At 34.7% G+C, this 121896-nt stretch overlaps 8 protein-coding genes and 1 long non-coding RNA gene across 9 annotated transcripts; 5 read left to right on the top strand and 4 right to left on the bottom strand.

The window, feature by feature from the left end:
- Nucleotides 1-370: 370 nt before the first annotated feature.
- LOC107630047 (glycerophosphodiester phosphodiesterase GDPDL3) lies at nucleotides 371-8790 on the bottom strand. Its single transcript, XM_016333067.3, has 10 exons — nucleotides 8312-8790; nucleotides 6973-7102; nucleotides 5999-6292; nucleotides 5752-5864; nucleotides 5166-5664; nucleotides 3963-4001; nucleotides 3569-3853; nucleotides 3131-3273; nucleotides 1984-2467; nucleotides 371-1078 (listed from the first exon to the last, which is right to left on the bottom strand). Exons 2-10 carry the CDS (start codon nucleotides 7091-7093, stop codon nucleotides 783-785), a joined length of 2274 nt encoding a protein of 757 aa, XP_016188553.1. The 5' UTR covers nucleotides 7094-7102; nucleotides 8312-8790; the 3' UTR covers nucleotides 371-782.
- An 11135-nt stretch (nucleotides 8791-19925) lies between these two features.
- Nucleotides 19926-20870, top strand: LOC148570199 (uncharacterized). The gene is made up of 2 exons (XM_088506900.1): nucleotides 19926-19992; nucleotides 20203-20870. Exons 1-2 carry the CDS (start codon nucleotides 19932-19934, stop codon nucleotides 20868-20870), a joined length of 729 nt encoding a protein of 242 aa, XP_088363026.1. The 5' UTR covers nucleotides 19926-19931.
- Nucleotides 20871-21235: 365 nt separating this feature from the next.
- LOC148570198 (serine/threonine-protein phosphatase 7 long form homolog) lies at nucleotides 21236-26968 on the bottom strand. Its single transcript, XM_088506899.1, has 5 exons — nucleotides 26902-26968; nucleotides 25979-26034; nucleotides 21852-22567; nucleotides 21669-21759; nucleotides 21236-21583 (listed from the first exon to the last, which is right to left on the bottom strand). Exons 1-5 carry the CDS (start codon nucleotides 26966-26968, stop codon nucleotides 21236-21238), a joined length of 1278 nt encoding a protein of 425 aa, XP_088363025.1.
- An 11186-nt stretch (nucleotides 26969-38154) lies between these two features.
- On the bottom strand, nucleotides 38155-39130 carry LOC148570197 (uncharacterized). Its single transcript, XM_088506898.1, has 2 exons — nucleotides 39067-39130; nucleotides 38155-38783 (listed from the first exon to the last, which is right to left on the bottom strand). Exons 1-2 carry the CDS (start codon nucleotides 39128-39130, stop codon nucleotides 38155-38157), a joined length of 693 nt encoding a protein of 230 aa, XP_088363024.1.
- Nucleotides 39131-41340: 2210 nt separating this feature from the next.
- Nucleotides 41341-43907, top strand: LOC107630048 (putative glutathione S-transferase parC). The gene is made up of 2 exons (XM_016333069.3): nucleotides 41341-41771; nucleotides 43354-43907. Exons 1-2 carry the CDS (start codon nucleotides 41457-41459, stop codon nucleotides 43696-43698), a joined length of 660 nt encoding a protein of 219 aa, XP_016188555.1. The 5' UTR covers nucleotides 41341-41456; the 3' UTR covers nucleotides 43699-43907.
- Nucleotides 43908-46505: 2598 nt separating this feature from the next.
- On the top strand, nucleotides 46506-46899 carry LOC148570196 (uncharacterized). The gene is made up of 3 exons (XR_015907332.1): nucleotides 46506-46539; nucleotides 46619-46708; nucleotides 46813-46899. It is a non-coding gene; the product is annotated as an uncharacterized LOC148570196 (long non-coding RNA).
- Nucleotides 46900-62298: 15399 nt separating this feature from the next.
- On the top strand, nucleotides 62299-63454 carry LOC107630049 (putative glutathione S-transferase parA). The gene is made up of 2 exons (XM_016333070.3): nucleotides 62299-62791; nucleotides 62906-63454. Exons 1-2 carry the CDS (start codon nucleotides 62474-62476, stop codon nucleotides 63251-63253), a joined length of 666 nt encoding a protein of 221 aa, XP_016188556.1. The 5' UTR covers nucleotides 62299-62473; the 3' UTR covers nucleotides 63254-63454.
- Nucleotides 63455-80994: 17540 nt separating this feature from the next.
- Nucleotides 80995-82315, top strand: LOC148570195 (uncharacterized). The gene is made up of 4 exons (XM_088506897.1): nucleotides 80995-81333; nucleotides 81518-81629; nucleotides 81840-81994; nucleotides 82163-82315. The coding sequence occupies exons 1-4, from the start codon at nucleotides 80995-80997 to the stop codon at nucleotides 82313-82315; spliced, it is 759 nt and encodes a 252-aa protein (XP_088363023.1).
- Nucleotides 82316-90502: 8187 nt separating this feature from the next.
- On the bottom strand, nucleotides 90503-92057 carry LOC107632761 (UDP-glycosyltransferase 43-like). Its single transcript, XM_016336421.3, has one exon. The coding sequence runs from the start codon at nucleotides 91976-91978 to the stop codon at nucleotides 90572-90574; it is 1407 nt and encodes a 468-aa protein (XP_016191907.2). The 5' UTR covers nucleotides 91979-92057; the 3' UTR covers nucleotides 90503-90571.
- Between the last annotated feature and the right edge of the window lie 29839 nt (nucleotides 92058-121896).

Here is a 121896-nt window from a genome sequence, read left to right as displayed (position 1 = left end):
TAATTTTTTTTTATCAAATTAATAGCAAAACAAGCACTAAAAATATGATAAAAAACGCCTTTCTTTTGTTTTGTTGTCCAAGCATGGACAAAAACTACAACATTGTATTCATTTTAATTGATGGAATGAATATTGTCTACTTTTGGAGGAAAAAAATGAAGGTTTAATAATCTTTAAAAGTCTAAAACAACCAGCTTTTTGAATTAATATTTGGTGTTGAGTTATACCTGCTAATGTTGAGTTAAACCTATTTAATTTCTCACGTCCATAATCCATAATACTAACCTCTCTTTTAATAAGTCATATTGTCATAATATGGTATCTTTTACCCATTAAACATTCGAAGAAACATAGTTATAAAGGAATATAATGAAAGAAATGATCTATTCATATGCTTTTGGATAACTTTCATTCATCATGATATCAAGCTTTATATAATTATTAAATTAAATATACCTTATATAAGTTATAACCAAAGATACAAAACAACATAATGCAAAATGAATTCTTAGATATGTACCATTCAGGATTTTGTATTCATAGATACCACGAAGCTATTTGGGGAGTAGGAATGAAGAATGAACATAAAATAACTTTTACAACATATAGGAAAATGAATTTGTATGTGCCAAAGAAAAAAAAAATCTGGATTCATGCAGTCTGAAGCAAAAGCTTCACGCCACCTAATCGAAGAAGAGACGAGGAAAATGTTGAACTGTTTTGTTTCATTTTTTTCTTTTATGGTTCACTTTTCTTTGGACGATAGAACGGAGATGATGCACTCAAATCAAAAGAAGGGAAGCTAGTAGCACGGGGAAACTAAACAAGGCGGCGCAGATGGTGACCCTGGACTGTGCATTCCCCTGACCTCCTGTCTTGGTTCCGGCAGGAGCCGGAGATGGGGATATTTTGGAAACTGCGGGAAGTGGTGGCTCTATCACTTCAGAGACTGTTAAAGGTGGAAGCGGTGCAGGAGCCGGTGGTGCTGCGCCGGGCGGAATGGCTTGAAAAAGAGCACCTGGTTGAGCAGGTGCCATGTAAGGAGGTGTCTTGTTACCCAAATTTAAGCACTTGTTCCCTGCAGGAGAATGGAGAGTAGCTATATTGGTGAACTGAACCAGTAAGAATGCGACTACCGACCACAAGATATGTAAATACTTTTCATGAAAAATGTTAAATATGAATACCGCAATATCTATTAAGTATAAAAGATGTATTCAAATATGATACTGAATACCTATATATACAATTCTAGAAACATTTTAGTAATTATTCTAGAGACTAAACCCCCAAAGTGGAGATTCACTCCTTGCACTGATTTGGTCCTTGAGATTCCAATTGAACTATTACCGTCCCTAGATAGATTTCCGGGCACCATAGTGGTCCCTCGATTCCTTTCCGGCAGCGACCGGAAACGGAGTGATGAACTCCAATGCCATGCGGGACACGGGCGAAACAACAACGTTTACTTTTCGTGTCCAACTAAAGCAGAAATGACATCGTTTTGGTATATGATGGCATCTAAAACGGTTTGCACAAGGCTTTGATTGTACAAACACTTCTTCCTTTTTGCCTTAATTGGGGGACAAAAGCAAACCTCGTTTCACCTGTGTCTTGCGTGGCATTGGAGTACCAACTCATCACTCTATTTGCTGAGTCACTGCAGACTACTATGGCGCTCGAGGATCAATCTCGACGATAATAGCACAATTGAAACCTTAGGGACTAAATTGGTGCAAGGCGTGAATATCAGAAACTACTATGGGGATTTAGTCTATTATTAATATGACATTGTCTCAAATAATAGATAGAACAAAGAATTTTATCTTTTGGTGTAAAGTTAGACACAAAATAAGAAAAACCCAAGGCAACAATATTTGATAGATATAAGAATACATGATCAAAATTGAAGTATTTGTGCATAATATTTAGCAATCAGAGGTGAAATGCAGCCATGTTATAAAAGAATTCGCTATCACTTACTTCTGTATCTATTTGCAGTTTTTGGGAAGTCTGTGATGACACCATCAATTTCTGCTCCTGTAACATATGAGTTGATCTCCTCAGTTGCATCTGAGAAGAAATCCCATGCCTGAGAAGGAAACTCATTGCTGAATGTTTCCACGAAAACCGAGAGGTTAGAAGATTTTAGTTTTGACACAGTCTTTGTAGTGCCTGTCAAGAAGAGAACATCCTGAGAAAATACAGAATCCTTGTTGATAACCACAGAACTTGCAAAGCGTTTTATATCCGCAATGGCGGCATTATCTGCATTGCTGATAGTCTCATCAACCTCATAGACAAGCTCATAATTGGTCTTCTCCTTGAACTTCAGTAGTACAGAGCTACTAGTGGATCGAATCATAACTTTCTGTGGTCCCGGTTTATCATAACCTGCTTTGCTCAAAGCATTCATGACTGAATCAATAACACCTAGCCCCTGCTTCTTTGCCAGATATGCTGCATTCTGATGAGAGGAAAGAAACTAAAATGTTAATTGATAGGGGAAAATGAAAGGAAAGAAACCAAAAATAATTTTTTTTTGATTGAAAATTTGCAGGAATATGATTTTGGGCAGTAAGCATACGCAATCTCTTTTTTTCAAACTTTCAATAGAGGAATTTCCCAAAAAATATACAGGGAGGAATTGATTAACAATGCAAGACTTGGCACACCTGCACTTACACTTTCTCAATATTTTTTTATCATTGATCCAACTATTGAGTTATCTATCATGAATTCATGATCATCATTTGAGCCAATTTTTTTTATTGAGAAAAAAAAAACTAGATATCAAGAAAAATGGAATTAAATAGTACTGACTTGTTATACATTTAAAACAATTGTTACCTTGATTTTGAAAGTGAATCGAACAATTTAGTATTAATGTTAGATTGTGTGAAATTGATCATAACATATTAATAATGTAAAGGTGTAATAATTGTATTATCTCACTATATATAATACACACGACACATCTCAAATGGACTATTAGATAGTAACTTAAGTCAACCCAAACCATTTCACATTTTCACACAAAAACTTACCCTTATTTTTATCAAGATAATATGTTCAAATTACAGCTAATAAATGAATCCTATACAGGAATTGCGAGCATTGAATAACACACCTCAACAATGATCATGACACCTGACAGAGAAGTCCGGTTTTTTGCCAAGGATAGGAAATCCGATAATGTTACAAATTCCCCAGCATTCCTATTCTTTGGATTTCTTTTCAATGAATAATTGGTATAGGGGTTCAATATTGAGGCTGCAAGGGAAAAAGAGAAAGCAAAAAACTTTGCATTTATTTCATTTCTTCAGGAATTAAAAAATAAAGGACAAAAACTACAGGCAACAATTTACAAGACAGCAGAAGATACAAGAGGAATAAAGTTGTCATGATAATGATTAGTGAAATGTTGATTATCCAATAAAGAGAGGTTGTAAGCCACAAAACACTTATGCTTGGACAAGACAGGATTACAATAATGCATATAAGGAGATAACGAAAAATGATAGACCATACAACTAACTGAAAATTATAAAAGCTTCCGTTGACTTACGGGTCAGGCTTTTTATGTTATCCCAAGTCAAGCTGAATGTAAATATGCCATTGCCAGACTTAATCTCTGGGATAGTTGTGGCAAGTGTGCTGAAGGTTGACTGAGCAGCATTCGTAGTCTCTATAAGATCAATGGAACTCAAGCAAAATGGTACTCCATCTTTAGACAATTGAACTGGACAGTCGAGAATATCCACACCATCTGATATGGCTTTTGTATAAGCTAAGTCGGTACAAGCAGGATAATCTCCACTTGCTCCATATTTTGATATAACCAAAGTGTTAACTGAAACACGAGTAACACCAGAACAGCATTATACAATGAAACAATAAGGAAATTACTAACGAACGGTCACAGTACATGTTCCAAAAATCAGAACAGGGCAGTGCTGTACCTTTTTTTGTGGCATTGGTTCCAAGGTGTGCAAAGCAATCTGCAAGTGTAGCATTGGAGACAAACGAATTCTTTAGTTAGAACTTAGTAGTAGAGGGAAATAAATGTATACACGCAGTCATTTTCATAGGTTTAAGGATGTAAAGGCCACAACAAAAAACTGAGTGCAAACTTTTGTTTAGAAAATGTGATGAGATCTACAATTATAGTAACTTAACAGTAGACAATTATATTATTTATCAGGATCACAGACCTACCTAGAGAAGGAAGCATATTCTAAACTGTAGTTTAAGATGTGAAATCAATAATGCCTTGAGCTGATAGGTCACTCACTAAAAGATTTTTAAGTAACTATATGTATGCTATAGGTTATTATCTAACAGATCTCAGTAACTTTATGTGCATGCTAACATCAACAGTAGGACATGAATCCCCCAAGGCCAAAATAAGAATAAATGAGACCTGTGCGGCGTTGCCCTTTCTTTCATCAAGGATTGATTACAACTACCTTAGTGGCACTGGAACCCTCATCAAAGGTGCAAGAATCCCATATTCTCATTATATGTAAAGTAAACTTGCTAACAGAAACGCTAAGTTTGGGAAAGATTTTTTTTTTCTAAAGATAGGAAGACTCGAACCCGCGACCTCTAGGTGAGTATGGGGAGACTATGTCATTTGAGCTATAACTTGTTGGCAAGTTTGAGAAAGATTAATCACCAAATTCCAGGATCATGCATCGTTTGGTATGTAAATTCACACTATAACCGTTAGAAATCAGGATAGAATCATATCATATCTATCAAATATGATCTCCAAGGATTAGCATATATATATATATATATATATATATATATATATATATATATATATATATATATATCATTATTTCCTTACTAGTAGTAGTATATTAGGGTTTTATATTGTTATAAATAGATGTGAGTATTCCTCTCATGTAAGACACGTCATATAAGAGTAACATGTTCTTTCTTTCATTTTGCTGAATACTTAACTCTCTTATTTTCCTAATTAATCATGGAATTCAACAATAACTGGCTTTAAAAAAATCAAAATGGATTCGCGAGACCGGATAATGGAGAAATAAATTGTTAGAGACAGAGCTCTTAATGGAATTAAAAGTTTACAAAAGAAAGAGGTTCGAGGATATTTCTTGGTGGTTCCTATCATAAATAAATAAATAACTTACCAACAGCTTCAGATGGTGTTATGGGGAAGTCAGATAGCACACCATCAACAGAAAAGTCACCATTGTCGATGAATTGGAGGTACTCAGCAAGAGGATCATAACTGTAATTATAGCTAATTAGATTGTCATTTGCAAAATCAGATGCAAAAACTTCCAGCCCTGCTTTATGCGCATCTGAGACCAATGAGGTATGAGGCTGCAGATAAAGGCCTGAATCTACGGGCCATATGTATCCCTTGGGAACAAGAATTCCAGAAGCAAATGTCTTGATAAATGTAAGATTCTTTAAGAGTGAACCATAAGTTTGATTAGTTGATGGTTCTACAACATCCTGTCCCATGAACCTGAATACCAACTTCGTTACTTTCGGGAGCCGTGATGTTATACTTCTCAAAAAGCCAACCTCCGGTGACGAGATATAACTGATAACTACCCTTTTAGAAGCTGCAAGTACAAAGCTTCTCATACTCAACTTGTGTTGCGAAAAGAATGCATCATGCTGAAAAATAACAGAGAAAACAACACTTAGATCAAGGGGAAAAGAAAAAGGCAACCTGTGATAGAATTGAATATTTCTTCCAATTACCTGAATATTCATCCATATGCTTGGTTGTGGTTTTGATAAAGCAGCTATATCGTCAACAGTTAGAATTGGCAAGCCATAATACAGATTAGTTCGAGAATATATTGCCTGAACCACTGCCAAGTAACAAGAGATTGTCAGCAACAATATAAAGAAAAACTTTAAACACTATACAGACTGAAAGTGCAGCAAGATCAGCATAAGAGAACACATACAACAAAAATGCTGCATTGGTAAGTTTTTAACTTACCAGAGACATTGGCTAGCTGATCTGATGTATAATCCACGGAAAAGTAGCCAGTGGAGCGGACACCATTTACTGAGTAAGTAGTACTCTTGTTTGGGTAAAAGTTTGCAATGTCAGTATCATTATCAATCTTGACATCTGCAAGGCAAAGGCCGAATCCATCTTTTGTTAATTGCACATCACACCACAGTAGGACATCAGATACACTGGTTGATAATGCAACCTGGTAGGCAGGGCTTGTGGAATCAGGAAATAGCCCTGAAAAACCACCTCGCGCTACGACCAACGGACGATTTCCTGCAAAAAGAAAATCACAATAAGTAATTATGAATAATTTCAATACACCAAGCATCATAGAAAGCAACATCTGCATTCAAGGTTACCAAACTCTCAACTATATGTAGGAATTCCCAAATTTAGACTCTCAAATGGACTTTGATTACCATGAGATCATTTAGGTAAATGGAAAAATATTAACATGAGTGGCTCAAAGGAGAATATTTATTTTTTCTTTTCAAAAAAGAAATAAAACAACGGATAAACTTAGAGGTTATGTGAAGAACTTCACTATTACTCACTCTGTGATCAGAACATGCAAACATTCCAATTAACTGTTACATTACTTTAACCCACAACTATTTCATAAAAAATGCTAAATCTTGTATTGAATGGATATTAAGATGATAATCATATTAGGAAGATGATTCAGATATACAAGGCAAAATTAAACTTTTGTTATTTTTTCCTTCAGATATGGTTTTCGGGGGATCCTAGTCAACGAGACATCAAATCAAAGTGTCATACTCATTTTCAACTTCCCTTCAAACTAAGTAATTAACATTAGCATCACTATTAAGTAGCTTCACCAACTTTGTTTCCACGCAAAAACCAAAGAACAAATAAAGTATAGAGAGTGTAGAACAGAAGAAATAAAAACACAGATCGTTAGTAAGTTAAAAGAAGGAAGTTAGACAAACCAGTGAGTGTGTTCCAAGCGGGTGTGGTGGATCTCTGAGCTAAAACCACAGCTACAAGAAGCGACTGAACAACAAGAAGTTGGAGAAGCAACGGTTGCTGCATAGAACTTGAGCTCCACATTCCGGCAATCTATGCAGATTAAGAGAGAGAGAGAGAGAGAGAGAGAGAGAGAGAGTAATGAATGAGCTCTTTAACCCAGAAGCAGAACCTGTGTGAAGTTGGCAAGCGTATACACCTTTTCTGTTCATATATTTATATTTATATTTATTTATTTATTTATACCATTAAAGTGTAACTCAATATAGGGAGAGTGTTTAACTTGACCAATTTTTTTTTTTTGGATTTAAAAGGAAAAACTTTATTGTGGAGAAAAAAAAATGTATATTAAAATAATCATTTATTATGTACATCACATTTTTATGTAGAACATTAGGATATTTTTCTTTTCCAGAATCTAATTCTCTGTTTTTCCATTTATTCTAACATTAAAGTTTGAAGCTTTTTTAGAGGAAAATGTTTTTCATTTAACTATAGGATTTTTAACAATGTTTTCCTACTTTATTACAAGGGAAAGTGATTAATGCAATTATTAGAAATGAGAATAGTTAAATTTGTTTCACTTTGTATACTATAAAGATTGATAAAAATTTGATATATAATTTTTTTTTCTAAAATACTTTTTGTCACATATATTAACACAAATATTTTTTATTATTTGTAAAATTTAAATTCAAAACTCTTTATTTAAAAGATAAATGATTTATTATTTTAAGTAATTTTTGTTTATTATTGTTTTACAAATTTAATAGATAAAAACAACTAAATAAAAAATAAAAACTTTATCTATATACAAATAAAATTACACAAACATAATACAAATATCATTCCACTTTAAGAAAAATAGAACAGTTTCCATTCTTTTTGCTCTAATATTAACAAATCAAAACTAAAAAAAAGTGATCAAGAAGACAAGAATTCACGAATAAAAGTAAAAAACTTACAAGAGAGTAACTCAAGATTCAAGTCCAATCTTCCATAGAAAGGAAATAAGAAAAAAAAAACTAACTTCTCTTAGACTTTAAAACACCTATAAATTTAACCATAAAGAAATCAAATTAATTTTATATTTATAAAAAATAATTTTTATCCTATAAAAGTACTCAAATATTAATTTTATTCAATGTGTAAATTTATTAATATTCTAAAATTTAAGAATATAACTTTTTTTTATTGTCTTTGGACCAATACAAAATTAATTTTATTTATTTATTTATGTATAAATTTGTTTAATATTTTTATTTTTTTATGGGTAAAAATAGTACTCTACAAGAACAATACCTGCTAGTACTAAGATGGTAAGACGTGAGCGAACCAAGCAAAGAGGCCGATGGCCAGTGGTGATTTCGTGAGAAACTAATAGAACGGAGCAACGGTGATTTCGTGAAAAACTAATAGAACGGAGCAGCAGGGTAGCGACAATCAGAACAAAGCAGATCTGGAGCCCAGAACAGCAAACACAATAAAACGGTGAGGCTGAGACAGCAGCAAGGCGAACCTTGCTAGCAACAATGGGAGGGACCAGAGAGAGCAGAATGTGATGAGTCTGTGAGTGAGACTATGACGGAGAAATGTTATGTTTGGAGTTAAGGCAATAAGCGTTCCAATTCCACTATCACAAAATCTTCGACTGTGATTCTGATTGAACCGGACAGGTAAGTGGAAACGGTAACGGACAGTTCCTACAAAAGCAAGGAGAGATGATGAAGGACGCTATTTACTTTAAGATGCAAGAAATTTTATTAGGTAGTAGTGAGGCCAAGCTGGCTTGAGCTTTCATTTTTTTAAAAATAAATAAATCTACGTCAAAGGAACAAAAACCCAGCTGGCTTGAGCTATAAGCCGCGGTTTTGACTGATGTCGACCACGTTCTGTGTGGGTCCAGGCCGCACGTAGAAACAGAGTTAGAGAGAAGACAACGTGGGATGGTGACTTTGCAAAACCTGAAAAATGAGATTCGCTTCGTTCTTTTAAGGGTGTGAATACGATTCGATAAGAAGAGTAAAAAATTGACTATTAATATTATTATTGTGTTTGATTGATGATGATGGTAGTGCTGAATGCTAATTGTTGATAATTTTTTTAGGTTTTTATTTTAAAAAAATAGAGAAAAACATCAATTTCCAAAATATGTATGTTAATAGAAACAATTAGCGCTTGTGAGATAGCTAGTTTATTTGGATTTTTCTTAAATGAGTATAAATCACAGCTGGATAATAACTATATATTAACTATTAGAATAATTTCCTATATCAATTCTCAATTTTGTTTGTTTGACACTTAGATTCTTGTAAATTTTAAAAAATAAATTTATCTTTAATATTTATTTTTATTAATAGCTACAAATATTGTCCAACTGTATAAGTTAACGTGAAACATTAAGAAGTTGATTGATTTGATAAAACATTTTCTGTTTTTGTCTTTTTATTTTTATTTTTAAAAAATAAGTTTTATTTTCAACTTTTTACCTTTTAAAATAGTCGATTGATTTATAAAAAGAGAATTTATTTTTAAACATTGATAATAATAAAAATATGTTTAGTTAGTCTTTTTTAATTTTTATTTATTGATATTTCATTAATTGATTCTAAATTAAACAAATTATTTTCATAACAAATTATTTTTTATTTTGTTAAAAAAGAAATGGTCATAGTGTTTAAAAAAACGTAAAAAAATATTTTAAAATAAAAAATATTTAAATTTAATATTTTTAAATATAAAAATAAATTATATTAATATTAAAAGATAAATATGAGGTACAAATACAAAATAAATAAAGTATATAAAATAAGAATACGGTTGAATCTAACTTTAAAAATAGGAGTACGGCTAAAAGTGATAAAAATAGAAAAAATACAATTAAAAAAGAAAAAATAGATTGGATAAGAATACACAAAAAATTTCATATTAAATACAAATATAAATAATATAAACTATATAAATTCTTTATGCTTAAGTTCAAAGTTATTAACAAGTCACCAAAAAAAAGTCATTAACAGCAAGAGTATTACTCCTTTTTACTCTCTAATTACTTAGATATAAATGATATTTTATATATATATATGAACCTAGCTTAATTTTAATGTACTAACAATATAAAATATTAATGTAATTTTATAATGTATGGGTATTGACACAGATAGGGGACACATACGACACGGGACAGCAAATTTTAAAATCTTATAAGATACGGTAACACGCATACATATAAAATATAAATTATTTTTTAGATAAATCGTAATGATATTTTGATATTTTATTGGTATTAAAATATAAATTAATTTTTTAAATTATTTTTAATATTTTATTTTAATTATATCAAGTATTTAAAATATTTTTTATTTTAATAAATAATAATATATACTATATCTAAATTTATTTCAAAAATATATGCTAAGAATAAGACGGGACAGGCGGACAGAGAAAATTTTTTTATTTTTTTATTATAACTTCTAAGGGCTAAAATGATTTATTTTAGCTTTTTGGCCCCATATTGTAGGGTGGATCTCGAAAGATATGAAAGATCTCCTCCCAAGCCGTACATATGACTTTCATCAAATACGGCTTTCTACAGAATTCTATATGTATCTATATGTATCTATGAGATCGAGTATGGAATTCTGTTTACTCACTTTGAAATTGAGTATCCGTTTCCCCCCTTTTCTTGCTAGGATTGGAAATCCTGTATTTTACATATCCATACGATTGAGTCTTTGGATTTCCGAAATAGTGTAAAGTGCTTCGAATCATTGCTATTTGACTCGGACCTATTCTAAAAAAGTCGAGGCATTTCGAATTTTTTGTTGACACGGACAAAGTCAAGGAAAACCTCTGAAATTATTTTAATATTGGACCTTGGACATATCATAGTTCCAAATCGAATCTCTTTAGAAAGAAGATCTTTTGTCTTATGGTAGCCAGCTCCTGCTCCAGTTCCCTTACGAAACTTTCGTTATTGGGTTAGCCATACACTTTACATGTTTCTAGCGATTCACATGGCATTATCAAATGATACAAGTCTTGGATAAGAATCTACAACGCACTAGAACCACCTTGTTGACGATCCTGTACTCCGACAGCATCTAGGGTTCCTCGAACAATGTGATATCTCACACCGGATAAATCCTTAACCCTTCCTCCTCTTATTAAGACTACAGAATGTTCTTGTAAATTATGGTCAATACCGGGTATATAAGCAGTGATTTTAAATCCAGAAGTTAAGCGTACTCTGGCAACTTTACGTATGGCAGAATTTGGTTGTTTGGGGGTGATAGTGGAAAAGTTGACAGATAAGTCATTCTTACTGCCAGAACCGTACATGAGATTTTCACCTCATACAGCTCCTCGTTCAATTCTTTCCAAGTCATTGGATCCTTTTCTTCGTTGGAGAATCTCCCCCCTTCCTTCTTCCACTCCGTCCCGAAGAGTCGGACGAGTGTAGATGAGTGTCGTGTCGAAAACGCGGACACGGCAATTCAGCAAAGTGTCCGTGTTTCATAAATGCAATTATATCCTTTTTTTTATATACTACATTACTTAATTAGATATACTAATAGGCCAATTCTATGGTGTCTTTTGTTTGGTGCCTAACTTTTGCCTAAATTACTTTTTATAGTAACTTTAAAATATTTAAAATTTTTTAACTTTTATACTTTTAAATTTAAAATTAATTATTTTACTTATTTTAGTAATTAGGCAATACTTTTTAGACACCGTAGCAAATACCATACTAATAAAACTAGACATGTATTCATAGTTACGTCACAAAATGCATAATACAATATTCGACTTTACAAATATTAATAGTGTGATAAGTAACAATATGTTGCATTATAACATAAGACCATCTTATTTAGTTTAACTTATTTAACCTAAATACCAAGATACAAAAGATCCAAAAGAAAATAGAAATTATAACCTTGATAAACGAAAGAAAATAATATGCAAGTCTTCTGAACTTCTTGAACCTGCTACAAATATCCTCCAAAACTCTAAGATATTTCCCTTAATTGTAGTCATTGAACTCACATAGAGATGATTCGTAAAAGCGAAAAAGAAACCATAGGGGTGAGAACAAGTCTAAGTAGGAAAGAAAAGGAATTAACATATGTGTGAGACCTAATTCGTCATATCCTAGAAAAGGTTCTAGTGCTGGTTTCAAATGCACAAGCAGTTCACACAACAAGTAAGAAGCATACTAGATTGAAATTTCTTTACACAAAGACTCAAGTCTCTATTATCTTATCTTAGTCTCAAATATCAAATCTGAAGTCTCATAGTCTCAATTCTGAGGTTTCATTTTAAATATTAATCTCGCTATGCACGTAATAATTCTTGATGACTTAGACATGACTCTCAATACTTGGTACCCTTATATAAATCATTCCTCAAGCAGCTCAGGGGCTAAACACTCTTATTTTGATTCTCATTCATGTGGATCACAGAAAAAGGCTTTTTTACTGAAATGCGCATGAAAAAATCTTTAATTCCTAATATACGCACGGTTTGATTTTCCTCCTCAAATACGCACGGCCATTTTGCTTGGGTCAGCCACGAAATGATTCTAGGCAGCAAATCAAGCATGGTGAACACGAAATGGTGCATTAGGTCTGACACGGGCTATATCTTCTGTAGTGAAATTCATATATGAAGCATACGAAATGGACCAACTCAATGCAGGCACACACGAAATGGGCCATTTTGCTTATGACAGGCACGAATTGGTGTGTCTCTCTTGTACTTTCCTTTGTGAGTTGTTGTGTTCATGGTTGCTTTTTTGGGTCTTCTTGGTTATAACTTTTTTCATTTATTAAATTAATTATGTATTACTCTTATTTTTTTCTCTATAAAATTGCATGAAAAAATGACTCATAATTAACCATGCCAAAAATTTTTCCATTTTTATGATAATTATAAGAGAAATGGTTATAACTTTTTTTAACAATTTGTGATAGTATGAAAGATGTTTATTTATATTAGATTAAGGCACTCAAAGAAAGATTAAAAGTAAATGGGGTATATATTTTTTTGCATTCACATGATTTACATACAAAAATTAAGAATGAAGCGATTTTTAAGGTAAAAAAAAAAAGTATACTTTAAAAGGGATGAAGAAAAAAAAAAATAGTCTTAACTTGTATGATTTAGTATTCACTACGTACTCTGTGATATACTGTACTGTATTCTGACTTGCAATTCGGACTCAACTTTTAACAAACATAAATAGAAAATTCATTATATGCATACATTATAAATAAAAAATTTAATTTATTATTAAATAATAATTTATTAAATAATAATTTATTATTAAATAATAAATTAAATAATATTATTAAAATGGTTGTTGACAAACTTTAAATGGTTTTTACTACTACCGTGCCTCTAATTTGTGTCTGTTGTCCCTGATTTGGTCTGTTCATTTCGCTGCTGACAAACTTGAAATGATTTTTTCATTTCGTGCCTGCCTTAAGTGAAATGATCCTCCCATTTCGTGGCCACCATATCAGGAATGGTGTGGAAACCCATTTCGTGCTTGCCATGCTAGAAATGACACGGCGCATTTTGAGAAATGATTTCACATATGCGCATTTTGGAAATTAAAGAATTTTCCATGCGTATTTCAGTAAAAAAGCCCACAGAAAAATCTTATATAATTAGGATTTATGTTTTATCTGTATTGCATCGACAGATATTTTTTACATATTAATCATGGTCTAGGTTTCTTCAACTCTAGATCTTATAGAGTTTACCTTCATCCGCCAAAAAAAACTTAATAAAGTCAGAATGATTGGTTTTAAAAAAAAAAAAATTTAGGGACGAAAAGTTGTATTATCTTTTTTTTTTTTAATTCTACCAGGATTAATTTTGATAATAGGATAAGCTACCAAAAATACACTCAGAATAATTTTGTTGTTGACAAAAATGCATCCGAATTTTATTATCGATAAAAATGTCCTCAAATAATTTAAAAATGAGATAAAAATATCCAACATTAAATATGTATTTCTCAAAAAATGTTTTAAAGATTGAATTTTGATGCAATTTTTACAAACACAATTCGACAGTAAGATATTTTTATTCTTAAAATTTGGTGATTTTCGCTGATTTTATATTTTTTTGTGATTTTTTAAATGTATTATTGGTTGTGGACAAAAAATACCAAAAAATATATACTTAACGAAAAATCACCAAATTTTAGGAATAAAAATATCTTATTTTTCTAATTATGTTTGCAAAAGGACTGCATCAAAATTTAATCTCCAAAATATTTTTTGATAACACATATTTAATGTGGAGAATTTTTATCGCATTTTTAAATTATTTGAGGATATTTTTGTCGATAATAAAATTTTAGTGTATTTTTGTCGGCGACAAAATTATTCGGGTGCAAGCAGTTCAAAATGTTAGAGGTTCATTGCCTTACTTGTGTTTGCGTGTTATTCCTAGTAACATTAAATGTTGGCCTGTTTGATCAGAACATTATATTACACACCTCCATTTTTGCAAGAACCAATTCATATTGAATCCAATATTCCATCCAATGCAAGAGCAAAGCAACTTATTCTTAGACTCCAACATCCTCCACCAATTCAATCTAGTACTCCACTTCTTATTCCACCTCCTCAAACCAATGAAGGGGTCTCGACAGAAAAGTAAGAATACTACCTCAAAGATGTTCAAATTATTTCAAATGCTGGATTCAAGCAACCAAAGAAGAAGTGAGGTAGATCTATCTACAACATGTGCAAAAAAATTACCAGTTAAAATACTCTTGAAGTTCAATAAAATTAAGATAGTGGTGACGAATCATAAGTTCCAAGAAAAAAGAACAAAGCTAGTTAAAAAAGAGGAATGAAAGAATATGTGTATATGAGAAAATAAGCCGCTTGAGTAGGAAATAAATAAAGCTAGAAAAATCTGTTATTAACTTATGAAAAAGAAAGAGTCCATGAAAATGGAACTGATTTTATCAGTCACAAAAATCATGGCAAATAAACTGAGCAAACTCAGCATTTGATAAAAACTGAAAATCGTAAGAACCCTAAGCATTAATTGAAAAAAATAGTCTAATTAAACTCGATTAACTTATAAATTACATAAATTCAAACAAAGAGATAGAGTATGGCAGTGTTACCAGAACCGATGCTACCTGCAAAAACAGTGAGAATAATCTGAGTTAGTCAAACAAATAATAATAATCATACACATAATTAATCTAAGTAATTAATTAAAACACAAAAAGAAATGAACAACCATTGAAATTTGCTATGCCCGCCGTAAGGAATAATGGGAATAGAAGGGTTTATATAAAACTGAGGGAATAACTTGTGAAAGAATGATGTGAAAAATATAAATTTTAAAAATTTTGAGATGAGAGACAAAATGTGAAAAATAGGTAAAAAAGAAACATATCAGATGATTAGATGGAATGGGAAAAGTGGAATATTAGGATCAGTAACTTTTATATTTTGTAATTATTAATTAATTATTAATAGTTTTTTTAATTGTGTGAGATTATATTTAATAATAAAAAATTATTTATTTTTCTTTTAATAATTAAGTGTTAGTCACAAAATATAAAAGTTGTTGGCTCTAAGATTTTTCCTGATTACAGTTATGCTAACATATGGCATACATGAGATCATGGAATAAGCCAATCAATGAATCTCTATACATGTACGAACCATTGCATGGCGTGTGATTAATGATGGACATACCATAAATAGTGCCACTATGTTTAGGAGGGTTGACACCGTGAAATTCCATTCACGGACAATTCTCAATGAAAAGAAGACGAATGTTAGGGGATAGCAATTTTTATAATTTGTAGTAAGTAAATAGCTATTAATGATGATTTTAATAGTGTGAGATTGGTGTGAAATTTTATCTAATGCTCATTTTTCTTTGCTGGTTATATGCTGGCCAGAATTTAATAAAGTTGCTAGCCCATAAATTTTTCCTTAAAAGAATAATATTAGATATTAGATGTGGTTTTTTTAGTAATGTTATTTGTACACTAAAATTAGTTACTAATATAAAATACATGTTAAAATATAAATACATATTGAAAATAAATTAAACCACACATATATTTATATACAAATATATTAGTATTTTGATGACTAATTTTAGTATACAAATAACATTTTTAGATTTTTTTAAGGGAGTTATTTAGATAAAAATATTTTTTTTAAATATTTTTTAATAATTAAAATTCAATACATATAAATAATTAAATCGTGTTATTTTTGTCAAAATTAAATCAAACAAATTAATTTGACAAAAAAATCGATGAACTAAATCTTGAACCAGTCTAAATTAATATATTTTATAAAAAATAACTACAATACCCTTATTATAAAAAATGACAAAATACTTTTATTTTATATATATATATATATATATATATATATATATATATATATATTGAAAATTTTAAATCATAACTCTTCTTTTCTTTTTATATTGTCATGGGATTAAGATTTAAAATTAAAATATTATGTAATCATTTTTTACAAAAAAATTTATTAATTTAGACTGATTTAAAATTTAGTTCATCAATTTTTTGACTAAATCGATTTATCCAATTTAATTATAATAAAAATGATACGGTTTAATCGATTACATATGTTAAATTTTAATTATTAAAAAATATTTTTAAAAAAAAATATTTTAAATATCTTTATTTAAATGACTCTTTTCGTTTAATACATGTGGTACTTGAATACCTTAATATATGGTACTTATAACTTTGCAATTTTGTCTTTATTTGTTCACAACTATTTATTCTTCATTTAGGACAAAGGCTTAAGCCAGAAACATTACATTTTCATTAATCATAACTTAAGATAATGGCACTTCACCAAAACAAAGGCATGAGCCCAACTAATCTAACATATAGACATTTCACTAAATCATACACAAAGGCAAGAGTATCGTACTATTTTGCTAATTTGTTGAATATAATGATGGTAAAGAAATTAAAATCAATTAATAGATATATTATTAAATTATGCCCTTACTGTAAAATTAAAACTGTGTGCATTAGACAAAGCAAGTGATCAAAAAACACGACGAATACTGCATAAGCACACAATAGAGCTGCAGACGCAAACCTGTAATTATTACTCACTGACTCAATTTTAGAAAGCACTCAATCTTGTCATCAAGAAGGCAACAACGGCGGAAATGCAGAATTACAGAATAGAAATCACAAAAGTGCAAAATTAGAATACGATAGAGTAGGAAAGTGGGACTTTGGGACTAAGAGAGTAACGTGGAGGTTACATAATTTTAAATTAAAACTGAAATTGAAAAGATTGAATTAATACGGTATAAAAATGTGTATTTTGATAGTAGATTAACTTTTAAAGAGTGTTGTACTTCTTATTTTATCTGGACTGCACTAGCTTTTGCCTTAAAAATATACATATTATTTGATGAAAAAAAAATATTTAATCAATTAAATATATTTTTTAAAATAATATACTTATATATTATAAAATTTATCAATGTTAAATTATTGAAAAAAATTATATAATTAAAACTAAATCTTGAAAACACTTTATAAAAGCGCTTTGTATTTAAATGATATGTAAAAAAATAGAATTGAAATTAGTACATTTAAAAATATTGAGAATTTTTAAATTAAGAAAAATTGGTGAAAAGAATAATTTGGTACTCAACATTCGATTTTAGGGACTAAAACAAGTTACTTAAATCAAAGATAAGAAAAAATTTAATACATTTACAAAGATGACATGGTGGATGACACGTGGATGAATAATATTGCGACACATAGTTCGAGTTCACACATTGCCAATAGTATTATAATATGTGGCATACTCTCGTCCACATCAACATGTCACGTATCATTAATTGACCTGTTATCATATTATTACACGTGGTCAAATCATGAAATGACACGTGTCACCAATAATCCACGTCATCGAACCACACAAACACAACATTAACAAAAATAATCAGAGACTAATATATTATCAATCTCAAAGACATAATTAGTGTAATTAAAATTTTAAAAATAATTTTAGAGAACCACACCAATCTAAAAAATCACTTTAGGATTTAACTCCTGCAATAGCTAACAAATTTGTTTCCCAAATGTTATTTGGGAAGTGTGGCTAATTTTTTTTTGTTATGGAAGTAAAAGTGGTGACATACTTTAACATTGTAATTTTTGGTGTTTTTTAAAACTGTGGAAGTACACAAATCCCTGGGTCCAATTTCTGTACTTAAAATTTTTTAATTTTTTTTAACACAAATCCCTGGGACCGATTTGTGTACCTCTCAGAAATCCCTGGGTCCGATTTGTGTACCTCTAACAAATCGGACGGTCCGATTTTTGCTTCTCTAGTTAAACGATCCCACATTTAAATATAACACCCCAACAATCCACATTTAAGAAAAACACCACTACCACTCCAATATTAAAAATAAAAAATTCGGGAAGTGTCACACAAACAGCCATAAGGATATCTTTCGGAATATTCTTATGGGCAGCAAATCATGTTATAAATTTATACAATTACGTTATGTATTAACTAAAATTAATTACTAATATAAAATATATATTAGAATATAAATATATCTTTAAAATAAATTAAATTATACATATATTTATATATAAATTTATTGATGTTTAATTTTAATAATTAATTTTAGTGTATCAATAATATTTTTAAAATTTATAATATTGAATAAAATGATAAAATAAATTATAAATCGCGAGGTAACATTTTTTTACATCATATAATATAGTTGAATGAATAAAAAGCGTTATTGTATAAGCACCAAGATTTTAAAAGTTGGATGGAACTGATTGGTCGAATCGGTCGACCAAAAATTGTTTGTTTTAATTATTTGGTTGATATTATCAGAGGCTATTTTTTTTGGATATGATTTTAATGTGTGAGTTAGCCTCAGTTATGTTGTGTTTGGGGGAATTTACGGTGGTGTGACGGCGTTGAAGTTTTGTTTGTTAGTGTGACCGTCGGATTTCATTGAGTAGAAAGAGGGCACAAATTGGACGGTCCGTTTTGTGCGATGGGAGTACTGAAATTGCTGGGACCGATTTCAGGAGAGAAGAAATGGCTTGAAACTAATCGGACGGTCCGATTAGTGTTGTTAAAAAATTTGAAATGCAAAGACGCAGTCGGACCGTCCGATTTGGTTGTTGCTGCTGTATACATATAAGTTACCTTTAGTACGCAGTAGTTCGTCTTCCTCTTCGTGCAGAGAGAAAACCCAGCAAGTTATGTAGCTTTTCTTCTCTGGTTCTCCTTCTTTTTTATTGTTGCAGAAATAGAGAAAAAAAAATATTGTTATTGAGAGTAGCTAGTATATCACTGTTAGTATGGATGATAGAGTTAGTTTGAAAGTATATTGTTTTGGGCAGATTTTATTACAAACGTATGAAGGAGTTCAATTTGTATGTGAAAATTCATTAGATATTGTTATTCCATACACATTGTCATTTGAGGAATTAAAAGGTGTGATTTGTGAGAAGATAGATCCTCGTTTATCTAGGAGAGTGTCGTGTATTTTGTACAGGTATCCTTTATCCGTGTTTGGTGAGTTCGCATAATTTCAAACCAAGTACGTAACGGATGAAGCGAGCATGCATGAAATGTTTTCAATCTATATTGAAAATCGTCATCGAATGTCGTGCATCGAGCTGTACATTGAGTTCGAGCAGTCGGAAGCGGACCGAAATATTGAATTGGAAGATTATGATAGTGATAGCGAGGAGGAATTTGAAAGTCATTATGAGATCGTTGGTTTAGGTGAAGAAGAAGATGAAGCTGACGGCACTATTAACGCAGATGTGGCGGAGGTGGCCAATGTATTGACAAACCAACAACCGTTTCAAGAGCCTTCTTTCATGCGGTCATTGGATTTGGAGGCTATGCATGCACTGGAGTTTCCTCAATACATGAATGCAGGTATGTAAAGAAAGATAGTTATGTGATATGTGAATTACAATTTGTGTAACATGCGTTTGATTAATTTATTAGTTATTAGTTATTTAGTATGGACTATATTTACTAGGTGGTTAGGTAAATAAGATAGCTAACATGTAGACTATAATTATATATGTAAAAATGTAGATTATTATTATTTATGAGAATACGTATCTTGCTGTGTGATTGTAGCTGAGCTTCCTGTTGTGATGGATGGGGAATTCACGGTTGGAATGGAATTCAGTTCAAGAGAGGCAGTAATCAAGGCGATGAAGAATTATACCATCCGTAGAGGTGTAGACTACAGGGTGTATGAGTCAGAACCGACGACATTCTATGCTAAATGTACACAATATGGCGCAGGTTATGATTGGCTGATCCGGGTTACCAAAATGCAGAAGAAGTACTGTTGGGAGATAAGAAGCTACAATGGTAGTCACACTTGTACTCGATCTAGTATTTCTCAAGACCATTCGAAACTGGATTCCAAGACAGTTGCAGAAGCAATTAAGCCGTTGGTAGAGGTTGACCCATCTATAAAGGTGAAATCAGTCATTGCGGAAGTACAGTCGAAGTTTAACTACACCATCAGTTATCGCAAGGCATGGTTGGCAAAGCAGAAGGTGGTGGAGTCAATCTTTGAGGGTTGGGAAGTATCGTACGAAGCCTTGCCCATATGGTTTGAGGCTATGTGTCACAATGAGCCGTCAGCGGTGGTTCACTTTGAGACTATGCCTGCATACCAGGGAGATGATTTGGTTCCTGATATCCGTGTACTGCACCGAGTCTTCTGGAGTTATTACTCTTGTATAAGGGCATTCAGACATTGCAAGCCAGTTGTGCAGGTGGGTATGTCATGAACATTTCCTGAATGTGAGTACCCTGGCCCTGGAGCCATGAAACCAAGCAGCTGGCTAAATGAGGCTTGCTCCCCTGCATCAGCTTGTGTACCACTCCAATACTCTTGATGTAACGGGACTGACTGTGTAAAATAATCTGATGGATGTGTTTGCGGCACATACTCCATACCACACTGAACCTCCTGTTGGACCGGTGGCGGTGGCGGTGGCGGTGGCGGTGGCGGTGGCGGTGGCGACGGCGGGTGCGGTGGCAGTGCAGGCGGTTCTTGTTGGTGTTCCTCCTGATTATGAACTGGAGGACCCTCTGGATCCTCTTGATATATGAGGTCCGATATCTGCAAGTGGGCACCGAATGCTCCACGGTACTAATGCATATAAATCTCCAAAGGATAATGTAAGGGCACTAAGTCATCAGCTAGAACATGACTATATCGATTGGTCCATTGCATAATCCAAAAAGAGTGGGTGTTGGACCAATCTTGATTCTTAGGTCCAGTTAGTATTTTCCCGTGTGATGTGCCTAGGTCCCGCTCTTGAGTAGGAACGTCCTGGATCAAACCAAATTGCCTCCTGAATCGATCGGATGAATGCCACTCGATACATTTGAAAGATATAAGCGGCACTGTTGCACTCCAAACAACTGAATGTTGACGGATGTCTAGTGGAACCACGTCCGGCTCAATGAAGTCAATGCCATAAGCCTGCCACACAAACTGGACACATCAAGACTATCAAATGACTACACAACAATTAATTCATGTATCAAACTAAAGCAACTACTAGTAGTTTACAACATACATATCCTTCTTGCAAATCATCCAGCAACCTCCTGTAGTGCGCAAGCGTATTATATCGGTAAGCAAAATTCTCACGATCCCAGTTGCACCACCTGCAGTCAAAAATCCCTTTTTTAACTTATTGTGTAAAAAATAGAATACAATTTCTAGTAGAGAAATCAACGCATACATTAATTCATTTTACCTGTTTGCGATCAGAAACACTCGGGGATTGTCAGGAATCGGGGCAAGAAATGGGAGACGGGTCCAAGCCCAAGTAAGCAAAAGTGTAAGCGGACCATCGATTTCCCTGCAGTCGACACGGGTTGCCCTACACAATGATCTGTTCAAGTGCGCGAGGCATGCTGAACCCCAACTATACTGTATGATCCCCGCAAAGTCACGGAGCAAAGGCAGAAATTTCCAATGCACCGCTGCACCAGACTTGTCACCAAATAGAATTGTCCCAAATAACAACATTATGTGACACTTGACATACCTCTGAATCTGAATATCATCAGTCAACACTGTGCGATCCTTCAAACCCCTAAACCACGTCAGTTTTATAAAGCTTCCTCTACAGTCCCTGTTCCTCGGTGCAACACCAAACTGGTGCAAGCACTCGGCCTCCATGGCCTCGAAACTACTCATCGTTGGTCCTGTAATCGGAACTCCGTTTGTCGGCAGACCGAGAATCATCGCCATATCCTCCAACGACACGGCACACTCACCAATTGGAAAATGAAAGGTGTGCGTCTCTGGACGCCATCTCTCGATGAGAGCATTAACCATTGCTGACTGGCATTGAACGACTCCAATCTGAGAAACATGATAAAAACCAGTCTCCCGTAAATACGCCTCAACAATTGAGTTGTACCGGTCCAACGGTAAATAATGATCACATAACAACATTCGTAAACCCTGCAATATCACATTTTTATTGTAACTATCAGTACATAATTATATTAAGGCTTTTTTACTTAAATAAATTAAATAAGTTCTAAAATTACTCAAATCCCCTAAATCAATTTTTGATACGTAAATACCCTAATCCTAATATTATATAAATCGTGCTAGGGGAATGTGGTTTATATAATATGTTAACCATCATACCCTGTAACGATTTATGCATGAATGACTTTTGAGCAATAACACATAAATCGTCCTAAGGTTGCCAGCTTTATTAATTGTATGTAAATCGTTCCAGGTTAGGAGGATTTACGTGGTTTCAGGCAAAAACACAATACCCTGCAACGATTTATGTGTAAGTTATAACCCCAGCACCCTACCACGATTTATTTATAACAAATAAATCGTGGTAGGGTGCTGGGGTTATAACTTACACATAAATCGTTGCAGGGTATTGTGTTTTTGCCTGAAACCACGTAAATCCTCCTAACCTGGAATGATTTACATACAATTAATAAAGCTGGCAACCTTAGGACGATTTATGTGTTATTGCTCAGAAGTCATTCATGCATAAATCGTTACAGGGTATGATGATTAACATATTATATAAACCACATTCCCCTAGCACGATTTATATAATATTAGGATTAGGATATTTACGTATCAAAAATTGATTTAGGGGATTTGAGTAATTTTAAAACTTGTTTAATTTATTTAAGTAAAAAAGCCTTATATTAACAATGATCTGATTATACTCCATTACAAAGCATATATATTATTATTATTATTATTATTGGTATATATTATTATTATTATTATTATTATTATTATTATTATTATTATTATTATTATTATTTTTAAAAAGCCGATATTATTAATAATATTCATAAAACAACATATATAAATCTAGATTCGGTCTTCTGTTTAAAATTGTCAAAATTATCCTATTATTATTATTATCAGCGATCAAACCTAATTTATTAATTCTATTTTTAAACTAAAATAATACAGATTTGTATATTCTAATCTAAAATCTACTTCCAGTTCAATACAATTAACCAAAACAAAAATATATGAATTCAAATTTCCTTCAAACAAATAATAGTAATAAAAATAATAATAACAATAATATCCACAGATTATCAACAATAATAACAATAATAATAATAATAATAATAATAATAATTTGATTTCATTCATTCATCCAAATTAGCAAAAACATAATAACAACTAGTCATATATTTCATTTCAAAACAAAGCTTACTAATAAAAAAAATTCAGAATTTTTAAATTAATTATTTTTACTCTATTTCTAAATTCTTTAAATTTAACTAATTAGTTCTACTCTATTATTTTTATACTATTACTAAAATCTAATACATTATTCTATTTATTAAATCAAAATTTTAAATAATAAAAACTTACATAATCTAGATGTCCAAGATAATTAACAATGTAAAATTCTAGCTGATTCACTTCCTTAATTTTGGGTCTTCTTGGCATTGTCTTCGGTCCGATTTACAGCTGCTGTATGGTCCTTGTAGCCTTCAACAATAGAGATGGTCTGAGTTTGGGAAGCAAATAGAGAGAGTTTTGAGTGTGAGGCTGAAAGGGACACTACTTGAAGGTGGGGATACATTCAGTTCAATGTTGGGAAGCGTTGGATTCAACCGAAGGGGGCCTGCATGCGTGCCACGTGGAATGGGGAACGAAATCGGACCAAAGGTTTTGTGTACCCCCGATTACAGTATTCGGTCCCTCCGATTTTGGTACCCCCATCGGACGGTCCGATTTCTCTTTTCCAACGATCATATGGCAGTGATTCACCCTGCTCTCTCATAACTCAGCTATACACAACTCTTTTCATCATATAAAAAATAAAAAGTTCTATTATCAGATTGAAAATTATCTATAAATGGTTAAATTGGCAGAAAATCAATCGGTTAAATCGAACCAAAAATCAAACAGTTTATCATTTTTGCTCCAAAGTGTATTGTTTTGCTCCAGTCCAATCTTTATAGAAAAAATTTAAAAAAATAAGGAGAAAGAATTAGAAGGCCAGAAGTGCAGACTACATTCTCTATTTTTCGTTGCACTTATCTACCGTCATCACCTTCTATTCATAGATGTAGTGTCTGTTTGAATAGTGGTTTATCAAACTGAAATTTGAATAAAAGTAATTTTATAAAATTGATTTTGGATAAAAATAAGTTTGTGTCAATATGATTTATGTTTGACAACTCTTTATTAAAATTAATTTTGATAAAATAATTATTGTTTGAATAATATTAGTTAAAATCACTTTTAGATAGATAATTATTTAAAAGGACATGACATTAAATTACAATGTTATTTTTTATACATGTTTAATTTTTTTTATATTTTTTTCTTATATTTTTTATATAGTATATTTTTAATACTCTTAGTACTCTTTTTTAGTATGTTATAATTTTTAACTATTATTATTATTTATGATTAATTTTTTGTTTAATTTATTTCACCTAATGCGATCAATAAATTCTATTATAAAAAGATAATAATAAATATAATACACAAAAATTATAACTACAAAAATATATAATGTCAAATAAAAAATTAATAAAAAATATAAATAATAAATAATAAAAAAAATTCATATAGAGAGAAGTAATAAGAATTTTATAAATAATGTAATAACATGTAAAAAGGATAATGCTGGTAAAAGAAAAATAAATGTCAAAGGTAATGGCTAAAAACACATTAGTGCAACTGAGAAGTTATAAATTATTGTTTATTGTAAAAGTGGTTTTATGAACAAAATTACTTCTCCATTTGTAGAAAAAAAATTAGTTAAACAAAAAATTAAAACTTTCAAGAAGTTTAAGATACTTTTTTCCTTCAAACATAGTTACCAAACACACACGTAGTCATCCCATCAACATCTCTCCTCTGTATTGTTCGCAACCACCCTACCTCACTTTATTCATTTACAGCTCCTTCTGCTTCTACCCATCTCTACTCGCTCTTCCGTCTAGAAAAGACAATGGATATGCTTAATATGCACATGGAAAAAAGGTTAAAAACAACTCATGTATAAGACTTGTTTGGGCGTTATTTTTCAAAAAAAATTTAAATAATATTTTTTAAATTTTTTTTATAAAAGTAAGTAATTTTATATTTGAATATCTCATATAAAAATTTTTTTATTTATTAATTATATTTGAATAAAATAAAATAAAAATATTTATTTATTTATTTATTAGGTGAAAAACATCTTTTTTTTAAAGATTTTTTTAAAAAAGATGTAAAGTTTAGTTTTCCAAAAAAATATATTTTTTAAATTTTTTATTATTAAAAATTTGTCAAACACACTAAAAAATATAAAAAAAAATTATTAAAAAATGTATTTTTTATTAATTTAATAGCACCCAAACAAATACTTACAGTATTTTTCTTGTTCTTTGGTGTTGGAGCCAACACTTGTGGAATCACATGCAAACCTAAAATGGAACAACGTGCAACCAAAGAAAAATGGGTTAATAGTTAAATTAGTCTTTAAACAATGATTCGTTCTTTAAATTTATCATTGAAAGACTTTATAAATCAAATTGGTCCTTCAAAAAATTATAAATTAGTAACTTTTGTCCTTCATTCACTCAATTAATAATTTTCATAAACAATTGATAATATAGAACGTTAACTCACATCATATATGACACCTAGCATATCTAATTAGACGCCAAATAAATATATTTATAAAAATTTATCTATTTAGCGTGTTAGGTTATATTAGGATTATGGTTTATATAATTGAAAAAATGGAATAAATTAATAGATTTTCAAAAATATATTTATTCAACGTCTAATTAGACCTGCTATATGTCATGTATGTTATCAGTTAATATTTTATATCATCAATTGTTAACAGAAACTATTAATTGAGTGGCGGAATGACAAAAATAATTAATTTATAATCTTTGAAGAACTAATTTAATTGATAAAAATTTTTAAAGACAAATTTAGAAGATAAATCATCTTTTAAGGACTAATTTGACCATTAACAAAAAAAATAGAAAAAGAGAAATCAGGACAACTACCACGTTGTTTGTTAGCTATTGGGCTAATCCCAAAAATAATGGGTTTTAGTTATACAATTTTATTACTTATAATTTTTAATACAAAACAACACTAAAACATAATTAATTTAAACACTATAAGGGCAATTCACCTAAATAAATTGTTTCACTTTTAAAATTACGTAATGTAAACGAAGACGCAAATATATTGTTTCACATATCTATAAAAATCGTTACTGGCAGTAGCGGTTTACACAAACACAGAATCTACTGCTACTAGCCGCAGATTACGTTGAGTTGTGGCAGCATAGAAACCGCTGTTGCCTGCCGCGGTTTCTGCATGATTATGGTTGGTCATAATGTGCATTAGGATACGTGTGTAAACCTTTAGAGGGAGCAGCGGTTTACGTTGAGTATGAAAACAAATAATAAAACTAATCTTTATCTAAAAAATAATTATAAAACAAATAATTAATGGTATATACTATTTAAATAATATCATAAATAAAAAAATTTAATTTATCATTTCACAATATAATTTAAAAAATATAAATATGCATGTAATAAATTTTTTATTTGTATTTATTATTCAAAGTGAGATTAAATTATATAAATCAAGACTAATTTTTTTTATTCTCATCTCTTTCAAAATTTATAAATAATAAAATAATTTATTTTTAGCCAAAAGTTCACTAAATTATATATTTTTCTCTTTAAAAATCACTTCATTCTCTTTTATTTATATCAACCATACAAAGAAGATTTGGAGAGTTTGGAACATGGATTATCTTCTTTACTGCTGATTTACATTTGAGGTTCTAGCTAAATGAATTTTTTTTTATTTAGTGCAACTTTGTTGTCTTATGCCAAAAAATAAAAACTATTGCATCTTAATTTTGATGAATAAAATAAAAAATATAAATATGCATGTAATAATTTTTTATTTGTATTTATTATTAAAATGAGACTAAATAGCAAATCAAAGAGTGAGTATTCATATAGTACTAAAATATATAAACTAAAACTAATTTTTTTTATCTTCATCTCTTCTAAAACTCATGAATGATAAAATAATTTATTTTTAGTAAAAAATAGTGAATTTTTTTCACTAAAAATAGCAAATCAAATAAAAAAAATCCTATTTTTTACTAAAAATAAATTATTTTATCATTCATAAGTTTTAGAAGGGATAAAGATAAAAAAAATTAGTCTTAGTTTATATATTTTAGTACTCTGTGAATACTCACTCTTTGATTTGCTATTTAGTCTCATTTAATAATAAATACAAATAAAAAATTATTATATGCATATTTATATTTTTTATTTTATTCATCAAAATTATGATGCTATCACTATTATTTATTCAATCAATCAACTATAAAATACAAATAGTTTTTATTTTTTGGCATAAGACAACAAAGTTGTACAAATAAAAATAAATTCATTTAGCTAGAACCTCAAATGCAAATTAGCAGTAAAGAACACAACCCATGTTCCAAACTCTCAGTCTCCGAGTTTCTTTTGTATGGTTGATATAAATAAAAGAGAATAAAGTGATTTTTAAAGAGAAAAATATATGATTTAGTGAATTTTGGCTAAAAATAAATTATTTTATTATTTATAAATTTTAAAAGAGATGAGAATAAAAAAATTAGTTTTGATTTATATAATTTAATATTTTGAGTATGGTATTTTTTTATTTGTAATTTTTCTCACTTTTAATAATAAATACAAATAAAAAATTTATTACATGCATATTTATATTTTTTAAATTATATTGTGAAATGATAAATTAAATTTTTTTATTTATGATATTATTTAAATAGTATATACCATTAATTATTTGTTTTGTAATTATTTTTTAGATAAAGATTAGTTTTACTATTTGTTTTCATACTCAATGTAAACCGCTGCTGCCTCTAGCGGTTTACACACCAACCATAATCATGCAGAAACCGCGGCAGACAACAACGGTTTCTATGCTGCCACAACTCAACGTAATCCGCGACTGGCAGCAGCGGATTATGTGTTTGTGTAAACGCTACTGCCAGTAGCGATTTCCATAGATATGTGAAACAATGCATTTGCGTCTTCGTTTTGGAAACAATGCATTTACGTAATTTTAAAGGTGAAACAATTTATTTAGGTGAATTGCCCACACTATAATATATTAATTTTTGCTAAGACACCAAAAAAAATATTAATTTTTGCTGCAACTATCTTCTGTTATTATTATTATTATTATTATTATTATTATTATTATTATTATTATTATTATTATTATTATTATTATTATTATTATTATTATTACTTTATTCCATAATATATAATATGTAAATAATTTTGTATATATTAAAATATTAAATTAAATATATTATTTATTTTAATATAATTTAATTGAATTATAGTTAAATAAATTGAATCTCTAAATTTCTGAATCAATGATATTAATTGTTTAATATTCAATTTAACTTTTAAAATATTATTTATACAGAATTATAAAAAATTTAATTAATGTTATATTTATTTGGTTTAATTATTCTGTTAGTTCCTGTAGTTTTGTGAAATTTTCAATTAGATCCCTATATTTTTTTTAATTGGGTTTCTGCACCAATTTTTTTTTAATTAAGTCACTCTTAGTAATAATTAGCTTAATTTTATAGGGACCCAACTAAAAAAAAAAGAATTAGTACAGGAACTTAAATAGAAGGAAAAAAAAGTGTAGGGACCTAATAAAAAAAATTTTGGTGCAAAAATTTAATTAAAAGAAAAAAGTATAAGGACCTAATTGAAAATTTTGTGAAACTATAAGAACCAACAGAGTAATTAAACCTATTTATTTTTAATATTTATATTAAAATATATTTATGTTTTATATTTATTTATAATTTTATATATTATTATATTATAATTTTATTATTTTAATTGAATCATAATTAAATTAATTAAATTTCTAAACTAATAAATCAATTTGGTTCCATGGCTAGAACCTTGATAAGTACAGACATTAATTTTGTAAAAAGGGGAGAGAAATGTTTACAAATGCAACCCAAATGAACTCTCACATGACACGTAATTTGTGTCACGGTAACAAATGTCACATCATTCAAAAATGTTAAGATCTTAATTATTTACATTATTGGCAGCTATATACAATGGATTCAGAAATTTTATAAGGAGGTGGCCAAAAATAAAAAAAAAAATAAAAAATGTCATATTAAATTTTTACTAAAAGTTTTAACAAAAAAAATTGTATATTTTAATATTACTGGAGCCCCAAGAACGCGCGATCCAAACTTGGGCTAAAAATAAAAATGGGTTTTACAAAATAAAGGTAAAAGTAAAATATGTTTTTTGAAAAAGGAGTTTTTGCTTTGTAAATCGGGCTACAATAAATGTCACACTTAGCTATGAAGAGCCGGACCATTTTGTATTTGGGTGCGTAATTTTTGATGTTTCAACTTCCCACTAAAATAGTGGGTTGTAATTAAACTTGTGCCGTTTACGAAACAAGACTTCAGTTTACAAAAAGGTTTTGATAAGTGAGAAGATTTGTCTTTCAGAGGTTAGTCTTCTCACCTTGTATCTGTCTTTTCATCTCTTCAGTGTTTTTTTCGAGTTCTTCTCCTCTATTATTTTATGAAAAAATGGTAAAAGAGAAAGAAAAAGTTAAAGCTATTGAAGAAAATAAGGAGAATCCCTATCATTGGGTTCATGATGATGTGAAAACTCGTGCTTCATCGTATTGTGATCAGGAGTCGCTTCGTGTGTTAGAGCTCCCAATGTTTGTTAAGGGTGGTTCTGGTGTGTGTATTGAGTTTCTCCCTTGTTCTAGTGAGGAGAGGGTTTGTGAGAGGAGGGGGGATTGGGGTTATTTTATATGTATGTTCCCTGTTTGACTGAGCTGCATGTGAAGTTTTCATTTTCAGATTTTGAGTGCAAAGTGTTGACCCAGTTGAACTGTGCTCCGTCACAGTTGCACCCAAATTCATGGGCCTTTTTGCGTGCATTTGAGGTTCTAATGAGTTTTCTGAACTTTCCTCTTTCGTTGAATGCTTTCTTTTCTTTGTTTCAGTCTAAGGGGGTTTGTAAAGGACTGTGGGTTTTTCTTAGTAGCTTTCCTGGTCGCTCTCTGTTTTTGTTATACAAATCTTCTTTTAAAATTTTTAAGTCGATGTTTGTAAAGGTCCGGTCATTGGAGTCCGTGTATCCCTTTTATTTGGATGATGAGATGATAGAAAAATTTCCTCTGTATGGTGCTCGGAACCCTTGCAAATTCTTGAGGCTAGTGAGAGAAGTGAGGAAGAGGATTGTTTGCTAGAATTTTTAATTGAGAATTTTGCTGCTGGGGAATGTTTGTCTATTCTCGATTTATTGAAATGTGAAGAGGAAAATGATATTGAAGGGCTGAAATTGTATATAGGTAATTTTGACTTTATGCATTTCGATTTGGTCTCGTTGTGTATATGTTGATTGTCTGCTTTTTGTGGTGATAGGGAGTAGGGTGTCGAATCTGAATGCTGCTAAATTTCAAGCGTATTTGAAGAAAAAAGGTGAGAAAGGTGGCAGTGTTTCGGGAGTTGTGAAGGAAACAGATGGGGATGCCGCGTTCTCTGCTGCGCAGGCCCCTCCTTCTCCAAAAAGGAGGAGGACTAAATCGGAGAAGTCTTTAGAAGTCATCTCTGAAGGTGATTAGGGCACTGCTGTAAAATCTATTTTTGAAAGGCAGCGATGTCTTCATGGTTTTGTTCCTGGGGTGAACTTACACTCTTTGTGGAGCGACCAATTTCCCATTGCCGAGCTTGCAGATCGTGTTTCCCAGTATCCTGGGGATATGGCCCTCACACGTCGGACGAGACTTGAGGGGATGGGAAAATTTATTCAGGTAGGTTTTTTGTATTTATTTGATTCTTTTTTCAACTTTGCGATTTGTTTTGGTTGGTTAAGTTGTGGTCTTCTGCAGATTGTTGCATTTCGGTTACTATGTGTTGGTCGGACTACCGAGTTATTGAGTTCGGAGCAGCAGGTGATAGTTGAAAAAGTATTGTCTCTTGAACGTACGTTGAAGGAAAGGGAAGAAGTCGTTGTTGATGTCACTGCGAAAATGAAGGAAACAGAGGATGAAGTGGACCGTCTTCAAGAACAAGTTAGATTGCTGCAGGCTAAAGTGAAGGAGAGTGATAAGAGTAAGGGTAAGATGACTGCTCATCTTAACGAGCTTGAGGAGGAGAAGATGGATATGTTTATAGCTGGTTTTGATCGTGCTGTCAGCTAAGTCTCCTTGTTTTCGCCGAACTTTGATCTGAGAAAGCTAAATGTGGCTAAAATTGTTATTAATGGTGAACTGGCTGATGACGAAGTTGGTGAAGACCAAGCTGAGAGCATTCCTCCACCCCCCCTTGAAAAGATATTTGGAAAGATATTTGTATTTTGTTTCATGACTTTTCCGATGTTTTCGGAATTTTTTGAACTTTGTACTTAGTTATTCTTTTGGTGTTTGACTTGACAATGCTTTTATAAAAAGCTCGTGCATGGATATTAACTTAGCCTTTGTTTGCTAGTTAGATGATTGATATTGATTTTGATAGTAGTTTTTGATATTTGAATATTGATAGTACTATTCATTCCGACTTTTGTGGTCGGTTCGATACGTTAGTCAATTTCCAATCGCTGATTAGTCAGTTTTGATTGATAGGCATTTGGTGATGTTCGAAGCATAGATAGTCGAGCTGAATGTAAAATTTATTGATATGAATGAGGTGTTTAAGGTATGAAATTGTCGGCCTCGTTAAAACCTGTCCGAGTAAAATCCTCCTTAGGGATAAAACCTCGTGATTAGGAAAAAGAGTACCTTCCCAGTTCACACTTACATAAGAGTTCAACTGTAATAGATTCTCAAAGATGAGATATTCCATGTGTTAGGAGAGGTGTTCCTTCTAAGGTTTTGAGGGAGTATACCCATTTTCCAATGACTTTAGAGACGTGAAAAGGGCCCTCCCAGTTGGCTGCGAGCTTCCCGTGTCCTGGCAGTTTTCGGACTTCTCCATTTGTCGCAGGACTAAGTCTCCTTCTTGTAGTGCTCGTGGCCTTACCTTTTTATTGTACCGCTTCCGTATTGTTGCTTGCATGGCTTGCTGCCTTAGGCCAGTGAGGTTTCTTTCTTCATTTATGAGGTCGAGCTCTGTTGACCTTTCTTCCGAGTTGTCTTGCTCATCAAAGTATTCGGTCCGAGTGGATCCTTGGTTAATCTCTATGGGTATCATACAGTCTGCGCTATATACTAGTCGGAATGGGCTTTAATTCGTTGTTGTGTGGGGTGTTGTCAGGGGCAGAGTTAGAAATTTTTTTGGGAGGGGCGAACAAAAAAAATTGAAGTTAAGAAGAGAGAAAAATTAAAAATTAAATGGGGGCTAAACTAAAAAATTAGAGGCTTGGGAGGGGCCATTGCCCCCCTTTCCACTAACGTGGCTCTGCCACTGGGTGTTGTGTTATAACTCCACACAATTTCTCGTATGAGCTTGGCCCATCGTCCCTTGGCATCTATTAATTTCTTTTTTAAGGCCTGCAAGATAACTTTGTTAGCTACCTCCGCAAGCCCATTAGTTTGTGGGTGTTCGATGAAGGAGAAATGATGCTTAATATGCAGATCTGTTAGATATGATGCGATTTTTTTATTCGTGAATTGTCTACCATTATCAGATATGATTTCTCTAGGTAAATCGAATCTACATATAATTGACTTCCAAATGAAATTTTGTACTTTTTCGGCCGTAATTTTTGCAAGAGGCCGAGCTTCTATCCATTTGGTGAAATAATCCACCGCTACTAAAAGGAACTTTACCTGCCCTGTTGAGATTGGGAATGGTCCGAGTATATCCATGCCCCATTTGTGGAATGGCCAACTGACGTCAGAGGTATGTAAGAGCTCGGCTGGGTTGTGAATGAGCGGTGCGCATCTTTGACATGCATCATAGCTTTGTATCTTATTTCTGCAGTCTGTTCTTAAAGTCTGCCAGAAGTACCCTGCTCGGAGTATTCTTGTAGCTAAGCTCCTACTTCTGGTATGGTGTCCGCAGATTCCCTCATATAGTTCATTCATGATGGTTTATGCCTCTGCTTGTCCGAGACATTTCAGGAGAGGTCGGGAGATACCTCGCTTGTATAGTTCGGCTCCTAATAAGGTATACTGGTTTGCTTTGTATCTGAATATCATTGGGTTTTCATCCTCTAGTATCTCTCCGTTTTTTAAGTAGTGAATGAATGCGCTTCGCCAATCTTCTTCCTGTGAGACACTTAAAATAGATTTTACATCTAAACTTGATTCTGTTAGTGTAATGTGATGTAGTTTGTCTGTTTGATCGATTATCCTATGTGTAGCGAGTTTGGATAACATGTCGGCCCTGCCATTTTATTCTCTAGGTATATGAAGTATTTCAAAATTTTGAAAAGATTTCATTAGCGTTTTGACCGAGTTCAGATATTTTTCTAAGATCGAATCTCGTACCTGAAATTGACCGTTTACCTGTTGTACTACGAGCAGTGAGTCACAGTGTACTTTTAAGTTGGAGATCCCTGCTTCCTTGGCCAACCTCAAGCCTGCTAGCAGGGCTTCATACTCGGCCTGATTGTTAGTTGTTTCGAAGAGGAATTTGATTGACTGTTCGGCGTGGACTCCATTGTCGTCTTTTAGGAGAATTCCTGCTCCATATCCGTTTTCATTTGATGCTCCGTCCACGTATAGTTCCCATGTCTTGATGTGTTCTTCTTTGTCCGTGAATTCTGAAACGAAGCCGGCTAAAACCTGGGCTTTAGGTGATCCTCACAATTAGTAGGATATGTCAAATTCAGAGAGCTCGATCGCCCATTTTGTTAGTCGCCCTGCTAAGTCCGGCTTTGATAGTATTTATCGTAGAGGGTGGCTGATGAATGGATTTTTGACGGCTTAGAATTTCACTAATGAAATCTCGTTGCAATATAGTTTCTAAACCAACACTAATCCTTTCATACAAAAGATTGTTTGTCACAAGTACAAACCCCTAAAATTATAAACCGAAGTATTTAAACCTCGAGTCGTCTCTCAAAGGAATTACAGGGTAGTGTTCTTGTCATTGGCTATGGACATGTATATTTTGGAGTTTTGGATGAAAAACAAGAAAAGTAAATGGCAAAGGAATTCAAATGATGAAAAGGTTTTGGCAAGGTTTGGTGGTCAAGGATCTCTATCCTTATCACTAACCATAATATCATAATTGCAAGGATCAATGATCAATCACATTAAGTCATCCTCTAACAAGTAGAAGAAAGTCAAATGAGTTATATCAATCCAAGTGCATAAGTCCTAGCTATTCACTAATTGAATCAATGAGAGCTAGAGTCAATGGCTACCAACTATCAATCACTTGGACATTAGTAACTCAAGAATTCCTAAGTCACCTTCCCAAGCCAAGAGTGTAAAATTCTACTCTAACATCGTTTCAAGCATTTTGACAAACACTTGGAAGGCACAACAGAAAAGCATAGTAAATTGACAACAAGAATGAAATCTAACAACAATTATTGCAAAGAATTATCATCAACAATCAAAAAGAACGTCATTAACATGAATTACCTCAAATTGAATTGAAAGAAAATAAAAGGGACAAGACTAGATCAACAACAAAGTATAGAAACAACATAGAGGAAATTACAACAAAGGAATGGAAGAACAAGATGTAACAACAAAGAATTGAAAGGTAGAAGTAGATGAAAGCATGAATTAAAACCTAGATCCAAGCTTATTATCCTAAACCTAATCCTAATTCTAGAGAGAAGTGAGAGCTTCTCTCTAAAACTAACTAAAACTAATCCTAATGTTGGAATGAATGAATGAATGAGCAAAAGATTCCTCTCCCCTTCAATCCTTGGTTCTTTTAAGTGTTTTGGCGCCAAAGTTGGTTTAGATTGGGCCCTACAGCTTCTCAGAATTCGCTGGGCATGTTTCACTTTAAAATCATGTGCTGGCACCGACGCGTACACGTACAGCACGCGTGCGCGTCCCTTGAAATTTTGCAATCCACGCGTGCGCGTGCGCTTGGATGGTGCATCTCAAATCTTTGGCTTTTCCATGTGTTCTCCACTTTGCATGCTTTCCTCTTCACTCCTTTGATCCATTCCTAGCCTTTTCAACATGAAATCACTTAACAAACAAATAAAGGCATCTAGTGGGATCAAAGGTGAATTAAAATCATCAAATTAAAGGCCTAAAAGCATGTTTTCACACTTAAGCACAAATTAAGGGAGAATCACAAAACCATGCTATTTCATTGGATAAATGTGAGAAAAGATTGATAAAATGCTCTAAATTCAACACATGATAAACCCTAAAAACGGGGTTTATCAGTGGCCTGTCCGAACTATAATTGGGTGTGTTTGAAAATAATGCCTCAGGCGCCGAGCAGTGATTACTAGACCGATTGCCAGCTTTTCTATCATTGGGTACCTTGTCTTGGCGTTCTATAAGACCTTGCTTATGAAATACATCGGGTGTTGCTCCTTTCCTATTTCTGTTTCAAGTACAGAGCTAATAGTGTTGGTGAAAATTGAAAGAAATAGAAATAGTTGTTTACCTTGCTCCGGTTTCTTTAGTATAGGTGGTGATCCCAAGATATGCTTGAATTCGGAAAATGCTTTTTCGCATTCTTCTATCCAAATGAATTTATCCGACTTTTTCATTGTCTTGAAGAAATGCTAGGATCTTGTTGCTGCAGTTGGTAAGAATTTGGATTGGGCTGCTAGGCATCCTGTGAGTCGCTGTACTTCCTTAATCGTCTTTGGGGATTGCATATTTAGGATTGCCTGGCACTTGTCTGGATTGACTTCTATACCTCGGTTTGTTAACAAAAATCCTAGGAATTTGCCTTTCTGTATGCCAAATGCGCACTTTTCCAGGTTCAGTCTCATGTTGTATGTTTGGAGTTGTTGGAAAACCTCCTGAAGGTCAGCTTCATGTTGTTTTTCTGAACTAGACTTGACGACCATGTCATCGACATATATTTCGATATTCCGTCCGACTTGATTTTTAAATATTTTGTCCATTAGTCTCTAATAAGTGGCCCCTACATTTTTTAGTCCGAAAAGGCATTACTTTATAATAAAAGTTACCTTGGTCAGTTACAAATGCCGTCTTATCCTCGCCATCTGGGTGCATTTGTATCTAGTTGTATCTAGAGTAGGCGTCCATGAAACTTAGTACTTGGTAACCTGAGGTGTCGTCTACGAGTCTATCAATGTTCGGCAGCGGGTACGAGTCTTTCGGGCAGGCCTTGTTTAGATCTGTGAAATCTACACACATCCGCCATTTTCCTGAGCTTTTTCTGACCATAACCACATTTGTTAGCCATGAGGAAAATCGGATTTCTCGGATGAAACCTACATCAAATAGCTTTTGTGTTTCTATTGCTGCTGCATTTCTTCTTTCAGTGCCCAGGTTACGTTTCTTTTGTCTTATAGGTCGGGCATTAGGGTTGACTGCTAGTTTGTGGCATATAAAATTTGGGTCGATCCCTGGCATGCCGGCAGGGGATCCAGACGAATAGGTCAGCATAGGCCTTCAGTATGCCTTTCCAAGTTTTGTTTTGTTCCTGCAGAGAAAGCTGAACCGATGTTAGTATATTGATTTGTTTCATCCAGTTGTACCTTTTCTAAGTCGTCCGTTGGGGAGGGGCAACTGTTGTTATCCCTGGGGTCCATTTCAGACAGGGTGGGAATGTTTTTCGGGTTGTATACTGAATGGATTCTCGGGATGACCTCCTTTGTGATTTTCTTCAGACTTGCGTCGTAGCATTGTCTAGCTTCCTTATGATCGGCGTGAACTGTCGCTACTATGTTATCCTGCAAAGGAAACTTGACACATAGATGAATGGTAGAAACAATAGCTCCAAAGGAGTTAAGGGAGGGACGTCCTAAGATGATATTGTAAGGACTAACACAATCGACAACCAAGAACTGGATGTCTAGTGTTTTGGAATTTGGGAATTCTCCCAGTGTTGTCCTCAACCATACATAACCTGATATAGGGACTTTCTCCCCCGAGAACCCTGCTAATTCTATTGCTGATGGTTGCAATGCCTTGTCGCTTAACTGCATCTTTTTTAATGTGGAATAGAATAGGGCATCAGTGCTACTTCCCGGATCGAGTAAAACTTTCTTTACGGTCAGCTCTCCCATGTGCACCGAGATGACTACTAGATCATCCAAGTTTGGTGTCTGTGATTTGAAATCACCATTATTGAAACTGATGTTGGCTGTTGAGGTCGGAACTGTTGGGCTTTGGTGCGACCCTTCCACTGTCATCATAGTTCGATAACTTCGTTTCCTGGCTGTGTTCGTGATTCCTCCTCCAACGAAACCACCTGATATGTAGTTTATGACTCCTTTCGAAGTGGGGGTTTCCACCGGGTCTCGGTATGCTCCTTTATCCTTGCAATCCGAGGCATACCTCAGTTTGCTCATATCCTCGGTTGGCTCCTTTCGACTCTCGGAGTTGATGTATTTGTCCAGTAGTCCTTATCTCGCCAATCTCTCTAGTAGGTCTTTAGCCACGACGCATTCATCAGCGGGGTGGCCGAATTTTTGATGGAATGCATAGTGTTTACTTTTGTCCACGTACTTTTGGTCTTGGTATGTTTCTGCCTTGACTGGTGGCTTTATAAGTCGGTTGTGCAGTATTTCCTTAATGATGTCCTCTCTTCTGGTGTTAAACCTAGTATATGAATCAAATTTTGGTGTTAGTTTAAAAGGTTTTTTGGAATCTATGTTGTTTGACCTGGTTGGCCTGTCATCTTCCTTCTGTGATGGTAGTCGTTCGTTTCTTCGTATTTCACGCAATTCCTCTATTTCAATTTGTCCGGAGGCTTTGTCTCGGAACTCCTCAAATGTTTTTGGTTTTGCCACAGCTATAGCTTCCTGGAATTTCCCAGGTTGAAGGCCGCTTTTTATGGCGTGCAGTTGGACTTCTGGTTTAAGGTCGGGGATTTCCATGGCCGCCGTTGTGAAACGCGTTATGTAATCCTTCAGACTTTCGTGCTGCCCTTGTTTGATTGTGCTGAGATAATCTGAATCTCTCACATAGATTTTAGATGCTGCGAAGTGGTTGATGAACATCTTGGCGAACTCGTCAAAGTTGGTTATGGACCCTGCAGGCAAGTTAGAAAACCATAGTAAGGCAGCTCCATCTAAAAATGTAGGAAAAGATCGACATAAAATGGGATCAGAGTCACTATTGAGGAACATCATAGACTCGAATTTCATGACATGAACTTTAGGATCCCCCGATCCCTTTATACGGCGTTAGGGTCATCGGGAGCGTAAAGTTTTTGGGCATTTTGAAGTTCACGATCTCCTTGGAGAACGGGCTGGTTCGCCGTCTTCCAGCTTTTGGGGGTGTCTCCCCTGTCTTTGCGTTGGATTTTGACTGACGTTCTTCGTGTTGATCAGCGTTTGTCTTCTTGCTATCTAGCTTCCGACCTCCATTATTTTGCATCGTTGCCAATAATTCGGCCATTCTCTGATTTTCCACTTGGAGAGCGATGTTGGCAGCCAGGAGTTCGGCGTGGGCTTGATGGGGTTGCTAAGTCTCTGAGTAATCAGTCTTGTCCCCTTCTCTGCAAAGAAAAAAGAGGTATAAAACAAATACGAGTTATAGAAATTATAATTTCGGCCCCACGTTGGACGCCAAATGTTCTGTGTGGATAGCCGATTCCAAGGTAGAGCTAGTTGAGTTGCAAGTTCAAACTCGCCTCTCCTCAGACCAAGTGGATTATGTATCGGTTTCCTCCAAGAACGGCGGCGGTGGGCACTTGCAAAGGCACTCTAACGCTCAAGTTAGTAAGAGTAAAAGATAAATCTCAAATTACTCAGAATGAATAGTGTACCTCTTCCATGTTAGGAGTGGATATATTTATAGAATTGTTGTGCTATAGGCGGTTACTTAGTGGGTCTAATATTGTGGAACTGTTGAAAATGTGAGCCTAATTACGTGATAACTGCTCTTTATCATGTTTGACTTCTTTAAGATAAGCACGTTAGGAGAGCAAAGCACGTTAGGAAAGCAAAGCATGTACGTATTCCTAAGTAGCACGTGTTTATTTATTTAGTTCTATTTATAGTTTTACCTGAGCGAGGTTATAGCCAACAGAACAAATTTAAACTAAAATTAATTTTAAAAAATTCATTTATATTAAAGTTTTTTTTATAAAATTTTAATTTTTATTTCTATTATAGAAGATATAGCATAAATAATTTAAATTTATTTCTCTAATACTTTTAATATATATATTTAAAATAAATTAATAAATATAATATATAAAATATATTCATATTAATAAATAATTTATTTAATATATTTTAAATTTAGTATCATAATAAATAAAATTTAATTTAATTTATTTTTATGTATATATTTTCTTATTACATCCAATTAGAAATTATTATAAAAAATAAAATATTTTTATATGATAATAGATAAAAGAATTACAAAAAAAATAAAAAAAATAAAAAAAATTTAAAATACATAAAATAGAATTTAAAGCTATATTTTAGATTATAAAATATCTTTTTTTAACCACTAAACTAATAGATATAGAAAAAATATAGGGCACTAATATATTATCTATCAACTTATTACCAATAATAATTAATTATTATATTTTAATTATAATTAGTATTGAATTGACTTAAATTAATAAAAAAAAATTGAATTATAAGGATTTGTAACCGTGGTGAGGAGCGTTACCCAACCCTCCTCCGTAGCAACCTTTTTGCGTTCTCCCTCATCCTGGCATCAGTCAGCGTTGCATCCTTGCCTCCACCGTTGCTGTCCCTACACGACGTGCCGAGCATGCTCTTCACAAAATCACTGCGCGCATTACGCCTCTGCGATCGTCGCGTTGCATACCCTCTGCCACTGTTGTCTTCGTCGTCACGCTGTGGAGTTTTTACCATCGCCATCTTCACCGCCACGCGGAATCCCCTCCCGTGGAGTTGCCGATGCTGCGTCACGCTGTTAGTTGCACTGCTCGTAATTCGTGCAGTGGTTCGCGTCTGCGCCGCTGCCGCGGCCTCCACCCCGACAATCCTCTGGGCAGTGTCCGTGTCCTCCGCAACCAATCTCCGTCTACGCAATGTGCGCTTTGCATGCGCAATGTTCTCCTCTGCAGGACCACCACGCACCTTCCCCTCACGATCTGCATCGTCGTCGTCTACCGCAGCACGCTCCCTCTATCTCGTTTCTACCTTCTCAATCTGATCAAAAACACCTCTATTAGAAAACACATGTATAAAGAGACACATCTAGGAGACACTTCCACAAGAATACTTTCATTAGACACATCCATAAAAAAAAGGGAAGTGGATCCTCTCCAGTTAAAAAAAACTGGATGGTATCTAGTGTTCAATCTAACCATTCATTACTCTCTTATTTATTTCTGGTCCCACTCATAAAATCAAAGGTGAGAGAGATTACACTGTATTTTATCAATTGTTAAAAAAATTGGAGAGAATCCTATTTCTAAAAAAAGGCACTTCTATTAAACATATTCACAGAGACATTTCTATTAAATACTCTCATAAATAAGAGTTAGCAAAAGTTGGTAGAATTTTGATTGATTACCTAACGAAATTGATAGATATATTGTTAAAAGTTTTAGACATCATATAAAATATACTTTTTAAGTTTCGAAAATTCAGGGGCCATGGCCCATACTGCTCCCATAAATCCGCCTCTGGCTATATATGGTGCTCACTGCTCCATTAGTCCATTTGCACAGACTAGCTAGTGTAGTAGTAGTTATCTACTGAGAAACCGAAAAATGGAGAATGAGGTGGTTCTTCTGGATTTATGGGCGAGCATGTTTGGTATGAGGGTTCGAATTGCGCTTGCAGAGAAGGGTATAAAGTACGAGTACATTGAACAGGATATATGGAACAAGAGCGATCTTCTTCTTCAAATGAACCCAGTTCACAAGAAAGTCCCTGTTCTCATCCACAAAGGCAAACCCATCTGCGAGTCTCTCATCGCCGTTCAGTACATTGATGAGGTCTGGAATGATAGATCTCCACTCCTACCTTCTGATCCGTATCAAAAATCTCAGGCCAGGTTCTGGGCTGATTATGTTGACAAGAAGGTACTTCCTTTTTTAGCTTTATTTATAATTGCATTAGTTCAACTTTCTTGAAACAATTTTTTGCATCTATTATTTCTATATTTATTTCTCGGTGGTGTTTTACAAGTTTTAATTTTTATATTGGTTAAGTTTGTATTAACTAAGGTGTGCATATAGATTTGGAACGATCTTTGAAACCATGCCTTAAGATTATAATTAGTATAGATGCGGCGCTCTATTTGTTTGGTTGTTTATCACCTTTTTTTTCGGGACTTGAGTTGTTTATCACTTGATTCGTTAATTTATAATCTCTCAAATTTAGTTGGACCTAACTTCTAGCATTAAATCCCACCCTTGATAACATAAGGGGTAATTGATTTGAATAAATAGGTTCTGTTCTTAGTGAGATCTTTGGGAGATACTGTTAAGTTAGCCTCAATTTAATTCTGTGAAGTTTGCAGAGAATGTAAGTATATAGAACATTCCAGAAGAAAACCCAAGGAGTAGTTTAGCGGAATTTGGGCAAGTTCTATGCGTAAGATCAAGATTCTAATCCTAGAAAGCTCTTTTGGGGAGATTTAAACACCTCGCCTATCCTTATGCTTAAAAAGTTGAACAAAATCAAATCCAATTAACTAGTGGGGGAAAATAAAAATAAAAATATATAGAGCTTTCTTATTTGGTATCCTTGAACTAATAATAGATCTTCAGGCATCCTTTTATATTCAAATGCACTTGGAGGCTTCCTTTGATGTTCATACACGTAGGCTTCCTATTGAGTGTACTACCCGAGAATTGAGATGAACTCCTGCGAGATGCAGGATGTAGTTTATGATCTCATCCCCTCCCTTTTGGGTCAGTTTAGGACAAAAAACTCTTCTACATTCAAATACAAGATTCATTTTAGTGGGTGATTTTGCAGAGTAAATGGTCAAATTCATCCACGAAAGATCATTTATTCTCCAAATTATTTTTCAAAAGATCTATTTTAAATCAAGTTCGTCTTTCAAAAATTTTAAATTGGTCATATTAGTTCTTCCATCACTTTTGTTAATGGCATTGGAATTTGCTGAAATGACACGTTAAGTGACATCATAATGCCGTCCTAATTAGCTGATAATATGATAACTTTATGAATTTTGATCAAATTAATCCCAAATTGAGGGATTTCAATGTCTCAAGATCCCCCTCAATTTGAGATTGATTTGATCTAATTTCATAAACTTATTATATTAGCAAGCAATTAGGACTGTCAACCGTATGCTGTCAGAATTTTGACGTATTTAATAATGAAAGGACTAATGTGACTAACTTAAAATTTGTGAGTGACGAATTTGATTAAAAAAATTCTCGAAGACCAATTTGGAGAATGAATAATCTTTCTGGGGCAAATTTGACTATTTTCTGGTGATTTGTATGGACTTCTATAAGTGCTCAAAAAATCTATAGGCTTTTCATTCTCTAGTAAATATTTCCAATTTTGTCTACGCTTCCTCTCCTTGTTTCCTGTGCTAGATTGAACAATTCGTCAATGTTGATAGAATGTGCTAATTTTTTGTTACAATTTAAAATGTGTATGCTGATTATTTGTAATGTTAAATAGATATATGACCTTGCAAAGAAGGTGTGGGCAAGAAAAGGAGAAGAGCAAGAAGCTGGTAAGAAGGAATTCATTGAAGCCCTTCAATTATTGGAAGCAGAGCTAGGAGACAAACCGTTTTTCGGGGGAGACAAGCTTGGTTTCGTAGACATTTCGCTTGTCACATTTTATAGCTGGTTTTATGCAGTTGAGACCATTGGCAACTTCAGTATAGAGTCTGAATGTCCCAAGTTCATTTCTTGGGCCAAGAGGTGTCTGCAGAAAGAAAGCGTTGCTAACACTTTACCTAACTCAGAAAGGGTCTATGAATTCCTTTTGGATGCTAAAAAGAGGCTCGGTATTGAGTGAATGGCTATAGCAAATTCTGATAATATGTGAAGCTGGGTTGGTTTGGTATTCACAATTTGTAAGATCTAATATAATCATGTAATAAAATAAACTGTTTTTGCATATGACAATGTAATGTGAGATTAATGTCTTCAATACTCTGAGGAATATTTTTCTTTGAACAATGCTATATGATTATGGTTAGTAAATATTATCTTTTTTTTGGTTAACATTTAGTCAATAATAATTTTCATTTATATTTATAGGAATTTTGCACATAAAAAAAGAATATAATTTAATCTTGTGCCTTCTTTGTTTGCTTCTCTTCATTTTATTTCTTTAAAAATATATTCTTAAATTTTGACTCTAAAATTTTGTCTCAAGGTAGCTTTTAATATTGGTTTTCAATGTTAATCTTGAGCCAGTCGGCTCAAGTTACTGGGTGATAAAGCACTCCTCAGATTTAATCACTCAAACTTCTCTTCGACACAATTAACACCACCAGCACATAACTAGGAAATATTTTTAGATATCGACATAGGTGGCCAGAGCCTCTTTAGACTCTAAATGCTTCATCTCAAGGCAACTCTTAATATAGGTTTTCAATTGATAATCTCGAACTAGTTGGCTCAAATTATCGGGTGATAAGGTGCTTTACGGATTTATTTACCTAAATTTCTCCTTGACACAAAAGCACCACAGGCACATAACTGGGCTCTAGTCATTAGTGCTTAGAGTCTTATTGTTCTTCTGTTTTCGATCTTCTCCCCCTCTCTTTTTTTTTTTTAAAAACATCACTGCTTCAAGGATTGGACATGGACTCTTATAATATTTCTCTAAAATTTTATTTTTGAAGATTTTTTCTCTCTTTTTTTACAAGATTTATCTATATATCTTAGGTCCATTAATGTAATCACATACTTTTATGAGTCACTAACTTTTAATTTAATCTCCTTTTAATTCATCAATTCTTTTCATTCAAAAACTCTCTTTTTACATAAGTAATTCACTAGGGGAATAAGCACACAAGTTTTAAGAAAATAAAGAAAACAAAAAACATGGTGCAAAAGAAAAAGAAAGAGAAAAAAAATAATTAACCACCAGAAAAATAAAATAATTAAATTTCAATTATCATCATCATCATCGTTTTTCTCTTCTTTGTCAGAATTCTCTTATTGTATTTTTCTTGTACTCCAAAATCCTTTTTTTTTAACCCACTAACATCAAACTTAGAAATTTATCAAATTTTTAAGTATAAATATTTTAAGTAATATAAGAATGCATGTATGTACAGAAGGGTTACATGATGATTCTTGAAAAGACAAACAATTATGGAGATAGTCATAAAGTAAAAACAAAGATAATCATATAGGCAAAAATATTTTTAAAAAACTAAAGATTAATAAAAAAATTATGAAAAAAAAATTAAAGACACTAGGAGAAAGCAAATCATCGTAAACAAGGGGTGATTCTCCAAGGCGTCAAACTTGGACCCTTGGGTGCCAAATAATACATGAGCGCTGGGCACCAGCTTCCTTGCTCCTTCAAAGGCGCCTAACTTCATAATAACAAAAATACCTTAATGAAAAAGAGAAAAAAAAAAATATACTCACTGATTGGATTACTTTTTACAACTTTATTATTTCTTTGCGAACAACTTTTTTTATTGTTGGATTAAGCCTTTTTTGTACTTGCACCATAGATTTAGAATCTTTCTCCAATAAAATTTTGTACATGCACATAGTGGAATTTATTCTCTTCAAATCGCTGATTGTCCACCCAATGACAATGTTGTTTTCTCTTATTACTCGAGGCAGTCCTTTTTCTTCTACTTTACAAAAAACATTTATTATCATCGAATCAATTTTCTTGGCCCAAGGACTGCTTAATTGAGAGTGGACACACTACAAAAAAAAAGGCCTATGGCCACGCTTTAATGAGGGTGGCGATAGATAAGAGATTTGGCCACTTTTTTTTTTGCCACGCTTCAAAAGTGTGGCGAAAATGATCAACGGCCACGCTTTTGTAAGGGTGGCAATTGATTAGAGAAAAGGCCACGTTTTTTTTCTGCCACGCTTCAAAAGCGTGGCCATAGAGAGAAACAAGGACGTTTTAAAAGCGTGGCGACAAGGTTTCATTACGGCCACGCTTAAAAAGCGTGGCTATATGCTGGTACACTATTGCCACGCTTTAAAAACGTGGCCAAAGGTTTCTTTTCTGCCACGCTTCAAAAGCGTGGCCGTAGAGAGCAACAATAACGTTTTAAAAGCGTGGCGAGAGGGGCCCAACCAATTGACCCAAACCCGGCTCCCAACCCAGCCCAAACCCGGCCCCAAACCCGATCCCCAACCCTAATCTCTCTTTTCCCTTCGAAACCACTAACCCTAATGCTCACTTTCACCTTTGAAACTACTCGCCTGTATCGGAAGAGCTCCTCCCTTCGCCCTTCGCCTTCGCCTTCGTCACTGATGGAAACCACTTCTTCTTCATCTTGTTAATCTCGTCCGACTCCCATTTCCTTCTCTCCCTCGCCGACGCCCTCAACATCTTCCACGACGCCCCAAGGCTCCTCAAGAACTCCGACAACTACGGCCAGTACTCTGACATCATCCTCCCTCTCTTCCGCTGCCTCCAGAGCTACCGTCAATCGAATTTGCTCGAAGCCTACACCGCCTTTGAAAAAGCCGCCAAGTAACCCTTCCTTACCTATTCCCTTTATTTCTTGATTCGAATTTTTATCTTGTAATCTTTATTGGTGTGCGTTTCAGTGCGTTTGTACAGGAGTTTCGAAATTGGGAATCTGCTTGGGCTATGGAGGCTTTGTACGCCATTGTTTATGATGTTAGGGTTCTTGCCGAGAAGGTATCGATTTACATTTCATTCTTTTTCTTCTTTTTTCAAATATTCTGGAAGTTTGCTGTGAGGTTTTGTGCTATTCTAGGCGGATAGAGAGTTAGCTTCGAATGGGAAATCCCCGGAGAAATTGAAAGGAGCTGGTTCCTTCCTTATGAAAGTATTTGGTGTTCTTGCGGTATGTATTCTTCTACATATCGGTTACTGTTATATATATAGTGTGTGAGTGAGCAAGGGGGAATCATTGCACTCACTTCTTTATTGGCTTGCTTGCAATAACAGGGAAAAGGTTCTAAGCGTGTTGGGGCACTATATGTAACTTGCCAGTTGTTCAAGATTTACTTTAAGGTATTTATGGTTACCTAATGCTTCCACTCTTTTTTTTCCCATCTATTACAATAAGTAACTATTTGATTTGGCAGTGGTTTGGATTTTTTTCATAGACTGAATTAAAGTATACAATAGTTATGTTCTCTTCTCTATCACATTGATACTAAGCTTTGAGTTCTCTTATTTCGTTTCAAGTTTTCCGCACTCAACATGTTTGATGAAATGCTTTAACCATATTTCGGGTTGGTTTTATCATTTCTAGCTTTTAGAAACTTAGTAAGTTGATTGCATGTGAAATTAGAATAATTGGATCTTAGTAAATTTTAACTGTTAGTGTGAACTTGTTAATTTGCTAATTGTTCTTGTGTTGTTGTTCTGTTGTTCTTCTGTTATTTTTATTTTATTTTTTTGTTGTGATTTTCTGTTTTTGAACCTGTTAAGTTGATAATCTGCTGTTGTTTTTGAACCTGGTTTGAGGATAGGCTCCAAGACTTACCAGATGACCCTAATAATGAATTGATGATTCCCGAAGACCCTAAATGTAATAAGGAAGGTGAGCTCTCTTGAATTGTGCTTGTGCTTTGCTCGAGCAGTGCTTATCACTGCTGCTTAAGTATGCTGTAGCCAATGTAGTTTCTGTTAAGATATTTTTTTTGACTATTTTATTGCTTTAAAATGTCTCATAAAAACTGAAATTTGGTTAGTTGCAATGGAAATGGATTGTGACTTAAACTAAGCTTTAACTAAAATGTTAGTGATTTGAACACTGGATTTCTTTGCTTTAGGAAAGACTTAGTCTGATAATTATGACTATTCAGTTCTGTTCCGTTTCTGTCCCGTTTTGTTTCGTATCTGGTTCTCCCCTTGGCCTCTTCTCTTTGTTTCTCTGTCCCTTTTTTTCTTTTTTCTTTTCTGCTTTGCAGCTCTAATTTTCTACAATTGTTGCTTCACATATTCTTGTTTACTGTGGCATTAATGAAAGAAGTTCTCCGTCTAATACCTTGCTCTCAATAATACGAGATTTCCTGTTTGACAAAAAAATTTATTCTTTTAATGCACTGTGGTTTTTAGTGTCTAGTTTTTTTCTGTTTAGTCAATCTTATTTGTAACTAAAGAGGTTGACCTTTCTGTTCTTCCTTGCAATTCTTATGGCTTGACTTCCTGGATCTTGCATGTCTTCTTTTGGTTGTCTAATCTTTCTTGGTTATTCTTAAGATTCCATATATAAAATTTATCATATTTTGAACAAAGTGAGCATATCATGGCTGATGTATGTTGCTGGTTATTATAATAGCTCCTTGTCAGAAACTGGAAGATCAAAGGGATTTTTTGAACCATTGCCTGTGAAGCAAGGGGAAGAAGCACATTAGTACACCTGTTCCACATGATTCATACTCCGTTCTTTCTGTGAGCAGTTCTGGGAAGTAAGTTCTTTCTTACTTTTAATTTATTTCCATAATTCAATCGAATTAACTAATGTTTTTAATTCTTAAATGTAACAGATGGTTTCGTTTTTCTTTATAGAATATACAACACATAAAACCGTTACTATTGTGATTCAAAATTTATTTATAATGTTTTGTGGTTTATTTTATATGCTTTTTATCTTAATATGGTTAAGCAAAAGCATTTTGTATGTTTAATAGCAGTACTGTGGTTGTTTTCTGAATGCACAAATATGTGCAGGTATGTTGACCAGTTTGATGAAACAGACCCAAAAGAATCAAGGCTGATGTCAACATTCTTCAACACACTCTTGCAGTCTTGCTTGCAGTGTGCCTTGGTGGTGCTGTCAGCTTAACCTTCATTGTGTGGATACAAATCCATAAAGGATGGGATTGGGGATTTGGGATTGGCACCATTGCTATGTTACTTGGCATCATTATCTTTGCTGCTGCATTGCCACTATACAGAATTCATCCTGCTAAAGGAACAAGTGCTTTACTTGAGATCGTGCAGGTATCTGTTGTATACATGCCTCAGTGGTGTTGGTTTTAACTTAATCAGCATTACTCTCGAATTTTGATAGGCTTAATACCCCAGATGATGACATCTATAGTGGTTGCAAACTCCTTATTGCACTTATTCATGTTTTTAATTTCCAGGTCTATGTTGCTGCAATCCGGAATAGAAGACTTACCCTTCCTGAAGATCCTTCATAGAGATATTTACAGGTTCAATTTTCCTTCTTGTAACTATTAAAGCACACATATAGTTCTACACAAATAGAATTATGTGAACTTAAGTTCACCTATAAACACTATTTTACATTTTATATGAACTTAAATTCATCTTGTAACACTTATTTTTACATTTTATTGGTTCAGCCTTAAGTATGGGCTGAACATTCTACAGGGCATTGAAGGTGAAAACAAGAATTCAAAGAAATTGCTGAAGGTAATTTAATTGCTGATTTTCATCTCTTTTGTTGTGCCTATTACTGTTTGAATCAAATCTTCAGCACCCATGGCCAACTGTAATTGAATTTTGCATTGTAGCCTCGTAAACATGTTGTTTTAGATGGAACTTCAATTACTTGTTTCGTTGGTGGTTCTTTACTAAAATATATGAGGACTATTCTTCACTTATTAATTCCTATTGTTGTTTTTCTTTTTTCCCTTCCCCATTTTGCTCAGGATTTAGTTACTGAACATGAATTTGAGAAAAACTGCTTGATGTGATTTCTCCAAGTGATATTGGGGTCACTTTTGATGATATTGGGGCTTTAGAAAATGTGAAAGACACCTTGAAGGAGTTGGTCATGCTTCCTCTACAGACAATGCTTGCGAAGGAGACAAAAGGAGAAAAGATTGAAGATGGGGTTGGGAGTTCCTGCTCTTCCATTTACCTTTGTGGCTCACCTTCTAGCAATGGCTGCTATTGTCATGGTCTGGCTTTGGATCATACACTTCAGGGGTGGCTTTTTTCTCCTACCATTACATTGATGAAGTAGTAGCTGAACTGATTTGGGACTGGGTTTAGTTTTTAATACAATCATTTATATATAACACAAGATAATCATATAATATTACACAAGTTGAAGTTACTAATTATTGTATTTGAGTAATAGTTTTTTTAATGTATAAAACAATTATAGTAAATTATATATCAAACTAATTATTGTTTGATTTGTCTTGTAATAAAAATTGCATACTATATTTGTAGGTTTGGTAATAAAAAAGGATTGAAAATTTATAGTGTAGCAATGAAGATCAAGTAAGAGAAAGAAAATTTTTTTTTTAATTTAACAAGGCTTTTGCCACGCTTTTAAAGCGTGGTTGTATATTTTGCTATGGCCACGCTTTAAAGCGTGGCCAGATCTGCCCTATCGCCACGCTTTTACAGCGTGGCCATATCTCTACCTATCGCCACGCTTTTAAAGCGTGGCCGTATTTCTCACCTACAGCCACGCTTTTCCAAGTGGCAGTTTGTAAAAAAGCGTGGCAAACAAAAAGCGTGGCAATAGACTGCAAAAAGCGTGGCGATAGAGCAACCGCCACCCTTTGATAGGCCACCCTTTCGAAAGCGTGGCGATAGCTCAAAAAGCGTGGCAAAAAGCTATCGCCACGCTTTTTTCAGCTTTTCGCCACGCTTTAAAAGCGTGGCAAAAGACGTGTTTTCTTGTAGTGACATTAAGGGTTTCAATTCTAGTTTTGGTGGTTCCTCTCTCCTTAGTGCTTTTTGAAGGTATCTTCTTTATAGGCAACTTATCTTTCGACTTTTCTTTTCCTTCAAAACTTTAGTGTTATGGAAAATTCTCAAGGGTCCTTCCATAAAAAACTTCTTGAATCAATGAGTTAATTAAATTAATCTTCATATATCTCTTTGATTTACTAGGGTACAGACTCCTTGCGTTGATTGCCACGCATTCTTCTTTAGGATTTGGCATTGTATCACTTGAAAAGAAATTTGTTGGTTTCTCTGTCAATTAATTGGCAATCTGTTCCACTTGCAATTCTAAATTTTTTATGGAGATTTTTTGGTTTTTGAAGTTTGTTTTTGTCTCTTATATGAAATTTTAGGTTTGTTAAACAAACTTAGCAGTGGATTGAGATAGTTTCTCCATAGCAAGCTCAAGAGGATTTTGGAATTGTATTGGATTTACTTGCTGTTGGTACAGAATGTATCCTTGTCCTTGATTCTCAACCAAAATTAGGACAATTTCTTCATCCAGGGAGATATGGGTCATTCTCTAGCCTTAAAAAAATATCTCATGTAGTTTACTTGCTCAATGATGGACTTGAATAACTCACACTTTTCATTCTTATACTCTCCTCCACACAAGTCACACGTAGTAACTTGTGTTTCAATGGCTGAGGCTTGCATTTGTTCTATTTGTTTTATGAGTGAGGAAATTTGTTGCAACATGAGTTTGTTTAGTACTAGCATTGTATCTATAGTGTTCAATTCTATCACTCTCTTGTACACACAAACAAAAGGAGATAAAATGCACCATGTGTAACTGATAAATCACTATTTTATGATTTATCTTGTGCTCAATTGAGTGGTTTTTATCAATTCTTCACCCACTTATTCATATAATTTGCATGGTTTTACAATTCCTTCCTTATTATGTGATATATGTGAAAACATGTTTCCTATGCCTTAAAAATGTTAATTTTAATTATCCTTTATTACCATTCGATGTCGTGATCTATGTGTTAAGTATTTTCAGGCTTTATAGGGCAGGAATGACTTAGATGACAGAAAGGAAACATGCAAAAGTGGAAGGAACGTGTAAAATGAAGTTTTGAAAGAAATGGCAGCGACGCGCGTGCATGGACGACGCGGACGCATGACAAGGAAAACTTCCAAATGACGCGCACGCGTGACCTACGCGTACGCATGACAGACGCCACGTGCAGAAAGTTGCAGAATTCGCCCCCAGCGATTTCTGGGCCCTTTTTCGGCCAAAATCCAAGCCCAGAAACACATAATAGAGGCTGGAGAATGAGGGAATCAAATCATACATTGAAAATTCATTGATTACAGACAATTTAAGGTTTTAGATGTAGTTTTCTAGAGAGAGAGGTTCTCTCCTCTCTCTTAGGTTTTAGGAATTAGGATTTCTATTAGTTTTAGGTTTATCTCTTCTCAATTCCAGGTTCAATGTTCCTTTAATTTAATTTCTCTTCTACTTTCAATTACTCTATTACTTTAGTTCGTTTATTTTCCCAATTTGGTTTATGGATTCCTATGTTTAATTTGATTTTCTATTTAATACAATTTGAGGTATTTCAGATTTATGAATGCTTTCTTCAATTCATGTTATTGATGCTTTTAATTTAATTTAAATTTCTTCTCCCTTTGCTTTGGTTAAGTAATTGGTGACACTTGAGTTATCAAACTCAGCTGTTGATTGAAAATTAGAATTTGCTGATTGATTTGGATCCCTCTAAAGCTAGTCTTTCCAAAGGAGTTGACTAGGACTTGAGGAATCAAATTGATTAGTCCACTTGACTTTTCTTTATTTAGTAAGGGTTAACTAAGTGGGAGCAATAAACAATTTTCATCACATTTGATAAGGATAACTAGGATGGAATTTTCAGTTCTTATACCTTGCAATGGTTTTCATGATAATTAATTTACTTTCTTGTCAATTTATTTTCCTGTTCCTTATTTTAAAAATCCAAAAATATACCTTTTTCCATAACCAATAATAAATCATACTACCCTGCAATTCCTTGAAAGACGACCCGAGATTTTTCAATACTTCGGTTATAAATTTTATTGGGTTTTGTTACTAGTGACAACCAAAACTTTTACAAGAAAGGATTTCTTGTCGGTCTAGAAGCTATACTTGCAACGAGAACTTAATTATGAAAATTCTAGACCGCGCGAGAGTTCTGTTCGTCAGTAACACCCTAATTACCCTAAACCTTACCTCATGCTGTAAAGCAAAGGTTAATCAAAGGTTACGATAATTCTAAGGCTTATACATAAATATATATAGAAGGAATAATAATTCTAGAAGCCCGATGAAGAAAATAAGCTCAAATACGAAATTATAAGCACGAACATTCACACGAGGCTATGAGCGTAAAAGACAAGATCCACCATGTAAGATAACAAGATATATGTAGTTATATAAGAGTATAATAATCATAAAATACTAGTATAAGCCTGCGGAGTTTAGGCCGACTAGTTAAATACTGATATACAGAGTTTTGAAAGTAAAACAGCTTATACAGTATCTCTCTCTCAAAGTAAGCCTCTAAGGAAAAATAAATACAAAAGCGAGAGAAACTAAACAAAATACTCAAAAGAGACTTCAAGACAGGATAAAGGTCCTCCGCTCTGTCACCACCAAAGCAACTCACCGAGGTGGGTTGCGACCTGCATCTAAAAAATAATAACAAGTATGGAATGAGAACCGGAGGTTCTCAATATGGTAACAGTGCCTAGTAATGTAAGATATAAGACCCCGCGACACCAGAGGCAATCCTAGAGCTTCATATCAACACAAGATTCAAGCTTAAAGCATAACTAAAATTAAAACCATAACTTTAAAACCTTTATAAAATAGGGTAAACTATCTTAAGGGATCTCTAAATATCATATCACCGTTGTCCCACAGCCTTCACCAGCCTAACCGCCATGCGATCCCATCGCCACCGCCTACTGATGAATCCACATTTCATGGTATTTATTTACTCTAATTGGGTGGATTTCATCAACTTTTCTTGCATTTATTCAATGAAATAGCTTGATTTTGTAAATTCTCCATAAATTATGCTCAAAAGTGAAGACATACTTTTTAATCCCTTATTTGCTAAATTTTATTCACTTTAATTCCATTTGATGCCTTGATGTATTTGTTGAGTGATTTCAAGTTTACAAGACTAATATGGATTGAAGAAGTGAGGAAAAAGCATGCCAAAGTAGAGAAATCATGAAAAAATGAAGTTTGGAGCTTTTCAGCAAGTGTGCACACGCACAACCTTATGTGCGTACGCACAAGTAGAAAATAGAAAGTGTGTGTACGCACACGTCTGTGCGTACGCACAAGTCCCAGCACGTGACCTCATTAATGCAATTCCCTGGCAGCGAATTTTGGGCCTCCAAAATCCAATACAACTCATTTCTAAAACTATTTTAACCCTAATCCAAGAGGAGGCAAGGGGGGAGCAATTAGGTTTAGATTTTTCTATGTTTTTGTCTTAGTTTTCTAGAGAGAAAAGCTCCCCCTTCTCTCTAGAATTTAGGTTTTTTTAGTTTAATTTTCTTTAATTTCAGTCTTTAATTCTTGTTTTAATGTAGTTTCATTTATGTTTTCATGCTTTATTGTCTTAATTCTCTTAGTTCTTCTTCTTAATTTCTCTTTTATGTCACTTTTACGTTATGAACACTCTTGTTGACTTTAATTTCATTTAATGCAAATTTATCTTTCCATGTTATTATTGCTTTCTTTAGTTGTTATTATTATTTTCTTACATTTTGTAGCTTTAGATTTTATTTTGATTGCAATTTAATATGCTTTTATTTTCATGTACACCAAGTCACCAAGTGTTTGATAAAAATGCTTGGCTTAGTTTTTCCTCACTCTTGGCTTGGAATTGAGAACTTTGGTGATCGTTGAGTCATTGATATCCATTCTTGATTGATATATTAGAGTAGTTGGTTGATTTGGTTTCCACTAACTCTAAGTCTTCCATTAATAGAGTTGACTAGGACTTGTGGATTGAAATCAATTATGCCTATTTGACTTATCCTTGATGTTAGGGTTGAATAAGTAGGATTAAATCTTCATAATCATCATATGTTTGTGGTCAATGGCTAGGATAGGTAACCTTAACTCTCAATCCATGCCAAGTGGTTTCTTAGCATTTAAATTTCCCTTTTCTTTGATTAATTGTCTTGAGTTTAATTGCTTGGATATTTAGTTATTGCATGCTTATTCAATTCCTTGCTATTTACATTTCTTGCCTCTTGCAATAAACCACCATTCCATCATAGCCAATAATTGAGCACCTCACTTGCAACTCCTAGGGAAGACGACCCGGAACTTCAAACTCCCGGTTTATATTTGTTTTGAATTGTGACATCTTTTGATTTAAACTTTGAATGTGAGAGTTCATTGTTGGTATAGACTATGCTATTAACGAAGTGATTCTTATTTGGATTAATTCTAAACCAGCAATAACTCTCTCAACACCTACCGAGCCTCCTCAATCCAGTAGAAAGCACAAATAATTACATACAAGTAATACACAAGAAATAATCAAGTATAGTAAGTAAATCAAGAAGCAATTAGGTATGTTATACAAGTAGGCATAGTATGAAAGTAGATAAAGCAAGAAACCACATAGAAAATACACATGATGAATGTCTATCCTATTGGTTGTGATATCACATTGTCGGTTCAACTGCCAACCCGACACATCTCCATGGAGATGTCGCCCTTCGGAATCATAATGGGAACCCCCGAGATATGGTGCTCGGAATACCGTCCAAGATTTTGTGTCTGCACACTCTAGTGATCCGAAGGGATGCGAGCGGGATACTCTTGCCACGGACCTCACATCTCAACATAAGCGGGACTAACCACCGCCCTTACGCCGCCGCCGCGACCTCAACAGGCGGGATCCAAACGCCGTCCCTGCTAGGCGCATAGCGTTCAACAATCTCAGTATAAAATAATGGAACAATGGTTTTCATAAATAATTTTTCAGCGCATCAGTAATCCATCATTACTCTTCGAGTCCTAGACTCATCTCAATCATACTCAATTCATAATTCCACCAATTATCATGTCAATTGTTATTACAGTATTCCACCATCTCACCCAAGTTATCCATCCACAATACACCAGAAACTTAATTCTCTGTCTTCTAAACTTTTTATAAAAAATACCGAAATAAATTCACCTAGGACCTTCTCTATGTTTTGACATCCAAAAATAAGCCAAAAAGTCTTAGATGAGTGTCACAGAAGTTTACAAAATTTTCCAAGAAGGTGAAACAGTTAAAAACAAGATTTTTATTGGAAAACAGGGCAGTGTGCGTACGCACAGGAGTGTGCATGCGCACGCCCAGGAGAATTTTCAAGATGTGTGCGTACGCGCAGGAGTAAAATTTTTCAATTCTGTTCGCTCGCACAATGCGTGCGAACGCCCTCAACAGATTGCACCTTCCAACGTGTGCGTGCGCACAAGGCGGTGCGTGCACATATCTTGCAATACTTCGTTGGGTGTGTGCCCAATAGCAGCCACATCCTTATATGTGCGTGCGCACAAGTGTGTGTGTGCGCACGTTTTTCAAAAATACACAGGGTTTATGTGCGCACAAGGCTGTGTGTACACACAAGTTAAAATTTGCCATTGATCATAGTACGCGCACAGCAGTGTGCGTGCGCACACAAATTAGAAAGCACAAATTCTTTAACATCACAGAATTCATATTTCTGACACAAACTTCCAACGATCATATCTTTTTCTATAAAATTCAGTTTCCTTCAAAATCTATATCGTTTTAAAATTTTTTGAATTATCTTTAATTTGATATAAAAATCGTTCAATTTTAAAAACTGCAACTCAAGATATGATTCGTCAAAATTCACTAAAAATCTATTTTTATCAAAATTTACTAAGTGCTCAAAACTTCAAGATTTACAACCAAACCAAAGCCTAGTCCATCTCACCATAAAACACTACTAAATATTATACTTTACCCTTCCATCACATTTCGACCAATTCAATACCTCTATCAATCAATTCCACCTTTATAACCCAACAATTCTATAATTTGCATCTCAATAATCAATATTAACAACATGCACTAAATTCCATTACTCATAAGCTTCATTTATCATACCTCTTCATAATTTTTATCTCAACACATCAAAACCATCACAAGCATTAACATCATCACACATTATCAATTTAACAACACCATCATGCAATCTCAAATCCAACAATCAATTCAATCCAAACCAAACCTATCCTATGGGTCACTAGCCTAAGTATCCAAAGATATTATATATTACATAGAAAAAACCGAAACCATACATTGGCTGATTTTCAATATGTACAAAACACCAATTTGAGTCCAAGCAAGCTTCAACTCACCAACAAGCCACCAATTCAAGAACCAATGCTCCAAATTAACTCCAACAAGTGCAAGAACTTAACTAAAACCATACGAATTTTCATAAATCAATACCTAGGGTTTTTAAATACAGAAATTCACAAAGGCAAAGAGTTTCCTTACCTTGTCTGATGGTGTTTGGAGACATAAACCACCAATAGCCCAACCTTAGAGACCACCTAATCAATTAAAACACAAAGATTCACTCAAAACCAACACCCACATTTTTGAATTTCTTAGGACAGAGAAGAGGAGAGAAAATTTCGAGATCTTACCTACACAAGTTAGATAGAACTAACGGGCTTGGCGAGAGCTTCGCGTAGCCGCTGACAACACACAAATCGAAGCACCGTAACTCGAGATATGGCCGCCGGAAGTTGTATGTGAATAGTAACTTACTCTCCCCTTTCACTCTCAACTCATGCAGCTGCACACTTGTGCTTTAGTGTGTGTTATGAGCTGAATGGCCTTCCTTTAAGCTTATATATATGTTGGGTTTGGGCCCAACTTGGGTCTATTCTAACCTGTTAGCATTTTTGGTCCGTTTGCCCCCCAACTTTGGACCAAACCTTTAAAATTTGTATCCGATTTTTAAATTTAATTATTTTTCTAAGTTTTTCTACTATTTTTACTTCTCTTACACAGTACCGGACAGATTTAAGCCGGTACTACCGGTTAATTTACCAGTACGTGTTTTTATGCAATTTTCTGCAAAATATTACATTTTCCGACTCAGAAAAATCTATTAAGTCCAAATATCATATTTATATTTTCTAATTAATATTCTAAATTTTTGGACCCAATTCAGACAATTAAATTATTATTATTTAAAGTTAATTAATCAATTAATTAATTCGCGATTCTTACATTCTCCCCACCAAATAAATAATGTACAAAAAAACTTTTAAGTTTTATTCCCTATATGTATTTGAATTTCAAGTTTGATGTATATAAATAATATTTAATAAAATATTTATGTTTATAAATTTTAAAATTACTAAATGTGTCAAGTTCTAAAATAATAATAATAAAAATTTTTATATGATACTATGTACAATACTTCTTGGAAAAATAATTTCAATCAAGAAAATAATTTTACTGTGCATAGACTTCTACTCATTTTATTATTATTATTTGTCTTTGAAGAAAATGGTAAGGACATATAGTGAATATGTTTGCCTTGCTAATAGTACAAGTTCGTATACCATTCTCAAAAGTAATATATATTTTACACATCTTGTACCAAAAGAAGAATATGTTAATACTATTATTGGTTCAGTAGCCAATGTGATAGAAGACTCCGGAAGAGCAATAATTTTATTTTTCGGAGAAACAAAATTCATAATAAATAATACACTGCTATTGTCTACCAAGTCTCTAAGGATCTTGTTGAGTTTTAAAGATATTCGTCAAAATGGATATCATATTGAAATAATGAATGAGGAAAATTATGAGTACTTATGTATCACAACTCATGATTCAAATAAAAAGGTTATGTTAAAAAAGCTTCCCTCACTTTCATCCGGGTTATATTATACTAAAATTAGTGCAATTGAATCACATGTCATTGTAAACCCGAAGTTTACCAACCCAAATGAATTTATAATTTGGCATGATCGATTGGATCTTCTAGGAACAACCATGTTGTGGAGAATTATTAAAAATTTTCATGAAAATTCACTAAAGAACTAGAAGATTCTTAATCTAGTGAATTTTGTTGTGCTGCATGTTCTCAAGGAAAACTAATTTTAAGGTCATCACTAGTAAAGAGTGAATTTGAGTATCCTGAATTCCTAGAAAGGATTCAAGATGATATATGTAGATATATTCATCCACCATGTGGATTTTTAGATATTTTATGGTGTTAATAGACGCATCTTCGAGATGGTCACATGTGTGCTGATTGTCTTCTCGCAACCTAGCGTTTGCGAGATTACTTGCTCAAATTATTCGATTAAAAGCATAGTTTCTAGAAAATTCAATCAAAGCAATCTGTCTTGATAATGTTGGAATAAGCGTTGAACATCCAGTAGTTCATGTTCACACACAAAATAGGTTAGCAGAATCACTTATTAAATGCCTCTAGTTAATTGTTAGACCCTTACTTATGAGAATAAATCTCCCAACCTCGGCTTAGGGCATGCTATTTTACATGCCGCAATATTTATTCGTTTGAGACCAACACATTACCATCAATTCTCTCCTATGCAATTAGCTTTTGGCCAGCAGTCAAATGTTTCTCATTTAAGAATATTCAGGTGTGCAATATATGTTCCCATTGTACCACATTCTCACACCAAAATGGAACTCCAAAGAAAATTGGGGATATATGTTGGATATGATTCTTCCTCTATAATGAGGTATCTTAAAATACGAATTGGAGATGTATTTAAAGCTCTATTTACAAATTATCATTTTGATGAATCAAAATTTCCAATATTAAGGGGAGAGATAAGCTTCCTAAGAAAGAACTTAATTAGAATGCATCATCCTTGATCCATTTAGATCCTCGATTAGGGCAATTTGAACTAGAAGTTCAAAATATTATACATTTACAAAGAATAGAAAATGAATTGCCTGATGCATTTTCTGATACGAAAAGGATAACAAATTTTATATACCAGCTGAAAATGCTCCAATTCAAATTGATGTCCCAAGCAGACAAATGGCCACCAAAATAAATTCACGTCAGAAGCGTGGTAAGCTTGTCGGTTCCAAAGACAAAAATTCTCGAAAAAAAGAGATAAAATCTCGATAAATTATGTCTTTACAGGAGAAAATGGGACCGAAATAAGACAATTGTCAATGAAATATTTACATATAATGTGGCATTAATGTCATGCATGAAAGTAAGGATCTTGAGTCAAGAACAGTCGAAGAATGTCGACAAAGAAAGGATTGGCCAAAATAAAAAGAAGCTATGAAGGTTGAGTTAGACTCACTTGCAAAATGTGAAGTTTTTGGACTTGTAGTCCGTATACCAAAAGATGTAAAACTTGTTGGATACAGATAAGTATTTGTGAGAAAACAAAATAAGAAAAATGAAGTTGTACGCTACAAAGCTCGACTTGTGGCACAAGATTTTTTACAAAGGCCCGGTATAGATTCCGAAAAAATATATTCCCATGTAGTGGATGCAATAACATTGCTTTATTTGGTAAGTTTGTCTGCATACTATAAACTACATATGTATTTAATGGATGTGGTAACAGCCTATTTATATGGATCATTAGATCGTAATATCTATATGAAAGTTCCTGAAAGATTAAAGATATCTAAATCATCCACTGAATATTCACAAGGATTATACTCAGTCAAATTGCAAAGATCTTTATATGGTCTAAAGCAATCTGGATGAATGTGGTATAATTGTCTTATTGAGTATCTGGTTAAAAACGGATTCAAGAATGATGATATCTGCCCATGTGTTCATAAAAAAAATCTACATTTGGATTCATTATAATTGCTGTGTATATTAATAATTTAAATATCATTGGAACCCCTGAAGAGATTCCAACAATTATAAAAGCTCTAAAAGAAGAGTTTGAGATGAAAGATCTCGAAAAGACTAAATTTTGTCTCGACCTACAGATCAAACATACAAAAAATGAAATCTTTATTCATCAAACAACATACACAAAAAAGATCTTGAAAAGATTTTATATGGATAAGTCACATCCATTAAGTACCCCAATGATCGTAAGGTATTTGGATGTGGAAAATGATCAATTCCCTCCTAAAGAAGAAAATGAAGATATCCTTAGTCCTGAAATACTATATGTTAGTGCCATTGGAGCACTAGTGTATCTTGCTAATAATACACGACCTGACATATTATTTGCGGTGAATTTACTAGCAAGGTATAATTCCTCTCCAACATGAAGACATTGGAATGGAATCAAACAAATTTTTTGATATCTTCAAGAAACAGTTGATATGGGTTTGTTTTATCCATATGAATCCAAGTCACAATTAGTTGGCTATGTAGATGCTAGATGCTTCTCTGATCCACACAAAGAAAAATATCAAACAGGATACATATTCACATATGGTGGTACAGCTATATCATGGAGACCCACGAAACAGACAATAGCAGCAACCTTCTCTAATAATGCTAAAATACTAGCGATATATGAAACAAGTCGCGAGTGTTTTGCCTCAGGAGTTTGATCAAATATATTCTGCCATCATGTTGACTAATTGATCATAAGATAGCTCCAACTGTCTTATTTGAAGATAATACAACATGCATTGCTCAACTTAAGAGTGGATACATCAAAGGCGATAGAACAAAACATATTTCTCCCAAATTCTTCTTCACTCATGATCTTCAAAATCAAGGAACAATTGATGTCCAACAGATCTGCTCAAGCGATAATATGACAGATTTATTTACGAAGTCACTTCCGAAATTCTCCTTTGAAAAATTGGTATATCAGATTGGGATGCACCGATTTCGAGATATAAAATAATATCGGCAAGAGGAGGAGGCTTTACTATTTTTTTCTTGGTATTTTTTTTTTGGATTTTTCTTGATAAGATTTTTAATGAAGCAGTCCCCATTACAAAAGATATTATACTCTTTTTTCTTTACTAAAATTTTTTTCAATAAATTTTTTTAATAAAATTTTAATGAGACATAATCCTAAATAAACATAAAAAAAAGTATTGTGACATGATAAATGTCCATTTAATAGCCTATGACTTTTTTCATAAAATAAACTGTTCAATTTTTTCAAAGGTGGGAAGTTCAGGCTTTCAAAAAAGATTATATTTAATAAAATTTGAACGAAATAACTTTCTACATGTATAATAGAGAAATAAATTCTAAGACAAAAATATACAACAATATACATACAAAAACACTTCTCTATCTCTTTCTCTTTTATACTACAATATATATAATATTAATAATATTAATAATAAAATTTTTTATTTATATTTTTTTATTTTATATTTATTCTCTCTTATTTATTTATTTATTTATTTATTTATTTATTTATTTATTTATTTATTTATTCAGCTAATAACTGCTTAATGACCAAAAAGAGATGTTTCTTTTTGCGAAGAGCCTCCTTGTCTTTTTTAAATGGGGAGTGTTAAAGTAAATAATGACTATCTTAAATAATATGAATAATCATTAATCAAACAAAAATATACTATACCTTTAAATTATTTATCTAAATTTTAATATTAAAATAACTATTCATACACTTAATAAAATAAATATCTAATATATCTATTATTCACATTGTTTAATATTTTTATTGTCTACTTATATTTTTTCTTTATAAATATCGGGTGGTTTTTTCTCAATTTTAAGCCTAGAGAATACGTGTAAACACTAAACACGAAGCATCTGTAATCTAGTGTGTACAAGGAAGAACGAGAAGCTCCCAGAAAATTACACAACCTTCACTCTCCAATTGCCACCTATGTTATAAATAACAGACTTGTTCAATAGTGGAGAACTAGCTAGCATCTTCGGCAGACTGAACCTTGCAAATAGCCTCAACTTGAGAGCAATAATGGCTGACGAAGTGGTTCTACTAGATTTCTGGCCAAGCCCATTCGGCATGAGGGTCAGAATAGCTTTGGCGGAAAAGGGGATCCACTATGAGGGTAGAGAAGAAGACTTGAGCAACAAGAGTCCCCTTTTGCTGAAGATGAACCCTGTCAACAAGCAAATCCCTGTTTTGATTCACAACGGAAGACCAATCTCCGAATCACTCATCATTGTTCAGTACATTGATGAGGTTTGGAGCAATAACAAGTCCCCTTTGTTGCCCTCTGATCCTTACCAGCGAGCCAATGCAAGGTTTTGGGCTGATTATATAGACAAAAAGGTTGGTTCATATACAACTTTATTTTGTTATTTTCTGGTATTGATTTTATTTTTCAACTTTGATGGAGATTACATTTATGAATTCATGACATTATTACTGTGTGAGATGTTTTAGATTTACTCAACGGGGAGATTGGTGTGGGGAACGACAGGGGAGGTTCAAGAGAAAGCAAAGAAGGAGTTGAGGGAGAGCTTTAGGGTGCTTGAGAAAGAGTTAGCGGAGAAGACTTATTTTGGGGGAGACATGTTTGGTTTGGTTGATGTGGCTCTCATTCCCTTCTACAGCTGGTTCTATACTCTTGAGACCACTGCCAACTTCAGCATCACTGAGGAATTTCCCAGGCTTGTGTCTTGGGCCAAGCGCTGCATGCAGAGGGACAGCGTTTCCAACTCCGTTCCTGATCAGTACAAAATTTATGACTTCCTTTTGGACCTTAAGAACAAGATGCACTCAATTCAATGATCACCATCCATACATTCATTACTGTAAAATATGCATCAGCCATAAATCAGTTTATCATTTTAAAATGATGAGTCAATTTTGCTTTCGATTCAAACAAATGTTTTTGTTTTCGTCTGCAAACGTTTAAAAGTTCTGCTTCTGATGTAAGATTTAGTTCAATGCGTTGTATGTTCGCGTTAAGGATTCTGTTTCTCTGGCTAATTCTCCCTCTTAGCTTGATGTTAATAATAGTTTTACCCACTTTTAGTTCTGTGCAGAAAGATATATATTGATGGATTTTTCTATGTTGCAATCCCTTCAAATAAATTAAAGGGTAAAAAATGTTTTTTATCTTTAAAATTTTAAAAATTATTTAAAATTATATTTAACATTTAATTTATTTTATTTTTAATATTTCAATAAATTTTAAATTTATTTTCTCTTATCAAATTTTTAATAGTCAATTGTTTTAATTTTATGTTTAATTAAAATTCTAATTTTAATCCTATCCCACTAAAAAACCTTAGTCTGATTGGCTGACTCCAAACCGATTCCTCCCTCAATCCCACCTTCTATCATCTCATCTTTATTTTGTGTTACTTCAGTTACCACCTCCTCTCTAGCATCAACCTCCTCAACAAACAACAACGAACATTAACAATTATGGGTGGCAGACAGTCCAGACACGCATGCCCGGCTCGCCAAAAGAGTCCGTCTCGTTCTGTCAAAATTTCGCTATTTGGCAGACTAGTTCTTTTTTTACGTGTGTCTATTTAGGCGATCACAAATTTTTATTTTATTCTATCTAACGACGGATTGGCATGGTGGACTAATTTCTCCAATTTTTTTTTAAAAAATATTAAATTATTAAATATTAAAAAATATATAATTTCATAAAATATCAATAAATTTATAATTTTTAAAGACAAAAAAATTATAATTTCTAAATTTATATAACAATAAATATCTAATAAACATAATAAATCAAAATTTTCAAAATAAAATAATAAAATTTTGCCTAAAGAAAACAAATATTTTTAAAATATATAATTAAATATTGTTCAGGTCTTTAAACAATCAGACATAATCTAAATTATAACTTAAAATAAAATATACAAACATTCTAAATACAAGTATAAAAGTAATGTTTCAAATTCAATTATTATCTTAAATTTAAAAATTTGCTGGACAAGTCCGTTCCGCTCTGCCTCGCAGAAACTTGTCAAAATCCGTAGATTAGATGGTGCGAGTTAGACAGTCTTTTTTATTATAACAGTTTTAAATTTCTAATTCGATCCGTCTTTTTTGACAAATTAGCGAGCCGGCCTGACAAGTTTCGGCCTATTTATCACCAACACTCACATTCTCACAGTCAGTATCACTAAGAACAGGTCCAAGTTAAGAAATAAGGGGGCACTTGCCCCATAGAATGTAAAAAATGTATAATTATATATAATAAATATAATTGTTCCATTGTTATATTATTTTTGTCTTCACAGTCAATTATAAATTATTATATAATCTTCGTCTCCATTTTATTTTATCTTGTTAAATTTAAATTGGTATCAACACTAAAATAAATAAATAAATTGAGTTAATAAAAAATTAACAAACAATGATAATACAATTTCTGAAACCGACTAATTAATTAATTATCAAAATAAAGATTAATTTTTAAATATAAGTAAAATTATTAGTATTTTTTGTCATGTAAATTAAGTAAAGATAAGAAAGGATATTATTTATATATTAATTAATATTTTTATTTTAAAATTATATATTTTTTATGTTTATTCTCAAATGATCTTGTTTGTAACAACTGCATATTCTTAATAAATTTCTTATATCATAAATATTATAACAAAAGTCTGTTAGAATTTTACATAGTATTTTACTAGAATTTCTGCATAGCACCTATTAGGGTATTTACATCAACAAAATCATAATTCAGATCAGACTCTAAACTATGGTTTAACCAGTGAGAGTAACAAGATGGAAGAGCCACCTAAGGATCAACATCACAGGTTCGAAGGGAGTAGTGATGAGGAGGAAGAGGTGGTCATTCTAGATAAAAAAAAAAGACATTTCAGATGGGATTAATGAGTGCATCAAAAGTTTTTATGGAAGGATTTTTGCCGATAGATTCTTTTCCATTGTTACAATGGAGGGTGCCATGACTACTATAGGGGGAGACTGGAGGGACTCAGGGTGACGGACGTTGGAAGAAATCAATTTTAATTCTTTTTTAGAAAGGAATCTGATGCACTGCGGGTAGAGCGTGGCTCTCCTTGGCTTTTTAAGGGCTTTGTGCTTCATGTTCAAAGATAGCAAGAGAATGAAAAATTTTTCGAATGCGGAGATCACAACCTTTTCGATTTGGGTCTAGTTTTGGGACTTATCAGAACACTATAAAACTTTGGAGATAAGATGTAAACTTATGAACAGGATCAGGGATGTCATTGACATTGATCTTTTGGAGATGAGGGAAAAAAATCAAGAGTGATCAAGGCTAGAGTAGAGATTAATGGAGAGAAAAATTAAAAGATAATATGAAGCTTGCATTATGAACGGGTTGGCATTTTTTGTACTTGCTATGCCTATCTGGGACATGAGACAAAAAGTGTTAGCTCTTTCTAGATGATTCTTATCAATACAAAATAAAGAAGGATGCAATAGGAGAGTGGGTTAAAGATGACTAAGTAAGGAGAAGAATAGAAAGGAGAAAAGATGAAGGACCATACACTACAAAAATTTCTGGTTCGGCTACTCCTAAAACAAGGAGAAAACCAGCACCTTCATAGTTGATTGATGGTTTTTCTGGATTGAGTATGAAGGAGTCTGCAATGAATCCAACACCAAACCAGAATATAGAATCCGACTCGGGAGACTTGGTGACTAGAGGTATATACTATAGAGGAAGCTGGGAGACTGATTAAATACAATGAGTCCCCTACTGTTTTGGGGAAAATTCACAGTCTAATGAATATTAAAGAGAACGTGGTAGTGTCTACAGGAACCACTCTCAAGAAATCCAGAGGCTTTAAATTAAAACAATAGGCGAGACAACAAGGAAGCTCATTTATATACCAGATAGGCTACCCGCACAGAAACTCTAGTAAGGAGAATGTTGAGAATCTTAAGAGAATTTGTTTAGAAGAAGAGCTATTGACTGTTGATAGGGTGGAGGGTGCCAGCTATAAAATGGTACCCAATGTCCCATGAGGCTGTTGAGTTAGAATTGTCGGAGTTTGGAGAGATCCCTGGCAATCCAAAACCTCAAAAAGATTTATCAATCCCACTCACTCGAGATTGTTTTTATCTGTAAAATAAAAAATCAACCTCTCTATGTGGGAAGTAAGATGAGAACATGCAAATTTATGAATTGGAGCATTGTGAACCCAACAAGGACAACACGAGGTCTTGTGTTAGCTTAGAAAGAGGAGATAGATGTGAACATCATTGCGACTGGTAAGTTTTTTATTGCCGTTAAAGTAAAAAAGATGTGGTTAATAAAAATCATTGGGGGTTAATTGGGGTTCATATGAGCATCTTAGATTAGATTAGACAGGCCTAGTTTGATGAAATTTCAGAAGTCATACAATAGTTGCAAGATAATGTTGTGATTATTGATGATTTTAAAGCAATAGCCAGCCAACAAGAGAAGGAGGGAATGGGTGATGCGGATTTTACAAACCACAAAATACCAGCAAGTATACCGGATCGTATTAAGTAATACCTCAGGTGAGTGAGGGTCGATCCCATGAGGATTAACGGATTAAGCAAACAATGGTCAATTAATTAATCTAGTTAGACAATCAAGAATAAGAGTTTTCCAAATTAAATAGTATAAAAAACCGAAAATCAAACACAAGAAAACAAACTTGGTTGAGAAAGTAAGGTAATAAAGGTAATTTAAGGTATCAGAGATGTTCACTCCTTAAGAAATTAATCTTTGTGTTTATTTATATGAGGTATACAAAGATTAATCACGACGAATCGTAAATAATCAAATTCTAATTCCTTGGTAATTAATTTCTCTTTAACTTAATTAACATCTATTCCTTAGTCAATTACTTAAGAAAAAGAGGTGAAACACAATTCAAAAACTGAAAGCTGCACATTGAAAAACTCACCTATTCAAAGGTTGAGAATGAGTTTCTTCTCCAACAACAATGATTTGTAGTTGAGGATCAGGTATAGTGCTACTGACAATTAAACATAAATCCTGTGTGATTAATTAAACAAAAATTATTACATAAATCTGAAAGACTAATATAAATATTTCAACTTACATAGTTGGAGTTGTTAAACTCTGTTTTTCCCTTTTTTTTGGATACAGTTTCTTTCTTCTAAAAACTCTCACCGGGGTTTCAAGGGTATTTTTGCTAATAAAAAAGATACCAAATTAAAATCATCAACCAAGATTAAAAGCAGAGGATTAAAAACACATCAAATTCATTTTTGGATTCCAATGAACCTTAATTAAAACTAGAAATAAACCGAATTTACTTGGTATTGGTCGGTGCATTTATAGACGGTGTCGAGCTGATTTGAGTTTGTAGCAGAGGTTCGCTGCCCAAATTTATAGTCAGCAGTCTAGGCAAAAAAATAAATATTATTCAGTAAATCCAGAAAAATTACATGAGGTTTTAGGAAAAGTTAGCAAACAAAGAAAAAGAACTTTATGTAAGAAACTGAATCTTACGTCTGCAATAAATCATTTCGCGCATTTGTTGAGTGACAATCATCTAGAGCAACATTTGTTTTTTGAGCTCCATAATTTTATCTTTGTTCTTTTTTTCTTTTATCGGCTCCAACATTTATTTTTTTTTCAGTAGTCCCGTCTTCTACTTGTTTACTTCTGAAAATTCATATCATAAGTATCAATGAACTTTAAATAAAAGTATCAATGAACAGAAAATAATCATTTCAGAAACTTACTCATTTTCATATTCAATTTTGCTTTCTGAATCCATCAGAACAAGCTTCCTTATTTTGGTTTGTTTTTTGCCACCCTTTGTGGTTGTTTTCTTTTCTTTAGCGGAGTTTTCTCGATTTTTTCTTCTTCTCTGTAACACATACAAAAATTTTTGTTAAAATAACAAAATAAAACTTTAACTAAATAGATAAATATGTGGTAAAATAATGTAAATAATCAAGGAAAACACATCGAATGTATACCAGAGACAAATATCAAAGCTGTAATTAACTTAACAAGCACACATGAACAATTTTCAGCAAATACAAGCAAAACTAAATCAAATGAATATCAAATAAACATAGCAATGAACCGAAAATAATCATTTCCCAAACTTACTGCTTTTCAGATTCAGTTTTGCTTTTCGAATCCATCAGAACAAGCTTCTTTATTTTGCTTTATTTTTTCGCCACCCTTTGTGGTTGTTTTTTTTTCTTTGGCGGCGTTTTCTCAATTTCTTCTTCTTCTCTGTAACACATACAAAAATTTTTGTTAAAATAACAAGATAAAACATTAAATAAATAGATAGTTTTCAATAAGTGATGGTGAGAAGTATACTCAGATTCAGAAAAACTGTCTTCTTCTGAAGATGAATCCAAAACGACAACTTTCTTTTTTTATTTCTTTCTTCTCCTTTTCCTTCTTTTTCCCCTTCAGAAAAACTGTTTTCTTTTCGACCTTCTTTTCTTTTGTATCTCTCCTCCTTAATTTTGCTCTGTACACAAGTCCCTAAAACACAAACTTATTTAGTTAGCACAGTATTTTAGAAGCATCTGAACCAAATTTTCAAGTAAAATTTTTGTTTAATTTACCATTGAATCAGTTGTTTCCATAAAAATTCGGTTGAGCATATTTCTCCGTGCCCAGTAGGCCACCCATGGTGGCCTGGGAGCATCATTTGCTTTCGGTCGAGGGAACTTCGATTCATGGAAATATATTACCATTAAAACGAAGATGTAGTCATTAATGGAAAGTTTCTTTCTTTGTCTTTCGGCTTCAATCACCTTCCTCAGGAAGCTTAGCACATGAGATGCCCAATCCCATCGTCGGAGGTTGTCCACATGAAGGGCAGGCGGCTTATGGATCGAGAAGGTCGTGCTTACTATCGTCAGCAGCAAGAAGCACTTCTGGACGAAGACGACAAAAGTCCTCTTGAATTTCTGCTGGTTCTCCTCCCCTTAACATTCATGTTAAGCACAGATTTTGTCAAAGATGCCAAAGTAGCACCTTTGAAGATGTCAGTTATCTCCTTCTGTTTCCCAATTAGTTTGATGTATTCAACTTTTCAGGAAAATGATCCCCTATAATATTTTATTATAAACAAATTAGTCAAAAAGGTTCAGTTTCATTTTTTATTTCAAATGAATCTAAAATAAAGCAATGAATAAACCAAAATAAGCACAAGGTGGAAAGTATATTACCGCCGTGATTTATGCCAAGCCCATCTCTTATCTCGGCAGGTGTTATGTATATTCTGCCATAGAGAGTGTCTAAGTATCCATGATAGTCATCATAGTAACGACTCAATTCCCTCAAGAACTTATGAGAGACGTTCATTTCTAGGACATATACCAGCGCACCGAATCCCATTTCTTCCACAATATTTTTCTTTTTCTGACTCATTTCTTTGAACACCCTTTTCTATTGCTTTTGTTTGGCATCTCAGATCGTGAGTTTTCTACAGGATTTTGAAATAGTATGTGAAGGTTGTAGAAGGCTTAGAGAATGGGAGTTGAATCTATGGCCTTCTTTTACTTTATTGAAATAATCCTTTAATAACAATTTTTAAGGCTGAATCTGTTTGAACTCAGCAGTGAAAAATTTATGAGACAATTTTTTTGTCTCATGAATATCAGAAAACAGAATAGAGAAGGGAAGAGAAAAGCTGACACCATCATGTATAATGGTTCAGTTGCCTTGTGCAATGCAACCTACATCCAGTTTCCACCACAACAGTGGTGGAATTTCTATTATAGTTAAAGTATTACATACATCAATTCCACAAGATTGACACAATCCTTTCCTTCTCAAGTTCTAACCTCACTTGACTTGGCTATGCTAATACCTAACTCTTCACTCTTAGTGCTAACCTAACTAAGAAAGGGATACATCACTGGTACAAGATACAAGACACAAGAAATAACCTAAAGAAATTTGAAATAACTCTAGACTTTTCACTCAAGTATATTACTCAGCCTTTTGTCATTTTTTGGCTTTTTCTTGAGCTCTCTCTTTCAGCCTTTTGCCTCTCAAAAAATTATAGAAAGATATACATTAAAATGAAAATTATAATCTGTAAAACATGAAGGAGATTAATGCTTCAATAGCCTCAGTTGCTATAGGTTGAACGAGATTCACTTAACTCTGATTTAGTTCCTCATTCTGGCGGAATGCCTCTTTAACTAGAGAGCACTGTTCAAGTTGATGAACTCTTTAGAGAAAACTTCTCAGAACAAAAACTTCAAACCCCTGGTTCTCTCTCCTTGTCTTCAGAAGAGTAAAAACTTTTCTTTTGTATCTCCTTGCATGTTGCTGAGTTGCTCTCTTCCAAGTCAACTCCTCGAGCTGTGTGCTACCAACTTACCATTTCACTCTTTTTAATTAATCCCTAAATTAGGAATTTTGAATATGAGCCTTTTTGCTTGATCAAAAGCCTCATTGGAAGCAATGAAAAAGTTGTTCAACGGTAATCCCAAATCTGAACCATTAAAAGTATGCTTTGGCTCCAAGAAACTTTGTGAACTATTAATTTACAGCAGCAGAGATCAAAGACTTCTTTCTTCATTTAACCAAAAATGGTATCGTAGAAAGTTGGAGAAGGAGTGAAGAAATTAACATGCATGCAAATGGAAATAAATCACCTTTATCTTCTGACTTAGCTTAACACGGTTTGGTTTTGGCGATTAGACATTTGCTTTTTGCTTAACCCTTCTCTTTCTTTCTTCTTTGATGAAATGAGCAAGAAGAAGCTCTCTCTCTCTTTCTGGTTCTGACCGAAGCAAAGGTGAACGTTGGCTTTGGAGGATCAACTTGGGTGAGAGGCTTGGGCTTAAGTTGGATTTCTTCAAGTTCAGCCCAAGAGATTCTTTTACTTAACGACTTTTGGGCTTTTAGTGCTTTGTAACCCACTTTGTTTCTGGTTTGATTTTCTTCCTATTGGACTGTTGCAATATTTTTTCTTTGGCCTGCAACACTAATCAAACTCAATCAAAAGCTAATTGGGTGATTAACCCAATTTGTCATCATCAAAATAAGCTAGTTAAATTCTCAACTTAACAGTATGTTATGATATATTTATAATACAAAAATAGAGTTTATTTAATGTGTATATGCTTACGTTATAGTGCGGCTTCTCCTTTTTTGTGACCATCATCTTTTTCAATTTTGCTGTAAGGACAAAAAAATTTTGTCAATACACCGACAAGGCGACAAGCACAAGCATGCATGTTTGAATCAAGTGAACCTAACTGAAATCCCCAATGAACCGAATTCTATTCATATTTGAACAAAATGTGATAAAGATTCAATTAGCAAGAAAAATATTTCTGCATGAAAATGAACTCAAGTGAGCACTTAACAATCAAGTGAACGTAACTCAATTCCCCAATGAACTGAATTCTATTCATGTTTGAACAGAACATGATGAACATTCAATAAGTAAGAAAAATATTTCTGCATGCAAATGAACTCAATTAAAGTAAGTGATGAACCGAATTATATATCAGAACCAATAAAATAAAAACACATTTTCATTTGACCACCTTGTCCTAAGAGTCGAAGCTCTCCTTGGGCTAAGTATCTAGCCACTACTTTGCTTTGTCCCTCACAGCAAATGGTGGCTAGCCACTGCATCTACCCAGAAAAACTCGTATCTTCGATAAGTGGAAGTGCATAAGCCAAGTAATACTTTATTATTAATCATTCATTATCAATTCTGTCATCATTCATAACATCATCATCATCATTTATGCACTTCCTCAACCACAAACCATTATTTCAAAATCTTTCTTCACGGTCAACTTAACTACTTCTCTAGATTTACCCCTCTTCCTAAGATTTAAAACTAAATTAGGGACTTTAGAAGGTAACTAAGGTTTAGAAGTTAGAAAATAGGTTAAAAGCACAAAAAATCCACTTTTTTCAAAACACAAGGGTTCCGCGTAAGTATGCCATGTTTCGCATACGCGGGGGTGTTATTTGTCAAACTCGCGTACGCAACCCTTGTTCGTTGACGCGAGCCCCTCGGATAGAGAAGATGTCCCGTGTCGCGTGGTACTTGCTCACGTACGCGAGCCTGTAAGATTTCCTTTTTGCGTACACATGCACACGCCCGCGTACGTGGGATGTCTAGACAGAGTCCATAGTCCGTGTTGCATGTGTGTTCAATACGCATGCCCTCTAAAAGTGTTAAAAAGCTGTTAAGTCCTGTAGAATTCACTTTTGCACACCGAACTTTCAACGCGCATAAATTTTTCGTTAAAAATTATTTTTAGTCCGTTCTTCAAACGGCGTAAATTTCACGACTCAATTTTTGTTTGAAACAAGTTTGACAGGAATTGGGGGTCCGGAAGCCAAGTTATGGCCCACCAAAATTTGGTCAAAAAATTAGTTTTTTACAAAATCACCAAAACTTCTATTTTTACCAACTTTTATTTCAAAACCAATGATTTCCCACTTCAAAACAATACCAATTGTGTACAAAACCATTCCATCTTCTCCACATAACCATTTTCACCCCAAACAAATCCACATCAAATTAACACAACTCATTATTCATCAAACTACCATAATCATAGTTCATTATCATCATCAAGCACCAAAATCATGAATTCTCAATTCATTCTCAAGATAACTCAATAATTTCATCAAGATTACTAACCATTAACATGCTTACACATGCCAACCTAACCTATGGTCAACTAGGCTACGTTGTCACATTACATTATATATTATCCACGAGAAACCAAAACCATACCTTGGCCGATTCCTCCCTAATGCTAAAGCACCTCAAATATCTCTGTTCCACAACCGTCCAAGGCTCCAACTCCTTTCCAATCACAAATTCAGCTCCCAAGGCTCCAATTCAAGCTCCCAACATCATCAATTTGTCTCCAAAACACAAAATTCAATCTAATTTCACACAATACCACTATAATCAACATAGAGTTCATAATTTCAAAAAGGAAACAAGGGTTTGAACGTTCTTACCTTACCCCACAACTGTTTCTAACCAAAACACTACAATTCCCACAAGCTAGTTTGATCTTAACACATCAAAACATAAAAAATATGAATACCTAAATATCCAAATTTTGAAATTGTGGAAGGAGAGAATGAGTGTGCAAGTGAGATATCCTTACCAAATTGCTTACTATGCATTGTAGAGCTCGACGCGGTAGTCGCGTAGCCGCAAACAATGCAGCGATCGGAGCTTCGAATTGAAAGTTATGGCAAATTGAAATCAAGAACAAGGGTTTGGGTTTCTTGTTCTTCCCCCTTTGTGTTTTTTAGCGTGAAAACTTATGAGGAAAGGAAGAATGAGCTGAAGCTCATATGGGTGGAGTGAATTGGTTGGGCCTTCATCGCAGTTTGGGCTCAGTTTACCCGGTTTGGCCCGTTGGCCTGGTTTTGGGCCAAATTCTTTTAAAATTAGTGTTGAAATTCATATTTTTAATATCTCTGTCTCTCTAGATCAATAAAATTTAATTTTTTAATTTCTTTGATTAATAACTAATTTATTGACTAATTATTTACTAATTACGCGAGGTATACAAGGCGGTGGAGGGGCACCATCCAGCTGGCTTCCGTAAGAGGATTCCGGTGCCGTAGTGTCCGTCGCTGTAGGCGGCATTACTGAGACAGTGGACTGCTGAGAGGATGGAAGAAGCATCATTTTCGTAGACATAGGGACATAGTTGGGGTTAGGCACCATCATGAACGACTATTTCGATGCACCAGCAACCTGTGACGTCATAGGGGTAGTCGAATTAGAGGGAGAGAATCCAAAATTTCCAGGAGTACTGGTAGAAACCTTCCCTCTACCACGACCACGACCACGACTATGACCACTAGGCTGATCCACAACGCCTCTACCTGTTATCATATCTGCAAAGAGCATATCAATTAAAATTGAAACTAAACAAGTTCAGTACCCTAAGTTCAGGATTTTAGAAAACCCTAAGTTCAAAACAAGTTCAGTACCCTAAGTTCAAAACTAAATAAGGAATAGAAATTAGAATATATTCTAATTAAAATTGAAACTAAACAAGTTCAGTACCTTAAGTTCAAAATTTTGAACAAGTTCAGTACCCTAAGTTAATAACTAAATAAGGAACAGAAATCAAAACATGTTCTAGTTAAAATTAAAACAAAACAAGTTCAATACCTTTAGTTCAAAATTTTAGAAAACTCTAAGTTCAAAACAAGTTTAGTATCCTAAGTTCAAAACTAAATAAGGAGCAGAAATTAGGGCATGTTCTAGTTAAAAATGAAACTAAACAAGTTCAATACCCTAAGTTCAGAATTTTAGAAAACCTTGAGTTCAAAATAAGTTTAGTACCCTAATTTCAGAACTAAATAAGGAACACAAATTACAATATGTTCTAATTAAAATTGAAACTTAACAAGCACAGTACCCTAAATTCATAACTTTAGAAAACTCTAAGTTCAAACAAGTTTAGTACCCTAAGTTCAGAACTAAATAAGGAACAGAAATCAGAACTTGTTCTAATTAAAATTGAAACTAAAGAAGTTCAGTACTCGAAGTTTAGAATTTTAGAAAATTCTAAGTTCAAAACAAGTTTAATATCCTAAGTTTAGAACTAAATAAGGAAAAGAAATCAACACATGTTCTACTCAAAATTGATACCAAACAAGTTTAGTACCCTAATTTCATAATTTTAGAAAATCTTAAGTTTAAAATAATCTCAGTACCCTAAGTTTAGAACTAAATAATCAACAATAATCAAAAAGTATCAAAATAGCAAATAAACCTTATAAATTGTATCAAAAAATTAGAATTTCAGAAAACCCTAAGTTTAGAAGCATTACCTAAATAAGAGCACCAGAGCTGAAATGAAGAAGCGGCATAGATGGCAATAGCGTAAGCGACGGCAGCAACGATAGCAGATCATTCAGAATCCGGCAGCTACAACGGTGACGGCAAAAATGAAGAGGAGTGGATCCCGGAGAAGAGGGGCTACCGATGAGATGAGAGAGGTAGAGAGAGAATGAGATGGTTAGAGAGAGAGAGAGAGAGAGAGAGAAATTTGAATGAGAGAAAAGGGGGTTTGCGCTTCAAATTTACGCCACAGATACTGTCGGATTTTTTAGACAGTTACGTATTGCGGGTGGCCAAAACAAAGCGGTTCACTAAGTGGGTTTATCGTCGGATTTTTTCGCCAATAAATTCGACGATATAAAGGACACGCCAATTTTTTTTATTTTTTCTCCAATTATTACAAGTGAATTTCCCATCAGAATAGTATATCTGTCGAAAATACTTTGACCTGATGAATTTGACACCTAACTTGTCGATAAATCTAACGGTAAAGCTGTGGCTACTCTGTGACGCTAAATCCGATGTACTCAGTATTTTTCTTGTAGTTTTTATTCCTCGGATAAAGAATCAAGGATTGAAAAAGGCATTTACTCTTTCTTTACTATAAATCTCCCCTACAAATACAACCTAATTTTGTCGCTACTTTACTTATTAATGACCTAAAAGAAAAAGTATAAGGGACTAACACCTTAACAAGCCAATTTAAACAACTCCATTTAATAATTATTAATTTTAAGTTAAAAAAATTTGAATAATTAGCATTAAAACGATTTTGAATAATAAGGACCGCCCCATAATCACAGTCCATAATCGCGCCCTGATACACTACTATTTTATGATATTTTTTAGATTGAATTGAGTGAGTTTTGTCAGCTACTCTCACCCTTATTCATGTAAACTGCATGTTTTTGAGTTTCCTTCCCAATTTTGTGCTATGATTGAAAACATGCCTCCTATGCCTTAAATTTGCTAAATTTTAATTCTCCTTTATTACCATTCGATGCCGTGATGTGTTTGCTAAGTGTTTTCAGGTTTATAGGGCATGAATGGCTTAAAGGATAAAGATGAAGCATGTTAAAGTGGAAGGAACACAAGAACTTAAAGACTTGAGAAGCGAGGAGCGACGCGCACGTATGGCTGACGCGTGCGCGTGACCAGGAGCGTCTTTCAGTAACGCGTACACGTGACTGACGCGTATGCGTGACCAATGTAGAAGTTCAGACGATGCGTACGCATGGTTGACGCGTACGCGTGACAGAGCGTCACGTGCTGCACTTAACAGAACTCGCTAGGGGCGATTTCCGGGCTGATTTGGACCCCGTTTCAATCCCGAAAATGCAAACTAGAGGCTGGGATGGAGCTGAGACTGAACACACTTCACTTTTCACTTTAGTTTTTGATTAGTTTTGAATTCTAGTGGGAGAAACACCCACTTCTCTCTATAGTTTTTGATATTCTTAGTTTGCTTTGAATTGGATCTTGAGAGAGCTGCTGCTACCTTCAGTTGGAGTCATTGTCCTTATAGTTTTCTTCTCTAATTACTCTTTTCCATTTGATTGCTTTAAATTCATGTTTGGATCTTATTACTTTTGAGTTTTATTAATGCATTGAATTATTTTTATGGTCATTTTTAATACTTGGTTGATCATTGTTAATTGTTGTTAGTGTTAATTTTGATTTAGTTAATTTCTCATAATTATCATATCTTTTATTTACACCCACCATGTGTTTGTGAAAATGGCATTCATGTTAATGGAGTAAATCTCCCAAACTTGGGTGGGAGTTGAGTAATTGGAATCCCTTGAGTTGTTATACCCAAGTATTACTCTATAATTGAAAATTGCTGGCTAGCTCAATTCTCACCAACTCTAGTCCTCCCCCATGAAGTGACTAGGACTTGTGAGCTAGAGTAAGTGAAGCCCACTTGACTTTCCTTCAATTGTTAGAGGATAACTAAGTGGGAGCAATGAACCTTTATTATTACACCTGGGAAAGACAACAAGGATAGAAAGTCTAATTCTCTCCCCTGCCTAAGGCCTTTTATTTTGATTAATTATCCACTCTTGCTAGTTATCCATTACTTTAATTTCTAGCTATTTAATTTTCCGTTCTCAATTTCAAAAAAAAATTCAGGAAAATCCTAACCAATAATTTGCATCTTGTGTCAACACTCTTAGGGAAACGACCCGAGATTCTACTCGCGGTTATTTATTATTAATTATGACACATTTTAAATTGATAGTGAAAATTTCGTCGGTTTAGGCTGTGCTTGCAACGTTGTTTCTTAACTGGCATTTCTCCACCCATCACGCCCACTCCCTCGAGCTACTTTTGCCGTCGTCGTGTCATCACGCAGACCACCACCGCGTTTTTGTAGTGCGCTAAAAAAAATCCACTCGTATGAAAAAACATCCACATGCTACAAAAAGAAACATCCAATAATAAAAAGAAAAAACTTCCCAAAATTTATACATCCAATTGAGAGTAAAGAAACACCACCAAATAAAAAAAACATATGCAATCCTATAATAAGAAACATTCATCTACAATACAAAGAAACATCCATTTAAAGAGCAAAGAAACCTCCATCAATAAAGAAGGAACACCTGCAAACCTGCATTAAGAAATATCCAACTACAAGGGGCACAAGAGGAACAAATGCGTGGCTTGGCTGAGGAAAAAAGAGGCGGTGCGACGCTTTGCTTATTTAGACGACGTGAAGTAGCGAGGTGACAGGCACGGAAGAGATGTGATGACACAGCGTGGGGGCAGAGGCGGATGAGACACGGCCTGATGGAAGGATGGAGGTGGTCGCGCGACGTTGCGGATTTTTGAAGAGGAAGAAGTGGATAAATGAGGAGATTTTTTTTTGTAATGGACTTTGGGATGCAGTCCAATAGGAGTTAACAGGAGTTGGTTGAAGCCTACGTTGATTACCTAGTGTGATTGGACTTAAAATTAGTGAAAAAAGGTATCTGTTGCTAAATAATAGCATATTTGTGGCAAATTATTTATGGCAACTAATCTGTTAATGTTATGTAATTTGAACTTATATGTGCAAGTTGTTGCATTGAAGCTACAATTGTATAAAACTCCTTATTGGTAATCTACGTGCTGCACAATTCAAACCCAATAACTTCTAAAGGTTGTGATAATCAACTGGGAACACAAACACGATATCCTTTTAGCAACTTGATTTCAAAAGTACACAATGATTATTTAGGCTGAGTTTGGTAAAACTTTTTCAAGAGGTGTTTGTGCTTTTAAAAAGCACAAGCACGTCATTTTGCGTTTGGTAAATTAAAAAGCCCAAGTGTTCGTACTTGCAGCTTTTAAAAGTTAGGGGTGCTTTTGAAAGCACCTAGGAGGGAGCTTTTCAAAGCTGGCTTATGCTTATCAAATTTTTTTCATTTTTTCGCACATATTTCCCGCTATTATATTGCCATTGAAATCCTCATATATTTCTAACTTCTCATCCTAACCTTCACAAATTTTAACACAATCTTCATATATTTTTTATTTTTGAACCTAATCTTCACAAATTTTAACACAAATACATCTCTATCACATATTAGGTATGAACTTCTATCTATTTATATTATTTTTTTGCGTTAATTTTGTATTTTGTCAGTAGATCTATTATGTTTGTTTGTTTTTTTCTGTTCTTTGAAACGGGAAGAGGTTGACCTGGTTTATGAAAACCAATCATAAATTTTTTTGCATGAACATTAGTCAAAATTATAATAACATGTATATACATATGTAAATATAGATATATAATCATAAGAGTAGTTATTTGAGATATGTGTCCCATTTTTTGTGATCTGTAAAGATGAGCCAATATATATAGGTAGGTAATGAACATACCCAGTACTAACATTGGATTACATACAAATTTTATTATTGACTAATGATAAATCTATTTATATTAGTACAGAGAATAAATCAAGTAAATATGTTAATTATTAGTCTCTAAAATTTGAGTTAGTATCAAAATAAAGTGTTAATTGATTTAATTAGAACTCCAAAATTTGATTCATGAATCATATTATCAATTTATTGTTTCTTGTGATTTTTTTTCAAGTAGTGTTAATTAATTATTCTATGATTCTTTTGTTTTTATAATATATCTGGTTCCTGTGCTATTATTGGCCTACTAGAATAGAATAATATTGTATATTTATTAGTCTTATTAATTGATAATAATACTTTATAAAGTTTATTATTGTGTAACACATAACAAGTATTTAGGTATACCTGACTTAAAATTTTATGATTTACTTTGTTTTCAATCTTTCAATTTTTGTATGAACTTAAGGAATAATTTTTGTTATCATATGATAAGTTTTGATGGATACAACAATGAATTTGATCACATCTGAAGAGAAAAATGATGGAAAAAAATTGCACAATGGAATAAAAATCTAGTAGATATCTTTTGTGCTTTGTGTGTAAAAAGTATTGAAGCTGGTAGCAAACCGGACACACATTTTGATACCAAAGGTTGGAAACAATTGATAGCTGAATTCACAAAAGTTACGGAAAAAGAATATAATAGAAAACAATTGAGAAACAAATGGGATCAGTTGAAAGTAGATTGGAAGAATTGGAAGCAATTGAAAGGAAACGAGACTGGACTTGGATGGGATTCTGCTAAAAAGACAATTGATGCAAGTGAAGAGTGGTGGGCTAAAAAATTAGCGGTTAGTATTCTTAAGCTTAGTTTGGTAAGCATAGTAGCATACACATTGAAATTATATATATATATATATATATATATATATATATATATATATATATATATATATATATATATAATTAGTACTAAGTATTAATATTTTATGTAGGTTATTTCAAAGGCTAAAAAATTTAGAAAAGAAGGGATTCATCTAGATTTTGAGGTAATATTGGATAGGATATTTCAAAGAACAGCTGCAACAGGAGAAGATGCTTAGACTCCATCTTCCGGAATAGTTCCTTCTTCAATTGAGAAAGATACACAACTTGAAGATAGTGAAGATTCTGATATAGAGCCTGAGTCTAGTGTTATAAACATTAAAAGAAAAAGGAAAAATTTCACTAATGCTAATACTTACAAGAAAGCAAAAAAAGTTAGAGGTGCGCAGAAATTGTCACACCAAATTGATAGACTTTGTGAAGCTGTGGAACGTAGGAGCTCCAATAAAAATGATACTTTGGGACCTAGTATAACTCAAGCAATAGAAGAACTGGATGCTATACCGGATATAGATCCACTTGGACAAATTTATATGTTTGCAACTCGACTCTTCTTGGATAAAGATAAAAGAGAGCTGTTCGTTGCCTTAAAGCATAAAGAAGTCAAAGTTGCGTGGTTAATGAACGAAAAGAATGTCCAAGAGGAGAAGGAGAACAATTTATTTACAAAGCTTTTTTAAGATTTTTTTTACATTCATTTTATAGACCATGAGTTGTGTCTGCTATTTACATTCATTTGCTTGGATTTGTTTATTTTATTTGATCTTTTTTATTGCAAATAAAAATTACAATACTTTCATCTCTTGATATATTATTTTATTTTTTTAATCCTTGTGTTCTTTCTTTTAATATAATTATTATACAGTGCATTGGAATATGAAAATTGATTATGATGAAGAAGAATAGGAAGAATTTGATCGAGTTTTAACTTCCACAGCATGTTTGGTATTCCAATATTATAATAAGTATATCTATAAAAGACCATGCATGACTTCTACACAAATAGGACACAAATGGCTTAAAGAGATATTAGAAGGGAATAATAGCCGTTGTTGCAGCGTGTTTAGGATGGAAAAAGATGTTTTTAAAAGACTATGCTATGATTTGAAAACAAACTATGGTTTATGTGCCTCAAGAAGAATAAGTGCTGCAGAAATGCTAGCAATGTTCCTATTTGTACTAGGAGGTGGAAACTCAAATAAGTCAACTAAGGAGCGGTTTCAACATTTCGGCGAAACAATAAGTCGAAAATTTGAAGAAGTGCTACAAGCTGTGTGCAAAATGGCCATAGACATTATACAACCAAAGGATCGTGATTTTAAAGAAGTGCCTACAAAATTAAGAAATGATGATAGATATTGGCCTCATTTTAAGATAATTTATATATTATTTATTTTAAAAAATATTATAAATAATTACAAAAAAAATTATTATCTTTCATTGCATGTGTTGGTATTAAATTTGTTTTATAGTATTTGTAAAATTGATGCTCTAATCATGTTAATCATAGGATACAATTGGTGCTATAGATGGAACTCATGTGCCAGTGATTATGTCTACTGAAGACCAAATTCGATTTATTGGTAGAAAAGGAATTCCAACCCAAAATGTTATGGCTGCATGTAATTTTGATATGGAATTTACTTTTGCTTTGGCCGGTTGAAAAGGGACAACTCATGACACAAGAGTATTTTTATATGCAATTGGTACATCTGAGTTGAACTTTCCAAAACCTCCACCAGGTAATACTTGATTATCTTTAAGATTAAATTATATACTCCATATATAGATTTAATTTCTTATCATGTTTTCTTTCATTTAATAATATACAGGTAAATACTATTTAGTAGATGCAGGTTATTCAGAAAAGAAAGGTTATCTAGGACCATACAAAGGAACAACATATCATTTGCCAGAATTTCGTCGTGTTAATGGACCTTCTGGATACTACGAAATATATAACTATGCTCATTCTTCACTTAGAAGCGTGATAGAACGTACATTTGGAGTTTGGAAAAAGAGATGAAAAATTTTACGAGATATCCCTAGTTTTAGCTATAAAAAACAAATTCAAATTGTTATTGCAACAATGGCCCTGCATAACTACATTAGACGTTATTCTACAAGTGATCGTAAGTTTAAAAAATATGATCAGATGGACGTTGAGCTTGAAGAAAAAGATGGATATGGCGATGAAGGTGAAGCTGAAGTTGAAAATGGAGTTGAAAAAGTTGGAGATAAGTTTCTTGGAATTATGGAGATGGTTCGAAATAATATAACATCAAGTTTGATTGGTGGAAAAAATTAGGTTATAGTGATTTAGGTAATTTAATATTTTTAGTAATGATGTTTAGGATAAAATAAATTTTTATGATACTTATATAAAATTTTAAAGTTAAAAAATAAAAGAATTTATTTATTATATTTATGTTTATTATGAATTTTTTATTTTAATATTATTTTATTTTAAAATATTATATAAAATTTTAAAGAATTTGAAAAAAGAAATTATTTTTTTGTTATAAAACTGTTTATTATAATTTTTTCAATTTTTTTAAAAGTTATTTTATCAAATACAATTATGGTGCTTGTACTTATTAAAAGTCATTTTTAATTTAATTTTATCAAACGTAAGTGTTGCAACTTTTAAAAAGCTGTCTTTTAAAAAACAGCTTTCATAAGTTACTTTTGAAAAACAAAAACTTTATCAAACCAATCCTTACTATTGTTAAAATTAACATGATCCAATTACCACGCTAAATGCGATAATAGGGCTGGTAACCTGTTGTACTCATTTCATTCCTATCTTTTCCTTTCAAATATACTTGTCACTGTTTTAGTTTATTTTAGTTTAAATTAATAAAATTCAATATGTAATATGAAAATATGTATATAAGTAAATAAAAAATATACATCTCATACTGCATAATAAACTCGGCGGGAAAATAACATCCTGTGCTGAGTAGAAAATTATATGGTACAGATCTAAATCTGTACAGATTTAAAGATTTATTTTCTTAAACCACACTTTTTAAAGCCACATTTTTCACTTAAAACCGTAGCTCTTCACAAAGAAAAACGTCACCTAATGAAAAAAAATAAATTAGAAGATTTAAGAGAAGAAATAATTAAGTTATCGAAATTAATAGATAAAAAATTAATGATTTTAACTAATGTTAACTGTAATGACACTGAATTCTTAAAATTAATACAAAATGATTTTTCTCAAAATCTTTATTTTACTATAAGTTTTATTGAAGGACTTCAAAAACCTGAAAAAACTTATTTTTCACACGGAATTTCTAAGAAATGTTACCATGGAAATGATTCCCCACATCTTTATCATACTTTTAATCCACAATTAAATTCTATAGTAGATATGCTTGAAGAAATATTAGTATCTATAAAATTTCAAAGAAATAAGGAAAAAGAAAATCCCAAAGAAGAAAAATTTCAAAATATAATCAACATAACAGATTTAAAAGTAAAACCACCACTAAAATTATGAATATTGAAGAAAAATTAGAAGAAGTTACAATGCTTTTTAAACAATTAAAAATGGCTCAAGAAAATAATATTATGGAACAGGGATTTCAGATAGAAGAAGAATTAGTAAATTCTAAAAATATAGAAAATGAAGAACACATCCTAGATTATTCAAGTGACGAAGAACCAGCAATTCCAATACAAGTAAAAAATGAAGCTGGAACATCTAGGGATAATCAATCTCAATTTAAATGGAAACAGGTTTTGATAATTATGCTTTTAAAAAAGGATTTATAAATAAAGATTCAAAATATACAAAAACACCATCAAAATACGTTCCTAAAATCCAGGAAATGGAAGGAGAAAGAATGCTCGATTTAGACTGTAAAAAGAATGAAAAAGAAATTTTCGAAAACTGGTTGAATTCCTTCTTATTAGAAGCCTTTACTAATCCAAAACTTAATGAATTATCTGGAAGAGATATTTGGAATTACACAGGGTTTCATACTAAAGGAGCTATAAGAGATTATATGACATCAATAGAAAACCAAATAATAGAAGAATTAGCAACAAAAACAACAGCTTATGATAAGATATTATATATAATGATGATTCTATATAAAGAATTTTTTGGAAAAAATATTATAGATCATAAACAAGAAGTCTATAATAAAGAATATCAAGAAGCAAAAAATCATTTAGCTAACATTCAGATATATGATCTATGTAATGTGGAGTCTTATATATGTGAATATAGAATACATTATTACAAATTAAAAGAAGAAGATAAAAATCATTATCTTAGTATGTATATAACAAAACTTCCATATCCTGCTAATGAATTTATTATGGGAAGATTTATAAGAGAAATAAATAGAGGAACAATTGAAAATAATTTTGGTGGAGCAACCTCTGCAATAAGAGAGGAAATAAAAGAACGTTGTATGCAAGAAGCAACTCAAAAAAGATTTGCAAATATAATTAAAATTTGCTGTCAGGATAATGAAGAGATACCTAAAAAATATGGTCTTAATAAAAATTTTCAAAGAAAAAGAAAATATCAATTTAGAAAAAGAAAATACTATCCAAACTGGAGAAAAAAGAGGTATTTTAGAAAAAGAAATAACAATAAAAACAAAAGACAAAAAAGTGATTATTGCCCGAATAAAAAAGAAAATTGTAAGTGTTGGTATTGCCAAGAAGAAGGACATTATACAAATGAATGTCTGAAAAAGAAGGATAAAAAGGATCTTACTAAACAAATAGAAATTGCTAAGTCCTGTTTTATGGAACCATTAGAAGAATCTGATGATAACTTAGACTATATTTTTGAATATGTCTCGGAAACAGACTCAGAGACTGAGTAATAATGCTACATTTATTACTATAAAAATAACAGAAAAGTTTATAAATGCTTTCATAGATTCTGGAGCAACGCAATGCTTTGCTAGTTCAAACATAAAACTTGATTGGAAAAAATTAAAGAAACCATTAAGAGTTAGAATAGCTGACAAATCAATACATAAAATTAACCAAAAAACAGAGATGGTTGAAATTTTTATTCAAAATTATAGGTTCATTGTTCCATCTATATATATGTTAGACTCTGGAATGGATTTTATCATAGGAAATAATTTTTTAAAGCTATATCATCCATTCATTCAAGAATTAACATATATAGTTTTAAAAGCACCACACGATTCTTCAATAAATCAAAAATCAAAACGTATAAAAATACCAACTACCACTATAGATAAGATCTTAAAATTTAAAATATTTTCTATATTAAAGACATGCTATTTAAATTTATACTTTCAGATAAATATCCCAAAAAATAGTCTTGAAATAAAGATAGAAGAACTTTTGGATGAAATTTGTGCTGAAAATTCTTTAGATGTTAAAAATACAAATAACGAATTAGTAAGTATTAAATTAAAAGATCCTACAAAAGAGATAAATGTTCCAAATAAAATTCCTTATTCCGCAAGAGATAGAGAAGAGTTTTCATTAGAATGTAGAGATCTTTTGGAAAAAGGAATTATAAGATTAAGTAAAAGTCCTCATGCGACTCTAGCCTTTTATGTCGAAAATAATAATGAAATTAAAAGGGGAAAACGAAGAATGGTTATTAACTATAAGAAGATGAATGAAGCAACTATTGGTGATGCTCATAAACTTCCAAGAAAAGATTCTATTTTAGAAAAAATCAAAGGAGCAACTTGGTTTTCATCTCTTGATGCAAAATCAGGATATTGGCAGCTTCGTTTAGACGAAGAAACAAAGAAATTAACTGCTTTTACTTGCCCAACAAAAGAATCAACAAGTGTGTTACTCTATGAATGGAATGTATTACCATTCGGATTAAAACAAGCCCCAGGTATTTACCAAAGATTTATGGAAGAAAATCTAAAAGAGTTAAATGAATTTGTTTTAGTGTATATTGATGATATACTAATTTTTACAAAACAGGATAGAGAAGATCATCTTCAAAAATTATTAATAGTTCTAGAAAGATGTAAAGAAAAAGGATTAGTTCTTAGCAAAAAGAAAGCAAGAATAGCAAAACAAGAAATAGAGTTTCTTGGATTAATTCTATCTACTCAAGGAAAGCTAAAACTTCAACCAAATGTCCTAGAAAAGGTAAATTTATTTCCTAATAAAATAGAAGATAGAAAACAATTACAAAGATTTTTAGGATGTATAAATTATATTTCTGATCAAGGATTTTTAAAGAATATAACAGAATACACTAAAAGCTTATTTCCAAAAATAAGTACTAAAAAAGAATGGAAATGGGATGAAAAAGATAGTATGCAAATTCAAAGGATTAAAGAATTATGTGAAAAACTTCCAGAACTTTATATTCCAGAAGAAAATGACTACTTAATAGTAGAAACAGATGCTTCAGACATAACCTGGTCAGGATGTCTAAAAGCTAAGAAAGCTATAAAAAGTTTGGAACAAGGAAAAGAATCACTAGATTCTAAAGATTCCCTAAAGGAATTACTTTGCAGGTATATTTCAGGGACTTTTACTCCAACAGAACAGAGATATACCACTCATGAAAGGAAACTCTAGCAGCAATTAAATCTCTTAAGAAATGGAAAATTGATTTACTACCAAGAGAATTTACATTAAGGACAGATTCAAGCTACCTAACAGGTTTCATACGATATAATTTAAAAGTTGATTATAATCATGGACAATTGGTAAGATGACAATTATTTTTGTTACAATATCCAATAAAAATTGAATATATTAAGGGTGACAAAAATGTTATTGCAGATACATTAACAAGAGAATGGAGTTCGTCTACAACGCATTAGATCAAGAAATTCAAAAATATGAGCAAGAGCTCGAAAAATGCAAGCATTGTCAGCAAATAAGGACACAGATCCAATCCCTCAAGAAGGCCATCGAAGCAATGAAATCAACACAATAAGCAGAAACATCAGAGTTCAGCCAGCTAAGCATGGTGGACAAATCAGGTGAAGAAAAAATTTCAGAAAATAAAATAATTGCTGAAATCATTAAAAAATCCACCCAAGATAAAAAATATTATGTAATTTATAATGGCCCCATGAAAGGAGTATATGATGCCTGGGAAAAAGCAGCACCATTCACACACCAGTCAAAGATAATTCATAAAGGAGGGTTCCTAACACTGGAAGAGGCAAAGAAATCCTTCAAGGAATATGAAACTCTTCATCCATAGCAAACCCTAAAAAGAGCAGAAAAAGCTCCAATTCAAACCCAGAGAACAGGGATAATAAGAAACATTCCTACAAGGGCTGAAATCAAGGAAAAGAAAAGGGTCTGTAGATCTAATCTCAGAGAAACCCTTAACATAGTCCTGAATTGGACTGAAGAAAAAAGGGCAATTTTGGGATATTATCCTGTTGCCAAAGAACAGCTAACAAAGCTGGTTATATTTCCAGATGCTTCCCCATCTGACACCTATCAGTTTTTCCAGTATGGATTAATTGATACAATCTTAATTTTTAATGATCTAAAAATTATTAGTGAGTTTCCTGCAGGATTCGTTGATGCAGTAAAGAGATTTAAAAATATGATTGACAATGTAAATCCAAGGGATATATCCCTAAAATTTACAAACAGTCAACCTATTTTTAATGAAGAAGAAGAATGCTTGGTTCCAGCACACCAAGTAATATTCATGTCCGTCTTCCCAGGAAATTTTCAACCAATTGATCAAATTCAAGATTTAACAATTTACAGTCATGAAGGAAGGCTAGCCAGCACATTAGCAAGGGTCTTTGAAAGAACTCAAAAAATAACGAAGGAATCTCACACAAGGATTAATTATAAAAGTAGAAATACTCTGCTTGTGTCCAGTAAAAGAAATGAAATTGAAGAAAGAGAGATGAGACTCTTGGTAGAATTTGAATCAGCATTCTACAACTTATCTGGACTTTTAGAAAAGCTCCCTGAAGGGATAAAGAGGAATCTCTGCTATTTGATAAAAGACAGAGAAGACCACAAGTGCCAGCTATGTGCCTCAGAGTTATCTGAAGAAAGCAATAATGAAACGGAATCAACTCACATGATGAAGGAAGAAGACAATACATCTGACGGTCACATGATAAAAGAAGAGGACAGCACATCTGAAGCATCTCTCAACATTATTGCATAGTGACGTAAGCACTTAGGTCATAGAGCACCAACAATGTAGCTGGTGAAAGAGAACAAACAATGACGTAAGCAATGACGTCATAAGAAGGGTAAGGATGGGAATTGTCCATCAAACCCAACTATTATAAATAGGCTGCTTAGGCAATTGTAAAGGCATCAGACAATAGAAAGCAGGAGGCTAAGAGTACTCATATGCTAGGAGAGCAAGGAGGAAGCTGCCGAGGCGATTCTATAGTCTGAGGAAGAATCCCCTTAGGGAAAAATAGTTCTAAACTCCCCTCTGGAGTTAGTATCTACAATCTTCCCTTTGGAGATAAAAACCCCTTTTGTAAAATATACTGAATAAAGGAAGTTTTTCTCCAGAAAGGTACATCTTCATTCTAGTCTTTCAATTATGAATTATTTAGAAAGTTTAGAATTAACAGAAGAATCTGATTATTATAGATTAACTGCTTTATTAGATAATGAAAAGCAGGTTGTTATAAAAACAGAATTAAATCTCAAATCAAATGAAAATTTTAATAAACAAAATCTTTTAAAAGAAGTTTTTAATAGAAAAAATATAATATACTATGGAAAAATTCAACTTGAAGCTCCTATAAAAATAAAATCTGCCAATGGAGAACTTGAAATAGCTTTGATAAATAATGAAGAATTGAGTAAACAGATTGAGAAAATTAAGGATCAACAAAAAAGATCTAAAATTGGATGGATTCATATTAGTACTATACAAGTCTTAATCAAATCTACATATATGAAAGGAATTAATTCACCAATAAGTTTAGCAATCTGTGACAAAAGAATTACTGATGACCCAATAGATCAAATAATTGGAATTGTTCATGGAAATTTGGCAAACGTAAATGTTAAATTTAATGCCCATCTTGGATATGCTATACCTTTATCAATTGAAAATCTTGGAAGATCTATAAGTTTGGCTTATAAATTTCATAGAAAGAATCTAATGGAACAAGATGATGAACCATTTTCAATTACATATGCAATAAATTATGCTTTAACAAATAGCCATCATAGTATAATATTTAAAAATAGAGAAAGAATCTATGTCGATGAATTATTTCAGATAATTGTAAAAACAGAAATACCAAAGTATAAAGCCATTGAAAACTCAGTTCTATTATTAAAAGAACCATCAGAAAAATTGGTTTCATCAAATTTTCAAATAAGAGAATCTAAAATTAATAGTCCTTTAAGTTTATCTAAGTTAAAGATTAAAGAAGAAAATTCTGAAATAAAAGAATTAACAAAAAAGGTCGAAAAATTAAATGAAACCCTAAAAACTAAATTATGACAATAAATAAAGAAGAAATATATGTAACTTATCAAGATAAGAAACAAGAGCTCTTTGAAAGAGAAAATCGTTTGAATTATTTACAGTTTTTTGAAATAAATCAAAGAGCATTTGAAGCTCTAAAAATAATCTATGAGAAGTTAAAAAGAGAAGTTGAAGAGTTAGAAAAATTAATAGAATCTCTAGAAAATAGTGATGAAGCAATGATAGAATTTGCAGAAATTCTAAAATAAATAATAAAGCATACAAAGATTGAAAGACCAGAAAATAAAATAAAAAGAAAAAGAGCGAAAAAATTAAAAAGTAAAGGAGTATAAAAGGGAATTAAATAATCTTCAGATCGAAATTGATGACCTTATAATAAAAAGGATAGAAATAAGAATAAATATAAACAAGTTGGAGTTAAACTTAAAAAATTTATAAATGCCTGGAAAACCATATTATGACTTAAAAGAATTAAAGCTGTTAAAAGAAAAAATGGAGAATGAGGTTGAAAAACTAAAAAGATATTTAGAAACAACAGAAAGTGTAGAAATAAAAGAAGTTTTTGAAGATTTGAAAAAATATATTAAAGAAAAAGACAAACAGATAAAAGATTTTATAAACAATAATCCATGGAAAAAAGAATATTATAAATTAAAACAAGATTGAAAAACTGTAAAAATGAAATCAGAATTATAAATACTAGTATAGTAGAAATGGTCAACATCTTCAAATCTATACAAATTATAAACTTATTCGAAATAAAATATGAAGAGTTAAAATTGGTATCAGAGCCAAGTTAACAATTAAGGATAACACTTTTTCTTTAAGCAACACTTTTAGTGATACGCTTTTAAATCAATAAACAACCAAATAAAGACAAAAATCTGTAAATCTGTACCAAAATACATCTGTACACTAGATGGACCCGTGCTGAGTTGGGTAATCATCTGCCCGAATCAGATTAGAGGGAGGCAAGTACAGCTGTACAGGTGATGTTAGCATATCCTAAATCAAGCTTATTTTCTATAAAATAAAAAATGCTACATGCTCTCTGATATACCGAATGAACACATTTAGATCCCAGTGCATCTTGATAAATGATAATCAAATATAAATACAATGGGCTGATCAACTTGTCAACTCTTCAATCAGGGACATCAGCATGGAGTAAGACGATCCATTCTCCATCAATGCTATTTTACATTTCTCACTCATTTCCTTCACCTTTCTCCTGATCTCATCAGCATCGTTCATCAAGAACCTAACACCTCGCTCCACTTCTTCTGCCCACACCAGATCCCCACCCATTCTATAATTCAATCTAATCTCAACCGCTAAACTTAACTCCTTAACCATCTCGAACGCATTCATTTGTTGTTCAGCGTACAATGGCCACGTGGCAATCGGCACACCATACCACAAGCTCTCTAATATCGAGTTCCAACCACAATGCGACACGAAACCCCCAATCGCCTTATGAGCCAATAACTTTGCTTGTGGGACCCAACCACACACTAAACCAATCCCAGCCGTTCGTTCCAAGAATCCATCTGGCAACACATTCTCGTGGTTTTCAAAATCCATTGGGTCCTCTAATTGGGCCTTCGGGGGCTCCCTTAAAGCCCATAAGAATCTAACTCCGGCCCGCTCAAGCCCAATAGCAATTTGTTCAACTTGAGTTGCCTTAAGACTTCCCAAGCTACCAAAACAAAGAAGCACCACAGATGCCAGAGGCTGCTGGTCCAGCCACTCCATGATAAGCTTATATTGGGCTGGGTTTGGATTCCATCGGTCCGACCCATTAAGATCCAGAATCGGCCCAATTGGATAAACCGGTGGCAACTTTGAATCATGAGAGAGCGATTGAACTGCATGAGGCTCAAGCTCCTGAAACGTATTTACCACAATGCCCTTCGTTTCCCTGTACCTTCTGGCATGTTGTGAAATCCAAGAAAACCCATCGTTCCCCTTCATCACGAGGTTGGGCAAAACGCATCTCGGCACCGGGTTCTTGTAACTCGGGATGGACAACTCTTCCTCCGAGTCGAATTGGGAAAGGTGAAGCATAAAGCCGAGGAAGCTCGCCGGCGAGGCGAAAAAGAGGTAGCACGGGATTGAGAGCTCGGCGGCGACGTCGATTATGGGGGTGGAGAACATGTCGACAAACAAACCGGCCAGTCGCACCGAGTCGCGTGTTGAATCGGTTGACTCAGTTGGGGTGAGTTGAAGGAGCGCGTCTCTGACGTGGCTCGTGTGTTTCTGTATGAGGAGGGAGAGGAATCCGACGGAAGATTGGTAGTCATCGGGTGCGGGAGGGTCTACGGGGGGGAGGCGGAGGAATCGGATGTTGGTTGGCGAGGTGGAAGCGAGGGATTGGGCATAGGTGTTGAGGAGTGGTCGCTGTGACATGGTTATGATGAAGAGGGTCGCAGAGAATCGAGGGTGGTGTTTAGTTAGGAGGTTAGCGAATTCGACGATTGGAACGAGGTTTCCCATGGCTGGTGCAGAAATGAAGACTAGCTCCAATCTGGTCATGTTGAGTGTTGATGACGGCGCTGTAGCTGGGAGAGAGGGATGATAATTGATGAGTTGTTGGATACTGGGACGATGGATGGGTATCAATACACAAAACTAAAGAAAGAATTAAATAAAATAATATATTAAAAAAATATAAGGGAAAGTATATTTTTTGTTTTTAAAATTTTAAAAAATTTAAAAGTTTTTTTAATTTTAATTTAATTTATTTTTATTTTTAATAGTCAAAATAAAGTTAAATTTTTATTTTATTAAATTTATTTTTTTATATTTTTTATCATCATTTAGTTTTTTTCTCTCTGTATCTATTAATTTTTAACAGATCATCTTACTGTTCTTCTCATATTTAATTTTTTGGGTATGATCATTATTAGGGGTGTTCAAAATCGATTCGGATGGAACTAAACCGAGGAACCAAACCAAAAAAATCGAAAACCGAATTAATCGAAAATCGAAAAAATTGAAAAAAATTTGTTTTGCTGTTTTTTGTGCAGTTTAGTTCGATTTTTGGTTTTGACTCTGAAGACTCTAACCGAACCGAACCGAACCGGTTAGGGAAAAAACCCTAAACATTACTAACCCAACCCCCACCTCCAAACGAAACTGTGCGAGTGTGGCGTCTACCCTAACCCCCAAATCCCCACTGTGCGATGTAGTCAGTACTCATCGCTCTCTCTTCTCCAAATATTCACACACCCAACCACACCTGCCTGCGGCACCCACTACCCAGCCACCCACCAGGCCACCACCACAAAGCCTTCGGCCCGTCGCACATTAGGCCAACCCGAAGCCACGCCGTCGCACATCAGGCCAACACGAAGCGACGCCCATCGCACATAAGGCAACATGAAGCCACGCCATTGCACATCAGGCCAACACGAAGCCACCACCCACCGACTCGACACGGTAGCACAGCACCACGCCATCACCGTTGAGACGCCACCACCCTAACCCATCAGTTCAACCCAGCACGACAGCACCTCCCAGTCTCCCACTCAGCCTTCCTCCCAAGTCAATATGGAGCCCGAGCCACCGATTCAGGTAATGTTTAGTTGTTTACCATTTGCTGTTTACTGGTAATTGTGTTCATTAGTGTTGATTTGTTGCTACTTGCTGTTGATTTGTTGATTTGTTGCTAAGTTTTGTTGATTTATAGCCTTTTTTCCACGTTAATACTTACAGACAAATGCATTGTTGATTTGTTGCTACTTGCTGTTGCTGGCTCAGTGGCTTGCTGTTTAATGGTTCATTTTATTGTTGTTTAATGGTTCAATATATTGGAAATGTCCTGCTTGCTACCTTGCTGGTTACTGTTTAGTGGTTCATTTTATTGTTGTTTAATGGTTCAATATATTGGAAATGGTTCAATATATTGGAAATGTCCTGCTTGCAACGTTGCTGTTTCATGGTTCATTTTATTATTGTTTAATGGTTCATTATATTGGAAATGTCCTGCTTGCTGCCTTGCTGGATGCTGGTTATTGATTAATTGTTGAATGTTGATAACTTGGTAATTGGTAATTGGTATTGCTGGATTGTTGGTTATTGATTTGTTGTGCAGTTTAATGCTGGTTATTAATTTATTTGTTGTTGTGTTTGTGGCCTTGATTTATTGTATTTTTTTATGTAGTTTGACGTCAGTTCAAGTGAGAATATGGGCGAATCCGGATTGCTGCCAGTTCCTCTTCCAAATGAATCAACAAGCATCAGATCTCCGACTGCATTGCCTCCTGTCCCAGCTCCTCATCGAAACACAAGGAAGCTTGCTAGTAGAGGCCGAGGGAAAAGGCGGGCTGTTGAAGAAGCTCCCGTTGAAGTTGATGACTCTGCTGAACACAAACATGATGATTTTCATTGGGGAAATATAAAGAACACAAACATGATGATTTTCATTGCAGTTGTTCTTGATCCTAGGTATAAGCTTCAATTGATTAAGTGGAGTTTTGAAAAGTTGTATGAAAAAGAAGATGCTGAATTCTTAACTTCAAAGGTGAAGGAGACGCTTTTCAAGGTGTTTGATAGCTATAGGCTGTTTGGTGGTAACTATCAAAGATCTACTCGGCAAGATCTTCCAGAAATTAGCACACAAGAGCTTGAGGCACATGAAACTTCTTTTGCTATGGAATTTGAGAAGGAAATGCAATTCAATGAGAGTGTTAACAAGAATGAGGTGGAGTTATATCTCATGGAGGCATTAGAAAAGAGTGGCGTGCAATTCGACATTCTAAATTGGTGGAAAGTGAATTCCACTAAATATCTAATTCTTGGGCAGATTGCAAGAGACGTCTTAGCCATGCCAGTTTCCACAGTTGCTTCAGAATCGGCATTTAGTACTGGAGGAAGGGTGTTGAATAATTATAGGAGTTCTCTAACTCCGATGACAGCTGAACCGTTAATTTGTACACAAAATTGGCTCCGAAACTCTCCAAAACTTGTCCTTGAGGAACTCATCGAGGAATTGGAGAAGTTGGAATTAGGTATGGTTAAGTTTCTACTTATAATTTTCTTTATTTTAATCTAGTTTTTATTAATATATATCATTTGTTATAATTGTTTCTTGTTTTATATATTGTGTAGAAGTTGCACCCACACGTGATCCCAATGAAGAAGATTCTGATGTTGAGTCTGATTGAGTACATCTTGTTATAGTAGGAATTGTTCTCTTTATATTATTATTATTATTATTATTGTTGTTGTTGTTGTTGTTATTGTTGTTGTTGTTGTTGTTGTTGTTGTTGTTGTTGTTGTTGTTGTTGTTGTTGTTGTTGTTGGAGAAGACAACATAACTTTACTATCAATTTAATGACAATTTATTTTTATTTTCAGTTGTGTTGACTGTTGAACTATTAAACTTCTTTAATTGTCGTATTTGAATTCTGTTGTCGTTAAATTTCATTAGATCAAGACTTTGTTAGCTATTGTGTATTTCGATTTGTCAATTTCAATGTTATGACTTTGCATAATAGTATGGTAGAATTTTTTTTATTTGATTGAAAAAACCGAACAAACCGAACCAAACCAAACCGATATTAATTGGTTTGGTTTGGTTCGGATGACCTTGAAAAAAAAACTGAACCAAACCGAATCGCAGTTTAATTAAACGATCGGATCGGATGGATTTTCCCTTAAAAACCGAATCAAACCGCACCGCGAACACCCCTAATCATTATTGTCAATATTGTTATTGTTACGGACCCGATCATCGGATCTTGCACTTAGAACGGCCTCTGACCCGGATATCCAAGGTTGGCCCCATTCCCTCTCTCTAGAAGGTACAAACTGGCCTCCACATTTTTAAACCAATATTCAAATTTAAATACCTCTCTTATCTTAACTAAATAAGATAAGATGAGATAATTTCCACTAGCTATATAAAGGGGAGGCAAAGGTCCTCTCAGGTACGTCATTCATCCCACACAGTTTATATCTCTTAGATCCATTTTGACTTGGGCGTCGGAGTGTCTTTGTAGATCCATTCCCGATCCATCTCACAATCCGTACCAGATACTTCTTGTACATTGGCGCCATCTGTGGGGAACTGCAACATCATGGCGGCATAGTGGATAACCCCGAGGAGCAATCCCCAAGCTACCACCACAACTCACACACACGAAGCCCAACTCTCGAACACCGGGAGAGCACCCCTCCCACCCATGGGAAGATAACAAGTGATGTACATCGCCAACCAATCCCACCCCAGCAACAACCAAAAGAAGACAATTGCGCACCCTTCGAAACCCGGGCCCCCGACTGCCTAGGAGAAAAGGCAGTCCAAATAATCCAAGAAATGTGCCTCCGGGTGCAAGACCTTGAAAGTCAGGTTATGACCAAAGAACGATATCACGCGGAACACAGAAGCCATGTAACTTCTAAAACCCGATCTCACCGTGAAACCAGGAACAACAGATCACCGGAACAACGACACAGCAAGAGACATCGACGTGAAGAAGACGACCGACGACACCACCGGAAAATCAAGCGAGCAAGAAGCGAACATGTGATAATGGGAGCCACCCCTTTCACCGAAAGAATTCTAAGAGCCAAGCTTCCAAAGGTCTTTGACAAGCCCACGGACATGAAATACGATGGAACCAAAGATCTCCAGGAACACCTAACGGCCTTTGAGGCGAGGATGATCCTGGAAGGAGCCGCCGACGCGGTCCGGTGCAGGGCTATCCCAGTAACCCTAGCCGTTCTCGCAATCAAATGGTTCAATGCCCTTCCAAACGGCTCCATAGTCAGCTTTCATGACATCTCCAAAAAGTTTATAGGCCCAATTCACCACTAGAATCACCAAAGCCAAGCACCCCATCAGCTTACTCGTAATCACCCAGAGACAAGACGAATCTACGAGGAAATACCTTGATAGGTTCAACGATGAGTGCCTCACAGTCGACGGGCTCACGGACTCAGTCGCTAGTCTCTGCCTGACCAATGGCTTCATGAATGAAGACTTCCGAAAACACCTTACCACCAAGCTGGTTTGGACTATGCACAAAATCCAAAGCGTCGCAAGGAAATACATCAACGACGAAGAGGTGATCCAAATCGTGGCTGTCAATAAACGACAGCACGACAACACGGCACCTTGCAATAACCCGCCACCAAAAGAAACCCAGAAAGAACACTTCAAACCAGCAAACACCAACCAGACACCCAAGGTGGGAAAGTTATCGAGCTACACCCCCCTGCCCGCTCCCATCACAGAAATCTACCATAAATAGCAGAACGGGATCCTCCCAAAAGCAGGACAACTGAAAGAGTGGACAACGGCAACAAAAGCCTGTATTATGACTATCATCGAGGATATGAGCATAAATTCGAATGCTGCTTCGATCAGAAGGACGCCCTCGAACAAGCCATCCAAGACGGCAAACTCCCCGAGTTCGCCAAAATCATTCGGGAACCCAGAAGAACGGAAAGGGAAAGATCCCAGACCGCGAAGGCCGCAACCGGAGGACATTACGACAAACACCACAGGAAAGTCCCGAGTCCAACCCCACCATAATCGTAAACATCATCACCCGAAAGCATGCACCAAAAAGGTCAAAATCGGCACTGAAAAAGGACCTTAAAGTCTTGGCCGTAAGAAACCAAGCTCCAACACCCCCGACTGTAGAGGCAATTACCTTCTCCCCTGATGACTACCAACATGGCACCTCAGCGGAAGAAGCCCCATTCGTCATCTCGGCCAGGGTTGGGACCGGACTCGTAAAGAGAATACTGGTTGACACCGGAGTGGACTCCAAAATCCTCGTTAGAGGAGTCTTCGATAAGCTGGGCCACCGAATAAAAAATTTGCAAACTCACCGCAATGGAGTAACTGAACTCGGGGATAACTTCCTGAAACTGGACGGATCCATAGTGTTACCACTCACTATCGAAATCGGAAACTAAAGGAAAATCATCCTTTCTGAGTTCGTAGTCTTCAAAGACTCCACTGCCTACAATATCATCATCGGAAGGAAAACGATCAATGACCTTTCCGCCGTTATTTTCACTAAATTCCTCCTCATGAAGTTTGATGCTCGGATTATTGTATGGTTTAGAATTTCACTATTGAATTCTTGTTGCAAGTATAGTTCTAAAACAACAAAGAATCCTCACATGTAAAAATATTGGTTGTCACAAGTACAAACCCCAATGATAATTAACCGAAGTATTTAAACCTCGGGTCGTCTCACAAGGAATTGCAATGAAATGCTCAATTATTGGCTATGAAGATGCAAGGAGTTTGATTTTATAATTGGCAAGAAAAGTAAACAACAAGAAAGTAAATGACAAGGACTAATAAAATAAATGGGAAAGAACTCTTGGCTAGACATAGGTAATTGAGATCACCATCCTTGTCTACAAACCATATATTGACAATTATGAGGAACCAAGCTCATTAAGTCTACTTCTATGCTTGAAGCATATCAAGTGGCTTGATCAACATCAATCCATAGGTTCTAACCTAGCTACTAATTAACTTAGTAGTAGGCTAGAATCAATGGTTATCAAATTGACCACTAAGGGTTCTCAAATCACCAATTCAATGAGACCCAATGGCTCAAGGTCACTTAATTCCCTTAGCCTAGGCCAAGAGTAAGAAAACTACTCAAAAACTAGTGTAAACATTTTATCAAACACCTAGAGTGCAAGAAACATAAACATCACAAAATGCAAGAATTAATGAAACCCATAACTAACATAAGCAAGAATTCAACAATAGCAATGAAGATAAACATAAAAGAGACATGGAAACATAAAATTGCATTAGAAGAAATTAAGATCCAACAATGGTTCATCAACATAAAAGAGAGCAAAATAAGAAATTAACAAGAGAAACTAAGAAGATTAAGACAATAGAACACTAAAATATAAAGAGAATTGAAATCAAAACAAGAATTGAAAGAGAAATTTGAGAGAGATTAACCTAACTTTATCCTAATTTCTATCCTAAATCTAGAGAGAGGAGAGAGCCTCTCTCTCTCTCTAGAATTCTACCCTAAAACATGATAAAAAACTAAACTATGGCTACTTGGTTCTTTCCCCCTTCAATCCTTGGGTTTAATAGCATCAGAAATGAGTTGGATTGGGCCCAAAATGCTTCAAAAATCGCTGGCCACGTTTTGCCCAAAATGGTCCGTGCTGGTTCTGCGACGCATGCGCGTGAAGGACGCGTGTGCATCATCTAACTGCAAGGAAAATATGGCAAATTTTATATCATTTTGAAGCCCCGGATGTTAGCTTTTCAACGTAACTAAAACCGCCTTATTTGGACTTCTTTAGCTCAAGTTATGATCAATTTAGTACAAAGAGGTCAGGATTGACAACTTTGCAGTTCCTTCATTTCTTCATGAGTTCTCCCACTTTGCATGCTTTTCCTTCATTTCTTCAATCCAATCTTTGCCTTCTAAACTTGAAATCACTTAACAAACATATCAAGACATCGAATGGAATTAAAGTGGATTAAATCTAGCTATTTTAAGGTCTAAAAAGCATGTTTTTACACTTAAGCACAAATTAAGGGAGAATTACAAAACCATGCTATTTCATTGAATAAATGTGAGAAAAGTTGATAAAATCTCCTAAATTAAGCACAAGATAAACCACATAATTGGGGTTTATCAAACTTCCCCACACTTAAACCAAGCATGTCCTCATGCTAAGAATAAAGAAGGACAAGAAAAGGGGTATGAACATTTATTCAATGCAAAGAAACTATATGCACCTATCTATATGAATGTAACTAAATGCAAGATGATTTTACCTACTTGGTCAAAAGCAAATCAATCTCCAAGAGCATGTATGAGCAAGTAGGGCTAAGATCATATAATAATTCATGAATCCTACCAATTCAAATATCAACATGAAGTTCAAATAGACTTTTAAGAAGAAAGCTCATGAAAGCCGAGAACAAGGAATTGAGCATCGAACCCTCACCCGAAGTGTATCCACTCTAGTCGCTCAAGTGTATAGGGTTGATTCACTCAATTCTCTTCTAATCATGCTTTCCATGATTTGTTTTTCTTCTAACAATCAACAATTATTCAATGCATGCATACATTCATCATGAGGACTTGTACATAGGTTGTAATGGGGCTAGGGTAAAGGTAGGGATGCATATATGGCTAAGTGAGTTTAAAATTTGCATCTTTGATTAGCCTAAGCTCTTACCAAACACATATAACAACATATACAATTCTAATACAATGCCTAGCTACCCATGATTCCCGCTTTTTCATATACTCATGTATTCTCTTTAATTCACATTCCATATGCATTGTTATTATAACTTTGCTATGGGGCATTTTTGTCTCCTTTTTATTGCTTTTCTTTTTCTATATTTTCTTTTTCTTTTTCTTTTGTCATATATTTTTCTTTATTTTGTATTTTTTTCTTTTTGCAATAAAGTATATACAAGAGTATCAATGCATATGGTTTTACATATTTAATGCATAAGCACGTACCCAATTTCCAATATTTTCAATAAAAATACAAAATTACTCTTTTACCTCAACTAATGTTCCCAAGTCCCATACCCGAATGATACACACTCTCACTAGCTCAAACTAATCAAAGATCCAAATTAAGGACATTTATTGTTTTTCGCTTTAAGGCTTGTGATGTGCTACACTTAAGAACAAAAGGGATTAAATAGGCTCAAAATTGGCTAACAATGGTTGATGAAAGGTAGGCTATTTGGGTAAGTAAGTTAGATGAAATGATGGCTTCAATCATATAAATACATTCATACATGGAATAACGGACATAAAGAATCAAACAAATCAAAGATTACAATCATAGAAAGTGAATGATGCACACAAGAATGAAAATAAGTGGTTATAAGATGTAACCACACAATCAGGCTCAAAACTCACATGCTTCTGTTCTTAGCTCAAAAACCATGTTCCAAAACAAATTCTTCAAGCAAGTTTAACAAAAAAATTTTCAAATTGGTAGGGTGCCCTAAAACAATTCTTTTCTTGGAAAAGAAATCATCACCCTAACCAAGTAGTCCTAACATAAAGAAGTGGTAAAATATGTACAAATTCTAACTAACATGCAACCTATCATGCAATGCAACAACTAACTAACAAAGGAAATCAAGAATTGGTGTTGAAAAAGAAAATTGTTACCCACGGAGATCGGTCGAACGACCTCCCCACACTTAAAGATTGCACCGTCCTCGGTGCATGCAAAGAAGAGCAAGGTGGACGGGTTGAAACAACTGATGAGATTTCTTCAAAAGGTTGTGCGGATGAACTTGTTTGTTGCCCCATTTAGAAACTTTTCCTTTTTCCTTCCTTCTTTTTTGGTGGCCAGCCTGAAAGGAGAGAAAAGAAAAGAAAGAAAATTAAGCCTATAACAAAGATATCAAAGCAAGTAGAACATAGGTGGGGACTAATGCCAAATAAGAGTATGGTTCTCATCTACATGGTAGCTACGCATGTAAGTGAGAAAGCAATATAGGTACAGGGCATATCAACTAATACTTGATGCAAGAGAAAAATCAAAGCATGAGGAGCATGTTGAGCATTAAGTTCAAACAAGAATTGACACGAACAAGATTAGTGATAAGTATGAAAGTATTTGGTCCCATCCTAACTCAATGATAATGAAGTACAAAAACAAAGAATAATGAATTAGGAAGGACTAAAGCACTAATCTTATGTGTGGAATAAATATGACCATTAATGCTAAACAAGTCACGAAGCACCAAAACAATGCAAGAAGGTCTCAACAATTGAGTAAGAGAATTCAACACCATTATTAAAATGAGAAACGTAGAAAATAAAATGAGAACAAGCTATAAAAACAAAATTAAAATGCAATGAATGAAAATGAACAAATGCAATAAAAGAAAATGGAAGAATAGAATTTTTTTATTTTTATTATTATTTATTTTATTTTATTTTAATTTTTTTTCAATAGAGGAAGAAGAGGAAAGGTAGAAAGAAAGAAGAAGAAAAGAAGAAAGAAGGAGAAAGGAGAAAGGAGAGAAACAGGGTGCGAATCCACGTATAAGCGTCATGCGTGCTTATGCGTCGATGCAGCAGGGACAATCCACACGTAAGCATCATGCGTGCTCACGCGTGGATTGAGATTGTGCTCCCAGCTCAATTCCAGCACAAATCTCACACAACTCTCGGGTTTTTGTACCAGGAATTGCGGAAGTGCAATCCACGCGTAAGCGTCATGCGTACTTAAGCGTGGATTGAAATTTTTTTTTAAAATCATAAAAATAGAATTTAACACTCTCCTAACCTATAAACATTCTAAAGCAACCAAAATTCAAATTTAACAAAAATCTTTAAGTTTTTTGAAAAATTTTCAAAGACAAAACAAACAAAACTTGCACTTCAAGCAACCTACTTTAACAACAATCTAAACTAATCAAAACTCACTACAACAACCTATCAATCAAAACAAAATGTATAAGAGTATAGAAAAGAAAAAAACTACCTATAATGGCACCTCAAATCACTTATTAAGTATAAATACAAGAGAATGGAAAGAGGTTACCATTGTGGGGTGTCTCCCACCTAGCACTTTTAGTTTAAGTCCTTAAGTTGGACATTTGGCGGGGGCTTTTCTATGGTGGCTTATGCTTGAACTCTTGCTTGAATCCCCACCAATGCTTGCATTTCCAATAGCCTCCGGGATCCCAAATTAGGCGCACAAGGCCTTCAAGTAAGCTTAAGTAAATGACAAGGCCCTAAGAGTTTTGATTGTTGAAATGAATTCCGGGGTCCCAAACCTTGTTCTTGCACCCATCATCTTCTTGACTACCATAGTTAAATCTGGGTGACAAGGCTTGTGAATTCTCAATTAAGCATCCAAACATTCTCCTAGACCCATGCAATTTGGTTCTACACCAACCATTGGTATTCAACTTTGAGCATGCAACCATCATGAACTTAGAGTGATGTTTCCAACCACTACACAAATCTCTTCTACTCTTAACTCCACAAAGAGCTCTAAGTTGACCATCATTTTCAATCAAACCATATTCAAGTGAGAAAGTAAAGCTTAGGGATAGGAATTTTACCCAATTGAATGTTGTGTAGGATGGTGACTTAGGAAGGAGGATCTCCCCACACTTAGCCAATGCGAGATCTATTCCCTTGTGGTCTTCCTTTGCAACTTCCACCTCTTTGCAAGCTTCTTTAAGTTCAATTCCTTGCTCACCAACTTCTTCTATACACCCCTCATTACTCAAATCATGTGTCGGAGGTTGTACACGATCCTCCTTATCATCAATTTTATAACACAATGAGGTAGGTTCATCAATTTCAAAAGACACATTGGTTGGTGTGGAATCATCTTCAATGATGGAGCTTGCTTCTTGCTCAACCTCTTCCAATATTTCATCATTCATACTATGCCTTTCAGGTTGCGCATTATCGTCCTCAACACCAAATTCAAGCTTATTGGAAGAAGGTTCAACAACTTCCACAAGATCATCAACAACATCACCTGGTGTGAATGTTTTCAAGCTTGAAACCCACCTCTTGTTTAATTTCGCCTAGCTCTTCAACCACTTCTTCTTCTTTAATAATCTCTTCCTCCTCCACTTGTTGCAAGACATGCCCCATCTCCTTGTCCTCATGTTGGAATTATAGAATCTCCTTCATGCTCCACTCTTTGGTTGATTCTTCACATTCATCCGTGGAGATGCTTTGCTTGTTGCATGGGTCCCATGATTCCAAGGTGGCCGTGATTTTGGCAAACTGAGCAATAATTTTTTTCAAATATGGGAGGTGATTCATCTTGTGGTTGAGAGTTCTCATACATTAAAGGTGGCTCATCTTGATAATAACATGGAGGTGGTGGTTCTTGAGGGTATTGGGGATTGAATTGGGGTGGTTCTTCATATGGTTCATATGGTTCACAAGGTGGTTGGTATGGTAGATATAGGTTAGGATCATATGGAGGTGTTTGGTGGTATGAGGCTTGTGAGCATAGTGGTTCAAAACTATGTTGGGGGAAGGGGTTATATGTATGTGGTAGTTGTGGTTGATAATCACAATAAGGGTCATCACATACATTAGATTGGTATGCATTAGGATTAGGATTATACCCATAAGAATTCGGAGAGTAGTCATGTTGGGGTGACACTTGAACGGCTTGGATGGAATCAAATACCTTTTGGTCTTTGCGCATCTCCGTGAGGAGAGTAGTCATATCCCCAAGCACTCTTGTCAAACTTGATTCGGAAGGAGGTTATTGCCAAGAAGGTTGTTCATAAGCTTGGGGCTCCTCCCTCCTTTGATATCCAAATCCTTGATGCATGTTATCATTGTAAATTTCATCTCCTACAACATAGTTTGAACCATACTCATAGCCAAAGTGATGAGAATTCATAGTGAAAGCAAAAATAAAACAAAAACTAATAAGACTAATAAAAACTAACTCTTAAAGCAACCAAAGAAACATATTCACATATATACAATAGCCAATAATATAGCACCATTGCAATTCCCCAGCAACAGCACCATTTTGATGCTCAGATTATTGTATGGTTTAAAAATTCACTATTCAATTCTCGTTGCAAGTATAGTTCTAAACCAACAAGGAATCCTCACATGCAAAAATATTGGTTGTCACAAGTACAAATCCTAATAAAAATTAACCGAAGTATTTAAACCTTGGGTCGTCTCACAAGGAATTGCAATGAAATGCTCAATTATTTGCTATGAAGATGCAAGGGGTTTGATTTTATAATTGGTAAGAAAAGTAAACAACAAGAAAGTAAATGATAAGGACTAATAAAATAAATGGGAAAGAACTCTTGGCTAGACATAGGTAATTGAGATCACCATCTTTGTCTACAAACCATATATTGACAATTATGAGGAACCAAGCTCATTAAGTCTACTTCTATGCTTGAAGCATATCAAATGGCTTGATCAACATCAATCCATAGGTTTTAACTTAGCTACTAATTAACTTAGTAGTAGGCTAGAATCAATGGTTATCAAATTGACCACTAAAGGTTCTCAAATCACCAATTCAATGAGACCTAATGACTCAAGGTCACTCAATTCCCTTAGCCTAGGCCAAGAGTAAGAAAACTACTCAAAAACTAGTGTAAATATTTTATCAAACACCTAGAGTACAAGAAACGTAAACATCATAAAATGCAAGAATTAATGAAACCCATAACTAATATAAGCAAGAATTCAACAATAGCAATGAAGATAAACATGAAAGAGACATGGAAACATAAAATTGTATTAGAAAAAATTAAGATCCAACAATGGTTCATCAACATAAAAGAGAGAAAAATAAGAAATTAACAAGAGAAACTAATAAGATTAAGACAATAGAATACTAAAATATAAAGAGAATTGAAATCAAAACAAGAATTGAAAGAGAAATTTGAGAGAGATTAACCTAACTTTACCCTAATTTCTATCCTAAATCTAGAGAGAGGAGAGAGCCTCTCTCTCTAGAATTCTACCCTAAAACATGATAAAAAACTAAACTATGGCTACTTGGTTCCTTCCCCCTTCAATCCTTGGGTTCAATAGCATCAGAAATGAGTTGGATTGGGCCCAAAATGCTTCAGAAATCGCTAGCCACGTTTTGCCCAAAATGGTCCACACTGGTCCTGCGACGCGTGCGCGTCGCCTAACTGCAAGGCAAATATGGCAAATTTATATCATTTTGAAGCCCCGGATGTTAGCTTTCCAACGCAACTAGAACCGCCTCATTTGGACCTCTGTAGCTAAGTTATGATCGATTTAGTACGAAGAGGTCAGGATTGACAGCTTTGCAGTTCCTTCATTTCTTCATGAGTTCTCCCACTTTGCATGCTTTTCCTTCATTCCTTCAATCCAATCCTTGCCTTCTAAACTTGAAATCACTTAACAAACATATCAAGGCATCGAATGGAATTAAAGTGGATTAAATCTAGCTATTTTAAGGCCTAAAAAGCATGTTTTTACACTTAATCACAAATTAAGAGAGAATTACAAAACTATGCTATTTCATTGAATAAATGTGAGAAAAGTTGATAAAATTCCCTAAATTAAGCACAAGATAAAGCATAAAATTGGGGTTTATCAAAGTTCCAAGCCGATAACGGCACCATCGGAAAAATTCACGAGGACCGGAAAGTCGCGGTAGAGTGCAACAACACCAGACTGGCCTTCTGCAAGAAGTCCCGTGAAGGAGACATGGAAAAATTACAGATAGGGCAAACCAAGGAAGAATACATGTTCATCAACAAGAATTTACCCTATGACCTGAAAGGGGACCTAATCGAACTCCTAAAGCAGAACAGGGACCTGTTCACATTCACTTTGGCCGAGATGCTGGGCATAGATCCCAATCTAATGTCCCATTGTTTGGCCGTGGATCCAAAGGCCAAGCCCGTGATCTAAAGAAGAAGGAAAATGTCACCAGACCAGGTAGCTGAAGTTAGCAAACAAGTCAAAGCCCTGCTCAAAGCAGGCTTCATCCGAGAATTACCTTACGCAACCTGACTAGTCAATGTTGTATTAGTGATAAAAGCAAAGTGCAAATGGCAAACGTGTGTCGATTACACCTACTTGAACAAATCTTGCCCCAAAGACACCTTTCCCCTCCTGAACATTAACGGAATCGTCGATGCCACTTCAGGGCATCAATATCTCAACTTCATGGATGCCTACTCGGGGTATAATCAAATACCTATGCATTGGCCCGACGAAGACAAAATAGCCTTTGTAACTCCTGACGGCACGTACTGCTACACAGTCATGCAATTTGGACTAGAGAACGCGGGAGTCACCTACCAAAGGCTCGTCCCCAAGATTTTCCAAGCCCTCTCCGGAAACAAGTTGGAGGTCTACATCGATGACATGCTTGCCAAAACATAAATCGGCGAAGAAATCATCTGTGACCTCTGGTGCACGAAATTGTGATTACACGTTTCACAACTCCGCACAACTAACCAGCAAGTGCACTGGGACGTCCAAGTAATACCTTACATGAGTAAGGGTCGATCCCACGGAGATTGTCGACTTGAAGCAAGCTATGGTTATCTTGTAAATCTCAGTCAGGTGGATTCAAATGGTTATGAGTATTGATAATTAAAAGATAAAAAAACATAAAATAAAATAAAGTTACTTATGTAATTCATTGGTGGAAATTTCAGATAAGCGTTTGGAGATGCTTTGGTACTTCTGAACCTCTGCTTTCCTATTGTCTTCTTCCAATCATGCGTGCTCCCTTCCATGGCAAGCTGTATGATCCTCTCGAATGAAAAATACCAGGTACAGTTTCTGCATGGCTAATCAACTGTCAGATTTCTCGTCTCGGATGAAAAATACCAGGTACAGCTACCGCACGGCTAATCATCTGTCGGTTCTCACAAGCGTCAGAATAGGATCTCTCTATCCTTTTGCACACTGTCACTGCGCCTAACATTTACGAGTTTGAAGCTTATCACAGTCATCCCGTCCCAGATCCTACTCGGAATACCACAGACAAGGTTTAGACTTTCCGGATCTCAAGAATGCTGCCAATTGATTCTAGCCTATACCACGAAAGTTCTAATCTCATGGACTCGGTCCATGGATTAGAGACCCAAGAGAATATACTCCAGCTGTCGTCCAATGACTACGTTAAATATCATGTAGAGCGCTTGTGGTTGTCAGGCACGCGGATCTTGGCTAAGCGAGTAACAAAGATAGTGGGTGATTGTCACGGGTCACCCCTTCATTCTGACTTAACTAAATTAAGTACAAGAGTATATCTTGGAGAAGAAGTAGGCATGAATTGAAAGAAAAATAATAGTACTTGCATTAATTCATGAAGAACAGCAGAGCTCCGCACCTTAATCTATGAGGTGTAGAAACTCTACCATAGAAAATACATAAGAGAAAAAGGTCTAGGAATGGCCGTGAGGCCAGCCTCCAAGTCCTAAGATGATAAAGTTCATCAAAAGATGATAAGATGATAAGATCCTCAATACAATAGTAAAAAGTGCTATTTATACTAAACTAGTAACTTAGGTTTACAGAAAATGAGTAACTAAGTGCAGATAGTGCAGAAATCCACTTCCGAGGCCCACTTGATGTGTGCTTGGGCTGAGCATTGAAGCTTTCATGTGCATCAGCCATTCTTGGAGTTAAACGCCAGCTTGGGTGCCAGTTTGGGCGTTTAACTCCAGTTCTGGTGCCAATTCTGGCGTTTTACTCTAGAAAGGGTCTTTGGTGGGCATTTGAATGCCAGTTTGGGCCATAAAATCTCGGACAAAGTATGGACTATTCTATATTGCTGGAAAGCCCAAGATGTCTACTTTCTAAATCAATTGAGATCACGCCAATTGGGCTTCTATAGCTCCAGAAAATTCACTTTGAGTGCAGGAGGGTCAGAATCCAACAGCATCTGCAGTCCTTTTTCAGCCTTTGAATCAGATTTTTGCTCAGGTCCCTCAATTTCAGCCAGAAAATACCTGAAATTTCAAAAAACACACAAACTCATAGTAAAGTCCAGAAATATGATTTTTTCATAAAAACTAATAAAAATATAATAAAAAGTAACTAAAACATGCTAAAAACTATGTAAAAATAATGCCAAAAAGGGTATAAAATATCCGCTCATCACAACACCAAATTTAAATTATTGCTTGTCCCCAAGCAACTAAAAACAAAATAGGATAAAAAAAAGATAAAATACAATAAATTCCAAAATTATCAATGAAGATTAGTTTTAATTAGATGAGCGGGGCTAGTGGCTTTTTGCTTCTGAACAGTTTTGGCATCTCACTTTATCCTTTGAAGTTCAAAATGATTGGCATCCATAGGAACTCAGATTTCAAATAGTGTTATTGATTCTCCTAGTTCAGTATGTTGATTCTTGAACACAGCTACTTTATGAGTCTTGGCTGTGACCCTAAGCATTTTGTTTTCCAGTATTACCACCGTATACAAAAATGCCACAGACACATAACTGGATGAACCTTTTCAGATTGTGACTTAGCTTTGCTAGAGTCCCCAGTTAGAGGTGCCCAGAGCTCTTAAGCACACTCTTTTTGCTTTGGACCACGACTTTAACCACTCAGTCTCAAGCTTTTCACTTGACACCTTCACGCCACAACTTGATTTAGCCGCTTAGGCCAGGATTTTATTCCTTTGGGCCCTCCTATCCATTAATGCTCAAAGCCTTGGATCCTTTTTACCCTTGCCTTTTGGTTTAAAGGGCTACTGGCTTTTTCTTCTTGCTTTTTCTTTTTCTTTCTTTTTCTTTATTTTTTCGCCATTTTTTCGCAAGCTTTTGTTTTTCACTGCTTTTTCTTGCTTCAAGAATCAATTTTATGATTTTTCAGATTATCAACAACATTTTTCTTTTTTCATTATTCTTTCAAGAGCCAACAATTTTAACATTCATAAACTCCCATATCAAAAATATGCAATGTTCAAGCATTCATTCAGAAAACAAAAAGTATTGCCACCACATCAAAATAATTAAACTAATTTCAAGATAGAATTCGAAATTCATGTACTCCTTTTTCTTTTTCAGAAAACATTTTTTCATTCAAGAAAGGTGAAGGATTCATGGAACATTCATAGCTTTAAGACATAGATACAAAACACTAATGATCATGTAATAAAGACAAAAATATAGACAAAACATAAAGCATAAAAACTGGAAAACAGAAAAATAAGAACAAAGAAATTAAAGAACGGGTCCACCTTAGTGACGGCGGCTAGTTCTTCCTCTTGAAGATCCTATGGAGTGCTTGAGCTCCTCTATGTCTCTTCCTTGCCTTTGTTGCTCCTCTCTCATGGCCTTTTGGTCCTCTCTAATTTCATGGAGGATGATGGAGTGCTTGATAAACCCATATTTTATGATATATTTTGTGCTTAATTTGAGTGATTTATTCAATCCTTCACCCACTTATTCATATTAATTGCATGGTTTTACTTTCCCTTCCTTATTATATGATGTATGTGAAAAACATGTTTCCTAAGCTTTAAAATTAATTATTTTAATTACCTTTATTTCCATTCGATGCCGTGATTAGTGTGTTGAGTAGTTTCAGATTTTCTAAGGCAGAATGACTTAAAGGACGGAAAAGGAAACGTACAAAAATGGAAGGAAAGTGAGAAACGGATTTTTGAAGAAACTGGTATCCACGCGATCGCATGGACGACGGGATCGCGTGCCAGAAGCGAAGAAGCAGCGACGCAGCCGCATGACTGACGCGACCGCAGGACTTAAGCAGAACGTATATGACGCGGTCGCGTGACTGACGCGACCGCGTGGCAAGGAAAAGCTCCAGATGACGCGACCGCATGACCCACGCAGATGCGTGACAGAGGCCACGCACCAGAAATTACAGAACACGCCCCCAGCGAATTCTGAAGCCCTTTTTGGCCCAAATCCAAGTCCAGAAGGCATAGACCAGAGGTTATGAAGTGGAGGAATGCATCCATTCAGGGAGAGCTCGCACTTTTGTTACTTTCTATGATTTAGATTTAGTTTGAGAGGGAGATCTTCTCCTCTCTCTCTTAGGATTAGGATTTAGGACTTCTCTTGGTTTGTAAGAGTGACTCTCGATCCAGGTTTTATATTTCCTTGTTTTAGCTTCCTTTTCACTTTTAATTATTCTAGCACTTGAGTTGATTATTGAATTTGTGAACTATTCCATGTTACAGATTATTATTTGAATTAATGATATTTGAGGTATTTTCAGTTTATGATTGTTCCCTTTGCTTTAAGATATTTTTTGGTTCCCATCTAAGAACATTTTTATTCCAGCAATTTACTTTTTCCCCTTTTGGTCCTGGTTAAGAAATCAGTAACTCAACAGTTGTCAAACTCAACTTAATTGATAATCGTTATCTTGCTAATTGAGCTAAACTTCAGTAATCCCAACCTTTTCTTAGGAAATAAATAGGATTCAAAGGTCAATTTAATTAGTCCCTTGACTTACTTTTACTTCAAAGGTTGACCAAGTGGAATTTAGATTCAACTTTCATTATTGTTGAGAGAGATAACTAAGTTGGACTTCCAATTTTCCCTACCTTGCCAAAAGCTTGCTTTACAGTATTTATTTATTTTAATTGCCATTTACTTTACTTGTCATTTAAATCACTTGCTTCCCACTTTCTAAACCCCGATTACAACCTTTATAGCCAATAATAAGAACATACTTCCTTTCAGTTCCTTGAGAAGACGACCCGAGGTTTGAATACTCGGTTAACAATTTTTAAAGGGGTTTGTTACTTGTGACAACCAAAACGTTTGTAAGAAAGGTTAATTGCTTGGTTTAGTAACTATACTTACAGCGAGGGTTTCTATAACCTCTAAATCATCAATCTTCAGTTCTTCAAAAATGGCGCCGTTGTCGGAGAACTGCTAACGTGTGCCTTATTATTGGTTATTGTAAATATTTTTCTTTTACTTGTTTATTTTTAATTTTCCTTTTTATTTTTTTATTTGCTACCATGAACTCTCACCCCTCTCGCTTTGAGTTTGTTTCTAATTTTGTTGAAGGAAATAGAAGTTACAGCAAGAATGTGCATCAAGGTCAGACCAATCAAGGATGGATGGAGCCAAGAGGATTTAATCAACCTTTTAGGCAGCAACACCCTCCAAGATATCATGGACAAAGGCCATTCTACAATGCATACCCAGCTGAAAGATATGGTGGACAACCTTGTAACTACCAACAAGCCCCACCCCGTGCATATAGACCCTCCTTTCAACATAACCTCGAACCACCACACTCACAAGCTTCTCGTCACTATTCGCCACCATATGATCCTTCCTTACCCAGATTCTAATCCAATCACTCCCAATCACCACCACTTTCCTATGTATCATGTCCAAGTCCGGCAACCCGAGAAGCAGAGGTTCGCCTAAAGGAAACAGTAAATAAACTTCAAACAACCATTCGACAACTGGAGCAATCAGTAATTCAATGGGTTTCTAGGCGCTCAAATACACAAGGACCAGCCACAGCCCCATGTGAACAGTCAAATAAAGAACGTAGCATGAAGGAAATACCAAAAACTCCAGTGAACAAGACATCGCATGAATTTGTACTAGAACAAGTAGAAGAAGCTGTCATTGTTCAAGAAGAAGAGTTGGTTGAAGATCTAGGAGATGCTGAACCTCCATGGGAATCCAGAACTGAGGAGAACTCCGTCAAGGACGCTACAGTTGATGCTAAGGAGGATACTGTACAATCTCCAAGGCAAGTTATTTATGAAGAATCAGACGGAATAACCCAGGACACAAATTCCCTTGATGATGATAGTCACAAGTCAAATTCTCTTAGTAATGAATTTGCATCTGCAAGTGAATTCTCTGAGATCGAAGAATCTTCCCCAAGTGAATACGAAGATAATGCAGAGGTAGATTTCTCTCAACCTCCAATCTATGACTCAAGTGATGAGGAAGACATAGAAGACTTTGACCAGGACACAGATACAATTGTAGAACCTTTCAAGGAAGTGGAGGAATTCACAGAAAAGCACAAGGGAGTAGAACTTGCAGAATCACCGGAAAAACCTATCCCAAGGCCATTACCACCTAATACAAGCTTCAAGTGGGTACAATCCTTAACCTATAACTTTACTTATTCACTTGAATATGGTTTGCTTGAAACAGATGGCCAGCTTAGAGCTCTTTGCGGCTTTAATAGTAAGAGGGAAATGGCTCGCACTCAGAGCTGGTGCACAAGGTTCAATAATGTTCCACGCTTCACCTCGAAGTACACGGATTGGTATCATGCTCAATTGCATGGATCACGGAGAACGTTTGGTCACCATGGTGAGATTCTACTTTTTAAACCGCCCGGATGGAAACGTATAGATCAAGACGGAGGCGGATTTAAACGCAAAGCTTGGGATCCTGGAATATATTCTGACATTTGTCACCCCGGGAGCCTAACAATCTGTTTGAAGTTGTTCAGAAGCTTTGCATGCCTAGTGTGGGACCCCGGAGGACATTGGCATTCCAAGCACTGGTGGAGATTTTTGGATGAATTTAAACATAAGCCGCCATAGTAGGAAGCCCCTACAATGTCCAACTTAAGGACTTAAACTAATAGTGCTAGGTGGGAGACAACCCACCATGGTATGGTTGCTTCTTTTTCAGTTTAATTCATGTTCTTTGTTTTTATTTTTCATTCTTTATTATTAAACCTGGAATCATGCATAGCACTCATATTAATCATTGCATTCTGTATTTTTCATGCATATATATATATAAAAATGGCACGACGCGACTGCATGCCCCACGCGATCGCGTCATACTGCGAAAACACTATCCACGCGACCGCGTCATCCACGCGGCCGCGTGCCCTGGAGATCGGCGTAAAAATCCAACGTCCAGAAAGTTAGGCTGGAATCGTGCGGCCCTTGTGCGTTTCACACAAATTGGCCCACGCGATCGCATGCCCCACGCGATCACGTCACTTGCACAAAACTAATCCCAGGCGACTGCGTAAGCGACGCGATTGCGTCGCATGGATTGCACATCACCCCAGAAGGAGACAGAGAGTTGCGCTGAAACGGTGCTGGAGTCGTGCGTTTAGCACAAATTCCAGCGACGCGATCGCGCGACCCACGCGATCGCGTCATCCCCCCTCCTACCCCTCTCACGCGATCGCGCTACCTACGCGATCACGTCACCCCCTATTTTCACCTCCACCACACGACCGCGTGCTCCACGCAATCGCGTGGATTCGAAAATATAACCCCCCCAGCCACGCGAACCCTATCAGTCGCACAGCCCTTCAACCTTCTTCTCTCTCCCTCCCCAAACCTCAACCACCACCACCCAGCCACCATCACCGCTGCCCCAACCACCGCCGGGAACCGCCGAACACCCACCGCCGCCGTCTGCCCCCAGCCGCACCCAACCCCATCTTCTTTCTTCCTCTTTCTTCTTCCTCCCTCCTCCTCCGCCACTTCCCCCTTCCTCCGCGAACCACCAACCACCGCCACCGGGCCGCCGTGCCCCTCCACCGCGCCGGACGCTGCCGCAGCCACCACTCAGCCGCTTTCTCACCCCGTTCTACTCCTCACGCCTACCAGGTTCCGATGAACGCCGCCTTTCTGTCCTTCGCAGTTATTTTACAATTTTTTTTCCGTTTCTGTTCATAATTAGGATAGATAGTTTTGCATGTTGTAGTGGATTTTAGGTTGTTAGGTAGATTAGGCTGTGGTTAGTGGATCTAGGTCTGTTTATTTGCACTGATCTTGCTTTTGTTTTATCATATTTACAAATCTGCTGTTGTTATAATCTTGTTCATATGCTGTGCTTTCCTGCATTTGCTGCTTGTTACTCTGAATTTTCCTGTTTCTATTAATTATAGGTAACTGCAGCAAGTTTTTTTAATTCATATGAACTGCCTTGTTTGCTGTTTATTTTCCAGGATAATCCAACTTTAGCCGGAATGCTGCCCAAATTTTTTGAATTATTTTCATTCATATTTTGGTTTGGCAATCTAAACTCTGTTGTCCTCTGCTTTACCCAAACCATTTCATGAATGCCATGGCAGACTTTCTTTTCCTTTTTGATTTCCTAGTTTATAAACTGCATTTGTGATGTTTTAATTCCAATTTTCGCTTTCTTTATATCTCTTTGAATCAACATCACCCTGTTTTCCTTGTTTGGTTATGAGTCACTATAGTTCCTACCTGTGAATCCTTGTTACATGAAATATTTTCTTTATGCCACTTACTTTAACCCACATTTTACTGCTTCACTAATTTTAAATTACTAACTCCTCTTTCAAATTCTAACCGTACTAACCTTTTCAAATCTCTTTTATGATTTTTTCACTTTCCTCTAACTTTCTAACCATGGCATAATGATAATTTTTCTATTTAAATTGAATTCTGACACATTTTGGATTGTAACTTCTTCCTTTCCAAATTTTAAACTACTAAACAATCCTTAATGCACATTTCCTCGACTCATTTACCTCATTCTAATTCTCCTTTGCTGCTTTGAGTTTTCTTTGTTTAATTGCCTATTTGCTTCCCTATTTTTATCCATATCCTGGTTTTCCATTTTTCAGGATGTCTGAATCACAGAGGAAAGGAAAAGGCAAGGCTACTGGTAAGCGCAAGAGAGGAGATTCCTCCCAGTCCATCATTGCCCTCATGCATGATTCCTCATGGCGGGAGAAGAACTTTACACAGCAGGAAAAAGCTAACCAGCTGCTCCCTGCAAATAATTCAATAAAATTTGCAAACCGATACTGCGAGCTGAAGTATCTGGCATTTGCAAACTCCAGGAATCTATACCTGGAGAGAAATCTGAAGATTCCAGAAGCACTCCAGCAGTACACCACTGAGCAAATCAAGCAAAGAGGCTGGTTCTTTCTGGAGAGAACACTGACAGAGGTCAATGCATCTTGGGTCCGGGAATTCTACTGCAACTACTACATCACCACCCTAGATGCAGTGAACCTGAGAGGAAAGCAGATCCTGGTCACTGAGGAGGCCATAGAGGACATTCTCCAGCTCCCAGCCAAGTCCGATCAGCCTGATGGTTATTCAAAGGCTGAGGAGGACATACGCCAGATGCAGTTTGATTGGGATGCTGTAAAGGCACGGATAGCTCTCGATCCGACTGTTCCTTGGGAGATGGGTCAGGATACCACCATGCCTAGAGGGATCAAGAGGGCATACTTAAATGATGAGGCTCGGTTATGGCATCAGATCTTGAGCAACTATGTGATGCCGAGTACTCATGAGACGGAGATCCCAGCTGCCATGATCACCCTCCTATGGTGTGTGATGAAGGGTAAGGACCTTTATCTGCCACGCTTTATCCGGCATTTTATGGCCAGGGTCCACGTCCGAGGCACCCTCCCTTTTCCGTATCTGGTTATACAGCTAGGCCGTCGCGCTGACGTGCCATGGGAGGATGCCGATGAGAGACCACCAGCGGCGGACTGCAGGAAGATCATTCCTCACAGCAGGAACTTCTTAGCTTTGGGCTACAGACCACCACCCTTCACTACTACTGATGAGACAGTCCCACCGTCTACTGGACCCTCTTCATCCACGGCTGCCCCTGCTGCCACCACTACACCTCTACCTGCCTCTGAGCCCGTATACCGCCTCGTGCACCGCCTATTCCAACAGCTTGATCAGATGGAGCACCGTAACCGGCGCCGGTATGAGAGATTGGAGCGTCGCAGCCAGCGACGCTATTCGCATCTGAAGCTGATGATCCGACAGGGTGGTGACATCCCCTCCGAGCCCGACACACCATCAGAGCCATCAGAGGAGGAGGAGGATGCGCATGAGGAGGAGACTCACTTCCAGGAGGAGACCCGTCAGCAGGCAGACACAGAGCAGACTGCCCCACATCAGGAGGTTACGCATCATATTGAGGCTGCAGATCCAGAGATCCCGATCCAGTCAGCACCGCCTCTACAGCAGCCAGACCCTCCGCCCACCACCACCACAGAGCCTCCAGCTACCATCTCTACTAGTGATGACACCCCTTCACATCCGGCTTGACTGAGCATTAGGGACGATGCTTCATTTAAGTGTGGGGAGGTCGCCATCTCTGGCGTTTTATTTTGGTGAACCACTACATCTCTTTTTTTTCTTTTATTTTGGATATTTTTCTGTATTTTCCTTTTTACTGCTATTTTCTGAGTACTTATACATTGCTACTTTTATGTATTTTTACTCTATTTCTGCATTTTGCATTTTTAGTTCATATTTTTAGTTATTTAGTATAGTTTGCAATTCTGACTTATTAGTGGATTAATTAATATAGCTTACCCTTTTTAGCATAAGATAGCATAGTTGAATTTAAAAATATAAAAAGGAAGTAAGCTAGGAAATTGAACATAACAGATTTAAATTCATAAACCTTGTATATATAGCATTACATCATATAGTTAAGTTGACAACATTTCATCAAGGAGAAACATTAAAACTTTACAGGCTACCCTAAATAATTTTTTTATGAGAATAATGGGAATTTTTAACTAAACCTGCATAACATATATGAATGATATATGATGTTTGAGTTAGAGAACACACAGCCTGTGAGTCTTGAGCTTAATTGTATGGTTGCATTCAAACCATAATTTCATTCCTGTGTGTTTCACTTCTTTTTATTCTGATGTTCTTTACTTTGCTTTAATCTATATGTCCAATTATAGAATATAGAATATAAATACATACCAAAAGAATGATTGAGGCCATCATTTGATTTTAGCTCACTTACCCCAAAATAGCCTACCTTTTACATCACCTTTGTTAGCCCCCTTGAGCCTTTAAAATCCCTTTTATTCTATTTAGCCACACTACTAGCCTTAAGCAGGAAAACAAAATAAAATCCCAAGTTGAATCCTTGGTTAGCTTAAGATAGAAAATTATGAATAGATTAAAATGTGGGAAACCTATTGGGAACATGGATGATAGAAACAAAAGGGTAGAAAAGTTAAAAGAAATAAAATAAAATTTGGGAAGCATGCTCATGAGAAATCAAAGTGATTCAATTACCATGTGCATTAAAAAAAATTATTTTTCAGCATTTAATAAAAGGGGATACAAAAGAATTCTCCAATGCAAAATAAAAGCAATGCACATGGGATAAAAAAATAAAATTGAAACATGAGCATGTAACAACAAGTGGGAAAAGTATGGGAAATAGGTAAAGAAATTTGTTCTACTAAATATGTATGTTAGGTGGAATCTTAGACTAATTAAGGATTCACTTATTAGCTCACTTAGCCTTATACATATATCCTTACCTTTACCTTGGTCCCATTACAACCTTAATTAAAGACCTCATGACTTTTGGTATGACTGTACTCTATAATTGTTGATTGGTTAGATGAAGAACAAAGTTATAGAAAGTAAGAATAAAAAGAAAAGTAGAGTGAATAAACCCAATAAACACTGAGTGACTAGAGGGTAAACACAAAATCCAGTGAGGGTTCAATAACTCATCAACATATATCTGTGCTTAATTTAATAATTGTTTTGCAAGTTTGTACAATATTTTTATTTCCCATCTCATTTGCTAAAATGATTTATTATTTAAGGGTTGGCTATATATACATATATGACTCCTTGAGAATGTGAACTAACTTGACTACATGTAAGCTTTATATATGAGTGGATAAATTGGAATTGCATGACTCATTTAGGTAGATGCATTTAGAATAGGTTGCATTGCATAACATTCCACCACTTTAACCTTACCTTATTCTTTACCTTGGATTTAGCATGAGGACATGCTATTGTTTAAGTGTGGGGAGGTTGATAAACCCATATTTTATGATATATTTTGTGCTTAATTTGAGTGATTTATTCAATCCTTCACCCACTTATTCATATTAATTGCATGGTTTTACTTTCCCTTCCTTATTATATGATGTATGTGAAAAATATGTTTCCTAAGCTTTAAAATTAATTATTTTAATTACCTTTATTTCCATTCGATGCCGTGATTAGTGTGTTGAATAGTTTCAGATTTTCTAAGGCAGAATGACTTAAAGGACGAAAAAGGAAACGTACAAAAATGGAAGGAAAGTGAGAAACGGAGTTTTGAAGAAACTGGTATTCACGCGATGGCATGGACGACGCGATCGCATGCCAGAAGCGAAGAAGCAGCGACGCGGCCGGATGACTGACGCGACCGCGCGCCTTAAGCAGAACGTATATGACACGGTCGCGTGACTGACGTGACCGCGTGGCAAGGAAAAGCTCCAGATGACGCGACCGCGTGACCCACGCGGACGCGTGATAGAGGCCACGCACCATAAATTACAAAACACGCCCCCAGCAAATTCTGAAGCCCTTTTTGGCCCAAATCCAAGTCCAGAAGGCATAGACCAGAGGTTATGAAGTGGAGGAATGCATCCATTCAGGAAGAGCTCGCACTTTTGTTACTTTCTATGATTTAGATTTAGTTTGAGAGGGAGATCTTCTCCTCTCTCTCTTAGGATTAGGATTTAGGACTTCTCTTGGTTTGTAAGAGTGACTCTCGATCCAGGTTTTATATTTCCTTGTTTTAGCTTCCTTTTCACTTTTAATTATTCTAGCACTTGAGTTGATTATTGAATTTGTGAACTATTCCATGTTACAGATTATTATTTGAATTAATGATATTTGAGGTATTTTCAGTTTATGATTGTTCCCTTTGCTTTAAGATATTTTTTGGTTCCCATCTAAGAACATTTTTATTTCAGCAATTTACTTTTTCCCCTTTTGGTCCTGGTTAAGAAATCAGTAACTCAACAGTTGTCAAACTCAACTTAATTGATAATTGTTATCTTGCTAATTGAGCTGAACTTCAGTAATCCCAACCTTTTCTTAGGAAATAAATAGGATTCAAAGGTCAATTTAATTAGTCCCTTGACTTACTTTTACTTCAAAGGTTGACCAAGTGGAATTTAGATTCAACTTTCATTATTGTTGAGAGAGATAACTAAGTTGGACTTCCAATTTCCCCTACCTTGCCAAAAGCTTGCTTTACAGTATTTATTTATTTTAATTTCCATTTACTTTACTTGTCATTTAAATCACTTGCTTCCCACTTTCTAAACCCCGATTACAACCTTTATAGCCAATAATAAGAACATACTTCCTTGCAGTTCCTTGAGAAGATGACCCGAGGTTTGAATACTCGGTTAACAATTTTTAAAGGGGTTTGTTACTTGTGACAACCAAAACGTTTGTAAGAAAGGTTGATTGCTTGGTTTAGTAACTATACTTACAGCGAGAGTTTCTATAACCTCTAAACCATCAATCTTCAGTTCTTCAGTGCTCTTGGTGCTCCATTCTTAGTTGCTCCATGTTAAAACTCAAATCTCCTAAAGAGGTGTTGAGTTGCTCCCAATAGTTGTGTGGAGGAAAGTGCATCCCTTGAGGCATCTCAGGGATTTCTTGATGAGGAATTTCCTCATGCTCTTGTTGAGGTCCATGACTGGGCTCTCTTGTTTGCTCCATCCTCTTCTTAGTGATGGGCTTGTCCCCTTCAATTAGGATGTCTTCCTCTATGACAACTCCAGCTGAATTGCATAGGTGACAGATGAGATGAGAAAAGGCTAACCTTGCCAAAGTAGAGGGCTTGTCAGCCACCTTGTATAGTTCTAGAGATATGATCTCATGAACTTCTACTTTCTCTCCAATCATGATACTATGGATCATGATAGCCCGGTCCACAGTAACTTCAGACCGGTTGCTAGTTGGAATGATAGAGCGTTGGATGAACTCTAACCATCCTCTAGCCACGGGCTTAAGGTCAAGCCTTCTCAGTTGAACCGGCTTGTCTTTGGAGTCTCTCTTCTGTTGAGCTCCTTCCACACAGATGTCCATGAGGAATTGGTCTAACCTTTGATCAAAGTTGACTCTTCTAGTGAAAGGATGAGGATCTCCTCTCATTATTGGCAAGTTGAATGCCAACCTTACAGTTTCTAGACTGAAATCCAAGTATTTCTCCCGAACCATTGTGAGCCAATTCTTTGGGTTCGGGTTCACACTTTGGTCATGGTTCCTAGTGATCCATGCATTAGCATAGAACTCTTGAACCATTAAGATTCCGACTTGTTGGATAGGGTTGGTGAGAGCTTTCCAACCTCTTCTTTGAATCTCACGTCGGATCTCCGGATATTCACTCTTTTTGAGCATGAACGGGACTTCGGGGATCACCTTTTTCTTGGCCACAACTTCATAGAAGTGGTCTTGATGGACCTTTGAGATGAATCTCTCCATCTCCCATGACTCGGAGGTAGAAGCAATTGCCTTTCCTTTCCTCTTTCTAGAGGTTTCTCCGGCCTTCAGTGCCATTAATGATTATAAAAAACAAAAAGCAGAGCTTTTTCCACACCAAACTTAAAAGGTTTGCTCATTCTCGAGCAAAAGAAGAAAGAAAGGAGGAGAAGAAGAAGAAAGGGATGAGATGAAGGTGTGTGATGGATTCGGCCAAAGGGGATGTAAGTGTTTATGATGTGTGAAATTGAAGGTGGTAAGGAGGGGTATTTATAGGGTAAGAGGGAGAGGGAATTCGTGTAAAAGGGGGTTGGGTTTGGGAGGGAAATGGTTTGAATTTGAATGGTGAGGTAGGTGGGGTTTTATGATGGATGGATGTGAGTGGTGAAGAGATTATGGGGAAGAGGTACGATTTGATAGGTGAATGGTATTTGGGGAAGAGGTATTGATGGGATTGGTCAAGGGTATTTGGGGAGGAGTGTTATGGAGAGGTGTGGAGAGGTGAGAAAATGAGTTGGGGTAGGTGGGGATCCTGTGGGGTCCACAGATCCTAAGGTGTCAAGAAATTCTGCTCCCTGCACCTTTCTGGCGTTTAAACGCCAACTCTGCTACTTTTTCTGGCGTTAAACGCCAGTTTATCTGCCAATTCTGGCGTTTAACGCCCAGAATGCTGCCAGACTGGGCGTTAAACGCCCATTCTGCTATCCTTACTGGCGTTTAAATGCCAGTAAACCTGTCCTCCAGGGTGTGCTATTTTTTATGCTATTTTTGATTTTGCTTTTAATTCTGCAGCTGTTTTTGTGACTCCACATGATCATCTATCTAAAGAAAATATAACATGACAATGGAAAATAAAATATATAAATATAATTAAATAATATTGGGTTGCCTCCCAATAAGCACTTCTTTGATGTCAATAGCTTGACAGTGAGCTCTTAGAGAGCTTCATAGAGACTCAGAGCTTAATGGTGGCCTCCTGGTGCACGAATTGTGAATCACACTTTTCACAACTCGTACCACTAACCAGCAAGTGCACTGGGTCGTCCAAGTAATACCTTACATGAGTAAGGGTCGATCCCACGGAGATTGTTGGTTTGAAGCAAGCTATGGTTATCTTGAAACTCTTAGTCAGGATATTAATTATAATTATCAGTTGACTTGCAAATGAACAAGAGAGCATGGATTAAATAATACTTGTTATGCAGTAATGGAGAATATGTTGAAATTTTGGAGATGCTTTATCTTCTGAATCTCTGTTTTTTCCCTGTATTCTTCTTCACGCATGCAAGGTTCCTCCTATGGCAAGCTGTGTGTTGGTGGATCACCGTTGTCAATGGCTACCATCCGTCCTCTCAGTGAAAATGGTCCAATGCGCTGTCACTGCATGGCTAATCATCTGTCGGTTCTCGATCATACTGGAATAGGATTCAGTGATCCTTTTGTGTCTGTCACTACGCCCAGCACTCGCAAGTTTGAAGCTCGTCACAGTCATTCAATCGCTGAATCCTACTCGGAATACCACAGACAAGGTTTAGACTTTCTGGATTCTCAAGAATGCTGCCAATGGATTCTAGCTTATACCATGAAGATTTTGATTAAGGAATCCAAGAGATACTCATTCAATCGAAGGTAGAATGGAGGTGGTTGTCAGGCACGCTTCATAGGTTGAGAATGGTGATGAGTGTCACGGATCATCCCATCCCTCATATTGAAGTGCGAATGAACATC

Source organism: Arachis ipaensis, chromosome B3 (assembly GCF_059453495.1).
Source record: "Arachis ipaensis isolate K30076 ecotype BB chromosome B3, ASM5945349v1, whole genome shotgun sequence".
NCBI lineage: Eukaryota > Viridiplantae > Streptophyta > Magnoliopsida > Fabales > Fabaceae > Arachis > Arachis ipaensis.
The sequence above is the reverse complement of the archived record's forward strand: the minus strand, read 5'-3'. Positions and strand labels throughout refer to the sequence as shown.

What these genes read in the sequence shown, in the direction of transcription:
- LOC107630047 (XM_016333067.3), bottom strand. Translation starts at nt 7,093, where the DNA reads ATGTGGAGCTCAAGTTCTATGCAGCAACCGTTGCTTCTCCAACTTCTT. An exon ending in AACACCATCTGAAGCTGTTG is followed by an intron (nt 4,002 to 5,165) that starts GTAAGTTATTTA and finishes CTACACTTGCAG; the next exon opens with ATTGCTTTGCACACCTTGGA. An exon ending in GTGTCATGATCATTGTTGAG is followed by an intron (nt 2,468 to 3,130) that starts GTGTGTTATTCA and finishes TCCTCTCATCAG; the next exon opens with AATGCAGCATATCTGGCAAA.
- LOC148570199 (XM_088506900.1), top strand. Translation starts at nt 19,932, where the DNA reads ATGCGGTCATTGGATTTGGAGGCTATGCATGCACTGGAGTTTCCTCAA. An exon ending in TCCTCAATACATGAATGCAG is followed by an intron (nt 19,993 to 20,202) that starts GTATGTAAAGAA and finishes GTGTGATTGTAG; the next exon opens with CTGAGCTTCCTGTTGTGATG.
- LOC148570198 (XM_088506899.1), bottom strand. Translation starts at nt 26,968, where the DNA reads ATGACCAACCATAATCATGCAGAAACCGCGGCAGGCAACAGCGGTTTC. An exon ending in GTGTTTCTGATCGCAAACAG is followed by an intron (nt 21,760 to 21,851) that starts GTAAAATGAATT and finishes TTTTGACTGCAG; the next exon opens with GTGGTGCAACTGGGATCGTG. An exon ending in ATGATTTGCAAGAAGGATAT is followed by an intron (nt 21,584 to 21,668) that starts GTATGTTGTAAA and finishes TGATGTGTCCAG; the next exon opens with TTTGTGTGGCAGGCTTATGG.
- LOC148570197 (XM_088506898.1), bottom strand. Translation starts at nt 39,130, where the DNA reads ATGCAAAATAATGGAGGTCGGAAGCTAGATAGCAAGAAGACAAACGCT. An exon ending in CGCTGATCAACACGAAGAAC is followed by an intron (nt 38,784 to 39,066) that starts GTCAGTCAAAAT and finishes ACTTGCCTGCAG; the next exon opens with GGTCCATAACCAACTTTGAC.
- LOC107630048 (XM_016333069.3), top strand. Translation starts at nt 41,457, where the DNA reads ATGGAGAATGAGGTGGTTCTTCTGGATTTATGGGCGAGCATGTTTGGT. An exon ending in CTGATTATGTTGACAAGAAG is followed by an intron (nt 41,772 to 43,353) that starts GTACTTCCTTTT and finishes AATGTTAAATAG; the next exon opens with ATATATGACCTTGCAAAGAA.
- LOC107630049 (XM_016333070.3), top strand. Translation starts at nt 62,474, where the DNA reads ATGGCTGACGAAGTGGTTCTACTAGATTTCTGGCCAAGCCCATTCGGC. An exon ending in CTGATTATATAGACAAAAAG is followed by an intron (nt 62,792 to 62,905) that starts GTTGGTTCATAT and finishes GAGATGTTTTAG; the next exon opens with ATTTACTCAACGGGGAGATT.
- LOC148570195 (XM_088506897.1), top strand. Translation starts at nt 80,995, where the DNA reads ATGACTTCTACACAAATAGGACACAAATGGCTTAAAGAGATATTAGAA. An exon ending in AGGATCGTGATTTTAAAGAA is followed by an intron (nt 81,334 to 81,517) that starts GTGCCTACAAAA and finishes TGTTAATCATAG; the next exon opens with GATACAATTGGTGCTATAGA. An exon ending in CCAAAATGTTATGGCTGCAT is followed by an intron (nt 81,630 to 81,839) that starts GTAATTTTGATA and finishes AATAATATACAG; the next exon opens with GTAAATACTATTTAGTAGAT.
- LOC107632761 (XM_016336421.3), bottom strand. Translation starts at nt 91,978, where the DNA reads ATGACCAGATTGGAGCTAGTCTTCATTTCTGCACCAGCCATGGGAAAC.